This window comes from Sinohyriopsis cumingii, chromosome 6, assembly GCF_028554795.1.
Source record: "Sinohyriopsis cumingii isolate HCF-2022 chromosome 6, ASM2855479v2, whole genome shotgun sequence".
Classification (NCBI taxonomy): Eukaryota; Metazoa; Mollusca; class Bivalvia; order Unionida; family Unionidae; genus Sinohyriopsis; species Sinohyriopsis cumingii.
The window spans coordinates 36444-180622 of NC_142966.1; the positions used below are offsets into that span (position 1 = coordinate 36444).

General features: G+C 35.7%; 2 protein-coding genes and 1 long non-coding RNA gene across 7 annotated transcripts in view; 1 reads left to right on the plus strand and 2 right to left on the minus strand.

Moving 5' to 3' along the window:
- Positions 1-15524: 15524 nt before the first annotated feature.
- LOC149796249 (receptor-type tyrosine-protein phosphatase alpha-like) lies at positions 15525-84170 on the minus strand. Of its 5 annotated transcripts, XM_089960881.1 has the most exons (23): positions 83926-84170; positions 76283-76513; positions 65090-65284; positions 63317-63454; positions 61257-61397; positions 59133-59273; positions 56873-57002; positions 56226-56347; positions 55203-55327; positions 54493-54574; positions 53894-53985; positions 53072-53108; positions 52721-52818; positions 47275-47394; positions 44824-44972; positions 43124-43259; positions 42358-42507; positions 37993-38175; positions 27607-27720; positions 23674-23805; positions 21999-22153; positions 20859-20994; positions 15525-19631 (listed from the first exon to the last, which is right to left on the minus strand). In XM_089960881.1, exons 1-23 carry the CDS (start codon positions 83999-84001, stop codon positions 19530-19532), a joined length of 2985 nt encoding a protein of 994 aa, XP_089817007.1. In that variant the 5' UTR covers positions 84002-84170; the 3' UTR covers positions 15525-19529. The 5 variants fall into 5 exon arrangements, with proteins under 5 accessions (XP_089817007.1, XP_089817011.1, XP_089817009.1 ...); XM_089960885.1 differs by lacking the exon at positions 76283-76513; XM_089960883.1 differs by lacking the exon at positions 61257-61397.
- Positions 22790-27575, plus strand: LOC149796250 (uncharacterized). Its single transcript, XR_016421644.1, has 3 exons — positions 22790-22897; positions 24490-24715; positions 27009-27575. It is a non-coding gene; the product is annotated as an uncharacterized LOC149796250 (long non-coding RNA).
- A 49104-nt stretch (positions 84171-133274) lies between the features above and the next one.
- LOC149796251 (protein YIPF5-like) overlaps positions 133275-144179 on the minus strand; it is a 189076-nt gene continuing 178171 nt past the window's right edge. The window contains exons 6-7 of the mRNA XM_089960890.1: positions 138055-138236; positions 133275-134009 (exon numbers count right to left, since the gene is read on the minus strand). Of these exons, the coding sequence (XP_089817016.1) occupies positions 133847-134009; positions 138055-138236 (345 nt within the window). The 3' untranslated portion in view covers positions 133275-133846. The remainder of the gene's footprint in view (positions 134010-138054; positions 138237-144179) is intronic.

The window sequence follows — 144179 nt, forward strand, 5'->3', positions numbered from 1 at the left end:
ATCATTTACATAATGTATTATGTGATGGCAGATCAGGGTCTATGCTGGTTGGTGCAAGGTGCCTATTATCCACAGCTAAAGAAAGTAGTTGGATGGGGTTTAGGAATACTGACTTGAAAGTTAATTAACAGCAGAATCCTACCTGGGAAATACAATGGGGTAAAAGAAATGAGAGAATTTGCTGTTACAAAGGTGTTTATTTGTACAGGCAACAATTTCTTTTCAACAGACCATAATTGTAAACTTTTGCAAAATTACTATGTTTTCTTGGTAAGACTGGCATAACACATTTACATTATATGCATGATCATAGTCAAGAGCAAACCTTTTAAATGATATAAATGATCCGCTGTGCAACTTATTTTTGAGAATAATGTTACTGTGCCAAATATAAAAATTTGTCCAAAAGTGCTGTAAAGTAAACAACAATTTGACAGTACAAATTTGTCTATACTATTAACAAAAAGTCTCTGTTTATTTAAATTTGAAACCTCCAATATCACAGATTTTTCTGTTTAATATGAAAACAAAATAGTAATCTCCATCCTCAACCTATTACTAAAACAAGAGCCCATGTGAGCCTAAAGTCACTCACCTCACAGAGAGCCTGGTGAGCTAAAAATACATAAACGTCATGCACGTGAGTATGCATATAATTAAGTACAGAACAAAATGTGCAAGATGACAATGAAACACAACTTTCTGTCAATGAATGCATTATACTGAAACAGAGATGGAGTCTGCAGGTCAAAACACAGTAAGCAAGGCAAATACTCCATACACCAGAGCACAGTGATAGGCAACCAACAGCTGCTGCTGATCCATTTCCAGGGCTGATACAAATAACTTGGAGGCTGATAAGCTACACCACATCACTGCCACACACACCAGAACTATTCCAATTATACCTCTGAAAAAGAGAGTGCAGATTTGCTTAGTGATACTTAGTCCAGCTTTTATGAAAATTCATGTGCATCATTTATTTGTCAACGCAGAACTGTGACGTCTTCGCCCATTATATGTATTCATTTATTACTAGGCAATGGCCTAGTTGGAGATAAGATTGTGGTTAATCAGCTTGTAACGACAAGCATTCAAAGAATAATATAGCCATCAGATACAAGACATTTACTTTCTAGAATCGGAAAACATTTTCCTCACATTTAGGGTACATTGGACACTTGTCCTAATTCAAACAGGACATCAAAACATTGCGGGGCACGAAAGATAATGTCCCGAAAGATTGATCTCCTTGAGCAGGCATGGAAGCCAAATGTTAATATAGTTTAAGAAAAAGACAACCAATAGTGTATTGTGCAAACAAGGTATTACTAACAACTTGCAAATTCTATAATAATTTTAATATAATCACCTTATGAGCACACATCACGAAACTTTAATTTCACACTTGCACGTTTTCACTTCTTTTATATTTATATGATTTGTTCGTTATTTCCAAGCTGAATATTAGTACATAACGCCATTAAATACTTACGATCCAAACATCGTATTAAAATAATTATTCCTATATTAAATTACAAACGTGTACACAAAATATATCCAGAGAATTCCATCTATTACGAAATCAGGGAGGGTTCACGTTACTAAACCCATGCTTTCATACTATATTACGCATACTGTACATTATGACGTGTGCTCCGAAAAACTGGATAATTATTCAGGTTAAGAAATATCTTCTAAACACCGACTTTTCTTTGTCAAACAAGTAATCATTGAAATGTATCAAAGATACAAGCAGATATGTAAATACCAATAGCTAATACCCTACGTGTAAATAATATAAATACTAGTATTGTGTTTAAAATAAAACATTTTAGCAAATGTTCAAAATAATTGTTCTGTATTATAATAATTATTAAATAATTGTTTTCTATTATAACAAATAATTTCCAAATTACTCAGTCGAGATATCAAGGTTGAGAACGGCGTTTCTTAAATACGATAAGAAAACAAAAATTCTGAAATTGTAGAAATATCTCTTAAGTATATAGAAAAGTATGTTAAAATAACGATCTTATTCTTTATCTCCATTTTCCTACAACATCATCAGCTGATAAGACAGTGTAGATGCCAAGGACACAAATTCCACAAACTTCCACTGCTTCGGCATCAATACTGGACCTACCCTGGGTTTCATTTTTTGACGAGATAGCTACGATTGTACATTCCCTGCATTCAGTTTAATATGAAGGAAGGGTATACGGCAAGGCATATTATCTGCCAAATATACAGACAATTGATGTTGGGTTAGCTGGACAATCATTCAAATTTTGCGCGGAAATAAAATAGAAAAGCTTAACTAATCATAATAGTATATCTATTAAATGCAACCTATAGTTACGTGTTGTCCTAGCTTGTAACATCCTATTATATAAATACCGTATAAACGTTTGGCATCATCTGTAGTTCAATAGTCGTTTGGTTTTGGAGCAATCATGAAAGCTCCACAGAGACATCGATATCATTAATGTGCTTGGGCAATCGACGCGATGCTATTAGTGGAGTCTACGTCAAAATGGTGATGAAAGTTTAGTTTCTTTAGTTTACTTTTTACAAAGTTTGAATTGTAACATTTTACTTCAACTTGATCTATGTATGTATGTATGTATGTATGTATGTATGTATGTATGTATGTATACATGCTTGCATGCATGCTTACATGCATGTATGTATGCGTTTTTCTGTATTTATGTGTGTATGTGTGCGTATGATTTCTCTTTGCTTGTATCTGTAACACTATGTTTTGTTTTTCTATCTCAAGCAATATATATAGCTGCGGCATACGTTTAAGAAAGACATTTAGGTCCTCCGTTGCCAGATCAAGTCTGTTTGTGGACTCTTCATTAATAGAACATTTGCTATTCAAGACATGATGACTCGTTAAAAAATAATGTAAGGTTTAATCAAAGTATTGGAGAAATATCAATCAATAAAAGAAATAGCAAAATTTTACAATTCTCGTGTTACGATGAACACTTTAAAACCTTTTTGGTAAAAAAACATCCCTATATTTTTGTGTGTTAATTAAATGAGTTATTTTTAACTATTTCCAGCTATTTAGCAATACGAAAAAGATGTGTCATGCAGTCTCAAAACGAATACGTGACTTCTTTTGTTAAGTATGGCACATTTAGTTTATGTTTGCTGATGCCATCCTGCCTGAAAGCCATACTGAAACATTGAGGATGAACAGCTGGATTTGTTCTCCATGCAAACATATACATGCTGTTCAATTGCATATATTGCCATATGTTCCATTGAAGGGACTATTTACGTAATATTAATGATATTTTTACGTAGGAAGCGTGATGAAAAACGTGCTCGCTTTTAGAAGGTCAGATATATGTATGAATCCGTTGTTGATTCAACGATTACAAGGTGTATTATTAAAAAAACGTGGATTTGAAGAAGGAAAAAACAATGTAATCGTTACCGATCACTGTGATGTCAACTCTGTTCGCATGGGTTCGAGTCTCAGTCCAAAGTGACTATAATAAAGCTTGTCAATAGATTACTTGGGTCAGTGGTTCTTCACGGAATTTATATCATTCATCCATCATTTATACAGGCAGCCATGTGTCCCTAATAATGAAAAGTGATGTTAAACCCACATTAGCAACAACAAGAACAACAAAATCAGCAAAAATAATCGAACAATTTCATTGGCAATGATATTTTGTAGACCAATGAATCAGCTCCCAAAACAGATACTAGTATTGTGGTACCATGTGTGTCATATTTCTGTTGTGCCACCCTCGACAAGAAACGTATCTTCATTTCATGTTTATCCGAGTTCGCATTATTACATTTCATGTATTCGTTCATCCGAAACTAGTATATATTATCATATGAAACAACAAATGTGAATGGTATGATTATTTGTACTTGCTGACCGCTCCGGTGACCTAAGTGGTTAGAGCATCGGCGTTGGATGCGGGAGGTTGTGGGTTCAAACTCCGACCGAGTCATACAAAAAACTTACAGAAAATATACTAGCAGCTGCCTCGCTGCGCGCTCAGCATTAAAAGGTTAGTGCTAGGACTGGTTGGCCTGGTGTCAGGATAATGTGACTGAGTGGAACATCATGCTACATGTCTGCGGTATGATGCAGTAGTGCGGGCTATCACTATAAACTGTCATACTGCAGACATCGTAGCGATATGACTGGAATATTGTTAAAGATATGTTAAAAACCTAAATCACAAACACACGCACTCACTCACACACTGGTGAAAGTAGAAGAGAGAGAGAGAGAGAGAGAGAGAGAGAGAGAGAGAGAGAGAGAGAGAGAGAGGGGAGAGAGAAATTCAGTTACAGACAGGAAAAAAATGCAATTGAAGAAAGTTATGAGCTGGTTCCAGAGGCTTATCGACGTGAGTATAGGAACTATACAAAGAAGCTGGAACAATCCATCTCAAATATGTGAGAGAAAAATTATTTGACACAAGAAAACTGGTGAAGATTAAGAAAATCTCAGAAAACTCATATTATTTGAAGCGTTCAAGAACTGCGTCAATGGTGTCGTTCAGACCTGCCTTGATGAGCACAAGTTCGAAATTTAGAAAGTGCTGCTCGAACAGCTATGCATATTGCTTAGCTCACAAGGTTTTCTTTTTAATATTCTCAGCATGTTTTTTAATGTTTTCTTATTTCATGGTGTTTGTTTTTGTAATCATAGAATTGTATCTTTTTTATCTTATAGATGTTGTCTAAAGTTGTAAACCGCTTAGAGCTTCTACAAATTAGGCGCTATACAAAGTCCTCATTATTATTATTATTATTATTATTATTATTGTTGTTGTTGTTAAGTAAGCTTTCCTCTCAGCAGTCTTCCGATAATAAATATTTGTCTAATAAGAGCACTCCCAAATAGGGTTTCTAAAAAACAGTCAGTTTTGAAAAACAGCTGTTTACTGTTTTCAATTCTCAAAAAAAACAGCTGTTAACAGCTGTTTTTACTGTTTTTTTTTCATATTTTCATTAATTTTACAGTTACTGGCTTTTTTTTCTGATGAACACCGTTTTATTATATATCTTTCGTGATAAGTTCTAAATCAATACATTTTTACTTCTTATAATAATATTTCAAGAATACAAGTGCATTAAGCGACTTGTCTGAGAGACGCGATCTTAATTTTGTACAGAAATTCATACAGACCTAAAAAAAACTCTTTCAACGTCCGTTGATGTCGGTTTAATGGATAGAATTGCGTTGTACAATTTCTGGAGATTTTCAGTGCACTAGCCAGAGTTCCTGAAGAGCGTGAATTCGGACTTGAGCCATTTGAAACTGTCTTGCCCTCCGACTGCAATTGATGATCCATCTTTTTGAAGCAACATATTCAATTCATCTTGAAGAGACAAGTTCACACTTTCAGCATCATTTGAAGACTGTTCGACGACATCTTCTACATCGTTGACTTCAGATAGACGAGACGCTAGATTTCCTGCGAAATTTAGCGTAGTTTTTGACGGGGCGACAGATGGATCTTTGAGACTGCGCAGGAGGTTCATGACATCATTGTTCAATCGCTCTTCAACGCGACACTTCAAATTTTCCATGAGCTTGGTACTAATGTCATTATTCAGGTTAGAGACCTTGTTGAACATGAATTCTAAAATTGTGTCAGCACTCATCAACGTCGCGTCTTCTCGACTTAGATTCTCAACAGCAAGTTTCACAGGTTCCATTGCCTTCAGAAGAGTTTTGAGAGCGTCAAAATCCAATGTCTCAATGTCCGTTAAAAACAGTAAAACAGTTAGGAAAAAAACACTGTTTACTGTTTTTTTATTTTGGACGAAAAACAGCTGTTTTACTTTTAGTGTTAAACAGTTACCAGAAACCCTACTCCCAAATCTCAATCCGGCAGAAGATTTAGGAATAAATTTGCCGATAAGACTGATCAGAAATTCTTATCGCTTCCTACGTGCACGTGTTGTAATAAAAGATGGCACGTTATGTTTGATTGCTACAAATTGAAAATAAGCAACATTATGATGATAGGCGTAATCCAGATGTTCATATTTCTAAGACGTCAAGGTCACGGTCATGTATTGAAAGGAATGCATTTTTCGGGTCGAACAACTTAAGACTGATTTTACTATGACTTATTAACCATTCAGTAGAAACGATCCGTATCAACCATGAGTGATTCTACCAACTTTGCCCTACTAAAATTTTAAGGTACAAAGGAGCTTCTCGAAATATTATTATCTGATACGTTGCCTTTTCTCAGGAGTCTTCTTCTAATGAGAGCGTTCTTATTCGGGGAATATAGTGCGGATTTGTTAAAGTTCCTCTCTAGTTGTGTAAATTTGTCATCAGACTTAGTCTCAGGACTCGTGACAATAACAACTGTGACGTCTTTGCCCATTATATGTATTCATTTATTACTAGGCAATGACCTAGTTGGAGATAAGATTGTGGTTAATCAACTTGTAATGACAAGCCTTTCTAGATCAGAAGGTCAATCCTATTTAAAAGAAATCCATGATTTATACCAAGTTTGTGCAGTTACTAGAGCTATGGGAACGAGAGTTCTTGAGAATGATGTTGATCAAGAACGTAATCCTTTAGCTGACACATGTATTGGTAAGGCTTTGGATGAGTTCACCTTTGCTCCTCGTTTGGAACAATCAAAGGGTAATTGATCACAGTGATCCTCTTTTCACTACCTATTCTCTTTATTCTAATCAAGGTGACAAACAACATCTACTTGTCATTGACTAGAAAAAAGATCATGAGATCTCCTGTTTGTTTCGGTGGTCGATTAACTAAACAGATTCCTCATAATTACATATTCGTTACTTTTTTAAAAATAGGGTCTTCTCGAGAAATGGAGACCACTGGGGTACCCGCTGGTGACGAGTGGTCCGTGAACTATCATATTGTTGTTCCTAAGTTGTTCAGACGGGATCGTATTAGTCTAGTTCATGCAATGTATTTGGCAGGTCATTTAAGCAAGACAGATCGCAAGATCTCAAATCATTTGTATTGACCAATAAATAAACGTGATCTTCGTAAATAATCTTGATCTTGTTACACTAATTGCATAAACACAATCAGAAGATACATAGGGTTCATATGCAACCTATTCCTGGAATTTGACCAACGATTTAGCAGAATAATGGTATACTGTGTCGTTCCTTTACATGTGACCAAGTCAAGCAACCATCACGTATTGATATATGTGAAGTCTATAAGATTCACAGTGGCAATTCCTTTGAGGAACGTTAAAACTAAAACAATAGTAAAAACTTTGATAGAGCCATTTTACACAATTTGGCTTTCTCAAATTTGTCCAATCTTATTAGGAACCAAAAGATATTACTGGAAATTTCCACCACCTTATGCATGAATTGCTCTTCCAACAATTCATGTGTTCTGCCTATTACCCTGAAAGCAGGCGGCTTTATAACGAGTTCGTCACTGTTTGAAAAAAAAATTCGGTCATATGACTTTGATACTGGATAAGATTGTGACGGTGTTTCTTTGCTGTTTTTTTTTTTTGCTGTCAGGGAATCAGATCAAGAGTCTTTAGCATTTACTCCTTTTGAACTAATTTGCTGACATGCTGTCCGTGGACCATTGAAGTTGTTAAAAACGAAAGTTCTTTCAAATGAAAATAAAAAAAATAATCTTCTCGAATATGTTTCTAATTTTAAATATAAGTTATCAAATGCTTTAGGATTGCAAGACCTAATCTGCACACTACTCAATGACAAATTAAATTAAGGTATGGCAAAAGTACAAAGAAAAAGAATTTTCAGCCTGATAATATAGTTATGGCTCTCTTACCTTTACCTCAAAACCCTTTTCAGGCTAAACATTGAAGTCCATATACAGTTGAAAAAAGCGTATGATTTAAATTATATCATTAAAACTCATGGAAGGCGAAAACCAAAAAACTTTGCCATATAAATATATTAAAGGAGTATGTTTTAGATTGTCAGATGAATCATGTATGCAATGTAGATGTACATATCCTGCAAAGTGAGGATTTAAGTTATGAATGCAATCGGACTGTAATGATGTTTGTGGTACCAGTCTTCAAACTTCAAAAACTATGAATCATCTTGACCAAAAACTGTCATATCTACAACAACAAGAAAAGAAAGAACTAAAACAGCTATTACCTGACTATGAGCACTTTTTCTCCAGATGTTCTTACAAAAACAAAGAAGTCAGCCGATGTACAGGATGAACCCTCCAAACAGGAATGTTTCGAAAAAAGAAATTCATTTGTTGCTGGAGAATTATTTTATTGAACCAATTAGTTCATCATGTTTCCTTGTACCGAGACCAGATAATACTTTCGTACGTGCACAGCCTATAGAAAGGTAAACAGTGTGAGCGAAACAGATTCATTTGCATTTCCAAGAAACGAAGACTGGGTTGATAAAATTGACATGCAAAATATGTCACCTGATTTGACCTTTTGAAAGGGCTATTACACATTCCACTGACGGAAAAAGGAAACGAAATTTCGATTTTCGTAATTCAGATGGACTTTATCAATTAGAAGTGCTGTCGTTTGGGATAAAGAGTTCACCTTGCACTTTTCAACGTTTAATGAACATGGTTACATCTGTGAGGATAATTGTGATACTTACAGAGAAGATGTCAGCATTTGCAACGATACGCGGAAAGATAATTTAAGGTCAACTCGGAAATTCTTCGACAGCTTTACTGATTAACTTTTGCCAATTTATCCTATCCAAAAGGGTGTTTTGCCATGCTTGTCTTACATTTATAAGATATATCGTGGGATACGGACAAGTTCAACCTATAGATGCTAACTCAAGTTTATCTCTGAATTCCCTAGGTCTATCAGTAAAAAGCAACTGATGTGATTTATATTGCTGGACATTAACGGAAATGTCGCTCCAATTCTTCCTCCACTGACCATTCGCTGAACAAAAACAAACAACAAACAAAAACCCCAAAGTTTAATTGGTCTGGAAAATGCCCTGATTCTTGACAATTTAAAGGCCATAATTAAGAGTGCACCGGTTTCATTAGCTCCAAAGTTTAATCATTCATTTAAAATGTTGATACATGTAATGTTGGGGTTGGTGCAATATTGTTTCTATTAAACACAAATGGTGTAGATCATCCAGTATGCTATTTTTCTAATAAATTATAAAACACCAGGAAAACTATTCCACAATCGAGGAGTAATGTTTGGCTTTGATAATGGACTTGTAACGCTTTGAAATGTATATTTGTTCAGCTCTATCTCCAAATATTGTAATTTATTGATCCTAAATCTTCACTGACAAAACGAAAAACAAAAGATCAGAGATTATTAGGGTCAGGTTTGATGTTGCAGGAATACAATATTTACATCAACGAAAAGATAATGTAATAGCAGACGCACTTTTACGTGTATAGAAATGTTATATAATTTGATGTACATTTTATGTCATGAAGAAGATATCATCTTATGTGATTTTCACATGTACTTTTGACAAATAGTTAAGGAAAACTTTAGTGCACAAATCTTTCGTTTTCTTTGTTAGGAGATATGTTATGCATATTCGATTTGCGTTTTTCGTTAGTTATTTTTTGTAAAAGGTTATGTTATATGCTGTGGGTTATTTAAAATCGTATATTATAGCTGACTTTATACAAGCTCAAGTTCATTGTGTGACGGACCTAGCTAATTTTTAAATTATGTAAAGAACTAATACATTTCAATATTTTCTTTATGTGTATGGTTATAATATTAGGATAATTATCAAAAGAATTAAATATATTTATATTGGTCTGAGCCAAGGAATTGTGTTTACCGCGTTCTATTTTATGATAATGGTAACATATTTTATCTTGTAAACATTTGGAATATTCTAGAATTAAAATTTCCCATGCGGTAATAATGAGACCTAGGTTAGGTAAAATTGTATACAATCTTATTTACTGGAAAATTTATTTATTCTACGTTAACATCAGGGCAGAAATAATTGATATTCTTGTATTTAAAGTTTTGACACAGATGTCTCCAGTATAGAAAGCCATATGATGTCTAATTTAGCAATAGTGAGAATTTTGCGAGCGTTCATAAACACTCCTCAATCAAATACAGCTTTAAAAATGTTATGTGTATGCACATTCATAATAATATAAAAACATACTTTATATACAGGGTTTATATACATTCTACTATGTCTTTACACACAAACACCAACAATAACATAGTAGAGAAGAAGAAGTGAAGGGGGTAGAAAGTTTTAGTTTTCAACAAAATATTCATATACAAACACAAACGTACACAGACATTAAAAAATCATGCAAATAAAATACAAAATACCATTAAGATTAGTATATTCAATTTCTAGCAATTTCTTAGAAGTGGTTGGACGTCAAACAGCTCCACCCTAAACTTGGCGAGTTATCCTCCTTCCTCCACTCTTCTTTCTTCTCCTTCTCTGTCGTCCAGTCAGTATGACCCAGTCTTCTGAGTTTATCTTGGATTTCATTCTTCATCTACACGCAAATAAAGAACTACCCCACTATACCCTCACGAAAACCTATTCCCAACAAACACATTTTATTACGGAAGGGATTTTTAAGATTTAGGTGGGGAATGACAGGAATAATACATACACAAATATTCGCAAAACAGGCAAACATAGCTTTTGGGAGGGGACATCATGATTTATTATCTCTTTTCAAGAGATTGTTGGTCCTGAACAGGACAATTTATTTTCGAGTTGTCTTGGATTTATATACCGGGAGGACGGCCATGTCTCTCGACAGGCCTCACAACAGCTTAGGATCCTCTAAAGAAGGAGGAGAGGTCGTCAGTCTTTTTTATGCACTGCATCTTCTGTCTTATCTCATTCTACTGCCGCTTTTTTCTGTATTGTTGCTTCTAGCGCTGTTCATATTTCTCTGCAGTAATCTTCGTCTCTGCTCCCAGTCTTTTTTTCTGTTTGCTGTACCTTGGGAGCAGTACATTCGCTACTAAGTCCTGCTCCATTTTCAAGACGATAGCGTTCTTCCTGACAGGGTTCTTTTGTAACAGATGCTGCCTATGCCGATGTATGAGCATCATGGCTTCAATTGCTCTTGTAATATTTTCATGCCATTTGTTTAACGCTTTTGACTAGTCAACGACGGGTGGTTAAACAGGTGAACACACTGCTTTATATGGAAAAAGTACTAACGTGATGCAAAGTATCCATCAGATTCGGAACGTGGACGTGAAGGAAAACATGATCAGATGATATAGAGAGAAATATGAAAAAGCATTTCCACGCAATTATGTTTTCAGTAAAAAGACAAGATAACACCATTGTTGCGACATGATGGTCTCAGACTTTGTAACAGTAGCAATTTTTATTTCAGAAAAAAAGTCTATTATTGACGACGGGGTTGGGATTTCTTGGATTTGAAAACGTTCTAAAAGGGTTGTATATCAAGCTATACCAAATAAATATTTACCGTGTGAGAGATGCTGAATACAACTCCTGTAGCTTTTCGAATCGCAAACCCTCGTGGCTAATGTGTTCCGGTATATTTTTTGCGTGCAGGAGTTTAGAATAGAGAATGTGATCTTGACTCGCGGAACCAAGTCACTCGTAAAATGGATCGGCTACCCTAATCATTTTAATTCTAGTCTTACAACGGGAAATATTAAGAAACAATTTTGTCGTACTCTGCTATTTGTTTGCTCCATACGGGTTTGCTCAACGCAGCCTTTTCAGGAAGCCCTATGAGCAGAAACATTTTTTTGAATACATACTAGAACAATCTAGCAGATCTAGCATAACACACCCGTCAAAGACTTCGTTGAATCGTTCTTATGTGCTCAATTACCACTTGGTTGTACTCGTTATAATCGTCGCGGACAGCAGCGTGTTCGTTTGCATCGGAGTTATACATGCTTATACAAATCGTTTTGTCAAATCAGATCATAGATATGTCTGATAACTTGTTTATATTACAGGTCTTTACGGAGTAGCCTAAACAAACTTCTTAATGTCATTATAACCCTCTATGCAAATCAAATGCAAAGCTCGACTTAAATCGCACTAAGACCAAGCCATTACGTAATCCTAAGACGCACGCTTTGATCAGCGAAAAATATTGAATCTACTTAGTTGTATCAGTATCTGCTACATGAATGAGTTACTTGCCACACTTTGTATTGTATGAAATGGCATACTGTCCTGGAGATAATAGGAACAAGCGAACAATTAAATACGTGGAGTTATTATATTATAAGACCTCAATCTGAGATTTACTCAACACAAGCAATTTACAGCAAGATGTTTATGGCAGACTTTCATAAGATGCTGGCTCTTGGAGCATAATGAGGCTGCAAAAGCCCGAGATAACAAATACTCTATCAAAGCAGCTGTGTTAGCATTGTGGCAGACAATTTTCCACTGGCAATATATTTTTTATCAGACATAAAGCAGGTTTTCCATAGAAGATTCTAATTAGAATATGCTTGGCGTTTGACGATGCGTCAAAAACACTGAGATTACTGAGAACGATAAGTGTTTTCTTTGTACCAATTCACACTATGGTTTCATTTACAAGAATCTTCATCGCGCCAAAAACCGGGATCTGCAACCAGCTTGTCTCTCCGTTCCTGTCTGTAGACCAGTGATATACTGACTCGCTCTCTTATTTTTTGGATCATTTTGCCAAATACGGGATAAGTTCATCACCTTAAAGAAAGTTCTATCAAACACGTTTATGCATTCTTTTGTTTGGGTTAAAATCATTGTAGTTTTGCATCCAGTCTAATTTGATTACACGATACAGTCTAACCAGGCTCATGCCTAAGCCAAGACATTGGTCATATTTTCTCAGTAAATAAAATATCGCGTCTTATCCACCAAGAGGAGAGACATTGCGCAGATCATGAATAACAGTAAGATAGTCAAGATATACTTCCAAAAGTAGCCGGTATTAATGTCGCCCCGCAACATTCCTTCAGTCAAACTTTCTGGCTACATCCAAGAAAAACTGCCAAAATTGTTATCTTTGTATCGATTCCTAACGATCACGAAAATTGTGTTTAAAATAGAGAAAGTCCTTGGATGGCTGTGGGGTATCCTATTCGGATATATATTTGATGTCTACGACAGGAAGTTTGTTAGAAATCACTTAAATTCCACCGTGAAAAAGTCCATTTTCTATTAAATGATACATGTCGATGGCCGTAATCAATTATAGCTCTGCGTTAGACATCTTGAGTGCGCCGTCTTAAGATACGCCAGGATCGGAGTTATTCCAAGCAGGATCTAGCCCGTAATAAGACACGCACATGTCACGAAAAGTTTCATACACGACAGGAATCAGCAGCACATTTATATTCAGATGCAGTTCTTGATACGCGGAAAGATTCTCTATAATGATTTGGCTTAATACATTGTAGGCATGTTCACAATCCTAATCCGAAACTTAAGCGTTTATAAGCAGGATAAAGAAATGTCGTTTTACTTGCAAACTCGTTTCATCAAAGGCAAATACGTTCAAAGATCACATGTAATCATACGGTTACATTGCTTTGCGCATGACCAAATCAATGTTGCTCCTAAACGTTTTTGTCTAAGACTTTGTATATTTGATTAGTTCATCTAGCAAATCCTGCAAACACTGGTAACTGTTTACAAAGCGCAGGTAACCAATTAAAAATGACATGTGGCGCTCCCTGTTGCTCGAATTGCAGCTGATGTCCTGTCTTGGTTGTAGTTTCCGACGTGGTTTTCGACCGAGTATGCATTTTAGCCGAGTAGATTATGCCGCACCACCTGAATTAAAAGAAGATTGTATTGGTTATGGTCCTTACGTATATATTTGTCAGTTAAATTACATTGATCTCTGGCTTGATCATAACTAAGTGTCTCCTTAAATATATAACAATTGTCTGCTTTAATAAAATGGTTGCTATCCTCTGCTGTATAAACCACATTTGTTGCGGAACCAATGGCTACAGATCTTGCTCCATCCAACTAACTATTTATGAAAGACTCTACTCAGTCAGCACCGTGATACAAATGTATGGTATTGCGTACGACGTCACCGATACCAGCCGAGCGGTACGAATATTCGCAGGAAACTGCTCTTCACATTCTCTCATAAAATAAGCTTTTGATTATTTTTTTCTCAGGCAGCAATAGGAATATTGCGTGAATCAAATAAAGGCACAAATTAAAAAAAGCACTCATACGCTAGAATAGTGCCTTTGCTTGGCATCAAAACACGTGTAGTGTCATTGTAATCTAGATCACGGACGAGCAAGTCTTCTCGTATAGTGCCATACAGACATTTTCGACAGTAAAATATTTTGACCTTATGCCTGGTGTACTATCCTTTCATCAGTCCATTAAAATTCGTTACGCAGCATAAGTGGCCATCTGTAGTCTTGTGATGAATTTATTACATATTCAAATTTTATTTCTCAGCTCAAGTGAAATCGTCCACACCAAAGACGTTCACGAAAATATTACCTTGCCGAAAAACTGACGCCTGTAAAACGCAACTTGTTTTGATACGCTGCGTAATTGTATCTTACTTGACGCAGGAATAATGTGTATAACACTGCCCACAGGAGAAACCTGGCTTTATTTTTGATGTAGGCACAACCTTTGCCGCTTCTAATTCAGGCTGGCACTTCTAGAGAAGGAACTTCCACGAAGGTGATTTATAGTTTGAGATATTTTGTGCAACATAATGGAAAGGGTAACACGATGTCCTTTAAATAGTAATAGGATAAAGTACGAGGATATGAACAAAGATGGCGTGACTCCCACTGAACCGCCTGAGTTTATTCGTAATCATATTTTAGCAGAGATCTTGAGTTAGTAATGGTGGAACTACATGGCTGCCTCATCTAAGTCTCATGCGCTCCTGTGCCTCAACTATGTTGCAATTACCACTACTCCAAAAAATTACAATGGAGACGATGGGGAGCTCCTGACTTTACACTATTACTGAGATTCGCTTCCATAAGATACAAAACAGAACTTATTTCCTACATAAGGACAAGTTAGCAAAGTGAATAATGCTACTTGAAAACAATGTAGAGTACAGATTTTGAACCTAAAGCAAAAACACTTTTAGGAAAATTGAGAATGATATCAGGAATCTGATTTTTAATTCTTTAATGGTGATGGGCGGTGTTATTTGGGGTTGTCTTACATTAGGATATTTGCATTTGTTTACAAAATGCATACTGAGATACTACAACGTTAACGGTAAATAGCAACATATTGATAGTTAGTAAAATTGTTCCAAAGATGGAGATGGAAGAGGATAATTTGGTTATATATCAATAACGGTGATTTTGAGTTTTATCGCCACAAAAAACAAATTCATGTATATGGGGGGGGGGCACTCGATTGGACATCTCACCCAACCAACTCCGGAAAAATATATTAGGTCAGCAACAGAAATACGTCTTTACGTATTTAAATATCACGGACATACATTTGTTTTCTAGATACTTACAAATAAAGATCAATAACGTAGAAATAAAAGTACATATTAGTATGACACATTTATTTTACAAATAAGCTTTGCACATTTACATAAATTGTAATGAGAATTATATTTTATTTTTAGAAATACCTAAAGGTCAAAAAGATCATATATACATATTTGTTAATATTTTGGTGTATTGTGTAAAATATACCTTACCTCAAGATGCTAAAATATTCATGATAAAATAGCTGAAAAAGGATATGAACCTCTAATATTAAATTAATTGATCTTTCATCAGTTCCAGTTTCCGTTGTAATAGCAATATATTTTTTCTACAGACTACCAGAGATCGCCAGATGCCAAACTGAGTTTGATGTTAATGTTCCACTGTTAACCAATCAAACTTTATATTTTATGATTTATTGGCACAAAATCTCAGTCTCAAACGCTAGCTCAGCCACTTACGACCTACTCTGCTCAGATTATTGCTTCGTCTTAGTTCTTGCTTGAACTGAACCGACCTGCGACGTAATTAGATATTTTATATAAGTGTTCAGCCATCGTAAGTCGAATTATACCGATTTTGACATTACCTTTATCAAACCATAACCTGAAATACATGCTTACAAGTTACTTAATACATGATGTATCCGCAACAAAGCTCATTCGTATTTTAACCGGTCTAAATCCAAAGAATTAACATCCTACTGTCCACTTGCGGTACAAATTGTACATATCTTAACGTTTGCCAATGAACAAATATACTATAAAGTTCACCCACACACAGACATATGTATGTATGTATGGATGTATGTATGTATGTGTGTGTGTGTGTGTGTGTGTGTGTGTGTGTGTGTGTGTGTGTACGTAAAAATAGAATGTGTTATTATGGCATCAATTGACTCCCTATTGAAAAAAGTATCTTTGGAAATATGTGATAGACTAAAAAAAGAACATCAGAGGAGAGTGATCAAGATAGGCAAAAGACTAGAAGAACATAGAGATGAACTAAAAACTTTGATAAAAGGCAATACTGGTATTTTTTAGGAAGACCTTTTTTATAAAAATGGAATCTAAACAAGACGAACTATTATCAAGTCAGCTGAAAAGTTACAGAATTTACAGAGAGAGTAAAACAATTTTCCTGGACAAAGAAAAACAACAGCATCGTAAATTACTAGAGAAAAATCAAAACGAGATAATCAACAACCAAATAAATCAGCAGAGCACATTAACTTCATCAATGTAAAAACAAAACGTGCAGTAACTAATAATCACACACGGAATAACCAACAAGTCATGAGAAGTAAATAAAACAAGCATCTCCAACAGCAAGAATTACAAATCAACCAAATCACACCGAAAACAATAATAGACCCATTCAAAATAATGAGAAAGATAATCAAGCAATACACTTAACAGCCACAGGCACACAAAAGCAACCTCTACAGATGCAGGAAGTGTGGCGAAGCAAACTACACAAGAATCTAACATAACCGTTATAGCAACAATACAAAGACTAATGGAAACCCTCAAGCATCTGTTGAAAACAACACAAACAACAGAAAGAATAGGAGATCTATTAAAATACAAAACAAGAACAGATGGAGGAAAGAAAAGAAAAGGAAAAAGGAAATCGAAAGAGGAAAAGAAACTGTGTTAACCCTTTATAAACTAATTCTGACTAATAATGATTACATTCTTCTAGGTAAGGGATAGAACCAAGCGCATGATAATATTAATTTAGCAGAAGAATTTTTTAAATGCACAAGATCGTTAAAATTAAAAGAATTTTTCTCACAATCATGTACATCTTCACAATATGAAAATAGATTTCATCTACAAAATAAGCCCTTTTTCAATAAAAAAGAATCAACATTTACATCTAGTGGACGAGATATTTATCTCGATTTTTATATTGAAGCAACTAAATAAGAAATTTTAAATAACAGTCTTAATAAAATCATTTTACAAACATATCTAAAGAAGAACTAAATTCTTTACGTACCTTATCACAAGACGAAAGGATTATCGTCTTTAAAAAAGCTAATAAGTCTTGCGCCATAGTAATAATGAATATGGAAGATTATATAAGAGAAATAGAAAGACAATTAAATGATGAAAAATATTACACAAAACTTTCATATAATCCTTCTGAAAAATTTAAGAAAAATTAAGCAAATGTATTAATCAAATCGCTGTACACAATTAATCCATATATGATGAACTAGATATCTTCTCAAATAAAATACGCACACCTCAGTTTTATATTTTACCAAAAATACATAAAACGGTTGATAAGTCACTACATTTAGGATATCCAGGTAGACCCATTATTTCTACATATAACTTAATTACAAATAATATATCTCAATACATTGATCGCATTTTACAACCATTGATGAAATCACTACCTTCATATGTCAAAGATACATTTGATCTCATTACCAAACTGAAAACTTTACCGACACTAACTGAAAATTCATTCCTTGTTATACTTGATGCGGTCTCACTCTTCTCAAATATACTACACAAAGATGGTATCGAAGCGTGTAAATATTATCTTATAGAAAACGAATATACATATAAACTATCAAAATAACATGTTTGTGATTTGATAAAATTTGTGCTCGAAAATAACCTTTTCAATTTGGTAATAGAAACTATCTCCAAAAAATGGGAACAGCAATTGGTAGTCCTATGGCACCTGCTTATGCATCTTCATTTATGGGAAAATTAGAAAATGATTTTCTAAATAAATGCCTCTTAAAATCCAGATGTATGGTTAAGATTTTCAGACGATATCTTTATGATTTCGAGTTATTCATTCGAAGACCTTTATTATTTTACAGACAGTTTAAACAAATTACATCCAACTATAAAATTTACATTCAATGTGTCTAAAATTAAAGCATCATTTTTGGACGTTGATGTCGTGAAAAATGAAAATAATGATATCATTACCATGGTTCATGTTAAAAACAAGAGTATTCATCAATATGTTGAATATTCTTCATGCCATCCTAAATCATGTAAACACAGGATACCATATAGACAAGCAAAAAGATATAGAAGAATTACTTCGGATGCCGCTGTTTTTAAATCATATTTGACAGAGTTAGGTCAGCATTATTTAAATAGAAATTACCCTATTGACATCATTAATACTGCTTTCCAAAAAGTATATTCTCTTACACAACTTGAATCTTTACAATGTTAAATCAAAAGTAGAAATGAACATATCATTCCTTTTGTTACTGAACATAATTCAAGTCTGCCTAATATAGGTAAGATTATCAATAAATATTGGGATTTATTAAACTTATCATGTAAAGCAAGTGTTAAATCGCTACATGAAAGCAAATCCCCACTTGCTTATAAAAGGATTAAAAATCTTAAAGATTTCATAACTAATTCTAAATTAAAGAAACATCATATAAAATAGGATCATCAACTAAATGTAATTGACCTAGATGTTCGCACTGTTCATTTATTATTACAAATACTTCTTTCAATAGTAATGATACGAAAGAAACTTTTAATATGAGTTGTGATACTAATTGTACAACATCAAATGTTATTTATTTGATGACATGCAAAAAATGTGGCATCCAACATATTGCACAAACCAGTCAACAAATATCTAAACGTATGAACCAACATAGATCAGATATATATGTCTATCAATCATTTTCATCTCATGTTGCCACACATTGTAAAAACATTTCCCATACCTTGCAATATTTCTACATCCAACCTATTGTTAAAGCTGATTCAGAGACGGAAGGTCTGCTGAAGGAAAACCTATTGGATTCACCGTCTTAATACGATATATTCAAAAGCTCTTAATTCAAAAACACTATACGACATTCATAACAAATGTTTAATGAATTATATAAGAATGTATCAAGCAATGCACGATCATTCGATTTTTTGAGCTAAAATGCTTCATAAAACTGATACTATGACAATGCTTAAATGTATTCATCGTAGTTTTGTCAAAATTTTGGCCGAGGGTTCGTAGCACTATTTCCAAGTTTATACTCAATGCCGCGCTTGGTCATCATCAAAGGATTTCTTTTATTTTGTTCAGAGCAGCTGTGTTCTCATAGGTGCGTTCCTGCGTTGCATGGCTTAACATACATTTGTGAAGAAAGATATACTGGTTCTGAAATGAAACAAAACTCTCATCACCACGAGCATTATTTAATGCATGGAACACATTTAACGTTCATTCCAAAGATTGTATTGCATACGATCCATTACTACTTATTGCCAGCTTGTTCCACCACCTCATTCCATATATATACATATATATATATATATATACATATACATATATATATATATATATATATATATATATATATATATATATATACGAAGAATGAAAATCATATGGCGAATAAGAATCTTCTTATTTACAATGCATCCAGCTAGAGATCACTAGTGTCAGGGATTGGTTAAGTTAAATGCAATAAACTGACAACGAATAGTGCAAAACTAGTAACTATCTGGCTTGAGAGCTTGCGACTCTTAATGAGTCTTTTTCAAAGTAAATACGAAACATAGAGAAGACAAGACAACTATATATATATATATATATATATATATATATATATATATATATATATATATATATATATATATATATATATATATATAATACTCACTTTTACAGATGCATTGAATACATTAAAATTTTACATATGAAAGTACATATGAAAGTTCAAAGCCCCTATATATTCTCTGTTGTTTTGCCTTTTTGGACTTTGTTACTTTGTGATCGAACACTATATGCTTATAGTGTGTTACTTTACAAATATTTACGACAGGATACATGGCGACCTATGAGAAAGAAGTAAAGAGTTGTGATACGTGAAGTACAGTATATACAGTATATTGTTACACCATTTGAATATTTATAATATCTGCTTTTTTTTCGTCTGTCCTCTTGCATAAATAAAGTAATGTTTACCAAGTGAATCTATTAGTCTATCTCCGACAGACTCTGACTCATTGATAATGATGATCATCATCATCATTTCAGTAGTGATAATGGTGATGGTGTCCATGATGATGGTCATGTTAATGCTGGTGAGATTAGCATGGTGGTGATAACACTGATGATGATAATGATGATGGTGTGAAGAAGGCGAAGAAGAGTGCGAATAAGCAGAAACAGAAATAGTAGTAACAAGTAGCAAAACGAGCATGGCGTTGTCGTTTTCTAGGACTGTGCTAATTTAACCCTCTCTATGATAAATTCTGATATAAAATGAACACAGATGTTGTTTAAACGTTTCCGTGTCTGTGTCTGATAGTGCATTTTTCAAATACGCAATGATTACGAAAATTGAACAGGTTTCTTATGAGAAGATAGACAGATTCTTACGAATGTTGGTAGTAGTGTTCGACTCCTTGCCAACATGTCCATGCTTGTCCGCAATATATGAATTTCTCCGTCTCTTCGAATTCTGTCTTTTTCAGTCAGTAATGTATAGATGACACCGCATCTGTTCATCTCAAATCTGACACAAATAACCAGGTGTTTGTGTAATCAAAGGATGTAGTTTGGTTTTGATAAAGAAACAAAATGGACATATAATTTGAATTTAAAAATGAAATAACTGTAAAATCTAATGTGCATTGCTCAAAATGTCTTAGCAAACTACTAAACATTGTTTTATATGTTAAGATCCAAATTACACAGATGTTTAAAATTGTCATAAATATTTCTGCTTATATAAATGTCAGTGAATGGAATTTTCATGTATACATAATCGATATTTCATTGTTTTAAAAAAGCATATATTCCCAATTTTTGATAAAACTTCACATACTATGTATTTCCCTGAAATGTAAGTACAGGTTTACAACACTCAATGTGTAGTATGTCAATATCGTTAGCAGCGTTATTCCCATATTTTGTATCCGTAATCTAAAACTTGAATGTCATCTCGATATTAAACGCAGAACTCTTATGTATGCACGGTATGTAAACGAAATTCTCCTCCCTTGTTTTTCAGGTGACTTCGTGCTTTCCCTAAATTTTCATCAAAAGTAAAATCACATGACACAAGAATGGCATACATTGCATTAAAGTTCTTCTGGAAAAGAATGCAAATGAGTCAGACAAGAATATTTAGTCAAGAAAACCTCGCCAAATAGTCCCAATGCAAGTTTGAAGAAGTTACTGAAAAAACTAGAAGAAACTAAGTGATCGAATGAATAAATGTATGTGGATCACAAAGTCACAACTTAACCAAAAGAACCTCAAAGCTCATCATCAGGTATATTCTTATATCGATCGGAAAGCATGTGCATAATATTGTTGACGAGTGTGCAGTTATAAAGAACTATCAATTTGTTTAGAACAGCAAAAACTGAAAAGACTCCGTAAAATATGCCCTTCTTTCACAATCAAAAAATGTTCATTTACTACAGTAAGAATAATCCTGGCAACTAAAGAAAATAAGCTACAGTCACTAATGAAGGCTCTTTGACTTTAATTATTATTGATATGTTTACAAACCTTGAGCAGATCAGAATTCGATTCGATTCAGTGGGACTCGGATGCCATTGATTGACATTCTCCAGTAGTGACAGGATACTGCTTGTGTCAGGAGGAACATCGTGTGCGTTTTGCCAAGATTTTAGCAAAAATACCGTCATATCTGATGATTCTGTCTGAAATTGTAAAATAATTCAATATCGCAACAAAATGTGTGGCAACATATCATTGTGAGAAAGTCCTTGATTCAGAAATACAAAGATAAGAATCTGAACTTTCTCTCAGGATCAAGAATTTCGCTGCTTCTCTACTAGCCTTAAAATCTGGTTGGAACGCGAGGCTGAAGGAACTTCGTGCGATGCCTCCCGACGTTTCAGAGAAAATGCTATAACATCTAATAAATGTCATTATTTTGAATTTTTTAGGTAAAACTAATGCATAAGGCGAATATTTCACAAGAGAACACACAATGTTCAGTCTATAATTTGTTGTACAATTATGGCACAAAGTCATGTGGATATTATCTCTCATAAATCATAATGATAAATACATGTAGCAGGAGCATATGTTTTATAATTTTATTGTCATGTTTTAATTAGGCAGAAATAGGTATTTTATTATTTTATGTAGTTAATGTTTATTATTGAGGGAAATACAGTCATCAGTTGCAATTAGTGTTATTCTCAGTTTACACATATTTAGCCATTTAGGTAACCTTGAACCAGGATTATCTGTTAGAGTTTTGTTCACTGAGCAATGCTAGGTTGTTCTATTGTATGACAAGTGGTAAACAACTTTCTGATTGGTTAGTTTGCTACTTGTCTGGATAAACAACATAGTATGAACAGTATTAGTGGTCAGTCCTTTAGAGTTTCTTGTGCTTGCAAGGATGTAAATTGGCCTTTGTCCCATATGATAAGGTAGATATATTTATAATATGATTAATGTAATAGTTTATTTTATATGTACTCTGCATATTTCTCGGGAACGCATGTTGCTGTATTTTATTACATTTCAATAGGTTATCAACCTGCATTTTATTATTAGCTTATCGTTCTGTCCATACGTTTGTTTGTTTGTCTGTCTGTCTGTTCCCTACTTGTGCTCTAAACACTGACTGTTGTTTAGGTTTAGTTGGTCCACTATCTCTCTAGATGGATAATTAATAACTATATGGAGTTGTAAGTTATTCGTATTGAATGTACTGTAAAGAGAATCAATGTAAACATGCGGAACAATAATGCACTGATGACGATATTATTTATTATTGTAGTAAATGTAGTTTTTATTGTATTTGTAGGGTTTATGTTACAAAGCATGGAGAAATGTCTCAATCTCCACCATGAACCCAATAAGGCATAACAAATCCAATACTGAACAAAACACTGGACTTGTATTTTCTCACCAATGAGTAGAAGGCAAGTGCGGTAACATATATACATTACATTAACACACAATAAATGGAACCTCCATTTAGAGTAATCTGTATTAGTCATGCTATAGTCTGCTACCTGCACCAGACGAGTATTTTATCTAAAGGTACAACTCTTTGAGGTGATACGGTGGTATGGTAAAGTTGTTTATATGTTTGCTGCGAAATAAATTTATCACAATAATTCAAATATAAGACACTGCAGATTTGAACATTTATTTTATTTACTCCACTTTCTCAAATACTTGTAAACTATTTAAATACCATCTTGTCGTTGTTGATGGTAAACTGTTTCCTTTCCAAAGCATCCAATTCCTCTTTTCCTTTGCATGTGACAGTAATACTAGAAACAGTTTTGGATCCATTAACTTCAAGGAAAAACCAGGCATCCTTGGGCTATGGATTGAAAAATAAGCAACAGAATAAATACAGGATTATAATATATCATCCTATTTCGAAGAGGTAGATGTTACTGCTTGGTATTGAAAGCAATACATTGGGTAGGCTAAGAAGCTCCAGTCTGATTTAACTATGCAAAAGTAATAACCATGTCAAAATGTTGAATATCATTTATTGTTCATTCTACCAAGCCTATGCATATTCAAGTATTAATTGTCAAAGAAGCGTCACGGATTTTTTTATTATCATAATTTTTGCCTTTTACTGAGAAGTCTTTTTGTATAAAGAAAGTGTTCTTACTCAAAGAGCAGGATGCTTTGTTAATCTAACTCTTTATTTAGTTAATGTGGCATCCGATTTAGTCTCGGAACCAGTGAATGTCGTATCTGTGAATTCTTTGCCGACTGAGGTTACTCATTTATTACTTGGCACTGACGTAGCTAGAGACAAGATTGTGTTTCATCTACTTAGTAACTGATAAGCCTTGCATGGATCAAAATGTTGAACCTGTTGAGAAGGAAATCCCTGGTTTAAGTCCTGCTCGTGCAGGTGTCAGAGCGATTGTAGAATATGTCACTGTTATTGGTATATATTTTGATGAAACCACTTTAATTCCAGGTATTAATCAATCGAGCTGTATTGATAACAGTGGTTCTCTTTTCTACCCATTCTCTCTATTAGAATCAGATTGACAAACGACCATCAATCATCAAACAACACCAAGATTCCGAGATCATCCTGCTTAAGAGGGTTACTAGCAAAACTGAAGCAAGACAAGTCTCGGTTTGTTATTTTGTTAAAAATGGGATCCTCATGAGCAAATGGAGGCCACCTATTGCACCCGCTGTTGACGAGCGGGCAGTGACCAATCAATTTTTAGTTGTGAAAAATTGGCCGAATATTAGAGGTAATGTTTGTAAACACTGTAGATTTTGCCACTCTTGTCAAATGTTAGGAAAACTCATCTAGAAGATTCTAAGGCTTATATGCAGCCTATTTCGCTTTTGACGAAGCATTTAGCAGAATAATGGTAGGCTGTGTCGGTCTCTTCGCTGTTACTTAGGCAGGCAACCAATATTTGTTCACCATAATGTGTGCCTCGACAAGATGTCTACAGGCTTTTTCCTTTTAAAAATATTAAAATGAAAACCATTGTAAAAATTTTGATAAGGTTTTTTAAAAAGACATTAAGACCTTTCTAAATCTGCCTTTTATGATCAAAGTTCAAATTTTATGTCTGCAATTTTCAAGAAAGTTATGCATGAATTAAGCGTCCAACAGTTAAAATCATCTGCCTTTCAACCTGAAAGTCAATGTGTTCTATATAGATTTCATCAAACTTTGAAGACTATATTTCAGTCATATTGCTATTATAAAGGAAGTGATTTAGCTGATGATTGGTGATACTCATTTTAAGAATCATTATATTTTCCTCCTTTTAAGCTGGCTTTTAGATACACATACCATAAACAATTGTTGTTACTTCAATAGAAACGTGTCTAAACTTAAATCTACTCAGTCATAAATGAAAATATGGTATGAGAGAAATGCAATGGAAAGGAGTGTTTAGCCTAGTGATAGAGTTCTGGCTGTCGTTGATAAATTTATTACTCAAGAGTGCTCCAGTACTTTTCTCTCTAAATATCCGTCAATTATGTAGAATATCAATTGATGAAAATTGGAGGTTGGTGGGGTATTGATTGAAGAAGGCATATATATTGTGAATTATCCTGTACCTCATTTGTCTAGACATTAACCAAGTAATAGAGAAATTATTCTACGTCAAGAAAGAATGTGTGGCTTTGATAGAGGCTCTCCAACACTTAGAAGTGTATGTTAGTGCAACGCCTTTTCCGATTATAGTATTCAGTGATACCAGGACTTGCTTTCATTAACAAAATGAAACCTAAAAGTCAGAGACTGTTGTGGAATAGTTTCACGTTAGGTACATTATAGGAAATGACAATATGATTGCAGATGCACTTCCAAGTGTATGGAAGTATTATATTTGTTCGTGCGTAATTTGTATAAGATATCTATGTAATTGTTGTTATTATAGTATTATATGTATATTTGATCCAGACTTGTATGGGTACATGAACTTTGTTCGTAATTAAGTGTAGAAGCTTGGACCTACCGGACTAATGTAATTTGTGATAAATATATTCATTTGGATTTGAGTTCAGAACCTTGTTTTGTTTGGGTTATACATATGTTGTGTAGTGAGATTTGAGTTCTGGGTCTAGATTTTATTAGAAATTTAGAATGGTCTTAAAAGAACATCTGAAACTCGTCTTAACTTTTAAGATAACATTCTGATAAACATATTCCTCACTTAATTTATATAATGTTGTGATCATATATGTGAGGAATGGTTAGTTAAAAATTGCTTACTTGGAATTCCAAAATGCTCATTGACATGTTATTCAAAATTATTTAAAATACGTTAACCAATCATAATACTTTAAGAACAATACTACTAAATTCAACCATGTTGTCCCGAAATTGTGTACATTTGTTGTTTATGGGTTTTAGGAACAGAATATACTCGGGTTTTGTTTATATGTATAAAGTTATCTGAGGTTGGTTTAACTATATCATGCATTATTTATATGTAGTGAGTTCGGTTCATTCCATGATGCACGAGTTAAGTGCTCAGGAAAACTGATTTACCTTGAGCGCATATGCCGTGCATTGCAACATAGAAAGTGTACTTATAGGCTCAGGGTAGATTCAAATTTCACATTCCGGAATGTCTTGTCAGTAAGCGGTCCACTTTACGGTGCAATATCGCCAGCTGTATCGGTACCTGAATTATATTCCCCATATCTTTATTATAGGATAGAATTGTTTTATTCTGATATTTATTGTGCATTTTTGATAGTTCCGAACTATGTAATGCAATGTTAGATTTTATTATAGTCTATTTTCAAGTTCACCAGAATATAACTGAACAGAAGGATTGTATTCACATCAAGATTGCATGAATTAAGGCACGAGAGAATCGTACTTCAAGTTATATAAGATTCTCGTCGGATACAGGTCCACGTGTGAGCCTGATTATCAGGATAAGCGGATACAGCAGCCCCGATGCCATGACTTTAATATAAATGATCAACTCCACTTATGCGCATGCGTCGTGTATGTTATTGCATTAACGTTTCACTAATAGTACACATATTTAGATGTTATATTTTCAGCTGAAAAGGGGTGAAGGGCTAAGACTGAAAAGACGTGAAGGGCTGAAGGAGAGACAGAGTGATAGAGCGATAGGGACAGATCAGTACTGTATCATTGTGTCTGCACCGTAATGTTGGTGTTGTTTTAGATGTGGTGCTAATTTTGGTTGGGAAATACTCGGTATGTTGCTGTCCGTGTTGACGCTGGCCCTGAGTATTCTCAAAGAAATATATTTTACAAGTGTAAACTGGTCTTTCGATATTATTAAGAATTCTTTCAAAGACATTCTGGATTATATGACAGTGATACATCAACAGTGTTTGCACATCAGTGCATCCAAGACTATTGACACATAATAACATTCAATAATTGAACTCATTCGGATCATTATTTACTGTTAGAATTGAATTCACAATACCGTAAGTTCCTCTAAAATTTCCACTTTGTACTCCAGGGAAATTAATTATTTGTTGAATTTTACATAATTCCGTAGGTTTTTTCTTTCTGTTTCCTAGTTTAAGAACATATAGTCATAACACTTTACGGATGTCGATTAAAGAAATAATATTAAACAAGATTTGTTACCGATGACTAACACATGACTTTATAAATACTTACAGTTTCATCGTCTACGTTGATAACTGTTTTTACATTGTATTGTCGATTGGTCATCAATGATTGTTCATCCCCAGTCCATTTTGCAACAACATAAGCATCTTTGCCTGATAGATTCTGCAAAATTAATTTATTTTAAGGAAGTTATAAAAACAATCATTTTTACAGATTAAACATGAATTAGTTTATTACCAAAATATACTTCGGAAAAGAATTATGTTTGACACTACAATTTCATATCTCGATCCCCCAGTAGTTACTAATCCATCAATCCATCCATCTATCCATCTATCTCTCCATCGCCATTCATCCATCCATCCATCAATCCATCCACAGATACATTGTTTCTTTCCATATAAGAAACGCTTTAGATTTTAAACCCTTGGATTATTAGCACGACTTAATATGTGAAATTGACAATATGAATGATCTAACCTCTTCCTCAATATATGAAAACTCAAAGTGTGAATGAGGTTAAATCGTGCTTAAAGTTCGAAACGGGACAGTGCGAACGACCTAATATCATGCTACTATATGAAAGCTCACAGTGTATTGCTCTCTTTGTGTGTGTGTGTGTGTGTGTGTGTGTGTGTGTGTGTGTGTGTTGGATTTGTATGGTAACCAGAACATTTTTACAGTCAAATCGTTACGATGTCTGCATTGTGGCAGTTGATAGTGATGTCTACCACTTGGACATCATGCTGCAAACATGTAGCATTATATTACAATCAGGCACAGTGTTATGACACCAGGCTGACCTTACCTCTTAATGCTGAGCGCCTAGTGAGGCAGCAGTTAGTACCATTATAATAAGTATTTGGTACGACTTTGCTGGAGATCAAACCCGCGAGCTCCCGCATCCGAGTCGGATGCTCTAACCACTAAACCATCGGTTGATCCAGTTGCAATTGGTTTGCAATCGTACTCATTATATTTAACAACTCACTGTATGAATGACCTAAAATCATGATCATTCTTCATATATAAAAACTGACAGTATAAGTGACCTAAAATTATGCTTAATATCTGTAATCTCAATCTGAACGACCTGACGTGATGCTTGATTTACGAAAACGCATACAGTGAATCACCTAAAACCATGCTTAATAGAAGAGAATTTGTACTGTGAACGATCTCAAAGAACACTTAATTAAACGTCACTTGCGAATGGTGTAAATACATACATGTCAGATGAAAACTCATCATGAATGACCTAAAACATGCTTAACTATTAAACTCTTAAACAGGGAATGGCCAAGCATCATTCTTAACCATGAAGTCTCAAAGTGCGATTCGTCTGTAAACATTATTGTGAAAACGTTCTTTGTAGATAAGATGAATTCATCCTAAAGAAAGGGAAACTTAATATGATAATGACCTAAAATCATGCTTCATATATGAAAAGTCACAGTATGATCGATGCAGACGTATGCTAAATATATTCTCACAGTGTGGATGACCTTAAGTCGTGTTTAACATAAGATACCCATCAGCGTAAATAACTTTAACTCGTGCTTAATATAAGAAAGCATTTTACCTAGTAAAATCTGTTTATTTGAGAATATTTGCACAATACCTTAGAAGATTTAATACTGCCATGCAAATACAATCATTTCAGATATTGCTTTTATCTAAAGGGAGCTACAGTGTCTGCCGATTGAAATTGCGGTCGGGGTAGCGTGATCTCCCCTTAGGTAAGTATTGGCAGCAAAGTCTAAGAATCCTACAGTTTCGGTTGGAGAGGAGGTCACGCTCTGTATGGATGTAACTGCGGTGAATGAGGGGGTGTATTTGTGTTAAGATTGGGTACGTATTCTCGAAGAAGCATAATTTACTAAAGGAAAATTGGTTTCTTCTGTTACCCAATCATAATACCTAAAGAGAATAGGTAAGAGGTGGAGAGCAGTGCATCACCTTAACCCAGAGATACCACCTCTGATTCGCGAAGGTATTTGAGACAGTTTCTAGATTACCCCATTGGAGGAGATTCGATCTGCCAGTGCGCGGCCTCAAATAGCAAAATATCACCCCCATTTGTAAATCTAGCAGAAGTCGTGAAGCCTGGTCTTAAGGAGCTGTCGATGGACTGCAAGCGCGACCTGTTGAGCTGTCATCCCAAATGCGCTCGATTTGATCTGGTAGGATAGAGGCCGTATGACAGATCACGGAGATAAAAGCTAGAGAATGTGGACTTCGATCTCCATCCCACAACCTGAACGATTCTGATTAGCCAACAGTTCGAAACAAATGGTAGGGTTTAGGCAACTATTTTAACCTCGTGAGCCGAAATACATACAAATTTCATATCACCTGTGGTTATTTCCCTATGTGCAGAGCGAATATCCCAATTCATCCAGGATGAGATAGTCTGTGTTGATATATCCTCTTCTACTGTCTTGAGAAGTAGACCGAGGCTTGATCTACCTAGACCCAACGGCTATGTTCCATTAAGGTGCAACTTTAATGCCCGAACTGTGTCTTGTAGGTGCCCTTCAACTGACGAGTCCAGACGAGACGGAGGATTCATGACGAAAGTCCGATTACCTGTGGAAGCAAGGCAGGTGTCGACAATAAAAGATGATGTCGTAAAAAATATGACCCGTCTTGCCCGAACTGTATGTAATTCGGATCTGCTGATAAGGCGCGCATTTTGCTAATTCTATCTCCCGTCGCCATCGCCACGAGGAAGCAGGTCTTGTAGGAAAGGTGCCCTATTGATACTTGTGGAATGTGCTCAAAGTTGTCTTGTTCAACAAGGTTAACACCCAAGATATCTTCCACTTGGAAATAGGGTTAATGTTTTGGCCCTGTATACTAAAAGGTGGCGAGTAGGTTGGATAAGTGATCGTGGTGAGTTAACTTTTTTATCACACTCGTGCGAAATTTCTTCGAAGAGCCAGATGAAGTTAACTATTTCCTGTATAGATTCCTGAGGAGGTAGGATGCTTTTGTTTGTACATCACTGGCTGAAAATATAATATGCGTCTTCGTATGCTTTCAGAGTGAATGAGCGTCCCTTTGCGAGATTAATGAGGTTGTCGATCTGCGATCTCTTCCTTCCGACTGGTACAATGAGGATAAGGCTACACTCTGGTTGTCTTGCTTTATCACTTTGGGAATCAAATGTATTCGACGATAGCCGTATGCATCCACGAGTCCTGGGATATGGATAACTTGTACTTGGATCTTTTGTTGACAACACCACTTTAGAAAACACCACACCAGGATGAAAAGGTCATGGAACTTGGTTCTTTCTTGTCGTCTGAGATAGGTCTCCAGTGCATGACTTGTTTCCTCCTAGGTCTTTTAGATAGATCATCACTGTAGAGTAGTCGGACAGAATGAGAACTTTCTTGCTATGCAAATATTCCTGCTATCAGTCAAAGGCTTTCACAATAGTCGTCATATCCAGAATTGATTGATATGAATTTGTCGTCCCTAGGGAAAGCATATTTCGCTGGCTTCCCGAAGGGATGGTAATATGTGACCTCGGCATCCTTCTGTGCTTGCATCGGTACAGATTATAATTTCAGGCGGTTATACTTCTAGATGTATAACCGCCGTAAGCCAAGTTAGGTTGCGCATGGTGTCTCAAAAGTGTTGCAGATGATGAGAGGATGGTCCAGTGGGAAAACAAAATGCCTCCATTTGGACAGAATAATCATTTGTAATTGACGCACAGGAAGGCGACCCTGGACCATTAGGTCAGTTGCCACGTTAAGTAAACTTAGAAGGCGATGTGATTCCCGTACTGATAGAATTCTTCGAAAGTAAAGATGCTACCATGCTTCGGATTTTAGTGTCCCATCTTGAAGGAGACGAAATATGTTGCCTGTTTATTGAACTCCATACCTAGGTTTAGATAATTTTGAGGTAGTAATAGGTCGGACTTTTCCTTGCTGACGAAAAGTCCATATTGGTAGCAAGGGCTATTATATCATCACTGATATCACTGACTGATGTTCCTGCAGAATGTCGCCCAGGTAACCTGATATTGCCACCATCAAAATGATCCGGCGCATTCGCCATTACTCGATTCATCAGACGATTGGAGAGTCAGGAGGTGATGTTGAGCCCCATCGAAAGTGCCCTGAATTGGGATATTACTCTGTAGTCAAATCTCAGGAATGTCTTGTAAGCTTTGTGAATAGAGACATGAAGGTATGTACAGTTTACGTCCACACTGACGGCGAAGTTTCCCGGCATTCAAAATACGCTGTAGTGTTTCCATTGCGAACCAAGTAGCGTGGATAAATTGATTTAGGGTGCTTAAGTCGATAACTGGACGCAGAATGCCTTTCGCCTCTGGAACCAAGAAAACTCTGAAACAATCCTTAGGAACCTTTCGTTGTTATATCTGCTATGGTATGCGAGAACCGTGGCTTTCGATGGTGGAGTTTCGATAGGACGGTTTCCAGAGGTTTGTGTACTATGACTGGTCAACAGGTCCTTTTGTTGATTTCCCGTACTATCTCTGTATCGAAGGTGAGATTGTTAGAGGAAGGAAAATTGGTCTTCTCCGTGGCTTGTTTGCAGACTTCTCGGATCTGTCAGTTAAACAGAAGGCTAGAGCATAACTTTTGTGCTCCTGGTTTGGCGTTATGGAGGTCCTTCAAGGAAATGCAGGAAGATATCACCGAGTTGAGTTTCACCAATTATAAATTTCTAGCAGCGGTTGCGGCACTGGCCAAAGTGTGTTGAGCGAATGTATTAAGTATTAAAGCCATTCTTGACACCGATTCCTATTCCTGTCCTGGGGTATTCGGAGTGGGTAGATATAAGTTATGTTCCGCCGGCTGGAAGATACCCATGAACACGAAAACCGAAGATCGATGCCTCTGCAACGATATTGCAAAGTAACTACTGAGTTGCATGAAAGTCCATCAAGTCCATATATATATATATGGAGTGTAACTTTATCATCCTCAAATAAACAATATCACAGCCAAATGCTGACCACCGACGAGCTGATGATGAAGGGATGTCACAATGTATGTAACTTTCCAAGGTTGTGGAAGTAATTGAAGTCGGATTCGTCAGTTCAGTGTTATGATCAACAGAAGGTGGAGCTCTGGTACAGGTTGTTGATGGAGTGGGAGGAGGACAAACATCATGGGGTCAAATGTGGAAAACGTCTTCAATCGAGGTTCGTAAGTCTGAATCTTCCCGTGATTTCGGACAGTGTAGAATGGATGACTGCAATTGAGAACAAACAACTTCATCTTGGTTGGATGAGGTGAGGGTACCGTCACCTGTAATACTTGAGACAAAGCTAGCGATGAGCGACGAAGAATGTTGCTCTTTTAACTCATATAACGCTCTGAATTAGAAATGAGAGCTAGACTGGTCCCTGTACATGTCTGCAAAAGTCGGGTTCAGCGTCCAGGGAACCAGGATATTAGTGATTGAGCCAGCAATATTGATGTTTTGGCTCTTTGGGCTCCCTGGTATATGGCGTAGACAGATTGAAACGGAAACAGGCCATGTAACATGTCCGTATATCCGGTGAGTGAGATCAAGCTGTTTGTTAGCTCTGCCCTTGCTGTTCCGCAATAGGAATCAAGTCGAACCCAGAGGGGCAAGTTAGAAAGAGCTGCCAAAAATGCCGAGGCCTGTCGTGATGACATGAGTACAGGAGGTGTTTCAAAGCATGTCAATGGTCAGCGATTCGTGACCGAATGGTAAGTTGGTTTATCTCCAGAAATTCTCACGCAGAGGAAAGGTCAGCATTGAGACTGGTTTCGTCTTCGTCCTATTTGGTATGTATTTGCGTGCTACACATAGTTCTGTCTGTAAGACAAATATAGCAGAACCTACAAAACTGTAGCCTTGCACATTTGTTGTTATTAACACTATGATCCAGAAATTTATAACAGTCAGTCTAATAAAGCAATGATGCGTACAGGCAAACTATAATGAAAATACCAACTGTAAGAAGAAGTATAAACCTGTGGGCCTGTCCATATGGTGTTTGAATACAGTGAGAGTGCAAAGCTATCCTAAATGATCGATAGCTGGAACAAAGTGATAGCAGACGATCTATGTTACAATGCAACCTGTGGAGAAGCTGATCGATGGAATGTCCATATAGAATCACTGAAGCATGGCATTACAAGAATATGGATGGTGTTGTTATATATATATATATATATATATATTATATATATATATATATAATATATATATATATATATATATATATATATATATATATATATATATATATATATGAGTGTGTGTGTGTGTGTGTGTGTGTGTGTGTGTGTGTGTGTGCGTGTGTGATTTCTATTTGTAACGTAGCTTTGACACTTTTTCAGTAATATCGCTACGATGTCTGCAGTGTGACAGTTTATAGTGTTATCTAGCACTGGGACATTATGCCGCAGACAAGTAGGATGATGTCACACCCATTCACATTATCCTGGCACTAGGCCGACCAGTCCTAATATTAACCTCTTAATGCTGAGCGTCAATAGAGGCAGCTGTTAGTACCATTTTTGAAAGTCTTTGGTATAACTCGGTGGGAGATCGAACTGAATTTGAAGTCGCTTAGGTTCCAGTGGAAGTATCTAAGTGTGTGACGCCGACATCGTGTTTGCTAATTGTGAAGGCAGCACTTTGTCGGGATATGAAGAGAGAAAAATTGGAACTATAGATGGAGTACACTTTCCTTAGAAGTGAAAATTTCCTACAACGTATAACTGTGTATCCTCCACGTAGATTCTGATTTTTGAGGTCTATCGTGACGAGATTGTGGTTCTTGTCACCAGCGAATGTAGTAACTGAAGGGTTCGTAGATTTTGCCGCCAGTTCTTATACCTAAAGGAAGATCACTCTGCCAGACGGCCACATAGATTGGCAGACAACTTTTAGTTCCCTTTATCTAACAGTAGTATCTGGGAGGGTTGAATTTGCGAGGAGTAGTACTTCTCCTAAACGACTAAGGTTGGGTAACGTATTTAACAAAGAAACCTTAGTGTGTGAATGCAAACTCAGTGTGTGTGTATGTATGTGTGTTTGTGTGTGTGTGTGTGTCTGTGTGATTTGGATTTGTAGAGTAGCTTTAACAATTTTCAGTTATATTGCTACGATGTCTGCAGTGTGACAGTTTTCAGTGATGTCTAGCGCTGGAACATCAAGACGCAGACATGTAGCATTATGTCCCACCCAGTCACAGTATCCTGACACAAGGCCGACCAGTCCTAACACTAAGCTGAGCGCCATTTTTTAGCCTTTGGTATGACTCGCAGGAAATCGAACCCACGACGCTCTAACCACTAGGCCACCGGAGCGGTCTGCAAACTCAGCGTGAATGACATAAAATCATGCTTAATATATATCAGCTCACACAACAAATTGAATAACGTGACGCCTAACATATGAAATATCTCAACCTCATAGAATGATCATCATGTGACACCTCTGTGTGACGGACCTAAACTCATCTTTGATATATGAACACTCACAGTTTGAACGACCTAAACTCATGCTTAACATATGAACACTTACAATTTAAATGACCTAAGATAGTCCTTAATATATGTACACTCAAAATTTAAATGATCTAAAATCATTCTTAATAAATGAACATTCTCAGTGTAAATGAGGTCACTTCATACTTAAGGTAAAAAATATCAGTTTAAACAAGAATCATAATTGATATATGAATTCTCTCAGTATGAACGGCCTGTAATAATGCTTAACATAAATAAAGGCAAAGTATCAGTGACCTATAATCTTGCCTAATATATGAAATACAAGGGCGAATGCCTTAACATCATGAATGAGGTCACAAAACGTAAAGGACAGAATTATGCTAAGCATATGAGAACTCAGTGCAAATGACTTAAAACTACGGATACTTGATTTTAAAATACCTTAATAAATAATGCATTAGGCATTTCCTTTAATCTATATACTATACAAAGCGTCCATTATGGCAATAAAGATCTGTGTTGAAATCTCGTAGAAATAGATCTATTCGACATTCAACTGGCTCTGCTGAACGTGATGTGTGTAAATTCTTATGTTACGTGTTTTGGCTCGAATAAACATCGACACAAGAAATTGAAAACAACAAGCTTTGACAAATTTAACAAATAATTTATATCCTGGAAAACTAATGTAAATATGAAGAAAAATACTTACGGTTTCAAGAATCAAATTCAAAAATAATCCAAGAATAATCCACGAATCAAATGTTAGAAGTCCTAATAATACAATATTCTAACGATTTAAAGTTCGAGTTCTGACGAAGAATCCAATATATAAAGCAATGACGTATGCTATATCCCGTTCAATTTTAGTGTCTACAGTTCCTTGTAGAAACACAATACATAATCATACGTAATTGGAAATCCAAATAAATATTTTAAGAAATGTCTTTGTTCAAGTATTCTGTATGAGCACAAAAACATTTGCAGAGAAACGAATAAATCTTTCAGAGTCCAAATAATCTGAAGATAACTTACCATAACTCAAAACCTGGCTACAACATAAGGAAATGACTTGACATCATCTGGTTATAAGCCATGAATGTGTGATTTCTCTCCTTGCATCACTATTAAATCTAAGTATTGAGCAATTTCTGAAATGTCTAATTGAGAAATAGAGGATCACATGATCATGTTTACAGACAAAAAAATCACGTAGTCCCAGGATGGCCTTGATAAAAACTATTTATTTTACTCAGAGAAAAAAAAGTTGGTTTCTTTACTAAAACTATTTACAAGCCTAGGGTCACGTATTGAATACAGCCACAATCTCAACCTTAATAAATAATGCATTAGGCATTTCCCTTTAATCTATATACTTTACAAAGTGTCCATTATGGCAATAAAGATCAGTTCTCTTCATTCTGTACACTCAGCCGCTCTCAAGTGTCATAGATCATCATTCAGTGTCTCACCAATTGTATGCTGATGACACCCAAATATACAAATCTAGCCACCCAACTGAAGTTGATGCTACCATCCAAGGTGTAGAGAGGTGCATTTCTGATGTGAAATCATGGATGACATGGAACAAGCTGCAGAGGAATGATGAAAAAACTGAGGCCATTCTGATCACAACACATAGGCTTTTTCATTCACATCCTTTACCTCAAACAATAAATATCAGCAACACAAGCATTAAATTCACACAATCAGTACGAAACCTAGGTGTTACTCTGGGCAGTACTCTCAAATTGCACCAACATGTCATGAACATATGCAAGGCTGTATATCTTGACCTGAGACGCATCAGCTAACTTCGCAAATGTCTTTCAGCTGATGCCACTAAAACACTTGTGTGTTCATTGGTACTTTCAAGGCTGAACTCAGTTCAGTCTGGTTCATCTCAATATCTACTTCAGAAACTTCAAAAAGTTCAAAACACAGCTGCTTGGATCATACTTAGAGTACCACGATCAGAGCACACCTCGCCGCTGCTCTGTGCCCATTAGATCCAGAATCAAACACAAAATTTGTTCTCAGTGCTACGTTTCACTGTCGGACTCTAGTCCAACATACCTATCCGATCTCACCCATGTGTACACACCAGCAAGATAGATGTAATACATATCTATGAAGAGTTTTCTTTATCAATACAAAACATTTGTCCTAAATAACTGGAAAATCAAGACCATTAACGATAGCTGACACAAGTGACACACTTATTATCACTATCGCCAAACAGGTTCAAATATATCTTTTACAAATATTCTTGTATAAGCAATAAAAAAATTTTTGCCTTCCTCGAGTTTCAAATGATAAACACGCAGAATTGAAATATAGAAACTTTAATATATTCATTAAAAAGGAATTATTCATGCCTTGTCTTAAATATCTTTCCAACAGTGGCAATATGCCGCATGCTAACATTTATCTTTACATGTGGCGTGATCTTTGTTATTATGTTGTAAAATAAACAAACATCGCCACGGATAGAACGTGTCAAACATTAATTTCAAGATAACTTATACATATTTAGATTTTAAAAAATCCAGATTAAAGACGGATACATCTGATATAGAACAATTGGACAAAACTAACAAAAATAGTTTAAAAACAGTCGAGCAATTATCCCTCTCCCCCGATATAACGGTACAAGTTTGGTTCAACAACTAAGAACAAAAGAAAGCAAAAACAAACAAATGAACAAACAAACAAACCAACAAACAATCAAAGGGTATTTCCGATTTTATACACGATGAAACAGTAGCGGTATTTAGTAATATAATGTTTCTTACCCGTTCAGGTGGAATATATATATATATATATATATATATATATATATATATATATATATATATATATATATATATATACGGGAAAATGGAAACAACGCGGAATAGTAGTGGAACATCTATAATGAGATATATGCGTTGCTTAATATAATATACATTACCGGCAGCCTTATGTTCTCAGATTGAAAACTGGACATGTTGGAGTAGACCTGTGAATCACCTTCATCGTCGCCACAATCTGCATTCCACATCATCTGTGTATCACCTTCATCGTCACCACGATCTGCATTCGACATCATCTGTGTATCACCTTCATCGTCGCCACGATCTGCATTCGACATCATCTAAAATACAGAAAGGGACATATCTTACAAGAGCTAATTACATTACAATAAATTTGAAATTTCCTGAAAATCTAACTAATTTGCCCATAAAATCCTCTTACATCCGTCATGACTTAAATTACTTGCCGAATACTGGCTCAAAATACTATCTACGATTTCTAAACAGGAAAGAAATATTGTTTGTGGGCGCAGCACTTTGAAATTCAGAAATCCTGTTATTTTATTTGTTTTATAATGTATTTGATTAGATGATTATGTTTCATTTTGATATCAATTTTAAAAGAGCATCTAAGGCTTGTTATACAAATGGTCATATCAGCTGATTGTATGGCCAATTGTATTAATAAAATGTACAAACAAGAGACGGTCTACTACATGTGCACTTTGCGGGGAATTTCTGCAAATCTATAAAATAACATCCTAGAGCATTTTATTTCCATATGTTTTCAGGGCTTGAGTACGCAAGCGTGATCATGTCTAGTTTTGTGTATGGGTAGAACTCTTTATGGCTCATCTTTACAAGCACGGACAAGTAGTTGATGCAAGCACATGGGACTGTGGTTGTAAGAAATACATTAATTGACAGTCATATTGATCATAAGCCCCTTGATCAATTGCATTTAAATTGAAGCACTTTCTTTTTTTGAGGTTGTATTACATATCTTCTTTCGTATAGCAGAACAATAGGAGATTATGGAATCCGAATTTCATAGCTTTTCGTGGATGCACTACATTTTGAATACTGGTTTACACATGTTTCTCTCTCTCTCCCTCTCTCTCTCTCTCTCTCTCTCTCTATCTCTCTCTATATATATATATATATATATATATATATATATATATATATATATATATATATATATATATAATCATTTACAATGAGGTGTGTGAAACAGGTCATGTGGCAGTCATGAGATGTGCAGATACTTTGCGAGAACAGAGAGTTCAGTTATTCAGTTAGATACGCACAGTACTGGTCCTGAACGTAACATTGTCCTAAACATTAGGAACGTCCATCTCACAATAGAACAGTGGATTCTCGCTTGGAGCAGGTTCACTAGTGCTCTGTCTGAACAATAACCCCTGGTTAGTCTCTCTCTTCCCCACCACAAGGAAACTGTCCTTAAACTTGAGGAGAGAGACATTGATTGGCGGTACTATGATGAAAACTTCATTCAATTGGTCACAAAGTGGAAAGCTAAATGTGGTACCACGCATCTAGAGCTATGCATGAAGGCTATGCTAGGGTCAGGTCATATCAACTACAACCAAAACAATCTCTCACAAATTACAAGCATAAAGTACCCGAAAGAAGTTTGTTTTAGTTACCACAAAAGCGGTCACCGTACATCTGGATTTTCATGCAATTTTCAGCACAAGTCCTTCGATTGTTTAGGGGGACACTCGTTCATTCATTGTACCAATCCAATTTATATGCCCTTTAAGGTACTTCCACAATACAACCAGCAAACGCTCGAACCTAGCAACCAAACGATCCGGACAAACTCGAAAAACTAACCCGAACAACAAGAAACCTGTCAGTAGATGCGTTTGATCCTTTGCCTATCCCGGTCAGAATTGACCACTTGCAATATTTTCTCCACGATTTCGATCCTGCCACAAAGGAATACCTGCTTTTACATTTTCAAAAGGGTTTCGATGTGGGGTTAAAAGGGACATTGCAAATGCACGTATGTAATAATATGAAATCAGCTGAAGATAATGCCCAAATTACTGAAGAAAAGATACAGAGAGAATTAGCAGTGGGTCGCTTTGCAGGGCTGTTTCATACAAAACCATTTCCCAATTTATAAATTTCGCCCCTAGGTCTAGTGGAAAAGAATATTCCTGGGTATTTCAGACTAATTCGTATCCTTTCCTTCCCACCGGGCGATTCGGTTAACGATGGAATTACAACTCAACAGTCAGCAATTCAATACGAAGGCATTGATAGTGCCATCACATGTATAAAACAGCTTTCCGGATTCTTCTTATTTTTCCCTTGCAATATCATTGTTTTGGCTTGTTGTGGCGGAACATGTACTATTTTGACAAATGGTTACCAATTGGTTGTAGTTCTAGTTTCCAGATACTTGTGATCTTTAACAATTCTCTTCAGTGGAGACCAAGCTGAACACAAGTTATCTTTAACACACACGACACATATTTTGGACGCATTTGTATACTAGACTCAACTCGTGCCCAATGCCAGCATAAGCTCGATAGCTTCCTGACTATATGTGCTGACATCGGCCTTCCTATGGCTGCGGATTAAACAATTGCCCCGTCAATGACTATGACGTACCTCGAATACGAATTGGATTTCTTGAGAATGGAAGTTAGCCTTCTCACAGACAAATTAGAAAAATGTAATAAACTCATATATTTATATGTGGCTTCAAGTAAAATTGGACGTTATACAAAGAGTTCACATCTGACCCTTTGACCGAGTTCTCTCTCCCAGTTTCAATAACCAATTTGGCCCTTTTCATAGCGCACTTAATCAACTAGAAATATGCAGTGTCGTTGTTATCCCCTTTTGTTTCTGCAGTTGGATATGTGCACAAAGTTAAAGGCTTCTTCATCTTTCCTTATTCAAAACTCATTCAAACCATTCACAAAAGTAAATCTCATAATGTTAGTTTGCCAACTGACAAGGTTGCGTTGGATAAGCTTACAGTTTCTATGTTGCATACCATCTCAGACTATTTCAGGCGTACCATGTATTTGGCCATGTTAACATTGGCTTTGCATGCCTTTCTCAGAATAGGATAGATTACAATGCAAACAGCTGTACATCAGAATGATAATTTGATACAATTATCTCAAATCACTAGTTCCCTCAAGTGTCTGTCAATCATTTTTGACTTCAAACAGAGCTCGGGACAGCCATTGCTGCTCAACAATATCGTGCCACATGTCCGATAACTCATTTGCAAGCAAACCTAACCCTCAGAGGCAATAATCATGACCGCTTTTTATGAACTAAAATGGGCACCTAGAGTATTATTTAGTACAGAACAAAGAAGAGCGCTTTATTTTTTAACTTTGGCTCTAAAAAATTTTAAGTCTCATAATTTCAAAATTGGGACCGCCACTGAGGCGGCCGGACAAGGTTTCAGTGACACCCAAGTAAGGGAATTAGGCCGCTGGAGATCATATGCATTTAAGAAATACATAAGGTTAGGCAAAATGGCCTCAGCTTTTTTACACTTGAATCACTTTTTATAAGATCGCCATTATGCCGTGTGTGCTACTTTTTCTTTCAGGTCTTGTGGGTTGCAAAGACTTAGACCTCTGGGCATCGACCTTGCTTTGCTTGGATATTCACTCGACCCGGAGCAATATGTGTCTACCTGCCTTTTCGACCGCCAATAGCGTATGAGGGTACCTTAACAGCTCCGGAAGACCAACAGCGCATTCAGGAAGTACGCGCATCCGTTTTAAAGTTTCTTCCCAATCCCCCATACATGCTAAAATATCCTATGAGGGTGCTCTACTGCCGCGGCATTACATAATTTATCAGTTTAATTTTGATCGAAATTGATATTTTCTTTTCTTTGATGCTTTGTTCTTTGTCCCTCACACCCTTTTGTGCCTGCCAGAAATGCACAAAGTTCTATTTGCTGCATTTATGTTTATGGCGGTTGCACCCTCAAAAAATGTTTGTATTATAGGCTATGTCTCATTGTTCAATTTCATAGCACGTTTAATCTATAGGCTTGGTCCAAATAATTATGTTATGCTGTAAATACATAGCAAAGTTTTATTTCACTAATATCATTTATGTTCAATACAAAGTCACGAAAGTGTCCAGCATCACACGTTGTGTTTGTCTTTGTTTTCATTATGTAACCTTATGCTTTGACATTGTAATATTTTCATGACTGACCTAGGGAATTCTGTCTTTTTCACTCTCTATCTTTCTTTCGACTCTATCGATGTCGCAAAGAGTAGGCTGGTGAATGCACATTTAATTTTACAATCTCATCAAACAAGTTAATAATCCAGAAACCTGTTTTTTCTTTCACTTTGTTCTGACAATAGCTTGCACGCCTCTACTACATAGGTAAGAACATATATATATACATACATACATATATATATATATATATATATATATATATATATATATATATATATATATATATATATATATATATAGATGTCAGCAATACTTACCTTGTATTGCCTTTCAAGTAATGTAATTCCTGAATGTCCATCTTTTTCCATTAAATGTCGAAATACCTCAGAAAACTGCTTCTCAAATACCGGCATGGTGCCAAATCCAAGCGACTCCGCGACAACTTCATGCAGGAACATATATTGATTCTGAAGGCAAGAAAATTGTAGTGAAGCTTCAACAGCTCATGGGTTCGTGTAAACACATGCATGTTGATATATATGTACATAATTGTAATTCTGTTTCGTTTCTTTGTTTAGCTATTTTTGGGTTAGATTATGTTTATTTTCTGTCTTAGTTTCATATCCTAACCGCAGTATTATTTTCACCGAATTATTTGCTAGAATGGTTTAGGTGTAGACGAAATATAATCTCATACTTCACATTCTTATGAACAAAGATATGTTTTTATTTTATATAAAAGATACATGGATTTCAATTGTATTTTATCATTTTCTTTTAAGCAGTTACGTCTTTTTTTAGCGGCAGTTGTGTTGTTATTGTTTATTTCGCTTAATCTGCCACAACCTGTCTATTATTGCTAAATTATTGCTACAAACGCCTTAAAAATGTTTTAATACCACATTTTCAGTTATGCTACCATGTAATGTAAGCACTTGTTTATCTCTGAAAAGAGAAATGCTATTGTATGAACACGAATCTTTTAGTAGAATTGAGGAAACTATATATAGCACTAGGGTTGTCTGGAAGATAGTTGGAAGTACTTAACTGTCATGTGCAAATAACATAAATGAATGGTCTTACTTCAGTCTGGACCATGTTGACTCTCTGTTCTCGCAAATTATCTACACATCTCATGACGGCCACGTGACCTGTTTCACAAACCTCATCGTAAATGATGTCTAAGGCGATCAATGTTCCTGTTCTTCCAACTCCAGCACTGAAGATGGATTATGAGAGATAATTTGTTTGCCGTAATGGATCTCAATGTTACTGGAAATAATTTGTTACCCGTAATGGCTCTATATGTTACTGCAAATAATGTGGTAGCCCTTATGGATCTCTATGCTACTGCAAATAATTTAGTAGCCCTAATGGATTTATATGTCACTGCAAGTAATTTAATATCCGTAATGGATCTCTATGTTATTGCAAGCAATTTAGAAGCCGTAATGGATCTCTGTGTCACTGCAAATATTTTGGTAGCCCTAATAGATCTCTATGTTACTGCAAATAATTTAGTAGCCGTATTGGATCTCTATGTTATTATGTTATTGCAAATAATTTAGCACCCGTAATGGATCTCTATGTTATTGCACATAATTTAGTAGCCGTAATGGATTTATATGTTGCTGCAAATAATTTGGTAGCCCTAATAGATCTCTATGTTACTGCAAATAATTTAATAGCCGTAATGGATCTCTATGTTATTGCAAATAATTTAGTAGCCGTAATGGATTTATATGTTACTGCAAGTAATTTAGTAGCCGTAATGGATCTCCATGTTATTGCAAGTAATTTGGTAGCCGTAATGGATTTCTATGTAATTGCAAATAATTTAGTAGCCGTAGTGGATTTCTATCTAATTGCAAATAATTTAGTAGCCGTAATGTATTTCTATGTAATTGCAAATAATTTAGCAGCCGTAATGGGTCTCTATGTTATTGCAAGTACTTAGGTATCCGTAATGGATCTCTGTGTTACTGCAAATATTTGTTTAACGAAAACACACTGTCTGTCATTTACGACTAATCTTACCAGAATGTCGATTGATAAAAGGTGTAAATATAAAACATATCTCTTTCAATCTATTTAATCTTATCTCATCTAATCATATCATACCGATAACTGTCCACCTTGAAATCATCTATACGCACAGCCTTTTAAATGGCCATGCCACCATAACAATACTGTAAGACCATAATCCCTCAGTTTATTCGTGAGACCCCCAAATATAGGTATATTAGTACAATGCATACAGCTGATTATCGAATATATTACTTAACTGATGATATATTACTTGCAAAAGTAACTTCTAGAAATCTAAAGATCAAATGAAATATATGCAAACGTTCCTATTTCCTGATAATAGTTAATAGAGCTGGTAATGTTTGAGTCATTGGAACATCAGCTGATCTAGTGCGTGCGATATTATGACGCAAAAACTGTTTTTAAATCTCGGAATCGCACATGATGGTTTTGTTTTTAATTTCTTAATACTGTTTCATAAACATAAGACGTAAATAATTCGTTTATCTGGAATTTATTATGTAAGAAAGAAGATCAAACACACTTCATTTCAAACGCATACCTGTGCACCCAGGAAAGGCGACTGTCCTCGGCTTCGCCCTCACACTTAAACGTTAACCTCGTACCCATGGAACTTAACAATCAGTGTATCATTCTTATAATACGTCACACATTTTTCCCATTTAAGATCTTTACATTTTATTGTTGAATAATCTCAGTTTTACAATTTCAAGCACGGCATCTGGATAGTTTACCTGCAGTGTACAACCAATGGACCCTCGCCATAGATCTTGCGTTTGCGGACATCTTTACAGAATCCAACAAGCGACCAGGCTGTGTCAGGTACATCCTTGTCAGGCCAAGCTTTGTAATGGAACTGTGCCACCCTCCTTGACGTGTCACCCTATAAAATAAGAAAAGGATGAGAAGACTGTCAGCATCAGATAATGCTCTGAACTCGTCGACTATAGTTTTGACGAATAATCCTATTTGTACGTTTTCTACTATCAACAATAAATATTGCATCTCTTCAGGATTGAAATTATTGTAGTTAGGAAGGATTGAGAAGACTAGTATTACGTGGATATGATACGGCAAGCATTTACATTCGGTGTACATTTGGCATTCGTGTGACAAAAAAAGTAGCCGATCTACTTTTAAAACATTTTTTATGTTTACTCAGTGTCAGAATCTAGCTGAATCGTTGACTGTACTGCTGGCAAATTCGTAAATAGATTCAACCAGTGTAAGCGAAGAAGACTTGTTTAAGTGTTATGCATATTTGATTTAATATATATCTAATTTAATTGTTTGTAAGTTTTAAAATCTTTCTATTTTTTAATTACATTATATGCCAAAATAATGTCGTTCTGTTTACTAGCAACTGGTACTGTTTCCAGAAAATAGTTTGAATTTGACTGTTCATTTCTGTAAACACATAAGACTGGCCTGCTTCCCGACCTTAATTCAAATTTAGTAATAGTCACGTTAACAAGTTTTTTATATTTTTTTATTGTGGAAATAATAAGATTGAGATCGAGGCTGTGCTGGATACATAACTCTTGGCTTGTAAATAGTTTTTAATGAAGAAAACAGCTTTTATTTTCGAAGTAAAATGATTGGATCGTATCAAGGACATACGTGATTTTTTATATGTAAACATGATCACGTGATCCTTATCCGTAAAATTTAAGTTTTAAACCATCGCATTAGAGAAATAATCTAAGTTGGGCTTCTAAACACTGAGATATAAAGGTGTTTCTTTTGTTGTGTCAATTTTGGAATTACATGTTAATGTATATTCAAATTATTTGGATTCAAAAGGATTAATTCGTTTCTCTGGAAATATCTTGAGTGCTCATACAGAATTCTTGAATAAAGACATTTCTTAAAATTTTTATTCGGATTTTCCAAACGGGAAGTGATATTTCGTGTTTCTACAAGGAACTGTAGACTAAAACACAGTACAGATACAGCATACGTAATCGCCTTGAATTTTTCTTCGGGACTCGAACTTGAATTAATTATAACATTTCAGTATTAGGACTTCTTAATTTGATTCGTGGATTATTCTTGGATTATTTTTGGAATTGATTCTTAAATCCCTATTTTAAAAAATCGTCTTCATTTTAACATTATTTTTCCAGGGAAATAAATTATTTGTTAAAGCTTGCTGTTTTCACTCTTTCTTGTGTTGCTTTTAATTCGAGCCTAAACACGTAAAATAAGGCACATGTCGTTCTGTATAGACAAACCATACTTCAAATGTAGCCGAGTAATGTGTAAAACGTGAACACCACGATCAGTTTTGTCATATCAGAGACAGATCCTAAACTGTATATATGTATATATTGTAATAAATTTGGAGTATGCGCATTTGGTTATAACGCCCCGTTTTAAGGAATTCTTAGATTTTTGAGATTATTTGTCTGATTATTGGAATTCAGTGCAAATATATATATTAATTTGACCGAAATAATTAGCCAATTACAAGGATCAAACGTCACGGAGTAAAGTGTTAGTGAGTTTCCATGATGCCATGGTTCACTAGTAGTGGATTTTGGTCCAAACCAAATGAATGTCCATGAATAATAAAGATCCATCTAAAATCTAGTGGTGTAAAGCGGTAGTGTGACTTCAGTAGCAGTATTTACGGTAGGTAACCGATAAATTACACTATGGAATCAATACGAAGGGACTCGGCAGATACCGTTTATGTCGCCATGGTGGCAAAGGTGATGCAACTGTACTGGCAAAAAGTGCCAAGAACCATAGTTGGACTGGCCTAAGATGGCGGACTTAAAATAGTTCCTTGTGTTAGGGATTAGTTGTTTAGTTTATATGACGTGACCTTCTGGCGGTACTGAACCCTATTAAAGAGAAACCATGCAGATGTGCGATTGATAGATATTTGGCAGGTTATGAGATCTGTGGTCTTGCATAGATTAGAGTAAAATTTATGTATAGAATGGACATGTCGGGCTTTCGAATTTACAACTAAGTTGTATGCAAGTCCTTGGAAATTTGGGGTACACTTATGACTTACAGTGGGAATCGTGCCAGGGTTTTACACCGCTCGGACAAATAAATACCCCTGGCTTATAACTATATATATATATATATATATATATATATATATATATATATATATATATATATATATATATATATATATTAAATGTGCTATAACTACACATGATAGTTACCACTGTTATGTCTAGGTTTCTCTTGACATAGTCAGGCCCTGCTTCGACTCGTACTAGTTTCACCTTGACGTTGCCGTAGACCTCCTCACCCTCGTCAGGCCAGTATTGCTTACACTTGATCTATGAGGATTAATTAAAGGAAGATATTCATCAGTGACATCAATGACTTTTTTTGTTTTGTTTTCAAAGGAACCCTATAAATTATATGACTTATATAATATTTGTATTCATTATATAAACCTAGTAATATATGTCTAATCCAGAATTTGAATCGTATAACGTTTTAAGTTTTGCTCGTTCTGATACAACAGTGAAAAGTTTGTATGTTGCCATACTAGAAAATATATTTATTTCTATCATTTCGTCGTATGTTTTGCGGTGTTTGCTCCCACATTGCTCGGAAGCTCCACTAGGTGTTTGATTTATGGGCGACTGTACACTGATATGACAAGAATGTAAACAAGAATGTAGACTAATACTGTATTATGAAGGAAGATCAACTGAGAGTTGTAGATGACTCAATAACAGGCAAGTGCCTTTGAATAATGCGATGTGTCAAAGAGAAGTCTCGATGAATCGTACCAGTGAAAGGTACAGGTTAGGCTTTTAGTTTCAGTATGTACGTGGTCAACACGGATTTGAAGTTGCCAGCACAGTTTTCTTTGTTATGCTTTTCTAGTGATTCATACCCGCTGTGCGATCATAGCCACACCATATCAGGCTTTTAGACAATATTTTTTTTCTTGCGTGCGCACACACGCATACACACACGACTAACAAGGGATCACGTGTGTCAGGGATTGATTAAGATAAATGCAATAAACTGACAACGAACAGTGCGAAATTGTTATCTAGCTAGCCTGAGCGCTCTCGACTCTTTAATGTGTCTTTTTCAAAGACAAATACAAAACATAGACAAGACAAACAAATGCAACAAAAAAAAACGGTTATGTTTGAGAAACATTTTCTAACCGTTTTTCTGTTTAGCTCCACAACACATACTGATACGACTCTGACATCTTTAACTAAGTAAGAATAAGAAGCGAAACCAACAAATTTATTAAAATCTAAGTTAAAAAATAAATATTTAAGAAGAACTTATGGTATTGTAAATTAAATTTCAAATATTTCAAATAAATTGCAATAATCTTTAATGTGTTGACGTACCAATCGTATTGAATGACCTGAACTACCAAGTTTCTTGATGTCTTACAATGATATAACCCGTAATGACTTTGAATGAATGCCCGTTTTTCACAAGGTAGTTCGTTTGTCCAAAATGTCAATGAGCGCTCCAGTGAATAATATAAATAAAGTATTACTCTCAAGTTATATCTGATCACAACACTAAATACTTCCACAGACTGAGCATAAAGGAGGAATAAACACTTTTGTTCACCACTGTTTTATGTCAAAACCTAAGATCCAATAAATGTCTAGAACAGTCTATGTTTGTAAACACGGCTGTACCTTGAACTTAGATATCAGTAAACAATTTCTTTTTAAAATAATAATAAATATCAGGTAGACTATACCTAATCTAGCCTAAATCACTGATGAAAGTCAAGCACACAAAATAAATTAAATATATATAACAATACATTCTGAAGATTTCATCAACCGACCATGACTTGTGAGGCGTGTTGATGTCGCGGGATGGGTCTTCGAGCAATGATAAACGAAGTGCTTGGTCGATATGAGATTGCATGTGAAAGTTGCGAAGACGCCATATATCTTTCCTAATTACGTCCATTTACAAAACAAAATGTTTTGCCTATCCGATTACACAACCACGCTAGCCATATTTTGTTTCTCTATATCAGATTACATAAGAATGTGTCATTGAATGCAGCCTCTTTGTATAATAATGTATATGAAAGAGGATTAGGAGAGGTTTGTGAGAGCACCCAAAACAGAAGTCATAGACGTGGTATCAAATAATGTCGACAACGTTTGGTGACTCAGCGTTGATTAGGGTTTCACGAATGTGTCCATTTGCCATAGCTGGAGACATCAGACAAAAATATAACGTTACCATGTTTTATGGGAACGTTATTTGATTCAGTGATCAAAGGATATGCAGAAGTCACTACATGTGAAACATTATTGGCAACGATATTTATATCCAGGATTTTAACGGGTTTGGATACAGCCCTGACGGCTACACAGATGACAACAGCAAAATTCTTCTGGCGTTTATATGTCAGACTGCCTGAATGTTATATTCGTCAAATATTATCTGGCTTGAAGGTCTTAGTGATCAATTCTTATTGCATTTTTGTAGGCACTTGATTTAGCAAGTACTCACTAGAACAACTTAGATTGCAACTACAGAAACGTTCAGAACAAATATTCTAGAGACATGTAAAATAAAGCATGAGACGTTTTTTATTGCAGGATGTTTTGCAGACTATGATGACTTATCTGTCTTAGGCATGACTACTGAAGTGTCTTTTTGATGAAAATATCTGCATTGAGAATACGACTATATTAGTATTGATGTCTTGAGCGAACCACAATATATTTCTGACTCTATTGCCAGCAAGCTCCTGGGTGAAAATTAGTGGCCATCGCACCCTAAACATTTAAGATCACTCATAAATATAATGCTCCATAACCAAGCTACAGCAAGACAATCGAAAGCGTTATCGGTATAGTAAGGCAGCTTTTATCAGCAGTTATAAAACAATACTGTAAGACTGACTCGGGAAGAATATTTGTAGCATGCAAGAATACAGAGAACCCTTTTATCACGTTTCCATCGGAGTGGGTTAAGCAGGCGTCATGGAAAAGAAGACAGGCATTACATTTCTCAATGCTGCCTAGAGAGCTCGTACAATGATTTATCTAGCAGTCAGATACAATTCAGAACATTCTGATTTTTATGCAAATATCATTATGAACTAGGAATATATATCAGGCTGTTTGAAGAAGAATACAACAAACTTGGCCACAAAAACTTATTTATGATTTTGTGAAAACAATATTGGCGACTTAGATCTGGAGTAACCGATTACTACAACACAGATATGTTGGCCTTATTGTTAGCGATTTTGAGCGGAAAGATAAATATGATTGTAAGTATGCAGAAGCAATGATATCAATGAAGTTCTTTGTGCCTACTTCCCTCCTGAGCTCATTGTATATAACCTTAAGCGCGAGATGACAGTGAGCATTCCATACGGACTCGTGATAGATGTCACCGACATCATATGGAGACAAACAGAACATAATACAGATCAATTCAACAGTTACGCCAAGATAGTAAACCAGTTAAAGCGACTATTGATATTCCTCAAAGGAAAATACTAAACACTTGGCGATGAGGCGTTGTTTGGTTCAGTCAGATTTAGAACGACCTCTTTGTGTTTTACCCCAAATCAGACATCAGTATAAGGAACATGACAACATGACACAGTAATCGCCTTGCTCCTCGTATCGGGAAACCAGCATTAACCTAATATGAATGATATTATCTAAGACAAGCGGTTCTTAAACGAGGTCTACGATGCAGCAAATAGTCCCGGTTAACAAGTTTTGATCTGATTAAGGATTTTTTATGTACATGGTATACTTATACTAACACTTGGGTTTTTTGTTAATTGTGAATTGTTTGTTCTTGTTTTATTTGTTCAACAATAGTTAGCACAAATGAAACTGCGGACAGAAGAAATACGAAATTGCTTGCAAGAAATTCGAATCAATAAGCCATTTCACTGTCCTTTAGCGTCATGTCTTCACGAATGTGATTGCAGCTGATGATATCGCGGAACGTATACGAAAAAGCTAGTTAATTAGTTTATCATCCTTTAGGTGCAATTCTTCTTCAAGAATGGAAGGCTATTCTTGCAGCCGTTTTGAAGCAAGCATGCTCATCAGCGGCTCATAAAAGTTTAGATCGGTCCCTTTAGTTGTTCGGTGGTGAAATGCTATGAATGAACCTCGACCAATTCCAAGCTCATTAACTTGCTCTTTTGTAATCTCTGGCTTGTTGAAGTATCCAGTAAATATTTCTGATGCCACAACAAATGTAACCTTGAACCCGTCCGAATACGTTTTTGTTACGATAGTAAAGTTCCGTCAGAGGAAGAGATTTTTCAGACCCTTCTGCCTACTTAAAAATGTAGTAGTGTGATTATGCTATTTGTATCATTTCTACGTCATCTGACTGTGGTTGCTTAGAAGACTCTGTTTTTGATTAAGTATATGTCCGTATGTTACAGCATGTCATATTTTGTATGAAAATGTGGTCATCCTTTACGAATCTTTCTACAAAGTGTGTTTCTGCTCCTGGAATGCCAAGCGTTGCCACCAGGAAGTGTTATTTCTACCGTCAGATCTTGATTCAAGATTAGTGATAGCCTCCGCTAGTTCATTAATATATACATTTAGCGGTATGTGACAATTGTATTTGCAAGACGTGCTCAAAACTCGCCAAATGACTTGTCTCTCATCAGCATAAATAGACTTTCTGTATCTCTTTCTCGGTTTTTCTTGCGTGTTGCTAAGCCATAAAATCACTTATGAAAATATGCATCCATTTCAAGGGCTTTTGGAGAAGGGGCTTCTTTACAATATTCACCGCATATTTTCCTGATGTTTCAATCAAATGCAGTTAGTGATAGCCTGTCTTATTGCGTCAGTTCTCAAACATATTCAAGGGCTGCTCCAAGAATGTTGGCTATATACTCAACATAACAAAGCAGATCAGGAAGTGGGAATAGCTTTCCCTGTTTTTTAAACTGCTTCTGGAATTTCGTCGTGTTGCAGCCATTCTGGCTGTTTTTCAACAGCTGGAGTATCTCTCTGGCTGTTCTGACTGGTCACCAACGCCAGCAACCATCTTTGCACCACCCCTATAAAATGGTACATATGCAATCAAACTAGACGCGTCATAACATTTAAGAGTTATGATTTTATTTTGCAGTGATCCGTTATTTTTTAAATTTTATTTTTGACATGACGGTTCTTGTATTTGTAGTCAACTTTGTGTTCTTTACCTCTTCGACTAATTGAAAACTATGCTCTTGATTTTTTTGTACCAGCGCCTCTATATTTTTTCACAAGCGCGTCTGACTCTTGTTATTGTGGGACTTTAAGACGACTTCATACTTTTCTAGTTCTAAAGATTGCTAAATTTAAGAAAGAGTATTTTTTAATATGTAGAATGCCACAGTTTGCATGAGTAAAGATGGTCTGTTCAATATCAAAATCGGCCATCAATGACAGTCCTCTTCATTCATGTGGTAAACGTTGCATCAGTTCTCTTCTATACAGCTGTATATCTGTTTATCATAAAAATTAAGAACCTAACTAAATACAATTTCCGACAATATCTTAGATCTATAAAAAAAAATTAAAAAAAAGACATTTGATTCCAATATAACTCACGCCATGTGGAGATATTCAAGTATAATGAACATCAAGAAACGCATGTTGGACAAACCTTTCCCATTTCAACAAGATTGGTAAGCATGACAATACATTCTGTTTTTTCCTGCCAAATCATCCACCAAAAGTCACATATTGTTTTGTCTGTCGGACCTGTGAACGAAAAACAATTTCATAATACTTACTAGTGAAAGAAATGTATGTATGTATGTATGTATGTATGTATGTATGTATGTATGTATGTATGTAGATAGGTATGTATGTATGTATGTATGTATGTATGTATGTATGTATGTATGTATGTGTGTGTTCTGTGCACGCAGGATTTTTTAAGATTACTCATTTCACCTTTGATCACACCAGTGGCAAATGACTATAATCAGCCCCATATATCCTTTATACTTACCCTGACAAGCAATGTAGTTTTTCCGACCTTCAAAGCCCTATAAGAAAAACGTTTTTTTTTTCATTTATCTTACGGCATACAGGTAAACCTAAATATGCATAAATCATAACGTTGTATCTCATAATTTTTATAAACCTGCAAAATATATCTAATACATGAAGAGGCGATGTGATTCGTGATATTCGGTTCTCTCTCTCTCTCTCTCTCTCTCTCTCTCACACACACACACACACACACAAACACAAACACACACTTCATCTCCTTGCTCTTTCTATCTGTGCATTTATCCATCTATCTCTGTTTCTATCTTACTATCTATCCGTCCATCTATCCGTCTATTTGTGCTTGCATATATATAATAAAATAGTAAGTCCTATTTAATTTTTAAATTACATTTCAGTTGCATAAATTTAATATCTTCTACCTGCTTTCTTTTATGTTCAAATTGAATAAACTTAATATTTGCTTAGAGCGCAGACACCTTACGGTCTTTACTTGAGAAATACTACACGAAATTATCAATAGCAAAGTATTCTAGTTTTTCACCAAAAAAAAAGCATAACCTTAAACTATGAACTTCGTCAACGGCCTTAATGCTTAGTTATAGGTTTCTTATCAAAGGCCTTAATACTTAGTTATACGTTTCATATTATTTTCTTAACATTCTTGAGAAGAATAATTAAGTTCATATTAATAAATGTTGTAATAATAATAATAATAATAATATTATTATTATTATTATTATTATTATTATTATTATTATTATTATTATTATTATTGGTAGTAGTAGTAGTAGCATTTATTATTATTATTATAAATTACCTTTATGTGACTAGCGTTAATATAGTCGGTTTGGTTCAGATTCTCTGTTATCTGCGTTAAATCTCTTTTTAATGCCACTCTGTTAAAATCATCTGCAAAATAGAGTTTCCCATTTCGTTAGGAAAATAGGCTTTGTATGTCTGGTACAATATTGAATTTCGATTTCTGTAAGAAACTCTGAGATGCTCTATTCTAAATGAAATTAATCATTAAATGACTGATTGAAGGAATATATATATATATATATATATATATATATATATATATATATATATATATATATATATATATATATATATATATATATATATATATATATGTGTGTGTGTGTGTGTGTGTGTGTGTGTGTGTGTAATAAGTCGTTACATATTTAACTTGCCGTAGTTTACGTACAATTATGTTTCTTTCTCTAAAGACCCTTTGTCCTGATTCGAGGGAACAATAAGTTATATGTTCATCATGACATCGTGTAATCTGAATATTTTATATAGAAACGAGCTTGCCATATTTTAAAAACGTTTATTTGAACGTAAAATCTCTTGGCCATCGTAAAGAAAAGTACTGATAACTCAAGCATGCATAAAACAGGGGAAACCAACATGGATACATGAATTTGTATCGATTCTTTGTAGGATTTGCTAGAGCCACGTCGTGCTTCTTCGATAATCCTTCAGTTAATTCCTGCAAAACAAAAGTAATTATCACATGTTATGATATATAGTTTGATGTATCCGTAGAGGCGACATATTCCTAAATCGTACAAATCTGAACGTAAATACGAATAGAGTCACTAATGATAGAGTTTGTAAGATTTACTTTATCAACACCTTATTATCTTGATTGCTTTTTTATGCTATGTTATTGCATGTGATTGTATTGTATGGTACGGTACGGTATAATGGAGTAAGGTATGGTATGATACGGCATATAGTATGGTAGTATCTTTCGCTATTGACAAAATTAAGAATAGTTTGCTTGCCATATTACATTTCAAGGAGCCATAATAAATGTGAATAAATAAAACCTTATAACAAATATCAAATACTGATTTTTAAAATGTTGTAGAGTTTTTCTTCATCAGCACAAATTTCAAAATTATTAAGATCATCTCTCAGCCTCTCGTATTTATGATTTTAAATTTCATTACCTTGAACAGCCTATAGTTCTACACTTGCTTGAACAACGCAGTCAAAGAGAATCTGTTTCCATTTTACTTTCCTCCAAAACTTGGGAGCATACAAACATATAAAATTACATTCCAATATCATTATTATAGTTTTATTGTTCTTAATTGAAAACTGTTACTTACGTGGAATTCTGATTCAAGTTCTGCCTTGTTTGCTTTCTTGGTCATGACGTGGTCCCAGAACTTCAAAACTGGTATACGCTGGGCAATCAACTGCGTCTTTTTCTCTGTATTGTGGTAGACTCCTTCTGAAAACGATGGTAAGTTAATTTCTAACCTGCCGAATTCAGACTATTCCAAACATGCAAGGCCAATAACTTTAAAATAAAAGGTCAAAAAGACCCCGCCAAGCTTTCCGTAATTAAACGCTTCATTTATATTATGTATATTTAATTTGATCGTTTGAATGTTAGTTTAAAAAAAAAATTTTTTATTTCATTACATGTTATTGTAATGTAACATTGTTTGCTGGACTTGATCTTTTCCAAAACTGAGTTCATTTCTGCTTGACCTGATTGACTATTTTCTATATTTCTTTCATGTAAACAACTGAAACTAACTTCATTATTCTCTATGTGTATGAGCTTATTATCAGGATTATATAGGCTGTTAACACATCAGTACTTCGCAGGCTATAACAGACACGTCATTGCTTCCACTTTTGGATCTCTTAGGGACTTGAACTTTTATCAGGACTTTTTATTACTAGAACTTGTGTCTTCAATTCTTGGATTATTTTTGGATTTAATTCGCAATACCGTAAGTTCTTTCTTCTCATTTTTCACTTTGTATTCTAGGTAAACATAAAATTTATTAAATTGCACAGAGCTTGTTCTCTTCATTCTTTTCTGTTACTTATTTTAAGAGCATAGACTTGTAACAATATTTTGCATGCTATTAGCTATTGCATTAAGTACACAGTAACGACAAATAAGCGCTAGCAGTCCTGCTATTGGTAATTGCAGATCAAATGTAGAAGCAGCTTAACAAAACCTGTTGACGTTATTGAACAATTAAATTGTGTGCTTCTTACGTTTTGTTTCAGTGATTACAAATGCATGACGTCTGAGCAGTAGTATAAAGGCAGAAGAAAACAATTATATTTCCATGTATATAATATTGCGCGCGCACGTGAAGATAACTTACCGCTCAGAACAGACATTTCTTCGACATCTTCATCTTCTTCAAGTCGTAAATCATTGCAAAGCTTACCCTCGCTCACCGAAACGAAGATTTTTTCCTCTTTCATCGTCTTATCATGATGTTTTCTAGTAAAATGATAACGTATATATATATATATATATATATATATATATATATATATATATATATATATATATATATATATATATATCTATATATATATATCTGTGTGTGTGCGTATCCGGCACATTGGCAAATTCATTTCTTATATATATATATATATGGAGACTCCAGAACTGCACATTGGGCTACAAGTCACCTCGCATTGCCTTTATTTGTTAAATACAATGCCATTTCGACTATGCATATATCTTAAAAAAACAATGATATGGAGTCGCTTCCACAGGTGTTAGTGTGAGAGAGGCACACGCAAATACAGCTAGTAATTCATTCGCATCAAATTCTTCTACCATCCCGGATTCATACGACATAATTCAATGTATATAAAAGTTGATATGAGAAATGCAGTGTCTGTGTGTGTACGTGTGAGTGTGGGAGTTGTTGGTTGATGTGCTATATTTAGTCAGAAATCATATCATATAGGATCTTACATATATTTATTCTTAATGTAACCTGTTGTGCAACATTACCTTTGTATTCTCCTTTTTATGATCACGACTAAGACAGCAATTACTATCAGAGTAACAAGAACCACAATGACAACAACGATGATTAGAATCATACTGCCATGTGACTTAGCCTCGGGTCTATTCTTGTTTTCTGAAATCAGAGAATTCAAACGTACAATATATTTCAGTATTTGAAAATATATTTTCAAGACAGCAGTAAATATGACGTTCATTTATGAGCTGTATCAGTCAAATTGAATAATTTCGTAGGAACTCACGGATGATTAATTTAAGATTAGTAAAATGGTAAGTCATTAAATTAAAAGTAGAAGTTAGTTAAAAAACATACAATGTGAAAAGCACACATTAAAAAGCATAAGTTTTTAAACGCTAACAATTTATAGAAATTACTTGTGTGAAACGAGTCACATGGCCACAGGCTGTATTAAGTGTACTGGTCATCTGTATAAAGACAAATACCTGGCTTTAACTAGAAACCACTTACTCATGGTTGTGCGTATCAAGGGAATACATGTAGGTCTCACTTAATTTTAGATTCAAAGCAGTTTTCGTGCCTTTCCTTATAGTTTGCTTTGTAATCATTACGTATTATAGATAATAATGGATAATAGACTTTATCGTAGAAAATTAGATCGACATTGACCTCGGTGTCACTACAAATCAGAAAAAAAGTTGATAAATATATTAGGACAGAAATTTTTAGTACAAGTAATAAGATTGAAATTTTCTCTAAATTGTATTAAAAGTAAGTTTTGATTAATTTATATTGAAAGTAATTTTCTATTAAAATATATTGAGATTAAATCCATTTATTTCGGTATTACAATTATATACTATTTAACAAAGATTGCGCCCTTATGAACAAATACAAAATCGTCTTATGCATGCATTTCCCTTGTATCATAGTCAGCAAACACTACACTCGCTAAGTTGTGTACGTTACCGCATAGCGGAAGCCTAACATTCCTGACTAAGCTATCAGCTCAGTGGTAGAATTGTCTGTCTAATGACGTACATAAACCCAGACGATAATCTGTACGAGACTATGAAGCCTCACACTGGGATGCTGGCGATCACAAGAGCTAGGCACATGTCCATATTTGGCTTTGTCCTAAGAAACTGATATAAAAAGCCCCAGCCCAAGGGCACTCCAGTTTGTTCGCCAGAAACTCAAACAAGCTTCTGTCTTTACAGGTAAGAACATCGTCTATGCACAATTTTTCATACAGTATAAGGATTTTTAGTGTTATAAGAATTTTTAGTGTTAAGATGTTAATCTAACATCAGTATGTTTTAACATTAGATTATTTTAATATTTCTTTACTATTCGTTAATATCATGTATAGGAAAGTTTAATTGTTTGAAGAACTTATATTTACTTGTAATTATATTATTGATTATAGTAAAAAGCAACGTTCACTACCAACTTCAAACTCAGTAATAGTTAATTTAGAAATAAAATACTCTTTAAATAATAGAGTTTAATATGTTGATATTTTAGAATAAATTCAGCAACATATATTTCAATTACAGTATTAGTATGAAATATTGAATTTTAGATGCTTTTGCTATCGCGAACTTATTCGATATTTAATTATCTCTATTATATTTTAAAAAGCAGAAATTATACAATCTATGATATTGGTAAGTGAAAGAATATCGTAGTTTTATATGTATCTCTTATATCCGTCATTTAAGCTTATGTAGTTTGATATTGGGATGTAATTTTATATGTTGAGTGTTTCAATAAAAAAAATTGTTCGCCAGAAACTCAAACAGGCTTCTGTCCTTACAGCATCCCACGTACCTCTCGCAAGCCAATTCCCCAGATGTAGCCACATCTTTATCGTCAAGAGACACCTCTTTCAACAGGATTGAAATTCGTCTTTCTCTCTCTCTCTCTCTCTCTCTCTCTCTCTCTCTCTCTCTCTCTCTCTCTCTCTCTCTCCCCCCGTTGGGTTTTGAACACAGCTTGACATAGACTTTATGAGACGATTCATGTAGTAGGCCACCAAAAAGTGTAAATGATTCCTAAAATTGGGAAATGTAAAATTATATACTTTATTTAAAAAAACTTTAATATTCGAATTTATTTTTATTGAAGTCACATTATTTTCTTCAATTTGAATTGTCCCTCTTTCCCGAAGATTCCTTAATAAGTATTACGATAAAAAACAATATCTGCAGCACTACCAGTTGCATTTCCGGAGACTTGATATAAAATGAAATATATTATGCAGGCATATGTAATGTAACTGACCAATTTTGCATGTATCACCCTGCCATCCTGCTTCACATCCACCAATGCAGTATCCATTCGTGACGAAACAACTATTATTTCCTCCATAACATCTTCCACATGTCTCATTGCATCCATAACTGTAAGTTCCGTTTTTGCATTCTAGCGAGAACAGCGCATTCGATGATTATTAAATGGAAACTCGTCAAATCACATTAAGTATAACATTCAACATAACTAAACCAATTTCATATGTAACGAATGCGATAGAAACTTTATACATGGTCCATAACCTTATATGCCAGCTCTGCCTTGTCATTTAAATAGGGTATACGACCTTAAATACCCGTTCCTCCCTTCTATTTCATTATTGTCCATAACATTAAATAATCTTTCTGCCCTGCCTTTTAAATATGGAATATACCTTTTGCACTACTTTTACTTTTATGTATATGCCTAACTGAAAATTTGTTCAAAATTCAGTCGTACGTTTGGTCACAAACTACTGCTGCTTATTTGATACGTGTATTCGATATCACATATTCAGCGCATGATTGGATTGCATGGGTTTCATCAAATATTCCTTGAAGTAAAATTTGCTTTCATAAAATTTCAAGCAATGCAATTTCTCGAGCAGCTTATGTAGCTGCTGGTTTTTCCATTACAAGAGTGCAAATTAAATTTAGTATTGATTGCAGTGTTGCTTCTTTTAGCATTACAAGAGTGCAAATTAAATTTAGTAATGATTGCAGTGTTGCTTGTTTTACCATTACAAGAGTGCAAATTAAATTTAGTATTGATTGCAGTGTTGCTTGTTTTAGCATTACAAGAGTGCAAATTAAATTTAGTCTTGAGTGCAGTGTTACTTGTTTTGCCATTACAAGAGTGCAAATTAAATTTAGTCTTGAGCGCAGTGTTACTTGTTTTACCATTACAAGAGTGCAAATTAAATTTAGCCTAGATTGCAGTGTTGCTTGTTTTACCATTACAAGAGTGCAAATTAAATTTAGTCTTGATTGCAGTGTTGCTTGTTTTATCATTACAAGAGAGCAGATTAAATTTTGTCTTTAGTGCAGTCTTGATTGTTTTACCATTACAAGAGAGCAGATTAAATTTAGTCTTGAGTGCAGTGTTGCTTGTTTTACCATTACAAGAGTGCAGATTAAATTTAGTCTTGATTTCAGTGTTGACCAATCGATATTAGATTGGTTTGTTTTAAAATGTACTTTTGCAAATGTTTGTTTAAGATCTGCATTTTGCGTTACAAAATTTACAAAATGTTAAGCTAACAGTGCTTAAGCGGTATAAAGATAATCTATAGTAGTTGACGTTTATACAGTACATCTTGCATTTCGCATGTGTCATTCACGAATGCAGTGAAACCCTGAATAGTATATATCTGGGTTTTTTGTAAAGTTTGCTCAAGATTGCGTCACGATTTTTGCAACAAACTACTAGTCATGATTTATTACTCTATTCCTTGTCACATATTCAAGACAATGTGACGTGAGTTTCCTCAAATATTATCTTTAGTAGTGTCTGCTTTCATAAATTAACGCACTGGTAAATACAATTCATCGAGCAAGTTATCTAGCTCTTTATTAAATCACAAAAAAAAGTGCAAAATCAAATTTAGTCTTCCTTGTCGTGTTAAAAGCTAATCTCAGCTTTCATTTTTTAATTCAGTCTTTGAAGTAGATATCAACAACTGGCGCTGCCTATGCGGTATCATGTTAACGGTAGTCGAACCTTAATGCACTTCTTGTGACGAATTTACTTCTTGTTTGTCATGCCCTGATTCGAAATCCATGCTCCTGACCCAAGTTTTTACTTGCTGTCTCCTTACGAAAATTTATTGATTTAAATTTCAGGGCAACACCGCAAGTATTTATACTTGAAAGATATGGCAGACATTTGACTGTGCAAGTGAATAATTTATTTGGCAACAGAAAGGGCTACTGTTAAGAGATAAACACAAGCGTAATTGGTATAAAGTTATACTAACAATATGTAAAATTTAAAATCAATAAAATCATTTACAATTTATATGTGGACAATATGTAAAAAAATAGAAACTTTTCTATAGATTGTACTGTCGTTTACAATTATAAATTGTTAATTTCTTCTGTAGAAAAAAAATCATACTCTGTTTGCATGTGATGCCCTGCCATCCCTCGATGCAACCGGACGTGCAATTTCCATCCCTCATTGAACAACTTCTGTTGCCACCGAGACAGTTACCGCATGTTTTGTTGCATCCATAGCCATATGTTCCGTTTTCGCATTCTGATTCAACGAGAATACGTAAAGCATGCACGAGATTCTTGTTCTTATGTTGGATTTGATAAAAATAATTATTCCTTAAATGATAGAATCATTTAAACAATTTTTTCCGCAACATAACATCACTAGAAATTTTGTGATTTTAACAAAATCTAGTATGAAGCCTCATACTGATAGGACATTAAAAGCCAGATATTTATTGTCAACAATTCTTAGAGTTATGGCCCCTGTCTGTGTATTCTTCTGACTGTCATTTCCACAGCAGAACTTTCGAAGGATTGTTGGATTTCAACTGAATGTTTCGTGCTTATTTATACCGTTGAGACCTTGAAAGTTTCCTGATCTGAGCGTTCTGCGACTTAATTTAGGAGTATAATATCTTCTGAATGACCTTCCTACTGACTTGGCTTGTACGGCATACCTTAACCTAACAAGGCTGAGTTACGACTTACATGGATTTGACCTTGATTCCAATGTTGCACAACATCATTTGCAAACCATGTTTTATTTTTCTTCTATCCTCCTGACATTCATGACTGCAGCGTTACTTTAATTAGAATATTTGAATATAAGCGAAATTTCCCATGCAACCTTACATTGCTAAGAGCATTAACTGATTAGATTTGCAGTATCCTACAAATATCTTAGATTAGTTATAACCGTGCTATTGAATCCTTCTAACTTTGGTTTCTGCAGTATAACATTACGAAAGGATTGTTGATTTCAATATAATTTAGCATTCACCTTCGTCTTCATAAGACCTTGTATGAATTTGATTTCTTTGCGTTCTGTGGCATCATTATGGGAGTTATGCACCGACCCACTCCATCTATGCCAGTTTTGCAACACTGTTTTAAATACGGATATATATTAGGCCGTTTTAATTTCCAGGGATCTGTATTATCATTTAGCAAACTTATGGCCCCTAATTATCCGTCCGCCTGACTTTGGATTTTTCAGTATTACTTCATCAATGTATTTTAGGTTTCAAATACATCGGGCACGCGAAATTGTATTGATATGACTTTGCCCTTTTCTGGGTTTTATTGTAGCATAATTGTAACAAGGAATTTGACTCAAATTTATCAAGCACGTTTATACTGATGACATATCGAATGAGTTGGATGTCCAACATTCCATAACATCAATCAGGGGAGTCACGGCGTCGGAATATCCATTTTCTCTTGACTCTGGTGCCCTAACACAAGTTCCTTATTTTTAAGGCCCTGTCGAAACATTGTATTTGCATTGGGTGGTGGAGGCACAAAACATTAATTGCCGACATTTTCTGATGTCATCGAATATTTATATTTGAATACAGGTTATTTTCATTTCGAAGAGAGAATTTTAGTCCGAACAAAAGTATTTTAAAATCATTCGAAATGTGTATAAAGTTGAAGGTAAAGGACGCAAAATCCTGAAAATATAATATCGTTACGGTATGAACATACATCGAAATGTGGAATCGCATCTACAACACGCATTCATGTAAGGTGCCCGACTTTGAAATTCTTACTTTTGCTAGCGCTCCAATTAGGTATCCTGTATACTTATTCCTCAACTATCCATTAACAACACATACTCGATGTTTCATTCACACTCGGTAGAAAGCGAAAACCAAGAATGGAATGCAAGTACTTTTAAAAATATGGGGAAAGGAGATATAAATTTTCAAATATATTTAAGTTATTTAAACATCAAATTAATCACAATGCTTACGATATCAAACAGATAACGATCATTTTTCAATTAAGAAGATATCGCATAAATTAAGATTATCTACGGAAAGTTGTAAATTAATCTCAACTTTGCCAAATCGTGAATTTCAGCGGAAAGTATGATTTAAAAATACTTAATATCAAGCAGAAACCGGCAAGGACAACGGACCAAAAGAACTGTTTCATAATGTTTATAAACTATACCTGTGTCACATGCTTCACCTTTCCATCCCAGATCACATCCCTTGAAACAGGTCCCGTTGTCCTTGTTACACGGCTGACCTCTATAACAATGTCCACAAGGCTTGTTGCAGAATTCTGAGTAATTGCCGTCAAGGCACTCTGGATTGATGTGAAGAATATCACTTTGAAGATATTTTAGATGTCGATACTAAGGTTACTTTATGTGTAATTATCAAGTTTACTATGTCAGATTGAATGAACGAATGCAGATGGCAAGTTTAAAAGAATATAAATGTGAGATACTTATTAAAATAACCTAGCAACAACTGCTACAACAAAATGTAAAATGTCATTAGTTGTACATCGTTGAACGAAGCTTTAATGATTATATATATGATATTGCTGTAAAATAACTTCAGTTACGAGATAGAGCACCATCTAAATTAGATATCGACGAGTCTCTTATATTTATTGTAGTATGTGCCATGTTACATATTACGGTATTTTAATACTTTGTAGAACGTGCAAGACATATTTGATTCCATCATGCATTCTGCTGATGTACCAATTTATTCCTTTAATGCTTTGATTGTTGCTATGATGCCGTTTGGGACAAATGAAATTGTTTTCCCAAACTTTTGCTGCAGTAGTATATATTTATGTGTGCAGTCTACAAGGTAAAACAATTCTTCTGTGTGGATGGTATGTTATTTGAATGGATGAAAATTGACCACAAACAGAGCGAGATTGTCTAAATGTAAGTCGCTTGTCTAGTAAATGTTCACTTTTGCCATAAAGACTGACTTATGTAGCATTTCCTTTTTTATTACTTGGTTTGGTATATGCACGTAAAGTAATGAGACGTTTATTACCATTACTTTAACGAGACATATTTAAATGTATATTTAGCCATTGCTAATGCGTCAACAACATTAACATTTTTCATTTAGTATACCTTTTCCACAAAATTCTCCCTCACTTTCCAATGCATTCTGCACATGGTGTAAGTTATGTTTGGTGCTGCACGACTTATGGCAATCTTTATAAACACTGCCATCAGGCTATGAAATAAGGACAGTTTTGTTTCAATATTTTTGTACATCTAACTTCCCAATCTTTATCAACACCGCGATTAGGCTGTGAATTAGAAACTTTAAAGACATTGACCCCGTAGAAAACTGTATGTGTATATGCAGTGCAGTATTAAGGCGTTCCAGGGTCCTAAGCACTGAAAATATTATGGTGCCCCACTCCCTTCCTACGAAAAGGTGAAAATAAAATAAACCAAAAATGTTAAAATCTACAAGGGTGGGAAAATACCAGTGTTGTCATCATTCTAAATCAAAATATTCATACATGCAGATGCAAACGATCATGTATAATTCATTAAATTGTAAAATTTACAATTAATTTTGGATTTTTTCTGGTGCCCCTGTTGGGCTGGTGACCTAAGCACGTGCTTAGTGTGCTTAATGGGTAATCCGGCACTGATTGTATGTATGTATGTATGTATGTATGTATGTATGTATGCATGTATGTATTTCACTACTTTAATGACACTGACCCTGCCCATCAGAGTACTTTAAGTTTCACGATAGAAAACTGGGACCTAATTTTCAAGGCGTGCGGGATAGTGGCTTAGATCTGGAAATCCTTCTGCTAAATAGTACAAATGAAAGTTTGTACTTCGCTTTCCAAGAGACAAGGTTAATGGAATAATTATTGCTAAGTGCTATTATTTTTCTTTAAAACTGAACGAATAATCATTGAATGTGTAGATTTCATGTTACTTACCGCCAAGAACTTCTACCTCACATATGGTAAGTATACGCTGGTTTTGTCTAACCACTGAAATGAAGCAGGCCACGGAGTCCTTCGGTTGAAAAGAGTATTGATAATGTCCCGATGAAGGCTTTTCAACTGGTTGATTATAAATCCATGGTCTTGACTTATTACCAATATATAGCAGAAAACCATCAAGTTGATCAACTACAATGTAAAAAATCCGATCCTTTACATGCATTGACATCAATATTAAAATTGTATTTTCTAGGGTTTCTCCTGATTCTTCACATTTGATAGAGTCATTGGCAATTATATTTTTTCTTTCACCCAGGCTTTTACTTGAAAGCACAACATTAGTAAAAATAATTGCATGTATTTAAACATTCTTATACCTGACCCTAGAAACGGCAGCCATTGAGTAATTTAAATACAGTTCTATTTCATAATGTATCATAGGTTTCATCGGTACCTATGTCGTAGATCCAATCTTCTGCATACACTCACTTATTATTAATCCTCATTCAATGATCTCCAAGCACGGTTAAGCCTCTTTCAGTCAGTATGAATCCGTTTGAACAATAATTAACGCATTCGCTAATAAATATACTACAATTAACGATTTTGCATTCAGTCGACCCCACAATTGAGATTTGGCTTCAATAGGCAAATTGAAGCGGAGAGTCATCCGCCGCTGTCATTACTGGTACGCTACGAGTATTCTTTTTTTGGTGACTCCATCATCAACTCAGATATATCATTCAGAATGTTTTCTAGTTCCTGTCAGGATTATTATTAGAGGAGAGAGACAAAATAAATATTTCTTATGCATCTTTTCACGTTTTAAAAATTATTTTAGGTAACGTTTTAAACCCTCTTACATCAACCAAAATGACATATACTCACCGGCGAAACAAATGAAATTGTAACTAAAATTAATTCACCCAAACAAGGTAGTATGTGTATGTCTTATAAACATGATACCAAAATTGAAAGATGGGTACATTTGACCTTTCAAACAATCTCATGCACTCTTGGGAAAGAAATTATGTCCCTGTCTTGTTCATTGTTACATGGGTTACATGAAAACATAAATAGTTTTGAATTTTTCTCAAATTAGATAAAGCAACATACAGACCAACGATAGGGAGGACAGAGGGACAAAAGGTGTAACTATATCCGCGATGTATATATGTGTTTGTGGGTCATAAGTTCTTGGTCGTGGGTTTTGATTGTACTTTTAGCACAATGAAAGCTATATTATGCTTGAGAAATGGTGGCTAAGTGCCTCCTCAATAACAAAAAATGGGGAAGCCGGCTCTGGGTGGCTGGTCTCTAACCTGTGATACTTTTATTACCAGATCAACATTACGCCTCTGCAGCCGTGTGAGTAATAAGAGTACAGATCGAACAGGTTGATTTTGCAGAGAAATCTAACTTTGTCAATAAATTATTTTAAGCCCATGAAAATGCAAATCCTTATTGGGTTTGTAATAATATGAATTTACAAATACATGTATAATCAAGACTGATGTATACACTAATTGAATTCTACGTATTATCTTCCATGGAGATATTTATATATTCTATGCGATTCCCAGAACAGAACACTATGAGAACATTATCAGCACACGGAGAGTCAACATCCTATCTTCAAGATCGTATTGGGAACCCCTCTAAATGTCATCTAGATTTAAGATCAGATAAATAAGTCGGTAAAAAATTATTTTTACGTCCAATATAATGTACAAGCACATCGGTGAGTGTTGAATTGTTTATTTGCCTTTTATCATAACTTTTTATCACATATTTCTCTTTTATTGAAAATTATACAATGTAAATTATAATGATCGTCTATAATAAAGATGTTAGATACTTAATTTTGTACACGGGTATAAAAATCTATTTGAAGATATTAAATGTGTAGATTGGGTAGGATCAATAATATTTGTTAACGTAATAGTTTACGAGTATTAATAACAATATTGACATCTCTGGGGTAATTTTTCATTGGCTTGTGTGGTCAGTGTGCTTTTAGAAGAATAAAGTTATTTTCAACTGGATGGATTAGGTCAGGTGGGTTTTTTACGATGTGCGAAATTTGCAAATATTAAGTAGCAAGAAGGATCAAAATGTGTTTTCATTCCTTATGCTTGTATATAAAAAGTATGTGGGACTGAACAATTTTAGTGAGCTTTATTTCGTATGTTTGTTTTAACATCGTCTGAAGACGTATTTAATATCGTGTTTATATATAATTGGGAGTATACATTCGGTTAGATTATTAGTTGGAACTACAATTTGCTCATTGGACTAAAATATTATTTTGCGACCATCGTGCATTACTGAGAGGAGCAATGCCATTTTGGTACATCCGGACCGTTGGCAGACAACTGCATTCGAAGATCTGAAATTGATTCGGAAGATTCGATTCTTTCGGAATTGAATAGAACGTGCAATGATTACTTTGCATTCAGTTCATAATACTGCACGTTCCTATAAGATTGTTATTTCATAACTTTGATAATTAAAGTATTTGCTTCATTTTACAATATTTGCTAGTTTTGTTTCTTTTTTTTTAAACTAATTTACAGGCATACATACATACATACATACATACATACATACATACATACATACATCTCTCTTTCAACGATACCTTTCAAACTGTTATAGTCAAATTAAAATATCATATGATTTTACTGCATACATTTTTTATACAATAATTTTTCATTTTAGTAGGCGTCATCTAAACACTTGGAGTCAGTAAATTAGTATGTATTCTTTGCATTGAGCTGACGTCCTTTAAACACAAAATGGTGCATACGTACCGTTGTGCACACACACACACACACACACACACACACACACAGTAGTATGAAACTGCCGCTTTATCCCTATTTGTTACCCTGTGGGTCCGTTTAAATTCCGTTCTTGCCTCTAACCTCCATTATAAGCGCTCAATAAACCTTTTCGGCTCATTGAGCGGTTCCGAAATATCTTTTTTGCAATCGGAGACTATTTTATTTACTAAACTATAGAAGTGGAACATTTCCAGAACAAAACCAAAATCAAACTGCGACAATACGAGCAACTTTTGCACAAATGGGACGTTGAGTAGAAGGGAATGATGTTATGCATCTATTGTTTTGGGTTTTTTTTAAAGTAATTCTTTTACACACTCACTGCTAAATGGTGCATGATACTTAACTGAAAGAAATGGGTGATCAATAGTGCCATAAATTTTTAACCATTTCGTCACAATCATAGTACCATCCCCAAACACCCGTATTGAATTGTGCTTTACAAATAGCCTTTAAGTCACGTCAGTAAAGCCAAAATATAGGTCACATTCACCATTGATTTTAAGAGCGTTGTAGTAACAGAGGTGCATCCTTCTATCTAGTGTCATTACTGGAACGAAAACGGCACCAAAGAAATGAATTTTTAGCAAACTTTGAACAATGTCACTGAGCATGATATATCGGTCACTGAGACTTATTTTGGCAAGGATACATACCGTATTAGGACGCATTAACCTTCCGATATTCATGATTCTATGTAGGACAGTGTGCAGTATGCCAAATACTCGTAGTGCCATGAGCTAAATGCAAAAACGTATCCAAATCAAGCAAAAGGTGAAATATAGGTCACAATGAGCCTGCTTTGTTGTAAAAATGTGCTAGTAACACATGCATATCATCTATCAATTTCACAATTATACATTGGACAATCCTGAGCAATAAACATTAACACAAATTTAACCCAAGTCACAGAACCATATGTTATGTATATTTAATTGTGTTTCATGGTTTGTTTGTTAGTTTTAAACCTTTGATTTTTCATTACATGCCATTGTAATGTAACATTGCATGCTGGACTTGACCAAGTCCAAAAGTGAGTTCATTTCTCTTGACCTGATTGACATTTTTTAAATTAATTTTATTTATTTCATTTTATGTCAGTAACTAATACATACCTAAATTATTTTCTATGTGTATTAGCTTAATATCAGGATTATTATTCAGGTAAACAACAATGAGTAAATATGTTTACTTGAGTCTGGGGTTTTGGAATTTCCTAAGTGAATTTTACAGGTTATTGCGCTGTAAGTTAACAAAGTTCATTAGATTATTCTAGAAAGTTATTTTCCATTAGGTAATGTTTTTGTCTGTTTAGAAAATGTTAATTATCAGCTAAGGTCGAGTAGAGAACTATATAATTTTGTGAGTGTGAGGACCCATCGCGGAATCGTCAGACATACTAAAGTTAATCCTCCCTAACAAATCTATAGTAGCCTACCGGAGACCCAGAAATTCAAGGACATTCTAGTCAGGGTGAAGCTAACGCCAATCACTAATCAAGACTACACTAGTCAATCTGGCCCTGTGTCGATCTAAGGTGCAAAACCTGCCAACATATGATAGAGACCAGGATATTTTCTAGCACAGTGATTAGCGAAAAACTAAACGTACATGGTCCAAACAAAATGTACAAAACACAGAATGTCATTTATCTCATCACATGTAAGATCTGTAACTTTCAGTACGTTGAAGAAACTGTAAAGCTACACAAATGGATCAACCTTCATAGATTTGATTGGATGACAAAGATGTACAGAAGCCCGGTTTCAGAATAATTCTCCTCCCCTGGCCACAATTTCAGTGATATAACGCTTATTGCAATGGCTCATAACCCCAACTGGAGTTCCCAAACCAGGAAAGAAAAGGAATCTTACTGGGTACGCCGCCTTAGAACATTGCGACCAAGCGGTTTAAACAAAGAAGACTAGAAACAGTCAGCCATGCACAAGTAAAATTATATTTTGCAGCCGACACATTTTCTTTAAAATAATTCTCTAAATTTGCTTAATAGACCATACTGACTACGATATCAATAAAATATCCGGGATATAATTTGCGCTTACATAGATTTACATAAAATAACAGATGTCGTAATGGCTCGTGGACTTCTATGTCAATACAGATATTTTCCAGTATCCGCTAATAGTTGAAATAAACTAGTTGAAACACAATAAAGTTAAAGGTTTAATTCCTGTAGGAACTGCCATGTAAAGTTTTGCAAACATTACCGTTTTTCTGTTTTATTTGTCTTGTCTGTTTTGTATTTGCCTTTGAAAATGATTCATTAAAGTGTCGAAAGTATTCAGGTGGCTTAGATACAAGTTTCACACTGTTCGTTGCCAGTTTATATATATATATATATATATATATATATATATATATATATATATATATATAGAGAGAGAGAGAGAGAGAGAGAGAGAGAGAGAGAGGGAGAGAGAGAGAGAGAGAGAAAAATCATCATCATCATCATCACTGGCGGCTCAGTATTGAGGGACCATGCGAATAGGGCCCTTGGAGTGTCCTCTGTCTCTGGGTGCTGGCATCGTCTACTGTGGCTGTGCAGGCCTATGCACAAATAACAGTCCCTATTGCAGTTGGTGCAGACATACTGGGAAGTCTGAGTTACTGGGGTTGCTGCCACCGCGTTCTTCTTTGTCTCACGTTTCTCTGCCGCCAACTGGCCTCTCCTCGCGTCAGTGACTACTATGCCATTGCATAACGTCATTCTCCAGGTGCCTCAATCCTCGGCCAGCACTTCCCAGCCGTCGGGTGAAATGTCGCATGCCTTCATGTCCCTCTTGCACACATCCTTGAAACGGAAGATGGCGGCCGACTCTTCTGGTGCCAGTGGCCAGCTGTCCATATAGGATGTCCTTTGGCAGCCTCCCATCCTCCATGCGTCGGACGTGTCCCAGCCATCGAAGGCGGTGTTTGCTCAACAGGGAGTACATGCTGAGGGTAATTGCACTCTGCAGGATCTCGCTGTGTGGGATGCGATCTTGCCAGCTGATTTTCGGGATGCGTTTTAGGCACCGTATATGGAAGGAGTTGAGCCGGCGCTCTTGCCTCATGTAGGTATTCCAGGTCTCGCTTCCATATGGTGGGGTGCTGAAAACGCAGGTCTGGTAGACTTGGATCTTGGTGTGCTCTGTCAGCGCCTTGTTTTCCTACAGCTTCTTTGTTAGTTGTTCCATGATGGTGTTTGCCTTTCCAAGCCTTCTTTTCAGTTCCACATCAAGCGAGAGAGTGTTGCTGATGGTTGACCCCATGTAAGTAACGTTATTGACTGCTTCGAGGGTGACACCGTCAATTGTGATGGAAGGGGCAATGGTGGTATCTTGCACGCTGACGTTTGTCTTTTCCAGGCTGATGGTGATATATATATATATATATATATATATATATATATATATATATATATATATATATATATATATATATATATATATACATATACATATATGTATGTGAGTGTGTGTGTGTCGTGCAACGTTTGGTGCATGATTGTATCTATATCGTGTGTAATTTTTCTTCATTTTGTAGTAACCATCTATAAACAAGATCTTACATAGCAAGTTTTGTCCAATAATATAGATTCTATTTTAAGATATTAAGTCATTTATAGGTCTTTACAAGTTGAGTTAGGCCTATACATTGAACATTGTGACTAACTTGAAGTAATTTCTCACTGGCTGATGGTGAATACTACGATGTAAGTCACGTGGCCAGGTATTATGAAATGTAGATGTCTATCTAGTGAAGTCTATCGTGGGATTATATTGCGACATATTGGTGTAATAGTCTTTTGGACAGGTGTTCAAATTTGTGTTTAGATATAATTTGAGAGGAGATATCTGTTTGGAGTATTCATTGAAACAACAAAGCGCTCATGGGACCAAAACTCTATTTGAGGATTATCGTGAATTTATTTAAAGGAGAGATGGACTAATGGACAACGGCACTGTAATACACCATGGATGTTGGCACATCAATACATTAGAGAATCTGAACACATTTAGAACACTCTATTGATTTTGGAATAATATGGATCTTTTAAGATTATTTTGAATTAAATCCATAATATTGTTAATTCCTCTTACATTTTATTTTCTGTTTGCTTTAGAGAATTAAATTGTTTGTTAAGCCTCTCTGTGACCTAGCTTATAACCATAGAGTCCTAACACTGTGCATGCTTTTTTCTGTGCCAACGCAAGAGTTGGGGATAGTATAGTAATTTATTTCATTATATTGATGGGAAAAGTGTTATATAAATTTAATTTGTACTACGTGATTGAACTTTGCCCATAATTGAGGGTAGGAGTTTTGGCCTAACTATTTTTCATTTTAAAATCAAGTTTACTTGGATTTAAGTCCAGGACATCGATTTTCAGAATTATTCGTTCCTATTATAATATTTGTAGCTAAATCAGTCATTTAGTTGTGTTCGGGCCTAATTTGAGAGGATGTTTGTATTTAAATTACTCACTGAAATTGTAAAGTACTCATTGACTTTTCGGACTCAATCATTATTCTGGGATTATTGTAAATTAACTTAAAGATATTATGGGGTATGTCATTATAATACATCAAGACCATTTGCACATCGACACATTCAGTATTGGAATTAATTCGTAACACCACTGAAATCGATTTGGAACACCTTATACTTTTGGACGTGTAATATAACTTCTACGACTATTTCGGATTTAATTCACAATACTCCAAGTTCTTTTTAAATGTTCACTTTGTATTCGAGAGAAATAAAATTTGTTGATTTATTTCTAAATTCGCGCTTTCCCTCTTTTCCACTATTTAGTGTAAGACCATAGACTCGGAACATGAGCTAAGATTAGTATCCAAATGAATATTGTTACCGACGTCAGGTGATTTGCCATAGGGAAAACACCTAAGTACGTTTGCCCAGGGTAAATGTATTATGCGAAAAGATAGCTTCTTTCCTAGTGTGCTTTCCAGGGGAGGGGTAATGGTTATTCTAGTGGTAGTGATGTCATCATATCACAAGCTCATTTTATTTTATTTAAAAATCCATTATTAATTATATTTATGTTGGATATAAGTAATTTGACAGAAATATTTTTATTATACTCATCAATGTTGAGATATATCTTTCATTCAAACCACTTGAATTGCCCCGGTCATCAGGTAACCAACTATTGTTTTCGCCAGACCCTTTGTTACTTATACCTGTACCGAGATCTGACTAAATCAAAACACAGTGTTCCTAAAACTGAATGAAACTGACACACTTATTTTACCATTTTTAGAATTTCAAATCAACATATTGCATGTGATTGTAAGCAGTATAATATCAGGTTCCTTTCGAAGTGATGGACTTTCCTAATGTTGCCTCTGCACGAGTACATTAGAATACAAAATATAACTGGTTGTGTCTGACACGCACCAGGTTATTGCCTGCATGGATGCCCGATGAGTCTTGCATGTGATATACCCCATAAATTCAGTGAGTCTCTTTGAAAATCAGTAAAACTGTTTTTAAATACCATCTTTAAATGAACATGAATGTTGGGTGCGTTGCTTACTATATCATTAGATTTTATTTGGATTTGCTGATAATAGATCATATGCAACTTATTTACCCCTATTACTTCATTTAATTTTAATACGTAAAATTCTGAACTGATTAGAAAAGACTTAACAGTGTATTGGGGTTATGTCAATAAACGTTTATTGTATTGGATCAGGAATCTCCTTCATTGGAAACGGAAATATCATGCATTTGCACATTAGCCGTATGACCTGTATACTAGTTTATTTCTAGAAGTACTGGAAAGACTCGTATTGCATAAGGACTGATTAGAACCTGTTTGAGTCTAGCTGATCGGCATGAAACAGCCCACTCCTGATAGCCAAAAACTGGTTCACTCACTTAAAAATAAAAAATAAAAACCTGATGGGTCAAAATTATCTACAAACATGTAAATCATCAGGTCTCCAATGGTTCGAGATTATCATTAGAAATGTCTATCAGTTCTAATAGAAACGAATACAACAGAAATGACCTCGATATACCAAAAGCACTTGAAAAGTCATAAATATGTTTTTAGTTTCCTTAAAGCTAGATCGCTCTTTTATTCAGTAACTTCAGAGAGGGGCAGAAGCCTCGATGATACCTTACATAGCCATTGATAAATCGATTGTTATACCATCGATAACTTGACAGTTATCAAAAATAAATTTTACCCTTGCGGAATCAAGCCGCACCTGTCTCCCCAGAATATATACAATTTTGGAAGTATATTATCTTGAAAACAGATATTTGTTACTCGCCCACTACCCCCACTGGTTTTCATTTAATGAAGTCTTGAATTAAGCACGCTGAATAAAACAATGAGTCTCTTACAGTGATTTGTCGGGACGCTTTATCGTCGGTGGGCAACTTGGATAGGTATATATCTCGTTCATGTAGACACATAACAAGTTAAATGTGTAACAGTTAAATATTGATATTAATTTAAATCTGAAAATCCTAAATTTGGTCACATATGTATTAACCAAGTGCAACTGCTAACATGCTCTGATGCGTATTATTATCTATATTCCTACAAACAATTTAAAAAATGGTTGCAACTGTCGACAAATTTATTTGCAATCTATGTGACATAAAAATGCTTCAAATTAAAAATCTGACCCGGAACGTAATGTGGTTACCTTGATCAGTTCTGCCATAAACAGTAATGTTCTTTACAATAACTTGAAAGCCGATGTCAACCGCCCAGGTGTGGTTTCCATTTCCAGGGAAATGGTGTCATTAAATAGACGAGCCATATGTCCACCTGTTATTTTTGTGTATATTTCTGTAAGCGCAAATGATATTTCGGATATTTCATTGTTACAGTAGTAATTATATGTCACTGGGTGACTGATAAGCAAATTTAGAGAATTATTTCAAAGAAAATATGCCGTCGGCAAAAAGATGATTTTATTTGTTGCGTGGCTGTCTTTTTCTAGTATTCTTGGTTTCAATGTTCTAGAACTATAATAGAGATACTTAAGTTCTGTATGGCAAACAAGCATAACTGTGAGAGATGTTTTGGGTAAATGAATGAAATGAATGTATTTGAAAGAATTTAAATATAATATGCGTCTCTTATCTTCTAACCTATACAATTATATCTTTATCTTGGTTTTAAACTACCACCCTTAAATGAACCTGAATGATCAGTGCAGTGCTTACTATATCATTAGATTCTATTTGGATTTGTTTATATCGAGTCATATGCAATTTCTTTGCTCCTGTTATTTCATGTAATTTTAATACGTAAAATTCTGAGCTGATTTAAAAAGACAGAACAGTGTATTGGGGTTATGTCAGTAAAGGTATCTTATACTGGATAAGGAATCTCCTTCATTGGAAACATAAATATCATGAATTTGCACTTTAAACTTATCACTGGTATGTGAGTTTATTTCGTGAAGTGGTGAGCAGTACAGGAAAGACTAGTGTTGCAAAAGATCAGTTTAGGACATGTCGGAGGCTAGCTGATCGGCATGAAACAGCTCACTTCGTGATAGCCCAAAAAGGATTCCCTCCCTCAAAATTAGACACCAGTGAGAGGTTAAAATTATCTACAGACATGTAAATCACCATGACTCCATTGGTTTGGAATTAACATTAGTCAAAGCTTAACAGTTTTAATTAAAACGGATAAAACAGTATTGACCTCGAGATACCAAAGGCGCTTTAAAAATCATAAATATTTCTTTTTTTAATTTTTTGAAGCAATGTCGAGTTTGTGTTTTTCAATAACATTTAGAGAGGAGTTTAAGTCTCGATAATCTCTTAGATAGCCATGGATTAATCGATTATTATACCATCAATAAATTGATAGTCATCGAAAGCATATTTTAAACGAGCGGAACTAACACCCACCTTTCGCCGGAGAATACATATAATTTTGGAAGCATATTCTCTTGAAAACAGATATTTACTACTCGCCCCCACCCCTATTTTTATAGTCGTGAATTAAGCACGTTCAATAAATAATGGGTCTCTTATAGTTATTTGTTTGGAGACTTTGTTGTCGGCAGGCAACTGATGTTGTATTAGTAGATATGTAGTTTATGTGGACAAAAAACAAGTTTGATGTGTAACCGTTAAATGTTGATATTGATTTAGATGTGAGAAACCTGAATTTGGTCGTATGTGTAATAATCAGCTGCAGCTGCGAACATAGTTTTGATGCTAATGATTATCTTCTAGAAACATAAAAAAATGGTTACAACTGTTGACAACTTATTTACAATATATATGAAATAAAAATGATTTAATTTAAAAACTGAAAGTAATGTTGGCTACCTCGATCAGTTCTGCCATAAACAGTAATGTTCTTTACAACGATTTGAAAGCCGATGTCAACCTCCCATGTGTGGTTTCCATGTTCTTCTTTTGTTGCACTGCAGGTCCTGGAGCTATCCGGATTACTCCCCCTTGCATTCCCATCGACGGCCTTGTCAGCAGTCCATTCAAAATTATATGACAATGTTGATGATTGATACGCGAGTTTTTTTTGAGCGAAGTTTTGAAAGCCTGTCAAAAGGAAGGTGGTACATGAAAAATTATATATATATATTATTATTATTATTATTATTATAGCATAAGTACATTTTTTGTTGTTATTGAGCGTGATAGCAACGACGGTTAGTGGTGGAAGCTTTTAACGTGTCCGTGTACATTTAGGAGTGATAAGGTGCTATTATTTTCACTGAAATGGTTTTCAGTTATCTGGAGATTATGTGAATATTCAATATATCAGCAGATATACTCACTGTTTGATATTATAAAATTTTGAAGGGTAATAGTACTTTTCTGTTCAAATGTATAGTTATGCACTTTAGAGACTTGGTTTGTTTATTTGACTTATTTCATTTTAATTACCCAGTTCTCTTCATTATTGTGTATGTTTTGGCAGTTAGTGTGTAATAACTGTTAGTATTACAAATAGGCGTTACAGAGAAAAGAATAGTTCAAACGTGAGTGGAAATACCAAGGGAAGCAACAAAATCAAACTTGACAACGGTATAATTATCAGAATGCAGGCATTTGTTACAAGTATGTGAGATACAGTACTTGACTTGCACTTCATGTGGAAGAAGAAAATAAGCAAAATGTTAAAAGGGGGTGGGGAAAGTGCATTTCTAATGAAGATTTAAATCTACTATTCCAGCCTTTGTGAAAATGATAACATTATGGAAACTTTTGTGTGGGGATTGTTCGAATATTTTAAGCCTGATTTAGTTGCAAACCGTGAAATGGTAGTAAAGGAAAGGATGGAAGACTTGATAGAGTTGACTTTTTAGAATCACGAACTATCTGAAAAGAAAAGTACAATACACAAAGAATGTAAATGACAAAAGTCAGTTACTAGAGATCAAGGCACATAAGCGCCTCTAGAAATAAAAACGAACAGAACTCAACCCCCTCCCCTAATAAAAACAAAATAATTTTAAACAATCCTTTAGTTCAAGGGGTGGAGGAGGACGAAGGTGAAATTCTGAGGGAGAGAATTTCAAAACTGGTTAAGGGAGTTACAAAGATTGACCCAGGACACATGAATATAGCAGTTGTATATATGATCTCTAAGGCGGGGATAACCAAAGCCATCAGTTATCAAGACGCGGAAGGATTTCGAGCCAAAGAGAACGAGATGAGACTGAAATGTAAAAAGGATAAATATGGAACTGGTAAAGGAAAGTAACCAGAATAAATTTGGAACTTATTAGTAAATTAACCAAAGTTCAATAGAATAAAAGCACGTATTACTTTGTCGGTTCTATATGAGATAAAATCATGTCAGGAAAATGATACAATTTGACATTTGTGATGAAATTAAGGATTATATTATAAACTAAGTGTAACAACAGTTATATGGAGTTTATTTACTGTTGTTCCTTTTTCACCGATTGCGTTTTGCTTAACTTATTTTTTATACTTGAATTATTTGTCTGACTGAATGTTTCTTTATGTTTTAATGGTTAATTATCCAATCTGTGGATGAGTCATTACTCATTTTTCTTTTTAATTTGTAGGCTCATTCATTCATGTATTTATTATTCATTTATTTTGCTTATGTTTCTGCTTAAATTGTAGATTAATCTCTTAATTGTTTTCGTTTGAAATTTCATAGAGAATTCATTTATTCTTTCGTTTTAAACATTCCTTCTTGAGTTATTATAGTAATCATTTGAGGAATTTCTTCCCTTCCATTTTGTCCCTTCAGGCTTTCCTCACTTTATTTATTAAATTATTATTCTGTCAGTGCCATGCTAATGATACATTCGAGGTGATACTTGCGACTGAGTGCCATGCTAATGGTCAGTTCGATGTGATACTTGTGACTGAGTGCCATGCTAATGATAAATTATATGTGATATATGTGACTGAGTGCCATACTAATGGTCAATTCGATCTGATACTTGTGACTGTGTGCCATGCTAATAGTCAATTCGATGTGATATTTGCTGCAATTGGTCCTCTATAAGAACATGCATATGCAATTGTTCTACATTTTGTAAATATATGCATTTTGTCAACTAATGGTACAGACCTGCAAGATTAGTCCATTAAACAAGGGATATTTTTCAATAGTAAAGTCAAAGAAAGTATCTTTTCGTAGAAACTCACTGAAATATGAATTTATACGTACATTGGACATCTTAAAGCTGATACATATGAATATTTTGCTAATTTGTTTTGCAAAATAATATTAGTCGATATCTGCAAGTGGTTGGACATAAACGATTACAAGATATTGATCTGGACATTTTTAAACATTGGTAAATGTTTGGGACTACTTTCGATGCGTAATCGGTTTCCAGTTTATGAAAGCCCTTCCACCGCACCCACACAAACTGCATGACTTAAGATACAAAATTTGCAGCCCAGAAAAACCTCTTGAAGTTGAAACACTGTAATAGCACAGTCACCCTTGTATCACAAATATCATATGACAGTTCAGAAGTTGCAGTATTTTTGCTTTGACATCGTGTTTGAACCAACTGTTATTGAAGTTCATGTTTATATGACGTTATAGCAGAGGATCCGATTAAAAATGGGCACGGATTGTGTAGACGGCACAAATACTAAATCGGCAAGTAAAGACGATCATCTAATTTTTTTCTCTTTCCTGTGTTAATCAATTGTTTTTGAAATTTTCTGAATGAAAAATATCTAAAACTATGGGTTACTGCATTAGGAAAATAAATGAGAAACGGGCAAAATAAAGGAAATTGAATTTGAAACATTAGAACTTTATGAATGATTGTCTGACAACATTTAGAGAAAATCTTTGGGGGAAATAAATAAAATTGGAAATATTTTGAAAGAAAATACATGGAAGGATTTATATTAAGGTCCAATGCTTGAGGTTACGAGTTAGAAAAGTAAATAAACAAGGTACTTTTTAAAACTTGAAAAAAATATTGTGTAAATAAAACAATTAAAGAATTGAGTTTAGATTGTGGGAGATATATAACAGATTGCACACACACACACACACACACCCATATATATATATATATCTTATATATATATATATATACATATATATATATATATATATATATATATATATATATATATATATATATATATATATATATATATATATATATATATATATATATATATATATCAGTTTTATATCGAAATGTATAATATAAGATTTGCAGATCGTAATGTTTATGTAACTCAGGATGTACAAAACAGACCATTTAATCACAAAATTAAACTTAGTCAAGAGGAAAGAAAATGATGCGAGGTTGTTTTTTTTATAATCCATGAATACAGTTGGACTTTCAAACGGATGGGAAAGTCGAGCCTCTCATAGTAACATAAATCATACATGGGGAATCGTCCAACGGAAGACTTGGAGAACAATATCTATTTTGATGAATTTGCAACAAAAGAAAATTAAATTCACTCAGAAGTTAAAGGCTGCATTTTCTTAGACTAAAACTTGTGTTCAAATATTAAATACTAACGTGCATAATGATGGGTACCCTTGACGAAATTATTTTTCTACAGATATGAAGTTTATAACTTTTAATTCTAAATTAATTTATTGTGAAATATTTTTATGAATACAATTTTAAAAAGAATTACATTTTAGAGGATATCAAATGTACTTTTGTAGGAGAAACAATGAAGGTATTAAACGCCTCGTGTCTAAAGCCTATATTAATATTACTTAAAACGTTTCATCTCGTTTTATGAAATATTTTGCACCTGTTTGCCCTAACATTGTATATTTGTTCAAAATATAAAATTTACTGGATGTAAACAATTTGATCCTTTTATGCGATATCCGCGTATTTTGGCTAAATATCATATTGACACTTGATGTTTACTTCCATATATATTTTAGTTAAATGATTTAACGATACATAAACATTTAACAGTACCCCAGTCGATTAAGAAGGGGGACCAGTTTCTTCTAAAATAGGTCTCAATCATAAACTAATGACTCGTGTAAGAAATGCCTTTTTTGTTATTGATTATTTTTAATTGGGTCTTATTTCATGACAAAGGCGAAAAATATTGTAATATAGCACAAGGCTATGGATCAATTTATACCTTAAGTAATCAGGGTGGATATCATTCGGCCCCCCCCCCCTTCCCCGCCATTTTAATCTTGAGATTGAAATGTGCAGCTTCAATGTGATTAATACTAATTTGAATACTATTGCAGGGAATGTGAGCAAGAGGTATAGAAGATGGGTTGGTATAGGGGTAGGGGTATCACCATATTTAACGAAACGTTTTAGCAATTCCCTCCATGATTCCAATTAACTACAAAGATGCGAATGGTATTCCTATCCATAGGTATGATGAAAGTGTTCTTTTAAGTTACACAATAATTATCGTCTGTGTTGTGTCTGTGTCCGATTATAAAATGTGTCTTCATACAGTTGTATAGTTGACATACAGCCTGAAACCTAATTAGTCATCTGCAATATGGTAACACTCCAATAGATTAAGCTATTTTTACAAATGATTAATACCATATGTATAATATGTTTTGCAAAGAAGTCGACAATCGAACAATAATTGGAGTGGTTTATTTGACAATAGCATGGCCTTCGACAAAGTCTGGCATACAGTGTTAATTTATAACGCAAGTTTTTGCCAAATTGGTGATGGATAATTGGAATTCTTTATAAAGCATCTTTCAAATGTGAGACAGAAAGCATTAATAGATGATTGGAACATAGCGTGGCTGGTGTGCTTCAGGGATCTATACTTGTGCTACGCATATTGTACTGTATATTAATGACATCGTCGTTGATATTCAGTTTTGTATGAGGCTTTTTGCTGATTTTACTTTACTATTAATAATTGTTGAGGACCCAACGTTAGCTGATGGTGTTTTTCATGAAGATCTGTATACGATTATTTATTGGGCGCATCAATGGTTAGCATATTTTAATTGAAAATAAAGCCGATTTAATCATCATAACTAGAAAATATCAAAATAACATCATCTACAACTTGTATGGACTGTTGGTTATTAAAACCATGAGTTCTCATAAACACTTAGGACTAACCATGGATCAAATCCTATCTAGATGTACGGGTAATAAGTACAAAAGCAATACATTGAGTATACTACAAGAAAAATAAGTACGAAGACATTTTACAAATTAGACATACTACGAGGAAATAAGTACAAAAGCACTTTAGAACATCATACGTGCTATGAGGAAAAAAGTACAATAGCATTTTAAAGATTATAGATGCTATGACGTTTGAAAGTCAGAGTAAAGTTTTTATGTCACATTTTTGCAGTCTTTTGGGGTAAGTGGAGCTTTTGGGGAGATAGGTGCACCAATAAAGCAAAGACTCTATGGACAGAATACAAGCTGAAGTAGGTAAGAGTAGTCAAATCTACATCACATGTTCGACTTCTGGACGGGGAAACAATGGAACGGATCTCACTAGTCGCTTTAAACAAAGTATGTTAACACTGAGTAATGCATTATGACACGAGTCCTGTATACTGCGGGCTTTAGTTATGCCAAGAACATGTTTGTGCTATACATGGTTACCAACTAATGTTTGACACTATTACAGCGTTTTACACCATTACAATGTTTCCACGATCACAATGTCTGACACTATGACAGTGTTTAACACTTTGACAGTGTCTGGGATTATTACAGTGTTTGACACCATTGCAATGTTTTAAACTATATCAATATCTGACACCATTACAGTGTTTGATACAATGCTTGAATCTATTACAGTGTTTGACACTATAACAATGTCTGACACTCTTACAATGTTTGACACTATTACAGTAGTTTACACTATAACAATGCTTGAAACTATTACAGTGCTTGACACTATTACAGTGACACTATAACAATGTCTGACAATATTACAGTAGTTGACAAATTATAACAATGTTTGAAACTGTTGCTGTGTTTGGCCCGCGTACAGTGTTTGACACTATTACAATGTTTGACACTTTTAACACTATTTGACACTATTACAATTTTTCATCTACACATTTCTTTGAATGTTTCATTCCATTTAATCAATATTTTCAAATATCTGCGTTTATTACGCAAGTCAGATTATCAAGCTAAATTAATATTTTTTAAAAATAATGATGACATCTGAAAATAAATACAGTCCAAACTATCTGTAAATTTCAGACTCAAAATTGTTCAAAATGATTTGGGCGTAATGCTTTTTTCATACACCAACGTACAATATTTTTGGCAATAAAGGCAAACCGAAAGTACGCGTTGCCAAGTTTAAAATTTAGTTCTAGAATTACTACACTGTGTACAGCTGCACTTAGAACATAACAACCTGTTTCGAACTGACCGTGATTATTCTCAGACAAAACGTCTCAACATATTTTTTATACTATCAAAACGAATTCTAGAGCGTGCAAGTTTTTTCAAACATTAAACTTTATTTTGCTAACAGGAATCTTAATTACTCCCGAAAAGTAATTCATAATGAAGAAACATATTTAATAAGATTTCTGTTGTTTCTTTCCTACTCTCTGCCAATTCAAAGACGTCAGACATGTTTATAAAGAGGTTCACCTAAATTGTGATCAAATATGTCAAACACGTTTATAAAACAATTCACCTAAATTGTGATTTTATTAAATACCATCAACAGAGCCGATGCAAAAATGCCCAATTCAAAATTTGCCTCCATAAAGTCATTGTTTTGTATATTCAGATTGAGAACATAAAAGGAAATATTAAAAACAGAAGCAAGGTATTAATTTTTTGCATATAAAAAGAGTTAGTGTTCCAGAATATAGGACATGTAGAGAAAATGGGTGTCTGTCGGTTCAAATATCATCATTATCCCCAAAACTATATTTCCTGGAAACCTGAATTATTCTAGGCATCCTAATGAGTCTCTACGACAACACAAATGTTGCTGAAGTTCAATAATAATAATAAAAATCAGACTACTACTTCGACTACTACTACTGCTAATAATAATAATAATAATAATAATAATAATAATAACTATTACCACTACTACAACCATTACTACTACTACTACTAAAACAACAATAATAATAATAATAATATATTTAAATAATTATAACTATTGAAATTGCATCTATTGTTACTGTCATTATTGCTATTGTTGATGATGATCTACAACAAGTAATGCTTTAAAAAATATTTTGTTTTTGTTGTTCACATTTCCTTTGGGCAAAACCTTTTGACGCATCAAGTACAAATTCAGATGTCACATAGTTAAGTGTATATACATAGAGATCGAGAAGACCGGCTTGAAAAACATTTTTGTCCTAACCACCGGCGTCAATAAATTTAATAAATCAATACACACTGTTATAAAGATTAGCATGCCGATATAATGTTCATCAGAAGTAATGCTTTAACGTTTAACATATGCTACACATTAAACCAAAGTTCTAGTAAGCACTGTTTAATACTTACAAAATGATGTATGAAAATCGATGACGCAGATGACAATGATCCATGACACGGATTTCATCCATAGAGAAGCTGACATTACAGCAGACGATATCTTTCAGTTCTGACAAGCTGATAACGTCAAAATAATGTAAACGAATTTTGTAAGTTTCAGTCTTAAAGAACACAACGTACTGACAGCTTGTAGTGCTGGCTTTAGAAATGGAAAATTAGTCGTTCTATTCCTTTTCAGACTTTGTGACAAGTGTTGCCACTTGATCGTATATCCGGGTTTGTGATTATAAATTTGTGTTTTAATCTGCGTTGACCAAGTCAAGTACCGATTATCACGGAACAGGATTTATCTGCTGATATAACTCTCTCTCTCTCTCTCTCACACACACACACAAACACACAAACACACACGCACACAACACAGTATGCCATCAAATATTGATATTACAATGAGAGTCATGAAAACCTTTTCGAACAGCGTATGAATTACAGTGTGTTCAGGTATACGTGATACAAATAGTATATCAATTGCCGCATGATAGTATGCTTGCTTTCTTTTGCGGTTTTTCTTTCTTGTTTTAGTTCTCCTCAACAATAACGACTTACTTTGCCTCCGACACTCGAGGATACAAATATCCTTATAACATTAAGATATGATGACTCACTGATATAGAAAAGAAACTAAAACCCACGTGTATACAAAAGTAATGGTCTTCACGCGTTTTTCTTCCACCTAGTTAATACTGACCGCCATATAGTCTATCATTTATAGAAAAATGACGATAAACCCACAAAACCAAACCAATGATGTTCTTTCCCACCAGAATTTTGATTCAAATACACAACTTCTTCCAGCTATTTATTTATTTATGATTAAGTGTGATGCTCAAAATAGAGAAAGATGCATTACAAACACTTAGCTTCAAAAGCGACGGTGTGTGTATAGTTAGGTTTCTTTATCATAAATTTACTGTTAGTATCTGGAAAAATGTTGGTGACAAATTTGCTCTCCCTCCTCCTCCCCCTCTCTAACTGGGCATCATTTAATAAATAAAATCTTCTATTTCGGTCGATTACTGTAATAACATTGTTCTTTAATTTATCCGTTCCTCTTACATCTTCCTCGCTTCCTATCCTAAAGCAAAACAAACCACTATAATAGGCGTATGTTTGACCTAGATAAAGCACCATCCCATCACGTGTCAGTCGGATGTACTTGATAATGTATTACAGATACTAACATATGTAATACGATATACTTATATCGACAAATTTAACATCCTTTATGAAGCTGTGACAACCTTTATTGTCCCTTGCGTTGACCTTATGTAGCAATACTAAATTAGCTTTTCTTATCATTATCATTCTGAGCTCCGCAGGGAAAAGAAAAGTGTTAACAAAAAATGTATCGCATACACAGACTCATACATTCAAAGCTTGCGTCTCTGTCGCTGTCTTTATCCATTTATATGCTTCTCTCTCTCTCTCTCTCTCTCTCTCTCTCTCTCTCTCTCTCTCTCTCTCTCATATATCTGTATCGTCAAGTTGCAACTGTTTGTTCAATCTCGCTGTAAGTAACTGTCAAAGTAATGCTGTATTCCCATGCCAAGTCACCGCTGGAGCCGCTCACAATTTCATTTTCCAGAAGCAGTCCAATTGTTATCAGTCTGGACCCGGATAGAAACTTTCAAAGTCGTCTAGCTGGTGAAACTGTCTTTGATTCAATATTTTAAAACTGCATAATAACTGTAAGTCACAAATATATATTGGTATGCTGTCCCCATGCGTCGAAGAGTTCGTGTTATTAACAAATCTTGGAGGAAATGAGCAACAGTCATTTCAAGGGATTCATTTATCAAATTGCGATATCCGTGCTTTCTTCAGCTGACTAAATAGCAATTCAATTTATGATTTAAGATGAAAGATTAGAGATATTGAAACGTTAAGCAATATATTTCGTTTATAAGTTATGCACAGTGATTTTATTAAATGATCTGAAAATGTATAAATGCATAACAAAAATATAACTATCATATTTATTCGATCTTGATTGTTCGAGACGAGTACCTCTTGTTGTCAGCATCAGAGAATCTGGATCGTGATTAGACCCTTCGCGTCTCATCATGATCCGGAATTTGTGAAGCTGACAACTCGACGTTATCTTGCGACCAAGATCGCATTACTCTACTATTAATAAATATTCACTTGACTGTTATAACTGATGTGATAGGTTCCCTCACCAGATTTTGTCACTTAGAAAAATGTCAAGCCGACATCCAGTGAAAATTTTATTAGAGAACGGAAGAAAACATAAAATGGCTTGCGGTACTAATCCCATGAGTTAGTATCACGCAGAACATCCGAGATGGATAGTTTTTTCTCAGCGAGATAAGAAATGGTTTTGCCCACACTGAAAACACACACGCACATACATGCACACACACGCACACTTTTTCTGCTTCTAGAAAACTCAATTTGTATGCCCTCCATAAAATTATAAAAGAGCAGAATACGTGATAATACTGCTGCAATGTTTCAGTTTTATAGGATTCTCAAAACAAAATTCCCCATGCTTTCTCATTCACCCCCACCCACCACCGTGTAATTTGTATTAGCAAAGATTATCACACCAGTCACAATCTGTATTAGCAAAGACTGAGTATCCCATGAACAGAGTAGCACTATTAGACGGACGAAAATCTAAAAAAAAATCCATTAGATAAGACATTAACGGCATATTTGCATAAAAGTAGACTTACATCAATTTTTATAATCTGGGTTTCTTGAATTTAATTTTATGTCTTATAAGTGTAATGTTTTGGTAACTAAGCCTTTAAAATGCACAAATATAAACTGGTATTTACGCACGGGAACTTTATCATTTCTCTCATTCATCGGGTTTTACAGTTGCTAGTTGTCACGATTTGTTTGTCCCGGTCGGGCCTAGTATATTTGAGTAACAGCTCACCTCAAATTAATAAAAATAATAATAATAATAATAATAATAATAATAATATTATTATTATTATTATTATTATTATTATCATTATTATTGCTCTTAATAAGGTAAATTCAATGTGACATTTTGTGAATGAAATTCATTACATTGATGATCTAACCGTGTTATGCTATTTAGACTAGACGCATATAGATGAGAACTATTGTTGTATTACACTTTTGATAGTAAAAGCCGGGACACGAACTGGGTCTGTCCTTCCTTTCTTCTGTCCTTTCGTCGTCTTTCCGTTCTTCCGACAGTCAAACACACCTAATGCAGCATAACTCACTTAAGACTTCACCCAGTATTTGAAGTCTGCTAGATATCGATGAGACTTGATACAGTTCATTGTAAATGTTTTGTGTCTTCGTTTATCATAGCTGTATCCGATTATCAGACCCTAGTCCCTTTTTTTCTGCGCAATAGTCCCCATCATGTTTTAAAAATCTCATCCCACTTTGGTGTGAATGGGACCTTGTCTGATTTGAATTAGCTGCATTTTGAGTTATCACTTAGTTAGTCATATCCTTCTTTTCCAGATCCACCAACATGATTTACCCTTAAACATACAGTCAAATAATCAGATAATAGCCTATTGTGCGCTGTGTAATGGCGTTAAATCCAAAACAATAAGAACCAAATTTGGTATATAGCCTGTTTTGTAGTGGCAATGTTTGATTATCAGCATTTGGGATCGTTAACTTTACACACAATAATTCTCTTAATTATAACTGGAATTAGCTCACGTTTTATTGGCAGCTTGATAACGGTAAGGCCAACAACAAAACGGTGAAATCAGTTCCAGGAATTAGCTTATTATCGGGACTGCTGTGCTTCGTATCTCAGCCTGCATTAAAATTGTTTCGATATTTGAGGCAAACTAAGTTATTTACTTAATGCACTAACCTTTTAGTATATTATTTGCTTCTTTTTGCCTCAATCTTCCTAGTCAAAACAATTATGTTAGTAAAAGCATTTAGTTTGTTGTAAAACAGTCATGTCTCTTATTGAAGTGGCCAAATAGTCTCTTTTAAGCTTGAAAAACAAAAATCAATCGAGTTTACATAACCACTGGAGATAGAGAGAGAGAGAGAGTCGGTAAAGGCCGTCCACACTGAAAGAAACTGTTCAACTGAGAGAACAGCTTACATACAAAAACATAATAAGCAACCGTTTAAAGAACTGCGTCTGCTTTCAGTGGAAAGTAAAGCGTAGTCTTCCGTTTTGTACAAATCGTGTTATGCAGATAAAAACAGGTGACTTATTTTGCAGTGTATGCAATGATTGTGGCATGCGTTATATTATCCATGTACATGTGTAGATTCATTTCACATTAGTCAGCCTTTTCATTATGACGTTCTATGGAACGAAATAACTAAGACGCATGTCTATTTTGACAGGGTGATGCATGTAAAGTTGAATCGTCAGTAGTGACAACATGTAAGAAACAGTAAGATTGATTGCAAAAATCTTCGAAGCATAACGGTTTGATCAACATACAGCTGTTTACATATTATTATGAATGATGTTATTGTGGTAAAATGTCATCCGATTAATCTGCAGTAGTTTAAAGACAAGAAACGATTGGAATACATGTATTGGTGTGACTTGGTTTCTTAATTGACAAAAGAACGCAGCGAACCAAACAATCGAGTTAGAACCTTCACAGCTGCGACCTATAAGAGACAACTTGTAATGAGAAGCCTCAACCATTCATTAATAATAAGGTTCAGATAAGAAAGGGAAAATGTCTGGGTTACATATCAAAATTTTTATGCATGCATGTCAGTGAGGGACAGAGTAATTTAAGTTAAGCACGTACTGCAATTGCAAATAAAATTTGAAGACGTTCTTGTTCAAGAAGTGACTTGAAGAATCAAAGAATTCCGACCTTGCAAAGCAAAGCCGCAAAAAAAGAATGTCTTTAAACACTATTACGCATTTAAATAAAGGCAACATTCACCTAAAATCAAACAACAGGATATGTTATTTTATTGTGTGGAAAGCTTTAATATCTACAAAAATGATTTGACAATTGCACTGCTCTAAACATATATGCAGTAAAACTTTCTTAATTTTAACGGGGGTGGGGTTGGTGGTAGTATGATATGCACATGTTTGTGCAGGTTGTAGGTTTCTGTTCTTCAACTTGAGAAAACATAGACGTAAATGGCAGTATCCTTCACTGAAGCAAGCAATAGTTTTCATGCATGCTACCTAAGTAAAGGACTGGAAGAAAGGCCCTGCGTCATAAGACACGACATGGAAAATATACACCTATCATATAGATACGAATTTCTACGTTGACGTTCATTGAGTGATGGATAATCTTGCCACAGCTTTTTGCGTTTGACGAATTGCTGAACTGAATGAACAATTAACATACAAAAGAGCTGGTTCAATTAATCATTAGATGACCAAACCCCAATAAACCGAAAGAAAGTGAAGTCTTAGAAAAAGCCACCGGTAAGGAAAGGATGTATTTATGAAGCAGAAAAATGGCATATATTTTACAGAATTGAAGAACGTCAACAGTTCTAAGTATGGTACTCCTTGAACAACACCAGGATCATCAACGCAAACATAATTTAAATATGTAACCAGTAAGTTTGACCTTTCAGCCTCGAATTAGGGACTTCGTGGAAGCTACATGGGTAGGCATCTTATAAATCTACATACTTGTAAAATCTGGCGAAAATACTTCGAGCTAAACTTTAGTTATTGTTTGGAAACTTGATGTTCCAGATGACAATAGTCATAGCATTATGCATTATGTCATAGGTAGGTGAATATACATAAAGATAGATGTAATTTGCCTCTTCGTCCACGATGAAAGTTGCGAAAGGTGAGACTTGACCTTCCGGAATTAACTCTTTTGATTATTAGCTTGATTATTTTTTTCGTGGGTATGGTGGGGTGGGGAGAGGTCAATATTTTTGTTTTCATCGGGGAATCATCATCAGATATTAGCAAAAGAAATTGTATCAGTGAGGATATTCCATCCATAGTGATTGAAATCCAAAGAGACCAAACGTCTATGACACATGGAATTTTTTTTCTTCGGTTGGTGGTCAATGGTTAAAGTCATTACATATATCATTGTTATATAATATTGACATGGTTGAGCTGACATCAATGAAAAGATTCCCATAGGATATAATTATTAATAATAGTTGAAGGTCAAAATTTCAAAAGGCAGGATCACATTGATCTGTTTCTTAAATCCTTTGAAGATAGACTTATACATCTGTGGCGAGACATTAACCTTTCAATGATATGAACAAGTGTACATTGTGCTTCCTTGTGTATGATGAAATTAAAAGTCAAAAGTCAAGGCAACAAGATGAATTGTTTAGTTTTGTTGATTTAAATTTTGAAGAGCTGTTTCAAGGGGATGCATCCTCTGATGCCGTATATATTTTCACTATGAGGTTCGCAATAAATCTGCAGTAGAATGGAGTGTTTAAAAGGTCAGAGGTAGAGGTCATGGTGTTACAGAGTTACCAATAGGGCTGCAGCAACGTCGCCTCAGAATGGACAATACATTTGAGGTTAATCAAAGTTACGTTGACGAAACATCAAATGCGTTTGAAAGGTTTGATTTGTTTAAGTCAGCATAAAAGCTTCTAAAATAGAGTATATTTCAGAGTGTGGTTTATATCTGACCTTGATCTTTGCCCTTGACCCTGATGAGAAGACTGGCAAACTTTCTTGTTTTAATTCCTCATAATCTTAGTTTTAAAATTATTTAAAGATAATTTAAATTTCCCATGCTAAATATCACCAAAGGCAAATTATATGTCAACTGGACTTGGACTATATTGGAATATTTGACTTAATGTATATAAAATTGCCTTCTTTTGATCATGATCAGAGTTAATATACATTATAAAGAGATTTCACTGTTATTCATGTCTTGTACACAAACTATGTATTAGTTCAACTGTTGAGAAATGTACACATGTATCGTCTGATATATGATATAACCATACATGCAAATGAATATCCGTGTGAAAGACATCACATATCTTTAAGGCCTACTTGTATGACCAGTACAGAGTGCATACTTAATTATGTGTGCAAAGTTTGACATGACTCAGAGATTGACTCTTACCTGCAATGAAACCTGGTAAAATGGAGATTCTCTAACTAAATGGCACTGGTCCGTCTATCCTAGTAGTAGCAGTCTGCACTTAATTTCAATACACCAACTGAAGCCCCAATATTAATATTAAGCAAAATCTGCTTGCGTTCAATCTAACTGCTAAACACATGAATGCCACTCTGGCCGGCACAGTCATCTTTGTCCAATGGAAAAAATAATTACATGAGTCTTTTCAGGTAGGAAAAGCTCCATAATGGTTATTTCTATGTAAAAACAAAGTGTAGGGATTTCATGGAATATTTGCAACTATTATGTAATGTCATTTGATGGAAAGTGAAATATTCAACTACGCATGACAATTACAGTTTTCGTTACGAACTTTTTGAAAAGAAAATCATAATATTAATGCTCAGTTGAATCAGTTATGCAATATATTTGACTTGTTTAAATTAGAATATCATTATACAAAATAGTTATAATAGCTCAAGTTCTAGATAATGTATGGCTTGTATCAATCAAGAACTCATTATGCAAAACAGAGTTTCCATAGTTCAAGTTCAAAGCACTGTATGACTCGTATTAATCAAGATCCGCCTTTCCAGGACAGTGTTATTATAGTTCGAATAAATTTTACTTGCATCAATCAACATCTGCTTTGCAAAACAAAGTACCAAAAACTGTAAGTGACAAATTCCAGTTTGGTCGAATTGTTTGCAATTTTTCAGCCTGGTCACAACTAAAAAAATTTTTTTACCTCCCCCCGCCCCCCCCCCCCCCCAAGAAAAGGACCAACTGGACATGTGGACATATCTCGAATTAATTGGCAATTGAAAAATCACTTCATGCCCGAAAATTTTAGCATCAAAATTGGGCTGAACTGTGAGTAGTACAGCATTAGTATCATCATAACCATTATCACTACTCAGCTCCTTTTCCTCCCCCCAGTACTACTACCATCACTAATACTATTATTATTGATTGTACTAAACCGACAACGATTTCCGTATACACTTCATACATGTAATAACACTACATTATAGTGTATTCATAAAAACTGGGATATGACGTCTTTAGTGACCTGCTAAATAGATGGAACAGATGCATGTTCTATTTTGGTAGGTGATTTTACGTGGCACGTAAATAAATAACTTAAGTTAAAATTATCATGTTAATGCGTTGACACGGTAAGTAAATGTAGATTTCTTTAGTATTAACACTACTATCAGTAATAGTAGTAGTAGTTGTAGCCGATTTAGTCTCCACCATTTATATATAGTTCGTAGTAATAGTAGTAGTACTTTAGAAAATATTAGTAGATTTAGTAGTAGTAGTAATAGTAGTAGTAGTAGCAGTAGCAACAGTAGTAGTCTTGTTTCTGTTATTTAGTGTATTTTTTACGAAGAGAGATTTTCTGCCAGCTTTTACGAAAGAATTTCTTCACCAGCTTTTATGTGAAGATTTGTTTCGTAAACTCTAAGTCAATCCGTTTCTCAAATCCGAGAGAGAGAGAGAGAGAGAGAGAGAGAGAGAGAGAGAGCGAGAGAGAGAGAGAGAAGAAAGGAAGTTCAATCCTCTTGAAAGAGGTGTCACTTGATGATGTTGTAAATACAGCTACATGTTTGAAAATCTTGGCTTGCGAGGGTAGGGGATCGAGCTGTAAAGACAAAGCCTGTTTGAGCTTCTGGCCAGCAAAACTTTATTGAAATACTCAACATATAAACTTACATTTCAATATCAAACTACAACAAGCTCAATTTTCGGATATAAGAAATACATATAAAACTACGATATTCTTTCACTTACCAACATCATACTTGTATAATATCTGTCGTTTAGAATGTAATACAGATAATTAAATATCGAATAAATTCACGATAGTAAAAGAATCTAAAATTCAATATTTCAGACTAATATCGTAATTGAAATATATGTTACTGAATTAATTCTAAAATGTAAACATATTAAACTATTATTTAACGAGTATTTTATTTCTAAATTAACTATTACTGAGTATGAAGTTGGTGGCGAACGTTGCTTTTACTATAATCAATAATATAGTTATAAGTAAATATAAGTTCTTCAAACAATTAAACTTTCTAATACATTATGTTAAATAATAGTAAAGAAATATTAAAATAATCTAAACATACTGATATCAGGTTAACATCTTAGCACTAAAAATTCTTATAACACTAAAAAGTCTTATACTATGAAAAATTGTACATATATCATAATCTTACCTGCAAAGACAAAGCCTGTTTGAGCTTCTGGCCAGCAAAGCTGATGTCAGCCCGTGGCTGGGGCTTTTTATACCCGTTTCTTAAGACAACGCCAAATATGGCGCGCTCCTAGCTCTTGCGTTGGCCAGAATCTCAAAGTGAGGCTTCGTAGTCTCTTACAGATTATTGTCTTGGTCTACGTACATTATTACGTAGGTACTTCTGCAAGATCAGCACATTTGCCCTCTATAGGAATCTTTGGAATCTGTCTAGTTCACTATTTACGTAACCTAATGAATGTACTCTTTTTGTGCTGAGTCTGAGATGTGTGTATACGACGGTTCGTACTTGATCATAATAGCATAATCATTGTTGAATAGTAGTATATAATTGTAACACGAATAAATGGATTCAATCTCAATATTTTTTTTTGTAGAAGATTACTTCCAATATGATTTATCAATTTACTTCTAATACAATTTAATCAAAACTTACTCTTAATACAATTTAGAGGAATTTTCAATCTTGTTACTTGTACTAAAAAATTCTGTCGTAATATATTTGTGCATTTGTAGACTAATAAGTGAAGGTGAAAGTAGCATGCAGATTCTTGCTTTCTTAATTACTGTAGTAATAGTAGCAGTACTGTTGTTGGTAGTAGTGGTGATAGTGATGTTAATAATCTATTAGAAGTAGTTACATTTGAAGTTATATTTAGAGCAAAAGTAATATTAGCAGTTACTGCATAATATTTAGAGCTAACAATGGTAGTATTAGTAGTAGTAATCCCCATATAACACGTAATCGGGATAGCGAACTCATCATAACCCGATTCCGTCTCGGTATATACCTAAATATACTTTTGTATAGGAATTTGATTTATAGCACTGAGTCTTAACTTGCGTGCTTATGATGGCATGCAATTATAGTTTGATTTGATACAACGTGGAAATAGTACATAATCTTTAGAAACTAGTCTTTAGAAACTAGAACCAAAACGTAAGTTTGGAATTAAACAAAGTCAAATTACAAGATATATTTTAGAACATAAATGCAGTATATGACAACGTCATCTATTACAAATATAATGGGTTTGAAGTTGTGCAATAAGAAAATCGTATGAAGACTCAAGCGTGATCTTGATTGCTTGTTGCAAGTCTTCAGATAGGAAGTTTTAATGGATACCTACGCAATATCATTTCTATAAACAATCTATACAGGATATAGCTATTATACGTGGGCCTCATGAAGGCACGAGATAATGACACATTCAGATGTATTCCGAGTGGGAAAATTGTTAAAGGAACTCAAATTAAGTAGTTGATTTCCTGATATATGCATGAGTAGAGTAATACAATCTTGAGCTTAAAGGAAAACATTAAAAACCTTAAAGGTCACTGGCCATCTATTTTGTACAAACGTGTGACATTATCACAGTAATTACAAAACGCATTTGTTATGCATGCACACCATGACAATGTTTAATTAGACTTAAAAATTCGCTTTTTTAAATGAAAAAATTATTCGCCAATGTCCTTAAAACAATCGATGGTTTCTGCGTGGCAAAAACGGATATGACGTACTTGTATATCTTCTATTCAACCTAGCCATTAATGTGTTTAATTTCCCCACGTAAATATATCTGATGTATCTTACGATCGTGCTATTGTGCAGCAAATATGGTGGACTTTGCTGCATACGGATGTAACCAATCGAGTGACGATGGGACAAAAGGGTTCTTTATTTTTCTGAAACACCCTGTTTACCAGAAAAAAAGTCGAATAATGCTGTGGGATCGAATATAGTGAAGGATGGGAAAGTTGAAGTCAATTTGGCCCAAAGACAATTCGACCCAAATTGGGCTGAAATTAACACAGTTCGTCCCAACTTGAAAGATAATTCTTCCAAACTGATAGACAATTCGACCCAACTTAACAATAGTTCGAACTGGCTCTTTTTCTTCAAACAAATAGATCATATTAAATATTATCTAACCTGCATGATAGTATTATTTGTATTAAAATATTAATTCTGCCTACTATTATCAAGCATTCTTCTATAGAACCCAGAGATAGCACTTTCCGTTCTATCTCTGGATTCTATATAAGAATGCTTGATAATAGTTGGCAGAATTAATATTTTAATACAAATAATACTATCATACAGGTTACATAATATTTAATTCGTCCTCTGCTGAGATTCGAATCTAGGTTTGCGGGAAAACTAAGCACACATCACCGAAAAATGATGTTACTCAATCGGTGTTATATGCACTCGTGTGTCTGTCTACAATTATCAAGCATTCTTCTATGGAATCCAGGGATATCACTTTCCGTTTTGTCTGGTGTATATTTATAATTCTCTATAATTAATTATATATACCTTGATTTCTTTCATAGGAATCCGGAATGACTGTGTAGATGCATGATAATTAATTACTATGTCGTCATGCGAGTGTGTCTGCTACACACGAGTGCATATAACACCGATTGAGTAACATCATGTTTTGGCGATGTGTGCTTAGACGTGAGGAAATATGGGCTCGTGTGCGCAGGCAAGGCGATGGTTGCCGTTTACGACAAAATGTTTTTGACAATTTTTATAGATTGTAAAATAGAATAGGATTTAGGAAAAATTAAACAAATTTAAACAAACTAAACTATCTTGATATTCTTAAAAAGAAAATCATCATAGCTCGTAACTTACATATATATGAGAGAAAACACAAACCGACATACCTTCCTCATTCTATTTAACATATTTATATTCATTTAATGCTAAAAACATATATGCATCTGCAGAACGACATTTTCAATTTGTGTCTTCCAGTCAAATTATCAATATTGATTTATAAAACAATAATACTTAACTGACAATGTTCTACATAATACGTAAACATTTTCTAAGAGTATAGTACATGATATATTATAATAAAAATCTATTTAATTTCAGGCTTCAGGTTGTAACACTGCTGTATATAATACACACTCGATTATATAAGAGAGAGAGAGTATTGCTGAGCATTTCGTCAATATTTAGTTGCTGCAATATGATGCCCTTACCAGTTAATTTTATTGTCTGTTTTTATTTTTCAAGTTGATGTCTTCCTGTGTGCGCGCGTAAACTGAAAGCTTGTCATTACTAGTCAATATCGTCAAGCATATTTGTTCCATTATTCCATACAAATAAGGAAGGAAATATTTTTGTGTTGAATTTGTGCTCCCCCACTGCACGGTACAATGAAATAGATAAACAAACACTTATTTGAAAATAAAATTAAAGAAACTAACCTTGCATTGTTATCATTTATTCCGTCTCTTTTCATCATGCGAAATTTATTGAAGAAAAAAATTATCCACGAACTCCTTTTGTGTAGCGGATGCCGGCTGGAGTATTTTGTATCGCTTATGTCAGATAACAAAATCGCAAAAGAAACGAGAATATCTCCCAATTGCTTGAAGGCACCTGCCATTTACACATGATAAGTTATAATGTGCAAAATGACCAAGATTTTATTGCATCCAGGTTAACTATATGACGGTATCTCGCAAATAAAAATCATTAATTTAAAATACATTCACTGTGTGTGCAAATGATAATCTTTTCGCTAGCATGGGTTACAAAAGTATTATTAAAGCAAGTAATTGCTGTGTATACTATTTACCCTGTAAACATTAAATATGGTTACATGTGGCAAACAAATTGAAGCCCGGGTGACGAGTTCACACTTTTTAGCGACACGTGAGCAGGCAGCAGTCAAGCATCATCTAGTGTTACCAAGTTTTATTTAAGCTAGTATAATTGGTCCATCTGGGACAGATAAAACTCCGTTGTTGCTCAACCTGATAATGAGGTGGCTCAAATGGGACACATTTTATTTAGTAGCGCCATCCGTGGATCACCATCGATGGTATGATGTTTTTAAGGAATTTAATGAATCTTCAGCGGCTGAATACGATGTTATTGAATTTATCACAGTCAGCGATGAAGGACCGTTCGTCGAGTATCTTAACCGGGATATCAACAATCTAGAGGTTTACGTTGACGTCATGCTTGACAAACAAGCAAATCCAGCCATAATACTTTCACGGGGCAGACGTAAAAACACAGATGTCATTTACGTTACTTAGTGGTACACTCAGATTCCCAAAGTAATTAGAGATAACTGTACGTTTGTGTTTATTCTTAACGGAGTCGATACACATATCCTGCAAAATATTCATCAGACATGTTGTCCCGGCGACATGGACATAAACACATTTAAAATTTTCTTCGCATAAGATCAGAAAAATCTGCAAGGATTCATCATGTTAGGTTTACACGATCCACCAACACGTTATCGAAATGGTTTCGATAAAATCGTTTATTAAAGAAAGTCATTTGTTTTATGATGAACCAGTAAAACATGAACGAGATTATCTCTACGATATAACATTTGCAGCATGATGGTCTCGTAGATAAACTCAATGTTGAAAAAAATCAACCATGATTTTGAGATGATACAGCGGCAATGTGAAGAGGCAGCTATACTCTCGCGGTTTAGTACAGATTGATGAAATTGCTCAAGAGTGAAATGGACGAATCGAACTACAAGTTCAGCATAGAAGCAGATAGTTCAGGGTACACTTGTAATCTTTATGGTGATGTGTAGGGTGGGTTTGTTAATAACGGAATTATGGCATTATTTAACATTGCACGATATATTATTGATGGTCGGGAAATTGTGGTTTGTCATAATGATGTTGATGTTGCTACGACACTATTGGGGCTATCCCGATACAGCGATAATTAGTCATGATCAGCTGGTCCGTTTATGTTTGCAAACCATACCACTGAAGGCGCTGATGGTCGACCTTATACTTTTCGAAGACCAAAAAATCACGCTGAAGCTGCCGACGTCGACGTTGAAAATGTATACTTTGTAAATGCGAATTTTAATCTGGGATTCGCAGCACGTAAATATCAAATTGATGCTCATGGGAGATTTAGCTGTGCAATACCACTGTCATATATCTTTGGTTTCTGCAGAAATGTTAGAAAAGTTATATTTTGCGCTAAATACACTGTGGTACTTGTAACAAAATCCACGGACAACGGTGCTATCTGGCACGCTGAAAGAGTTGTTCCAGCTGCAACCATTGTACTTCATGGGAATTTGACGCTGTAAAGGGCTGCTCTATTTTATGGACCGCGGCGGTAAATCAACGCTGTCATGGTTGGCAATGACTACAGACTCGATCACGAGTACAACTCTTGGCACATTTGTATAGTAGATCGCATCTCAGCAGGGAGTTTCAGCACTACGACATGTATTTATAGCTTTTCAAGATATCCGGCGACGTGATTCTCAATTACGAAATCATATGGTATTTGACCCACTTGGGGTTAGTGAAGTTTCTTTAAGGATAAATGGACATCAAGAACCGTCTGAAGAAGTGTTGCTAGATTTGGAAACAAAGCACGTGATTATCATAGTTTGGTGATATTCATGGGGCGTGATCAGATTGTGGATTCTGGTTTGCATCTCAGTTGGATTACTCGACGTTGTATCCGATCTACTCCTTCTCGCTGAAACATCTAGGTTTGTTTAGACAGTCAGTCGTTGCTATACATTTTCGAGCTCAAGTAAGTTCACTACCAGCCGGTGTTACTGATTAGAGATCAATCGCTGTTATACTCTCAGACAAATCAATGCTGCTTAAAGGTGTTGGTAGATGAATGAGAGTTATTGATGCCCCAGTGAAAAACGTAATTACATCGCTCATGATATGTTAATGCATTCATCATACTAGTGTTACTCATTCTCCTGGTTAGATTAAAACGTTACAATAAGTATCAGAAAAGAATTCTGGAATAAAAATATTGCTGAAATCAGCACAGATCGCAGGTGGTCCAAATAAACTATCCTTGACAAGAACGTCAACTCAGTCACTTCAATTAAGCCAAACGATAAAAGACCGTAGTTAGATGGGTGCTATAATTCCACTTCTTGCAGCTATACCAGCGTTGATAGCTGCTGAGCTCCAGCTGCTGAAACAGCAGCTACACTAGGTGCTGTTGGAACTTCCGCTGGGATATCATTAAAGAAACCAACATGTCACGTACTAAAGAAATCAAAACAAAGGGCGGAGTCTAAGACTGTCAGGAACCCCTAATTCGTGGTATGGTCTAGGTCTAAGACTTCCCGGGACAATTGGCTAAACATACCTCCCATGTCCAATTTCAATTTACTTGATGCTACTAAAAGAATAAACATCAAAAACTTTAGAGGTGTTGTTATGCGCGAAGAATTACCAAAAACAACCGGACCGTGTTGACACCGGTATCATTAATCTCGTTGGAAGTTCTGGTGCAGGCACTCATTGGGTTGCATCTTCGTTTTGACCCCCGTGGAGTTGCTTTTTTATTCGTATGGGTTGGCGCCACCAAAAGAATTTTTAAAATATGTCAGTACTGGAATGCACAGCATTCCGCGATCTGGTATTCAACATTGCCAACACAGACAATAACTGATCAGCCAATACGTGGCCGGGAAGTACTCGCTGTGCTCGACGCTGTCTCAAGGTCTCTAACACCGCCACATACAGTCGTGCACAAATATACAAGTGGTCGTTTACAACAGGCATTAGTGTAATATATAATGGGAGATATTTACGGAAGATCTGCTAAAGACAAACTCAAAGATCATTTATCCAAATATTTAACTCTTAGCAAGGTCAAGAATGAACTCGCTGATCTTAAGTGTCTCGCAGATGAGGACCAAAACGAAGTATTTGTTTTTCGGGATCAGCAAGGACGGTTAAAGATGAATAATATCCCGTTGACAGATGTTATTCTGCGGGTTCCAGGTTCGACTGAAGGTAACTTGGTGGTGTTTGCTAAAACGGTCAAATTATATTCTCAGAGGAATTAATTCTAAAACTCATGGGAATGATTACTGGACGCATCAGAAGAATTGGAGATATTATGTATGGTGATCTCAACATGGGCACTAATACAATTAATAATGTGAGAGAACCAAAATCAGACAATGTTATGGCAACAAAAAATAATACGTGGACAGCAATGACACCACGGACAGAACTGAGATCAATAAATACGTTGCTAAAATCGGTGATACAATGACAGGTTCTCTCAATATGGCTAATAATAAAGTTACAGGTCTTGGAGAACCAGAATGAAACGATGACGCTGCAACGAAAAAATATGTTGACAATAGCATCATTCCAATGATGACCTCGTTAATGACAACTAATGATGGATTGACTACGTTCAGATCTGAATATACTACTCATGTAACCGCATTTGTAATTTTTCGTAGAAAACAAATTGAGCCATTAATACATTTTTGGGGAAGTCCACCAGTCATCGACATCAAACTCTCTCACCGATGGTGTAATACATACAGTAGCGTCTGGATCAGCATTATGGACACCACTCAATAAATCCATCAAACATCGCGCTGAGTTTACCTGCATATACATGTTCACAGTACTAGGCGTTACAACATTTACAATATCTACCACAATTTCACGGCGTTATCCACAAATTGGATCTTCTGGATCTATGTTAGTGATATTGGAGAAAAACGACGAGGAAACATTTGTGGTGGAACCCGAAGACACCCCCCCCCCCGTTGTATTGTTGGTGTCTTGAATTCGTCGCCAGTATACCACCTACATAACGTATTCTTCTTACATAGCAATAGCGATCTCCCCAAACGACGTTCAACGTTTCAGATATAAGTATGTTCGTGGCATACCCAACTGAAAAACATAATTGACGAGTATACAGCAAAGCAAAAAAATATCTCAGACGTGTCACTGTTATCGACATGACTGTATATTCTGCATCCACGGTCAACACTGGAATAGTAACGGTCGTATGCGCATTATCAGCCACATACGTGATAGCACCAGTGACAGGAATTGGTGTTTCGGTTGCAACAGGAATTGCTGGTATTCTTAATATCATCGCAAAAATATCTACGTACGCGGATAATAAATTACACGAATATACTAATAAATTATCAACGACGACGCGAGGATATGCCAAACTGTCTTTGTTGATATCGCCAGGTCTCAATGTTGGAGTAATATCAGATCAGGAATTCACAAAAATGAATAAGATTTACCATGTAGTGCTGGTCAAGGTAGAATCTCTCTTGTCGTCTATGAAAATAGATAGTAGATCTCCCTGACTGAAATAATAATGCCGCAAGAATTACTACAACAGATCGTCGTTAATACAACACCACTAGCAACCACGATGATATCAGCGAGCTCATCCAAACCTGAGTTTGACGTTAGCTTTCCAACTCCGATTCCAGCCAGCGAAATAGCACGAGCATAATTACGAGTGTATCATAGCTGACCAAATATTAAATCAAAGTCATTCGGTTGGTTGCAAGCAAATAATTTACTGGTATTTGCGTATACAAATAAACCAGATTGAACCCCCGATTGGCAAATTATGAGTATACCTACAGGCAATGATCAAATAGAACAGATCAACGATGATTTACAGTTCATGAAACAACGTTATCGTCCGCGATAGAAATATCAACACTTGGAAAAAGCGTCGATATATATTAGTCGTCGATCCGAACAGCATCAGGAAGAACAACCACCAGCACCAACGCAGCCTCAACGATCTGATTATACCTCAGACAAGAGCGCGTATTGGGTGCGGGGTAGTAATGTTTGATTATCGTAATCATATTTTGTGTGAATCAATGAAAGACAGCACCGGTGGCTGTAACTTCTCTGTTGGTTGTATTAGAATTAATCCGGACGGTAAATATCATTTTAGTGAAATGATTTAGAATTTTCATGGGGTCACAAGGGGTAATTCCGAAAAAAATATCAAAGCATTATTCGATTTAATTAATTTCAATCATAGAGAACGTCGCTACAACCTACGCCAGTTATTCATCCCTTATTTCAAACAATTATCCCGATGACGCACCGTAAATTATCAAGCAAATTAAATACCTGAACCAACTTGTATCGGATTTTTTAAAATTTCATCAGAGAATTATACAGGCGGTTATTGAAACCACATATGATTTTATAGATCGTGGTCTCAATATTAAATGAACACGGAAACATTTTTTCTGGAGAAATATTCGATTACAGAGGCAGATCTGCCAACATCTAAATTTCCTGGATTTAATGCCGACGACCTATATAAAAAAAAAACAGTTACTGATATCATCGATGAACATTTTCCAACGATACTAGAATCATGGATAAAAATATCCCCACCGGCAAACACCTTCAAGTACAACAATGATCCAGACGGCGGTGATCGTCATATATCACCAGGTGTTGTCAATATCACAACTACTATAGCTATGAATCTTGTATGTGATTCTATGGATGGCAGCTATCGAGTAGATCTTGAAAAATCCAGTCAAGCAGCAGGGATACATTTTATACACATTCACACCTCAAGCTCCACCTGGATTTTTGAATGTATTAATCCTGTTTATATGTGATGTCACAATCTGGTGTTGTCATGGATACATTTCAAACTTACTGACTAGAGCAGATACCTTCTTGATTTAAGAGGAAAATTTCTCACGGTAAGTCTGTATGTGAGATAATAGAGCGTCATCCTGACAAAATCAGGATTTTTAAAAAATCTGTTTATGAGTGTCAAATAATTATTTATGTGGCATTATATAATGTACCAACACAAGAGCGCTTTCATACACAACAAATATGTACTCGAAAGTGCCGTCAGAACAATCTTGACACTTCCCCACACACAAACGTTTAGTGTTAATATACTTATTTATGACTGGCGATTAAAGTTTTTTTTTATAATGCAGAAACAGATAAATGAGCTGCAGCGAGAACATATTATAGTTGTATGTGATAGAAATCAAATTCTGAATTATGCACATTCTTTCCTTAAACGGTCCTTGCGCTAAAGGAAATACTCTCTGGGTTGTAACTACTCTACTTTCCGACAAAAAGTATTAAAATAAATGTTATAATCAGAATAAAAATAAAAAATAAAATATATTTTTTCTGTTAAGTCTGAAATATTTTGGGGTTTTATACCCGTTTTTGGACTAATTATGTCATTTTCAGGGTACAAAGATCGAAAAAAATCATTCTTTTTTAGTCCGATTTCAAAAGTTTTGAGGGCAAAAACCCGACCCACTTTTCTGATTGATTCTATTAGAGAAATTAAAAAGGTCTTTGGAAAGTTTGATAACATTTAGTGGATGTTCACTGATTTTTTAAAATCAATTTTCACTGCAAATTCTTTGAATTCGGATCAATTTGCAATGATTTCTGATCAACTTTACAAAGACTTTCAATTTCTCAAATAGAATCAGAGAAAGGGGTTGGGGTTTGCCCTCAAAAGTTTCAAAATAAGTCTGAAAAACAATATAAATTGATCTGAATTCAAAGAATTTACAGTGAAAATAAACACCCTGAGAAAGCCAGGCTGTGAAAAATAAGATTTTTCTCTCGATGTTACAAAAATAAAACTGACCTGCCACTGATCAAAATTCATTGGAAAATTTAAAAATTAAATTCTCTGAAGCAGATCTTAATATCTGAACGGTGTAACAACTTTCACTTTCTTTATAATCCGTTACCAGTAACATTGTCACCACTTTTACTTTAACAATCGGACTTAATATTTTTCAACTGTCTTACACACGCACTGACATTTTTGTTTTGTATTCGCGTGACAATTCTGTACTTGGTCATGATATTCCACAGACCCTCTTTAACAGCAGAATCTAAGGCCTTTGTCAAGTCAGCATAGGTTGAGAAAAGGTCAACATTTTCCCCAGGCTCTTCTCATGCCACTGCCTTGTAGAGAACATGTCGATGGCTCCTTTCAAACTCCACATTGGCTTTCTGGTAGGAGTTCTTCATCAACGTGGAATGTGAAACGGTTGAGTGGAATCATGGCGAGGATATTTTCTCTGATGAAGAGCAGTTGAAGTACTCAGCACATCTTTCGAGGATCTTCTCTTTGTCAGTGATCAAAGTGTTCCCATCCGCACTGAGGAGAAAGGATGATCTTGATAACGAGGCACCATAGACTTCACTCAGCACGTCATAAAACTTGTTCATATTATGCTTGTCAGCATAGCTTTGAATATCATTAGATTTGTTACGTAGCCATAGTCCTGCATTTGCCGGACTTTCTGTTGAACAGTCCTACGAATGTTATTGAAGGAATCATTCTTTCAAGTGGACGTTAGATCATTTAGGTATGCTTTTCAGATAATAAATGCTTGATGTCGTCGCTATTCTCATTAAACCAGTCATTGTGCTTTCCTAATGAGTGCCCTAAGATCTCTGCAGCCGTGTTGTAGACCAGTTTTCTAAAGGTTGCCCAGGCTGCCACCACAGCCTGTATGTCTAGAGGGGTGAATTGAAGACGGTTTACTTAAGTACTGAAAAGGGTCGTTTTGGAGATGAAATTCTTCAGCTTGGCGATGTTCAGCCATTTTGGAATCTTCTTGCCTCGCTGGCTTCTCTTAGGTTGGATATGCATGCTTAGCTTGCAGACTACGAGGCGGTGGTCAGTCCAACATTCTTCACCATACATGGACATGGTCGCCGGTACATCCTCTCTGTACCGCTTCCTGACTATCACATGGTTGATGGCATGCAGTACTATAATTGGGGATGCATCCATGCAGGCTTGCTGCAGGTAGGGAGACGGAAGAAGACTAATACTGTTGCAATGACCGAATGCATACTTTCCAATGACCCTATAAATGAGTCAGCTAAAGGAAAAACTTCATGAGAAGCACCATTCTTAAGAGATTTCTTTGCTAACGCTCGATATAAACCAGGGCTATCTGTTTTAAGTAGATTAACCACAACCTTATCATTAATGCATAAATACCAAACCATCAACAAGTAAAGAAAATGCATATGACATAATTTTTACTCCATAATATTTACCACATACGATACATTTAGCATAACCTCGATGTCCGATAACTTCTCCTTATAGTTTGTGCAGACCTTCCGTTAATTTTTAACTCTACAGTTTTCAATTTTCAATAGGTAGGTGTTGAACATTTATATATTTCTTATGGTGGCATAGATGTGATATGTGAATCCATGATGTCAACTTTACAGGTGCATCATGAAGGTAGAAAGCATGTCAGAGCAATAAAACTTTTATGTTGCCCCGAAACATTGTCCGCAAGATATCCACCACTATTTGCTTGACTATTCCATTGGTGACATTCACCCATCACAACAGCAATCTAATTATAGTTTCATTACAAGGTTTGTGGAGTTCAATAACTTTGAAGTGTGAAGATATGTCATGTACACATGTACACATTAACATCTGCAGGAAAAGCAGGTAATTACATGATAATCCCCATTTTGTCTCATCTCCACTAACATAAGCCAAAACATACTAACTTATCATGATGCAAATAGATATAATTAGCAGCAGGGGGGGCGAATCGGACATTTTGTCCAATCGTTATTTGGCTTAATTGTTACTTTCTGCACTCAGCGGATCCGGTGTCGTCAGCGCCCGGTAAAAAAAAAACGACGTCGTCGTCGGGGGATCGTCCAAACGTCATTTGGTTTAATTAATGCCTTCTGCGCGCCGATCCCAGCGTCGTCAGCGTCCGGTAAGCACATCGACGACCGCGTCGATGTCATCGCCCCCCCCCTGCTGCTAAGTGGCTACTTGCAATTTAACCGAATATTTGGTCAAGTCCGATACGATATCGTGTCCGAGGGTCATGTAAATTTATCGTTACAAATCCATGTGGGGTCGACTGAGCATGACTAAAAAAGTTTCGAAAAACATTAAAGTCCATGTCACCGCCGCACCATGTCTGCCAAATATTTCGTAGCGTGTGTGTATCAACGCCGTTGAATACAGCAAGAATATTACAGTTGTCTCTGATTACTTTTGGAATCTGAGTGTATCGTTGAGTGACATATATCACGTCAGTGTTTTTATGCCTGCCTCTGGAAAATATCCTAGCTGGGTTTTTCTGATTGTCTAACATAACATCATCGTACACGACTAGATTGTTAACGTCGCCATCAATATCATCGATACCTGGTGCATCACTGATATCTGTAATAAACTCGATGACATTTTTTTTAGTGATCGCTGATGCATTCTCGTTGAAATCTTTTAACACCTCGTAGCATCGTTGATCATCTACGCTAGGAGCAACCAAATACAACTTATCCCACTTCATCCATCTCATTATTAAATTGAGTAACAATTGCGTCTTGCCGGATCCAGATGGTCCGATGATAATCATCCGGATCGAGTTTGGTAACGCTGCAACATGCTTAACTGGTTCTCTTGTTTTAGTCGCTGAAAAGTCAATTATATTCATGTCTCTATACATAAATTATGGATCTATATTGTGTAAAGTGTAGAGTGCGTACTGGCACAAATGATATGACAACCGTTACAACAAGAAATAACAGATCGGCGCTTACTGGCAAGTGTGCACGATGCGGTATAAAGAAATTTAGATTTATTTCTATTAGACCCGGAGATGTTTTAAAAAAAAGCGAGGAGGTGATATTGCAGCCAAGTTATCAAAACTCCCCGGAACCCCGTGGGCAAAGTATCCAGGAGAAAAACACCTCCCAGGATATAGCTACTGTGGCCCCGGAACGCGATTAGATATCAGACTCGATGATCAAAATCAGCCCAAACCCGGTGAGTATCCAATAAACGCTATCGATAAGGCGTGTCATGCTCATGATGTTGCTTACTACAAAAGTAGCGATCTGCAACAGCGTCATATCGCGGACGTAAAATTAATTCACGCGTTAAATGCTATTCCTGATAAATCCTTCAAGGAAAAATTGGCCTCATGGTTGGTAAAATCGGCTATGAAAGGTAAATTAATGATTGGAAGCGGAGCTTCTCGCGCTGGTAATTGAAAACGCTAGCGTTTATAATAACAACATGGAATCCATCTATTATTCTCCGAGAGGATACTGGAAGGGGAAGGCCGCAATTGGTAAGCTTGCAAGCGCTGCAAAGGTAACAAAGGCCGTTGCGGCTAATTGGTTATCCAAACAGGCTATATGGCAAATTTATCTACCACCGCCTAAACAAATCAACTTCTCGCGCTTTGATGTCAGCGTGCCTAATGAAGTTCATCAGGCTGATATACTATTTCTGCCGCATGACAACGGTTACAAATACGCGCTAACCGTAGTTGATGTTGCGAGTCGATACAAACAAGCGGAGCCGTTAAAAACAAAGTCAGCAACTGAAGTAGCCGCTGCGTTTGAGCGGATTTATCGAAGAGGTCCTCTGCGCTGGCCAAATCTATTACAAGTTGATCCCGGTAGTGAATTTCGCGGCGCTGTTCTATCAACGCTGAAACATCATAGCGTCGCGGTACGACGAGGTCATACTGCGCTACATCGTGATCAGGCAATTGTTGAACGATTCAATCGGACTGTCGCTGAACGGTTATTTGGATATCAATACGCGAAGGAATTCATCCAAGAAAAACGATCTCGTGAATGGGTCAAAAGGTTGCCAGGCGTAATTGCAGCGTTAAATAACGAGATTACCCGAGCAATCAACATGAAGCCCAGCGACGCGATTAAATACGAGTATATACCCGGAAGATCAAAAATAGATAGCGTTTCCAAGCCGATTCTCGGCGATGTCACTGTTAGATATCTGTATGAACCAGGAGAGCTTGAAGGCGGTAAAAAAAGAGCTACTGATCCTATCTGGAGTGTTACCACGCATAACATATCAACGATAACACGATCAACTAATAGACCACCGATCTATAGACTGGATTCAACTGCCCCGCAGCGGGGGTTTACACGCGAGCAACTACAAGTGATACCTGACGACACTCAATTACCCCCGCGTGGTCTTAACTAGCGCCGTTGCGTCTATTGCACTCGAGACAGGTCAATCTCACATTGTTTTTGACATGACCGAGACTGTTATCGATCCTGTCCACGGTAAATTGGCGAGCGTCTTTATCCGAATAACGCCAGCGCATTACACAATTACAACTCGCGCAGTGATTATTCTGTTGTTGTCGTAACGCAATTATTAATTCGGCATCAATATCAAAACGCCGCTGTTTTTTTTTATCCTGTTGGCGGTAACCCGAGAGTTTTCTATCAATGACGCTTGCATCGATGATGTCGTTGTCGTTGGTGACTCCGTCACTGACTCCGTCAATAACAATTCTTCGAAGCTGATTTATCCTCCGTACTCGGGACACCGCAAGATAGACTAGATTTGACCATTCGATGCGGTTATCAACCATCCAAACAATTGTATCCGTGATGGTTAGTCCCTGCGAGGAATGTATTGTTGTTGCGTATCCTAGCGTCCACGGGGATTTATCAGCACGTAGCGTGTCCTCGACGACGCTGATATCAACGAGCACGATATCATTCAGCACGAGAATTTGTTTTTCTGTCCGGCCTGGAATTTCAACTTCAATGTTCTGCCGCCGTGTGTCCGCGGGTCTATAACATAACGGCACTGGACGAGTTGGAAACTTTTCCTTATGCAACGTAAACAACTTCCGCTGAAGTGTGTCTCTGACTATCTTTCTACTCGCTACAATTAAATCGTTTGGTCTCCATGTTTCCCAGAATTCATTTAACGGCGTTTCCGGAATCACCTCGCGGATTATTTCACATTGAATTCTATCCGGTTGTAATCTGATTAATTTTTTAACCTCGCGCAGTTGTTCATCAAGTGCTCGGTAATCAGTATCGGTTTCTTCATAATAGTCCACAAAACCCTTTAACCAATCATGTGGGCCCTCGCCGACAAATGGTGGTGGTTGGCCATGGTCGCCACACATGATCACCGCTGTATTCGCGCGCAGTAACCAATCAAGAAACATTCGTAAAGTATCTAACGAAACAGTACATATCTCATCCCAAATGATGACCCCAGGAATAAATTTTTCACCCATTCGATCAGGAGTCCACTCGCCGCCGCTGTATCGAAAAAAGCTGTGATAAGTAACGGCGTCAACATTTCGTTGTTTTATTTCTCGCGCTAGTCTATGGGTCGGTGTAAGCACGATTATACTTGCCCGCGTTCGAAATAATTCAATTGCCCGAGTCGTCTTTCCTGACCCGCCACAGCCGCTTAAATAAACCGTCTTGTGTCTACAAATTGGATCAGAACACGGTGGTGCATTAGACCATTCCGATAATTTATCGCCGCGTAAGTAATTGTTTTCAACGGTGACATCTGCTGACGGGGAATAATCGCGTCGTATTTCATTTTTAATTCTCCATGTACCCCAACTCTCGTCCGGACTAGTAAACCCGGCTACGTTTTCCTTATACGCTACGTCAACATAAAACGAATCAACGGCTACTCTAACCGCGGTGTCGGGGAATCTATTTATCATCGAGAATAAATTGATAGCGGCGTAACCCAGCATAGACGCCCTCAAATGCGGGTATGCTGGGCTGTCTCCATCGCTGTAGGTAACAACTGTACCCAACCTTGTTCCATTGGACAAGAAAGCTGTTTCGCAGTTCACGTATCTATTTTTCGCCACTGCGTCCTTGATTACGAAATCATATTCTGCGTCATCTATAATCAGCCGTGAGCAATATCGTTTGTAGTCGCAGTTTTTTCCACCTTGTGTGAACTTACCGATTATTCTTCTACCGAGATCTTTTGCCTCGTGGTTTCGTTGGTTAAATATTCTCCTGGACCATTCGACGATATATTCCTCGTCGGCATCAATGTGTTTTCTGGATTCGTCAATTATGCTATCTAGACGCTCCGGTTCTGGTAACCAGACTTCAGTCTGCGCCCGGTATGATATAATCGCGTCACTGACAATCAACGAAACTAGCATTTTACAATCAATCATATACCGTAGCAGCGCTATTGGCAGCCACTTCTTTTCAGCCATGTGTCTACCGATCCAAATATAGCAACAGCGATGAAGTCCTGCCGCGAATTCAAATGATACTATGCGAGCGAATCCAGTTAAATCAAAATCAGGCAGTGGTCCATTAATAGCAACACGAGTCATTTCATGTCTGGGGTGTCCAAATCGTTTGAAATACTCAGCGGCGGATCCATACCCGAGAAAACTCGCTGGATAACAGGCAACCATATCAACCGAGATCATAGCGTCGCGGTTGTATTCAGTGTTCCATAGTCCACCGTGATAGTATTCCAAACAACTGGATTGTACATCCGGTAGAAATTCCTTGCGTGTTGGACTCCACGCATTTTTCCTCGCTGCAACATGAGCCGCAACCGATGGAATCGTAAAACAATTTGTTAGCAGTTGTTCATCATGCTCTTCAAATTCCATGGCGGTTTTTTTCATCTTGTTGTGAAATGCTTCAGTGCGGTATAATTCACCGTTTGGTCTTACAAACTGATCAAAAGTATCCGCATCGTTTTCAGCGCTGCGAAGTAACCACACTGACACAGGGTCGTTTTTACACAAGCAGGCAATAGCATCAAATAGTTTCCTCTCCGCGAGAAAACCATCTTGTATAAATTCCCCGGGGATATACTTTACTGTTCTATTCCGTGGAAACACTGTGATCGCGGGCGTCCACGCGTGTTCGTTATGATCAATAATTTTAATTGGGGCTCCCTTTGATTTATACTTTGATTCGTGTAATACTTCACCGGTTATCGTTGTAACGGTTATTGGAAATCTCAGCGATGTTTCTAATCTCGCTATGTCGCTGATGGTTGCTCCTCGCTCGCGCACTGTCTCCTCCCACTGGTTGATTTTGCTACGTCGTAAATCAGTCAATTTGTTTCCTCGACATGCATTTGTAAAATGCTCTATTATTCGTTCTGCTACACAATTTATCCCCGTTGACTGTTTCATCGGCGCTAGTTTTCCGATATCAGGTTTCTTATTTAACGGGTATATTCCATAAACAACTGCTGTTTCAGGATACGCTCGTTCATAGTATGGTCTGTCAATTCCGGTTAACAGCCCCGGCTTGGAGTCGCGGCTAACAATGACTGTTTTCTTGTCGCTGAGAACCGGTTCAAATTTATCACGTATGATCCAATTACCTGATTCCACCCGGACAATGAATTTTACTCTGAAGAAATACTCGCTGGAGCCAAGTTGTGATATTATCGTTGCTGCGCGGTTGTCGTTCATGGTAGCATCAGCAACACCATCAATTCGAAATGTTGACCAACTATGAGATGCACCATCACGCTTGAATTCATTGATACAATCGCGTATTTTATTCAACAGGGTTCTATCGTTTATTAACGCTTTTGGTGCGTCCTTGAGGACTCTATCGAGATTGAACTTAATATTTTTCCAGGGCTTAATTGCTGCTAATCTCTCGAACTCATCCATATAATTAAAACAAGTATTTAAATGAAAGAATATAGTATAATGAATCACTGCAAATGGTTGATGATTGGGTCGACAACCCCGTGCAATAAATCATGTAGAGGTGAATTCTGCGGGTATCATTTACAAAGCGTTCGTAATGGTTCTCTTGGCCCCCTCCCGTGCTTGGTTTGCCACGTCGGTGTAAGAGGAAAATCGCAGTTGTGTATTAATTGTGGCGGAAAGCGATACAGGGAACTAAAACGCTATTATGACAAACGAATAAAAAACGCCGTCATTGAACCCACCGCCGACTTCGTCATCAAAACCCCCCAAGACTACGTTGAAAGATTCATAATTAAACCAAATAATAAATTAGACAAGTAGTATTATTATATAAATGGACCAAGAGTTCAGACCTCACCCTGTGCTCGTTAATTACGAGGCATCTCGCGACGGCATTGTTAGAAATTGTAGACTGAAGAAGCCGGTTGGTACCGTAAATAATCATGGGTATTTGATGTTTGGTGTCGGAAAGAAGAAGTATTATGTTCATAGGATGGTATTTGAAGCGTTTAACGGACCAATCGAGGACGGTCTCGTTATTGATCATATTAATAATAATAAGACTGATAATTCTCTTATAAACTTGCAAGCTATCTCGCAAAGTCAGAATACCAAAAGAGGCAAAACTGGTAAATACTCAAAAAAAGCAAAACCCGTAAAGTCATTTGATACAACAACTCACGAAGAAAAAACTTTTCAGTCGATGAATGAAGCCAGTAGATACTTTGACATTTGTATCGCCTCAATACGAAAAGTAGCAGAACGAGTATATCAAACAGCAATCTCAAAAAAGACCGGGCATAGAATTCGATTTTCATATGTAAATATCAGCGAGTGACGAAGTCACCGTGACAAGGTCACGTCTGTTCCGGAAGAAAACGAATTATTAAACACCTCGGGATTGATACGCGGGGGTCATTTTTTTTTTATTTAAAAACAGGATGTTTTATAAGAATAATGAATATCGAAGACATCAATAATATATTAGCCGAGATTTCAAAATTAAAAAATCAAGGAATTGAATTATCTGATGGTCTCGACAGTGAAAAAATATTATCCGATTATGAAATTATTAACGAGCAATCAAAACGGGGGCGTTTTACCCTGGCCCGCGAGTACTTTTTCATAAAACGATTACAACATACGATCAATGAAAACTTGTACCACAATGACGCAAATGCATTCATTGGACTATTCACTGCCGTTGAAATAATACGAAAAAAACTCGGACGTGTTTATGAACGATGCCGGGAGATTTCTAGTAAGATCAAAAACATTAGAAGGATTATAGACGAAAACTCCGGCGAGAAATTAGAAATTGCTTCGCAATTGCAATAATGGTAGGCGAATCACTCACTACTCGGCTAGCCAGAGAGCGGCTAGCAGCGCTTAGAAAGTTCATACCGTTACGAGACAGGGTCCGAGAACAACTTCAAACGCGGCAGCAACTACAAACCGATTTTACTGTTGGAAGCGAACAACTGTTTGCCCCGGTAACTAAAGCGACCAAAGATGTTACGGCGGCAACTGTACCCGTCCTCGATGCGCTTGAAAAGATAGCGGCTCAGACCGAACAAACAAAAAGGTCTTTAGAAACACTAGCGGCTGCTACAACACGGAGGCCACCACCACTCGCTATAACCGAACCACAAGAACCTTATGTTACAATGGCCGACGAGGAAGAACCAGGCGCCACCGCAAGAGAACCAGAAGAAGAAATACCGGAAGAAACATCGGAAGAAACATCGGAAGAAAAAAAGAGAGAGGGGAATATACTCAAGAAGGGCACAATAGATCAAATCAGGGCCTTCAGCGATGAAGAATTAATTGATTTTGCTGCCAACAATTTTGCTAAGAAAACACGAGATAAGGAGCATATCAATAGCGGCTACGAGAAAAATATAAAGTCGTTAAGGGATTGGACAAGAATGGTGTATTTAGCGAGTAAATACAAGAATGCATTACTACGTGGTGATGGCCCCGATTACGACGCATTCCACAATAAAGTAAAAAGTAGAATACCAAAAAAAGGAAAAGGATACTCTGTTGGTAAAGAATCCTACGGCGTTACCTGTCCTAACAGTGTTCTCAGTGATATATCACGGCTAGAGGTACTAATCGGAGGAAAACGAGCCGGAAATAACTCTCCGGAAATAATCAATGAGGCCGCTGATATTTGCAAGCGGTTATTTACGGGCGGTATCATGGACGTTAGTGCGTATCGAACGCTCATAGACGAACTCGTGGATGATTAAAAAAATTATCGTTTTGTTAATTCTGGCCGTTTTTGGTCGTTTTTTGACCGTTTTTGGTCGTTTTTTGGTCGTTTTTGGTCGTTTTTTGACCGTTTTTGGTCGTTTTTGGTCGTTTTTTGAGGGCAAAAACCCCAGGAAATCATTTAGAGAAAATCGATGTTTTTGCTGAAAAATCGAAAAAAAACGACTATAGGCAACAAAAAACGACCAAAAATAACTAGAAATCAGGAAAAAACCGGAAAAAAACCGGATTTTTATCGAGGGCAAAAACCCCAGGAAATTTTGATAAAATTTATTCCGGTTTTCCACACGGCGGTGGGGGAGGGGTGATGATCACAATCACTAATTGAAAAACCGGTGTTTTTATAATAAAGATGATCATACACTACAACCACGATAAACCAGTACTCGTCTACGTGGTAAACTCGCGATTGCCTGTTTACCGCGCGTACTATGGAGATGGTCTCGGTAGCACCATTGCGGGGTTATTTACAAGAATGGCTCCAAAAGTAGCGCCGTTAGCCAAACAATTAGGAATGAAGGCTATTGATGTTATTCGTGATAAGGGTATTAGTGCTATTGGAGATGTTGCCGGAAAGGCGCTTTCTGCTGCAAAGGACAAACTAATGTCGTTGGTGAAATCCAAGAGATTTTCAAGAAAAAAACAGAAACCACCGGTGATGCCATCAACGACAGTGATGCCTGCGAATGTCAGTAAAGTAATAAATAACGCCGTGGAAGAAAAACTAGCGTCGTTGGTAAACAATAATCAAGATGACATCGCAAACATAATAGCGGGAAGTGGTTTAAAACCACGACGATGATTTAGATGCATCAGCGTATTATTAAATAAAATGTTTAAACGAACAGCTGACCCGGCGTTTGATATGGACGCACCAGTGCACAAGGATGATTCTGTCCGTAATTATCAATTTTATTCCTATTATGCAGTACAACCCGACATACGATCGCGAATTGAACTTCAAGTCCATGATACCAGTAAATATTTTTTACCGTGTGAAGCGTTTATTGAAATCGAAGGAGAACTTGTAACAGAGGCCGATACTCCTGCTGCACCAGCACCGTATCCAGATGGTACCAAAGTTGGCTTAGTCAATAACGGCGTAATGGCGCTATTTGAGAGCGCAAAATATCTCATTGACGGGCGAGAGATCGAGTCTATAGAACGCGATGTTGATGTTGCTACAACAATAATCGGGCTAGCAAGATATTCCGACGATTATACAAGATCAGCGGGTCCATCTATGATGTTTGCAAAGGATACTAAAAACACTGCTGGAAACTTGCAATTTGTGGTAAGACGACCAAGAAATAATGCTAATAACGCGGATGCTGATGTTGAGAATATGATTATAAACAACGATCCTAATTTTAACATCGGAGCTGCAACACGCATATCAATGTTAACAGGGGCGCGTAGATCTTTCTCATGCGCGATTCCACTGCATCATATATTTGGATTTTGTAGGAACGTGCGAAAAGTTATCTACGAAGCAAAGCATACCGTGGTGCTTGTGCGAAAAGGTGATGATAGAAATGCAATTTGGAGAATTCAAGCGGATCTTGCAAATCCAAATAATGACCCTGGTAAAGTCGTTTTAACTAAAATGTCATTGTGGATGCCAGTAATGACTCCATCCATTACCACAGAGGCACGATTGCTATCCTTTATGGAGCAGGGAGGAAAATCATTACTAAGTTGGCTAACAACAACAACAGATACTAAGCAATCAAATATCAATGGTATATTCACATGGAACCTGGCATCACAACAAGGTATTTCGGCTCCGCGTCATATATTTGTTGCGTTGCAGGATATGACGAGAGTTGATAATCAATTATCCAGCCATATGATATTTGATCGATTAGGCGTTACTGACGTCTCGCTGAGAATAAACGGCCAGCAGGAACCATCCGAGGATATACAACTTAATTACGGTCAAAACCATGTCGCACGTGTGTACCATCGGTTGCTGTCATATATGAGTCGTGATCAAAACGTCGACACTGGTTTGCAAATATCACAATATGATTTCAAAGAACTATATCCGATCTATTACTTTTCGCTGGAACATCTTGATTTAACAAGACAGTCCGTCGTTGATATACACTTCCGAGCTAATGTAACTCGCGGCGCTATTGCTAATTATAGAGCTATTGCTGTCATCCTCAGCGATAAATCAATGCTGTTGGAAGGTGTTGGTGGACGAATGAGAATCGTTGATGCGCCAGTGGAAAACATGTAATTGAAAGCACAAACGCGTTTACAATAAATGTCGTATAGTGTCGTCAGTGTAGAGTTGACTGATGGTCAAGTCAAGAAATTACGATCAAAGTCGGCTAAACAATGCGGGACCACAATAACGCTGAAGCCGTCACAGATGGCGGGTGGTAATCATAAGATATCGTTGACGGCGCGTCAAATAAAACATTTCAATAATGCGATGAAGAATAAAAAGGGTGTTCAAATAGATTTTTCGGCCGCAGCGATCAAAGACATGGAAAAGACCGGTGGGATATTTCCGCTGTTAGCTGCGATTCCAGCGTTGATTGCCGCGGCGGCCCCAGCAGTGGCTAAGGCGGCTGCGTTAGGAGCCGTTGGTACCGCGGCGGGAATGGCACTGAAAAAGGCAACCGGGAAAGGCTATAAAAAAAAACGACCCGTAGCCGCAAAGGGTCTAAGACTACCGGGAACCCCGTATTCATGGTACTCGGGAAAGGGTCTAAGACTACCGGGAACCGTTTATTGACTCAGGAGTCAATGACTCCCATGTCTAATTTTGATTTAATAGACGCCGCGAACGCGTTAGGGATAAAAAACTTCAGGGGTGTTTTTATGAGGGATCAATTACCGGCGGCACCAAGGAATATTGAAACAGGCATAATTAACCTCGATGGGTCCTCCGGAGCGGGAACTCATTGGGTTGCATACGCGATTGATCCGCGTGCGATCGTCTATTTTGATTCATACGGGTTAGCCCCGCCAAACGAGTTCATGCGGTATATCCGGGCGTGTTCAGCCCGGGCGTGTTCAGCCCGGGTTTTTTATTCCACGCTGCCAACACAGCGATTAAGCGACCCGCCGATATGCGGCCGTGAAGTATTGAACGTACTCGCGGCGATTTCATCATCGCGGAAACCACCTCATGTGGTTGCAAACGAATACACTAGTGGGGTCGTAGAGGCTCGGCGGGTTAATTAGAAACGCCGTTTTTTTTACAATAACGATGATTGATATTTGGGGACGACCGGTTTCGGCGCTGAAAAAGCCCACGGAAACGCCCGCCACCGATGACATAAAAAAACTAATCGAGGATGAAATCGCTGATACGTTGAATTTAACCAGTGTTGACCCAGGTGAAATAGTTGTATTTCAAGACCGTCAGGGTAAATTGAAATCCAGTAATGTGTCGCTGGATGACGTTTTAACACGACAGCGTGACGCCGCCGAAGACACTATCGCGTTGTATACCAGCGACGGACGACTCAAACCGGGTGAACATATATCGGCGGTAACATTAATCCGAGACGGTTTTACAAGGTTGGATAAATCGGTGACCGAACTTGACGCGCAGGTGAAAAAATCTATCAGCGATATACAACTCACTACCGCTAGTTTTTTCGGGACCCCGACGGTAACCGAACCGAATCTTGCGGGGATAAAAACTACTATTTCAGAGTTTACAACGCTGTCGGGCCAATTTTACACGTTACGAAAAAATGTTAACAGGATCGATAACAACTTTGATAAATTCTTTGGTAAAAAAAATGTCAAGCTGGATGAGATTACAACAACTATAAATGATATCACTGCGTATGGACAGGAAATAAAAACAATCAAAACTGATGTTGAAGCGAACAAAGAGAATGTAGACGCGAATGGACAGGAAATAAAAACAATCAAAGCTGATGTTGCAGCGAACAAAAAAAATGTAGACGCGAATGGACAGGAAATAAAAACAATCAAAACTGATGTTGCAGAGAACAAGAGGAATATAGACGCGCATACAGGGGAAATAGGAACGATCAAAACTGATGTTGCAGCGAACAAAGGGAATATAGACGCGTATAGAGTGGAAATAAGAACAATCAAAACTGATGTTGCAACGAACAAAAGAAATACAGACGCGAATACAGGGGAAATAGAAACAATCGAACTTGATGTTGCAGAGAACAAGAGGAATATAGACGCGCATACAGGGGAAATAGAAACGATCAAAACTGATATTGTAGCGAATAAAAAAAGTATAGACGTGCATGAACAGAGAATAGGAACGATCAAAACTGATATTGTGGCGAACAAGAATAATATAGACGCGCATGAATGGAGAATAGAAACAGTCAAAACTGATGTTGCAGCGAACAAAAGAAATATAGACGCGCATACAGGGGAAATAGAAACAATCATTACTAAGGTTGCAGCGAACAAAAAAGATGTGGACGCGCATACACGGGAAATAGATACACTCATTACTAAGGTTGCAGCGAACAAAAAAGATGTGGACGCGCATACACGGGAAATAGATACACTCATTACTAAGGTTGCAGCGAACAAAAAAGATGTGGACGCGCATATACAGGAAATAGATATACTCATTACTAAGGTTGCAGCGAACAAAAAAGATGTGGACGCGCATATACAGGAAATAGATATACTCATTACTAGGGTTGCAGCGAACAAGATTAATACAGACGCGAATTTGCGGAGAATAGAAATAATCGGAACTGATGTTGAAGCGATTAAAGACGGACTACCGAGAGTAGCAGAGCAATTCGAAAAAATAAAAATCCCTCATGAGAACATCATCAACACAGTATACACAATTCGGCATGGATCATTCGATTGGACTCCTACACAGAATACAGTAGATATCACCGCAACTGTTAAGGGCATTTATCGATTGACATTGATTTCGGCGATGCAGTTTAGTATATCATCGTCGAGTTCATCCGGGTTTAACAATACAGTGTCAACAATCATTGACAAGGATACAATTGAACGGTTTATAATTAAGGCCGTTGATAGCAGTCTATTTAGGACAAACATCACATGGTATGTGGAATTTGTAGCGAATCTAAGTAATTAAAAACACTAGCTCTTTTAAAATAAAAATGACCACCAGGGTAATTGAATCAGAGGTATCACCGACGTCACATCAATATCGATTCGATACCGCAAAAGAATTCTCCGCGAATTTGAAAACGCTTTCCGAACAATACCGCGCAAAAATAAAAAAATACCGCAGAAAAATAACCACCATCGACGCGGTCGTGTACTCGGTGTCGGGTATAGTAGCCGGTACCGGTGTTATTTTATCCACGGTAACCACGATAGCCCCGATCGCTGTTCCAATCGCTATCTCCGCGATGACAACAATTGCTGGAGTCGCCAACGCAATCACTAAAAAGATATCATCGTGTTTTCAGAAAAAACTCGACGAGTATACAGTAAAACATCAAATAGTATCCGACGCGTACTCGAAATTATCCGGGTTGATCTCGTTATCGATTGATAATTTGTTCATATCCGATGTTGAATTCTCCACGATGGTCCAGTTGTATAGCTCCGCGATGTCAAAAATCGAGGATTTTTAACTGGAAGCCGGAACCACCTGGTTGTTGAAATTAGACACTAAAAACAACGAATAATAATAATGTCGCTGAACCCCGAAGGGTCTCAATTACTTCAGCGGATCGCGGAGAATACCACTCCGGTACAAACAAATATGATATCGATAACGTCAACGAAACCCGAATTCAGTGTGAACTTTCCATCACCGGTTCCAGTGAAGGAAATAGCGCTGGCAAAATTGCGAATATATCACAGTTGGCCTAATATCCGAGCGGACGCATTTAACGGACAACAACCTAATAACTCGCTGGTTTTTGCATGGACAAATAAGCCCGATGGGACCCCAGACTGGAATGAGGTTACAATACCAACTGGGTCATACCAAATAGAACAAATCAATAAGGAATTTCAACGCAGGATAAAATCGATCACAGGAAAAGAATCAAAAATCGCTATTACGGTTCATGAACCGACGTTATCGTCGACGATTGAAATAAGCACACCGGGGTATATGGTTGATATTTATAACAGTTCAATAAGAACCATACTAGGATGGCCTAAGAATCCACCCGCGGACGCCCCCCCCCCCCATCAACTATCCTCAGATACGATAACGGAGATGGTGGTAGGCATATTGCTCCATACAACGTAAATATTGCATCGGTGATAGCGATTAATCTAGTGTGTGATGTTATCGAAGGGAGTTACCAGGTGGATACCAAGCAATCAAATCAGGCTCAACAGGGATATATCCTTTATTCGTTTTCACCAACAGCCCCTCCGGGATTTTTAATCGTTGAGAGTCCGATTAATCCGGTCTATATGCGATGCCATAATCGGTTTTTAACGAGAATTAATTTCAGACTTACCGATCAGTCAAATAACCTAATTGACCTACAAGAGGAGGAGTTAGTGATCACTCTGTTTGTAAGATCATAGCAGCAGGGGGGGCGATGACATCGACGCGGTCGTCGCTGTGTTTACCGGACGCTGACGACGCTGGGATCGGCGCGCAGAAGGTGTTAATTAAACCAAATGACGTCCGGACAATTGTCGATTTGGCCCCTCGACGATGACAACGACGACGACGTCGTTTTTTTTTTTTACCAGGCGCTGACGACACCGGATCCGCTGAGTGCAGAAAGTAACAATTAAACCAAATGACGTTTGGACAAAATGTCCGATTCGCCCCCCCCCCCTGCTGCTTAATTTATAGATGCAAAGAGAATTTACCTACCCTATACTATGTATCTCGCAAATAACTGTGAGAATTTAATAATTATCGGCATATGTTTACAGAACAAGAAAAAGATATTGATGTTGTTCATGCAACAATTAAAAAATACCGTTTTACTTAAGCGAGCAATTGTCTCATCCACTGAAATAATATCTAAATTAGTCAAGAACTAATTTTTAAGAGTGAGGTCAAAAAGGCCCATTTTTGGGATAGGTATAGTACAGCAAAACACAAAAAAAAAAACCACTTGTCCAGACAAGTCAATGGAAATTCATAGATTAAGAAATGTATGTGCCCAAAGTCCAAATTTATACATGCATGTTTCACATCCAAGAATGGCATCAGAGCACATTTGTATTTCCAGAGAAGTTAATCACCTGAATTCAATAATTTGGATTTTTAAAAATTCATCCCAACAGAGCACAGCATAATACAACTTGAAAGTGCTTGACGTTAAAGTGTTAAAGCATGAATAATTCAATCCTCTCAGTTACATTATATATATATATATATATATATATATATATATATATATATATATATATATATATATATATATATATATATATATATATATATATATATATATATATATATATATATATATTTTAGCATTTTCTATATATATGTAAAAATTACCTAATGCAAAATAACCTTCAAGTTTGATGCTGATGTATACAAAATAAAAACAACTGTAAAATTAACTTAAGAAATTTCAAACCTTTATCCAAAGAAACCATATTTACTTATTCTATTTACTTCTACTATTAATAATAATGACGATTTTAAACTCATACACATCCATACGCATAATTTAGTTATGTATTATTTGTTTACAATGAATAAAATAAAAAACGTCAATCAGGTCAAGCAGAAACGAAGTCAGTTTAGGACAAGGTCAAGTCCAGCAAATAATGTTACATTACAATAACGTGCAGTGAAATCAAATACAATAAAACTGACTAATAAACAAAGCTAATTGAATATACATAACAATTGTGTGTATGTATGTATCCATGTATGTATGGATGCATGCATATATGTATACATGGATGCACGCATATATGTATGTATGGATGCATGTATGTATGTATGTATGGATGTATGTATGTCGGATTTTTTTAACGTAGCTTTAATAATTTTTCAGTCATCTTGCTACGATGTATGCAGCCTGGCAGTGTATAGTGATATCTAACACTGAGGCATCATGCCGCAGACATGTAGCATGACGTTCCAGCCAGTCACATTATCCTGACACCGGGCCGACCATTCATTACACTAACCTCTTAATGCTGAGCGCCTAGCGAGGCAGCTGTTAGTACCATTTTAACGTCTATGGTATGACTCGACCGGGGATAGAATCCGCGACCTCCCGCATACAACGCGGACGCTTGAACCACTACGCCACGTTATCTGGAACGAAGTGGAAGAATTTGATTAATTTGGAAGATCTCTAGTAATCAGGTGGTGATATCAAGGTCTTTTTAATAAATGTCTATAATATGACAGAACCAGGATCTCAAACCAGTAGATTTACAAATTTTGACAAGTAGATTGGTTTCTAAACCAACAGATTTTTATTAGCATAACGTTTACGTTTTTCAAATGAATTGAAAACAAAATAAGTGCTTGTTTTTTATTATATATATTCTCTTCATAGTAAACTAAAACAGCACGTTTTGGACATGATTTGGATTAAGATTCTGGTGAGTCACTACATTGCCAATTAGTGAATAGAAGGAGTTATTTATCTTATAATTCAATGCGAAGTTTTTTTTAAATAGCATGCAATGACATCGTTAGTTTCCTTCACAAGATTACTGAAAATTACTGTCTGGTGAGCACTGATGACATTTAATGATTATTAAGCTTCACAGTTAACAGGCTCTCAATAGTTCTCCGCTCCAGATTTCCCCCTGAATCACTTTGTATTTTGCGAAGACGGGATACTGTCTTCTCTCTATCATCATTAGAAAGTTATATCGATAGGACAACTATGTTCAGCTTGCAAAGACTATTTAGCTTCAGCTTGCTGTTGCTGGGCTCCTAAGGTGCTGAATGCTCACCAATATTCATCCAAGTTATTTTCACTCCACAGATGAAGTTCCTCACTTGAAATCCCCGGCCGAGTCATACCAGAGACTTAAAAAATGGTACTAACAGCTGCCTCGCTTGGCGTTCAGCATTAAGAGGTTAGTGTTAGGACTGGTCGGCCTGGTGTCAGGATAATGTGACTGGGTGGGACATCATGCTACATGTCTGCGGCATGATGCCCCAGTGCTAGACATCACTATAAACTGCCACATTGCAGCGATATGACTGAAAAATTGTTAAAGCTACGTTAAAAATCAAAATCACATCACATCCTCACTTGAATTTAAGTTGAATTCATGAGTCTCATCCTCAAAGATTTTTTTTCTCTTCTTGGCTCAGATCCAAACATTCGTTGGCAGGTTTCACCACGATAAGTCTAAGACTATAAAGATTGATTGAGACTTTAAATGAACAATAAAAAATGTCTGATGTAATCAAGCTTGCGTAAATAATCTATCCCATCTATAAAAATAATTATCTTGTAATACACCGTTAAATGATACATTTTATCCAGGGATCGAACTTAATTTATGTGAATGAAATACAATAGATGTAAACCTTCAAAACATAAATACAAATTCAGGACCCATACTACTCGCCTGCTCATGCTTAAAACTTTCATATCCATGCACTGCTGAACCTGTATTATTACTTAGCTGGTGGTTTCGTAGCATTGGGAGAAAGCACATATTTTGGTATTTTGCCATGAACTGAACCAAAAAATGATAGATCTCTCTTAACTACTCCTGTTCAAACATCTTGAACAGTACAATAACAATTAGACAACACAAAAAGATCCAAAATACTTACTCTGGTAACATTCTGGTCGGTCTCTCCATCTTTTATCCGTTCCGTCAACAGTCGGCAGGCTCAGAAGATATCGTGACCACATTTTGTTTGTTTATTACTTATAACACCTCAAAAGACATCCCACGTTTGGTCTTAATCTCCCCATATTCCAGCAACAATGTAATTAATTAACAGCTTGTTGTGTACACGTGTCAATTGTTTTTGAACAAGTGATCTACCACGCATCATCGAACTTGCCATTTTACCGGTGGAACATTTTCGGTACCCAGACTACTGTTTCGGACTGATTTCTCGAATGTGTCGATAGAACATGTAAAAATATTGTGTTTGAATTCATGAAATTATTGCAGTTTCAAATGCTATAGATTTATACTATAAAAAGGTATTTGTTTTAGATAGCTTTTATGGCCTACCATCGGTATAATCACATGTATGCATGTCAAATCAACCCACCATAAGTTACCAGGATTAGTTTATAGTACCACTCTGATATATAGAACCTCAAATACATGGTTTATGTCTTCATAAAAATAGTACCATTGTTCGGTAAGGTAGAGCCTCTCTAAAGCTGTACTTTCCTGTTGAATTGTCGCCATTTATGGCTATTGACACTGAAATGCAAAGCATATTTGTTACAAAACATAGCACAGGGAACGCAAAAATGGGAAACGTGAGTGCGATATTATTTATATTAACATCTGACTTCCTGCCTAACACAAATGTTGCTGTTTCTTTAGTGTGTACACATGTTTGTATTTGAAGAGGCATATTGTAATTTGCTACAAAAATAACCAAGAGCTATCTTGCTCCACTACCCCTGAACAAAGTGTTATAAGTTGTACAGACCCCAAAAAACTACATGATTTAAATAACATTCATTGCTAAACTCTACAGTCTAAAATTTGACAGTTCGAATTTTAAACTTTGTATGAAAATGTAATTTTACATTACAATTTAGTTTCCTTAAAATGTATGTGTTTGTTTATAAGTCTATTAATTATTTTAATATTTCAAATAAATTTTCAGATATAAATTATCTTGCATTACAATTACTTTTTAACTGCATTGAAAATTTCCTATAATTTGTTTAGACATATCAAGATCACTTGGCCCAATACTTTTATCCTGTGCAGCACCAGAACTGCGCACGTTCTGACGTCTGTCAATCACTATGTGACGAACTTCAGAACCACTTCATGAGTAAAGTTGAAATATGTGTAGCAGGTCACAAGTATTGCTTCTGCTTTCAGTACCTTCGAATGTATTTCCGGTCTATTCTAGAGCATTTTTCCACCCTCATTTTGAAGCTGATGAAATATTTAGAGTTAGGTATTCTTGATATTGATTTAAAGGTCAGTTTTTATTCCTTATAATATGAGCTTTATTTGTGGATGTCCGTGTGAATTCAGCGACAGTGCACAGTGAGTAATGATGATTCTGATCCAGAAGTGATGTGATGTGATGTGATTTTGATTTTTAACGTAGCTTTGACAATGTTTCAGTCATATCGCTACGATATCTGCAATGAGGCAGTTTATAGTGATGTCTAGCATTGGGGCATCGTGCCGCAGACATGTAGCTTAATGTCCCACGGAGTCACATTATCCTGAAACCAGGCGACCAGTCCTAACACTAACCTCTTAATGCTGAATGCCAAGCAAGGCAGCTGTTAGTATCACTTTTGTAAGTCTCTGGTATGACTTGGCCGGGGATCCAGAAGTCAAATCTGTGACCATTGCACAGTGATTTGTTAAAAGTTCAGCCTCTCAAAAATATCACTTATAACCAATGACGGGAACTTCACTGTGAGTTCATCTTTGAAGGTACTTTAGATTAACATATGATTTGTTAGGATTTGGATACACTGGTAAGTTCAGTACTAAGAAACAAATGTAGAGACTATATAGGCAAAAAATAATTGATCTGATTCCATAAAATCAAATTGACCAAATGTATCATCTGTCTTCAAAACAACCCAAACAAGATGTACAATAGTACATAATTGTTAGTAATATGCTGTTCAACCCAGACTCTCGTTTATGTGAAGGTATTATATGCCATCAAGAAGACTACGAAGGCATCCATATGGAAAAGGATTTATTTGGAGAAAAGAAGAATAGGTTCTAAGTCTGCAGCCCAACAGTGAGACAAAGTATGCAGCCCAACAGTGAGACGAAGTCTGCAGCCCAACAGTGAGACAAAGTATTCAGCCTAACAGTGAGACAAAGCATGTAGCCCAACAATGAGACAATGTATGCAGCCTAACAATGAGACAGAGTATGCAGCCCAACAGTGAGACAAAGTATGCAGAGAAGAACCGCAAAGCAGTGTCACCTATGTTAACCATCCTCGGTTAACAAAACCTGACAGCCCTTTTCAGGGATGAACAGATCTCTAGGAAAGAGGTATGTTTGTCGATTATTGATTTGTGTATATATGGATATGTTTAAAGTATAAGTGTATCTTTATGTTGTTACTGACATCTGTATCACATATATCATTTTATTATATAGTTTATAATATATTGTTTATCTGAGTCATTTGGTTAAAAATACATTTAATGATTTTTATAATTATATGACTAGCCGGCATAAGAATGCATGTGCTGTTTCCATTCATAAATAAGGATTGGATTGCCAGTTTACGTCAGCATTATATTTCATATTGTATTGGCCATGTCACAAAAGCATCACGTGATATAGGGAATACAGTTGTACAGTAAATACGCCATGACTGCCCTAGCTGCTATTTGGTTAAATTATACAAAAAGAGTCAAGTGCTGACTATCAAAATATTTTGCAATGCAAAATAACATTTGACATTTTTGCAGTCTCCGGTATTTTAATTTCATAGCTGGGAAATTAATAATGAAACCAACAAGCTTTCACAATGGCATCCAAAGTAGAGAATTTTATCGAAGATACTTCCCATGAGAAATTAGAGTCCTTTAGAAAAGACGAGATACTTGAACTTGCAAAACATTATGATCTTGTTGAGGCAAAGGCTTCTTTGTCAAGAATGTTGCATAGATTATTTGGTGAACCAGAACAATTTTAATAAAAGTGTTCTTGGGTTCATAAATAAGTCTCCGTCTGCTTCGGTCAGGACATCATGGGAAAATACCGCTAGAAGCAAAGTTAGGAAGACTTAGCTTGGGAAGATATGCGAAATGAAACAGTTGAAGATATGCTTGAAAGAAAAGAGGAGACAGAACAAGAGAGAAGAAAGAGAAAGAAAAGTCAAGAGAAAGAGAGAGAGAAGAAAATAAAGGAAATGCAGACGAAACAGATTGAAATGCAATAAAGAAAGGAGGCAGAAAGGTAAGAAAGAAAAGAGGATGTAGAAAGGCAAGAAAGGAGGAGAGAAGGAAAGAGAGAATGATTTAAAGGAGTTTAAATAAGGAGAATTTGAGCTAAACAGTAAGGAGCACTCTCGTGTACACAAAGGTTCATTTTTCCACATTGCCAAACACATCAGACTGGTCATCCTTTTAGAGAAAAGGAGTTCAAGAAATATTTTCTCCGTTTGTTAGAAAATTGCTGAAAATTTGAAATGGCTGAATGATTATCGGACTTCATTACTGCAAAGTGTGTTTACTGGTCAATTACTGATGTCTACACTTCACACTCGTCTGATCAAACTGGTGATTATGATCTGGTCAAATAATGTTTTGAAGGCTTATAAGATCGTGTCCGATACCTATCGTCAAAGCTTTAGAAACTGTAGAAAGGAAACTCATCTTGAGTTTGCATGGAAAGAAGAATGATTGTTTAATAGACGATGTCTAGGCAAGGAGGTTGACAAAATTTATGATATTTTTAAACAACTTATTGATTGAAAAATACAAGAACTGTGTCAGTATTGGTGCTAGAGCTTTATGAGAAAGGGGCTGGAACTTCAGAGAAAGCAGCCAGTACAGCTGATGATTATTCTTTGATTCACAAGGTTTCATTGTGAATAAATCTTCTCCAGAGATTTGTGTTAAGAAACGATTTCTGTGTCTTGTGAGTACTTACAAGTCTCAAACTGATAAAACTGTAAAGAATCAAATTTCTGATAAAACCAGATAAGACTTTGCATATATGTACTGATTACGGAAAAGTAAACAGTGTCTCTAAAACATAATCATTTCCAATTCCATGCATCTATGACTGCATTGACAGGATTGGAAATACCAAACATGTCACCAAGTTTTTAATTTTGAAGGGATTCTAACAAATTCCTCTCATGGAGAGAGCAAAGGAAATTTCAGCATTCATGACTCTAGATGGACTTTACCAATACAAAGTCATGCCATTTTGGATGAAGGGTCCCCCCAGTTCCTTGCATCATTTGATGAATGTGATCACATCTGGTATAGGAAATAGTGGTGTGATGCCTACATGCATTATCTCAGTATCTACAATGATACCATGAATGACCACAAGGAAACAATCCAAAATATGTTTTAGAAAAGCTCAGTAAAGCAAATTTGACAATCGCTTAAGTAAAAGTGACTCCTGCCATACTTGTGTTACATTTTTAGGACATAGTGTGGCACATGGTTAAATAAAGTAAGCAACTGAGATTTTGGGGGATGGCAGGATATTATTATAAATTTTGCTCTAATCTTTCCATGATTGTTGAATTTCTAATTATTGTTAAGTAAACAGACCAAATTTTGCTGGTCAGACAAATATCAGGAAGCTTTTTATATGTTAATGGCCATACTCAATAGTGCACCAGTTCTCTCAGCTCCAGATTTCACTAAATCATTTAAAATGTAAGTGATGTAGGGGTTGGTGGAGTGCTGTTACAGGAAGACTGCAACGGTGTGGTTCATCCAATGTACTATGTTTGTATTAACAAAAAACTGAATAAGCACCAGAAAAAGTATTCCACAATAGAGAAGTGTTTGGTTTTGATGATGGCCTTGCAACACTTTGAGGTGTAATTTAGTGTAGCTCATTCTCCAATTGTTGTCTTTAGCAATCACAACTCCCTCACGTTCATTAATAAAACGAAGAACAAAAATCAAAAAACTGTTTTGATGGAGTCTCATGTTACAGTCATGTAACATCAATGTTAGACACATATAAGGAAAGGCAAATTTAATTGCAGATGCACTTTCACATGCATAGAAGTAAAGTATTGCATTGTTTTGTATACATGATTGAATCATTCATTTTCTTATACAATATTAGTTACATATATATGCTTGACATATAAATACCAAAAGAAGGTTTTATGGCATATGTCTTTTTAAGGGGGAAGATGTTACGGATATATATCTATTGTATAATATAGTTTTTATTTGAGTCATTTTTGTTCGTTAAGTTACCTTGTCCTTTGACTTTTTGATTCTAAAATTGCCAGTAAGCCAAAAAAAAATTTCCTAACCAAAGTCAATTGAGAACTTGTTATTATGTGGAAACCATTTTTTTCTGTCATCACAGTGACCTTGCCCTTTGAGCTTTTGACCCCATGACAGAGAGGATTCTTACTTCGATAAAGTAAGCAATCTGTAGATGGAAAACAATTTGAGTCATTGTACAAAAACGAAATTGGTAAAAGAAGGACTGATGGACATCGGAGGGTAAGCATTAAAAGATGGATTGCTCCATCTTATTGTGGGAGTATAAAAAAAATTTTGTGTCATAAGGCACATGCATGTAAAAAAAGAAAATCATTTTCAGTGACCCGATACTTATTGAACTGTTATCAAGTACTGTGATTGATTTTGTTATTATTTTGCACTTGCATATTTTCTTATTTATCCAACATGAAATTAAATAAAAGTTAACACAGACTTCAAAATTCGCGGGCCTCTTGAGTTTACATGGGAGACCAGGATGAATTCTAATTTACAGTACTTACACAGTGCAAAGCGTGCATAGCATCACTTAAATCCATCCCAAACATATTAGATGCAAATTTTGTTTTAATCTTTGTTTCGACCAAATTGCATTCTTCCAGATAACATTTCAGCAAGTCCTTAATAACTGTTTCGTTTAAGTTGAATCACATGCTCACGAGTTACTCATTTTCAATGATATAAGCGATCCTACACACTGAGATAACATTAATGGATTAATCGGGAGATCTCTGCAAAAAATCGGGAGATATTATGAAACCGGAAGATAGGCGTGGAGCGACCCCAAAATTCGGGAGTTTTTTTTTTTCTTTCTCTCCCAGCGTGAGAGTTGACAGGTATGGTGTAAGATGGCTTCCATCAAAGCAAACTACAACTCAACAACGGTATTAGCATAATTTTCGAAAAATTATTTCTGAAACTTCTTTATTGTATTTTGGAGATATCATTAAATTTGAGTGCAGTGGTGCCTATGATTCGACTCTATGGATGTACTTCATTCCGCAGAATGTACTTCATGTAGCACATGTTCAAACCATTGTATTGTATAAACAAGTTCATTAGCCTAATTGCGAGCATTGAATCAAACCATTTCGTTGACTGTTGTGTTGTCATACTGGGATCAAATTTTAATGAGTTAGGTATTTACAATTTCAAGGCAAAATAGCAACGTAATTACTGGTACGCTGATATAAAATGTCAAATGCAATGATGCATAAACAAACAAAAACTGAATCAAAAGAGAGAGGTAGTGTTACAGCAACTCGCGATTGCTTAATTCTTGTCATCGTTCGATCAAATTATACATGAATCTAAATTAGGCAAAACCAATAAGAACACAGAAAATTAAATAAATTACTTTTCAAACAAGTTTATACCATTTCTTTTTAATAATCATACATGCCATGCCCGAAATAATTATACATGTACGTTTTGTTAATATAAGTTTGCCTAAATAAATGCATTTAGAACTTACCACGTGCATCTTGTGATGCCTCGGAGTTGTGGGTCGGCTAATAAGCGGGTCATGCACTCTTTAGTGTTTATACCTGTTCAGTGGGGGGGGGGTCGGCTTATACGCAAGTATATACAGTGGGTGTGTCTTAATGAGATGATTAAAAAGAAGATGCATATAAATCAAAGTCATCATCCAGACTGGTTGAATATTGTGTCACCAAATCTGGATCACACAATCATTCATTCAAATAATCGTTTTGTTTTGTTTTTCATATAACTTCAACGTTTTCCTCTGTAATTCTTCAGTTATCGTATTGGGTATCATTATTTCATTATCAGCTTCAAATAGCTGTATCATGCAAATTCTGTGTCACCTATAATACTGAATAGTTATCTCATAGTGTCCATAATGACATTACACAGACATAATCCTTTAAGATCATCTTTTAATACAAACAAAATAGTATTATTCCCTTCCAGATAATTTGTCCACGATTCCTTTCCTCTGTAAAATTTTGATTCCTAAAAAAGTTGTAGCTTGTGCATAATTCATTGTTTATGCTATGAATTTCCATAAGTGTGTAAATTCTATTCACTGAATCATTTAAATGTCTGTGTGGCATAGTTAAATTTATAACTTTCTTCTAAGTAGTATACTTGTAATTTCAGCCTTCAAAAGACCTACCAACCTTCTAGTGCTTTAATGTTCACTTTAGTTTCTATTTTTTGCCTCTTATTAAATCTGCATTCCAATATTTTCTGCAATGTTAAAGTAATTACCATCTGAACAATCATGGTGAGGACATAATTTTTTTAATATTTAATTGATTTTGTTCATCAAACTTGTTTCTGTATGTACTCATTTTCTCATACAATCTTCTGATTACATGTATATTAAAAAATGCCACATTATTTGTACATGTTCTGTATTTAATTCAACTGTAAACACCTCTATGCTGCAAACTTTAATTAAAAATCAGTCTCCTCTATTACACGTTTCATCATTTTGTCTCTTTCGTCAATACTGTGTTGTTCTGTAAAAATTTCAAACATCTTTTCAATGACATACTCTTTCATATTTCATTATTTTGTCTATTTCATCAATACTGCCTTGTATACACATGTCTGTACATGTGGTGAATCCGTGAAGGGTGTGAGCGGCCAATAAAAGTGTGGGCCAACCCAAGGACTCGTGAAACTGTGTGGTTCATCAGTTTATGAATCATATGACTGTACAAGTGTCAAGAGGCATATGTTTGTTCCAAATGATGTTTCAACTGAGTACATTTTCAATTGCACGAGATTTTGAATCTTAATTGTATTATAGGAGATTATGTGAAATCTCGCTTACATTGCATAATCTAGATTATGTGAATCTCACTTACAGTAAATAATATTATTTGAAACATATCTGAATTCCTTGAGATTATTTGAATCTTAATCGTATTCCATGCATGAGATTATGTGAATCTCTCTTACATCGCATATTATTTGAAACGTATTTGAATTCCTTGAGATTGTTTGAATCTTAATCGTATTCCATGCATGAGATTATGTGAATCTCTCTTACATCGCATATTATTTGAAAAGTATTTGCAGTCCTTGAGGTTTTTTGAATCTCACTTTCCACACATAAGATTACATGAATCATATTTTCGTTTTTCAACTTGTGAATGTTTGTATAGAGTGACTGGACCAATCATATGTTGAGAGCGTGAGAGAATCATTGTATTTATAATATATATATATATACATTTTTATTAATTCATTTTATAAATTTCCATCGTCCATCACATTGTGTTTGGGTTATTTATTTAATCCAAAGCCCACTTGGTTACAATTCTGTTAAAATAGACATTGCAGCTTAATGTACTTTGACTAACTGCATGATTTCAGAAGCAATGTTCCACTGAATAAAAGCCATAATTTGATAGAAAGAAGTCATTCTAAAAAAATAACAAGAAGGAATTTTGATTACCAAATTTAACAAGCAGATTTAAAATCAAAAAGATTTAAAATGCATGATATAAATCAATTTGTAACACAATGTACCCAGCTAGAAACAGTATAGACCTAGATCTGCTGAAACACAATTTGGGTGCATATCAGGGTCCACGCAGCCTGAAATTATTTGTAAATTGAACAGTATGGACCTAGATTTGCTTTAACACAAATGCCTTCATAACTGGGTCCAGGCAGCCTGAAAGTGTTAGAAATGCTTTCATAATGTGTTGACAGAGCAAGGCTTACCACACTTGAAATTGTTTATAAAATGATCAGTATAAACCAAAATATGCATCGACATAATGTGTTGGCATATCAGGGTCTACTGAGCTTGAAAATGCTTGAAATTTCTTAAATGAACAGTATAGGTCAGGATATGCTGTGAGACCAGGTACTGTCAGATCAGAGTCTACACTAACTGCCCGATATCATTTGTAAAATGAACCTGTATAGATCCAGACTGGCTATGACTGGCTATCATAATGAGCCAGCAAATCAAGGTCAACACTACTTGAAATCAATTGCAACATCAACAGTATATATAATATATAGGCAGATCAAGGTCTACCCTGCTTGAAATCAATTGTAAAATGAACAGTATAAATTCAGATCTGCCAAGACATAAAACACAAGCAAATCAGGGTCTACACTGTTTGAAATCATTTACATAATGTATTATGTGATGGCAGATCAGGGTCTATGCTGTTTGCTGCAAGGTGCCTATTATCCACAGCTAAATAAAGTAGTTGGATGGTGTTTAGGAGTACTGAATTGATAATTAATTAACAGCAGAATCCTACCAGGGAAATACAATGGTGTAAAAGAAATAAGAAAATTTGCTGTTACAAAGGTGTTTATTTGTACAGGCAACAATTTCTTTTCAACAGACCATAATTGTAAACTTTTGCAAATTACTATGTTTTCTTGGTAAGACTGACATAACACATTTACATCCAATGCATGATCATAGTCAAGAGTAAACCTTTTAAATGATGCAAATGATCCGCTGTGCAACTTATTTTTGAGAAAAATGTTACTGTGCCCAATATCAAAATTTGTCCAAAAGTGCTGTAAAGTAAACAACAATTTGACAGCACAAATCTGTCTATACTATTAACAAAAAGAGTCTCTGTTTATTTAAATTTGAAACCTCCAATATCACAGATTTTTCTGCTTAATATGAAAACAAAATAGTAATCTCCATCCTCAACCTATTGCTAAAACAAGAGGCCCATGTGAGCCTAAAGTCACTCACCTCACAGAGAGCCTGGTGAGCTAAAAATACCTAAACGGCATGTTCGTGAGTATGCATATAATTAAGTACAGAACAAAATGTGCAAGATGACAATGAAACACAGCTTTCTGTCAATGAATGCATTATACTGAAACAGAGATGGCGTCTGCAGGTCAAAACACAGTAAGCAAGGCAAATACTCCATACACCAGAGCACAGGGGTAGGCAACCAACAACTGCTGCTGATCCATTTCCAGGGCTGATACAAATAATTTGGAGGCTGATAAGCTACACCACACCACTGCCACACACACCAGAACTATTCCAATTATACCTCTGAAAAAGAGAGTGCAGATTTGCTGAGTGATACTTAGCCCAACTTTTATGATAATTCATGTGCATCATTTGAAGGAAAAAGATAAGCAAACAGTATTTCTCCAACTTCTGAATTAAGAGCACTTTTATTTATTTTGCTGAGGAACTGGAAGCTAAGTGACTTTACAAAGGACATACAGATGCAGCTGCCCCTGGCAAATATTAGTGTCTACTCCAATCATTTAAAATCATCAAGAGGACAAAACGACATGGACCAATATTGGCTGGAATTTTATATGATGTTAGACCTATAATACAAGATCTAAACCTTGATATTTATGATCCGGGAATGGGTGGGTGACATACTACTAGAAAACAATCAGTACTGTGTATCTGTTCCAAAACCAGAGACAAGGGAATTGACAGCCACATTTTTGCTGGCAGCCGCTATTGACACAGACAGTGGAAATGATGGTCGAATATTTGTTGTGATCCCATACTGACAGAGACAAAGTGATTGGACATATGCATTCCCTTAAACTCAACTCCGCTATTAATTCAACTAAATTCAAAATTCCTTTGTAAGATTCAATCTTCAAATGAAATAATGGCCCAAAACAGGATCACTGTACAGGGGAACAAAATGGGCAGTTTCTACATTTATTGAAATAAAGAATATAATTAATGAAAATTTGTGACAAACCCCAATTCTCTGCATGTGTTTGTCTCCAAGTATTAAAATCTTTTGCATACAATTTTCAATTTTTGCAGGATTTTCACAGTTGCGTGTCAATCCTGTACAATGCGACTGTTGGATGGTACTAATAAAAGCAACTATATATTTCTTTATAACCTACATTATTTCACTAAGTTAAGGATAAAGCTTTGTAAGAACACAACTAAGCTATCTCCAAACTGTAGACCAAGTTGATTTTAATTACCATATTTACTCGCTTATAAGTCAAATGCAACTGGAAAATGCACAAACCCAGATTTGACATCACATAATGCACCAGCAGATCTGAGTCTGTGCCGTTTGATGGGAGTAATCATTGGAACAAACACTACAGACCCTAACTTGCTGGCGAATTATGCTACAGTCGATCAGGATCTTTGTTGCTTGTAGTTTGCTTTGGTTTATAAGTGAATATATATGGTATTTTATTATATTCTGATAAAAATTGCCTCTAAAGATAAAAGCATAACTGATGTGCTCAAAGTCTTGCTCATAAATGAAAGTCATCAAAGATCTTCATGATACAGACTCAAATACCAAGTTTTATTGAAAATGGACAAACAACATAGTTTCTACATCTAATGAGGTAAGAAGATCAACCATCAAATGCCAGGTACATTAAATATATTCACAGAACTCACTTATTATAGAACCTCTCAACATCAATGATAATATAAGATTAAGGTGGATTTTAATTTGATTAGAATTTGATCTCCAAAGTGGTAACTTAAAAAGCTTGATCAAAACCTGATGAAAAATATAGATGCTTAATTGTTGACAAGCTCGGTCATAATGCTTAAATTTCACTCAACCATAATCTTAATAACATAAATACAGTTTCAAGAGTGGAAAAAATATCTCCAAGATTGCATAAATATGCACAGGTCTTGCACATAATAAAAATCATCCAAAATCTTTGCAATACTCATCTATTTAACAAGTTTGATTAAAATCAGGACAAAATAGTCTCAAGTGGTAAAAAACTTAGTCAATTATTTGCAAGATCACCTCATTAATATGCATAGATTTTGACTAATAAAGCACATAAAATATCTTGATGATATAAGACTACTTACATTTGATTAAATCAAGATCAGATGTACAGCAGCCACTCAAGTGTTTAATGAATCAGATGCAGTCACCTCAATGATATGAACAGATCTTGCTCATCATATAACCCTAAATGTTAAGTCTGATCGAAATCAGACAAGAAAATATGGCTTCAAGAGTGCTAACAAGCTTAGACGAAATCAGACAAGAAAATATGGCTTCAAGAGTGCTAACAAGCTTAGATAATAAGACCACCTCATTAATATGCATGGATCCCACTCACTTTTGAATCCATATTCATATTTCATCAAAACCCAGACTAGAATTATGACTTAAAAAGTGGTAATAAAGTCAAGCAATACAGTGTAATATCAACTTATTTATATGTAATGATCTTTATCATGATTGAAATTGTCAGAAATCCAAAAATATACTGAAGGTTTCATCAAACTCAGATAAAAAAATAAAATAGCTTCCTAAATGGTAACAAGCTCAGTCAATCAGATACTTGGTTATGGCACAAGTATGTGTGCCTCTTGCTCATTATCACATTCATTCCAAGCCTGATCAAAATCAGATTAGGAATACATCTCCACAATGGCAACAAAGTCAGCCATTCAGCTGCTAGATTACCCTAATACACATGGCTCTTGATCTTTATTGAAACAATCCAAGATCTTGATCATATAAGCCCTATATATCAAGTCTGATAAAAAGCTGATCAAAAATAAGGCTGCCAAACTGGTAACAAGCCTAGCTAATGAGATGCAAGATCACCTAATTAATTTGCAAGGATATCATTCATTATCCGACTTGTCAGTGATTTTGATGATGTAAACCTATGCTCCAAGTTTTATTGAAACTGGAAGGAAATATGGACTCCAGAGTGCAGACATGAGTTTGGTTTTCGATTAAAAAAAGCTGAAAATATTTTGGGGGTGCTCCCCCAACAGGGTTTCGAAGTGCAGCACATTTTACACTCATAAAAAACTGCTCCTGGTGCAACTTATGATTGTTAAATAAGCCAAAATAATCATTTGAAAAACTAATAAACTTACCAAAAATTTTCAACTTTATGTCAATAATTTCACAATGTTTATAGTCACATGAATTTGTTTTCCAGTCCTACTGATACTGAAGTTATTTCATGTGCAGTGTTCACATCACAATTAAGTTACAATAATTCGTCATTTTTGCAGCAAATGTATTATATACTTCTCTCTTTTCATAACAAATCTGTAAAATAAGTACATCAACTATATAAAAATAATCCCATACATTCACTTGTCTTTTTCTCCAATGGACGCAAGCTGTTGATATGCTAGTTGAGCTCTTTTTGTAACTTTGGCAAAGATTTCATTAGCCTTACTTTTTGTCATCACCGACCTTTTTTGCTCAATGTGCAATCGTTTCTTTTCCTTCTCAATCAAAGCCTCATTCCTTTCAGGCTGGTGCTTGTAACAGCGACAGGCAGTGCACATATTCTGACAAAGGGCTACATCTGTTCTCTCAAGCAAGAAATATTTCTTCTTATAGTAATTAATTGCACTTTTTCCAGATGCCTTCTGAGCCTCAATTTTTCAATGTGCAGCTTCTTTTGTAGGTGCAGTTCCAAACTCTTGCAACAACAATTACCGTAATTCAGATCTTTTTTGCAGAGGTCACAAAATGCCAGTACCCTAGCATTGTTTTCTTATAAACTGACCAGCTAAATTTATGTGAACTTTTCACTCCAGCCATTCCCATTTTCATACGTTTTTTAAACCTTTATCTAAACTTGTCATGCTCCCTCTCAACAACTTGGGATGCCATGTTTTGCAAGCATGTTTCTTCTTACCATTGCCATCAGTTTCCATTACACGAAGAATTATTGGATGAATTTAAACCTTTGACCAATCAGAATATTCTGTATGAGTCGTGTGCTAACTAATATATGGAATGAATAATTTACAAAGGTCATTGCGGAATGGGACCAAACAGACCGTTTTTACAAAACCAGATCAGAGATGATATAAAAAACGGACTCTATCAAGAAAAACCTGACTCAAGTCCGGAGAAAAGTGGAAAACCACTTTAAAACTGAGAAAAATCATGTATATCATGTCTGAGTGGAAAGAAGCATTTGTCAATGTTTGGATGCAACACAATGGATGGCTCACAACACACAACACATGAGAGATGCAACGTTATACCATAAGCTTGCTTGACCTTACAGCCAGGAAAGCTAATGTACAGGGTTCTTCTATTTTTATAATAATGACAGTTGATAAATATACTTACTGTAAAGAAAGAAGAATGGATGAAAAAGACAGAATGACCATAGGAAGTAGACAGTAACCCAAGACACTGACAGTTATTCCTGCAGACACCCCAGTCATGCTCATCAAATTCAGCAAGGCATACACTGCTAGGCAACCAACCAAACCAATGCCATAGATGTAGCCAAACTGTAATTTTCCAGCCTGAAAGAGAAAAAAAGGTGTTCACTGGCAGGGGAAAAAAAATCTTTCTGATTTGATTACTTCTGTAAGGATTGTGTCCCTTTGCATAATATACATTCACTGAGCTTGTAGCTATTGTGCCAGCCTGATTAAAATCAGTTTTCCAATTTCCTGCATGAAAGTCTGACAAGCTTTCACTTTGGGGTCATGTTCTGGTGACCTATGTTATTACATGTATCATAATCACTAATTTTACTAGCCAATCAGATGAATTATTATATTTTGATATTTGGGAGACTGAACACTATGGTTAAAGAGCATCAATGTGTTCTAAATGATTCAATTCACTTTAAAATTTCTGAAAGCTGCATTTACACTATCTAATTCAAGGGTACTAGAACATGATCCATAACCGGTCGCTGTCAGATCTTCATGTTGGACAGTCAAGATCTTATTTTAATCAGAATGATAATGTACTGTTGAGACAACAACATGTAATTTGTGTGTCTGTCTGTCTCTTTCTATATATATATATATCATTTGAGCGGAAAGAAGAAAAACCATTAAATGAAATGATATCCGAATACTCAAAATTCAATATGCTTACAAACATATGTGAAAATCATGGGGATCGAAGAAGATGTGGTTTATTTATTTAATTATTAAGATAAATCACATCTTGCTGAATAATGGTTACAAAGTCTTATATATATATATATATATATATATATATATATATATATATATATATATATATATATATATAGTTACTTAATATTTTAAATACATTTCCGATTTGAGTGTTCAATTGTACTGTTTTGGACATTTTGCCCTGACAGTTGGAGAGGTCCCTCACACTGTATGATCTTAAAAGTCATCATGCTGTTCATAATTTAGTCATTTCCTTTACAGAAAGAAGGGTTCTGAAAAACCATTGGCTAAACCTCTACAGGTGTGACCATTGGTATGCGCATCAATCTGGCATATAACTGATCAATCAGGTGCCTTTTCTGAGGTTGTCCACTTCCACAGTCAAAGAGAAAATAAAAAGCTACCAGTAAATTAAATCTGCTTCTCCCACCCCAACTTTGTCTTGAAGTACTTTGCTGTAAAGATATGACGCTAATCAAAATCCTTGTAAAATATTCTGAGACATAGCTGGTACCCAAATTCCACTGACACAATACCAGTGTCAAATCATGGGGTGAAAGACATGGGAGATGGATGGGAAGAACAGATAAAACCCTTTTATCAACTGAACTGTAGTTTTTTGCGGTGTGGGGCGGGGAGGAGACAATAAGTGCTGTTATGTAATACTTAAATATTATTATTACTATGCTATCTCTTTTCCTGGCTTTCCTCCCCAGTTAAAGATCGAAGATGAAAATTCATTCCTCCAGTTAGTAATTGGACATCTCAAACGAAAAGAACACAGCCATAATTTAGTGCCTTAGTAACTTCCATCATTCAGAATACTGTCCAAGACAGCAGAATGGGAGAAGGGAATCAGTAATAATAGCAGGTAAGTATTATATAATTAAAATTAGTTTTACCCTCCCAAATTACATTTTAGTAGCAGAAATACATTATCTATTATTATTACTTTGCTGACTTTTTCAGCCTTGAGGGAGGCCAATTTCCTTATAATAGCTGTCAGGATGAACTTATTGTGTTCCAGTTGCATGCTGCTGTATGCTGAGGACAGATTGTTGACAACTAGCTGGAATTGCATAACAGGACCTAATGCATACATTCCTTCAATTGGGTGTGCCAGTTAACACAGGTCGAATGATAAGAAAGTAGAGTGAGATCGCCAAAAGTGGCATTCCTAATATCATAAAAAGTGGAATGATTACTAAAAGTCTGAGATGTAACAATAGCCCACACCTCATGGATTTAGATTCTTAAGAATGAAAGATCATTATCAGTGAGAGATTGATAAGATCTTTGACTGTCAAACAAGAAATGGTGGCTGCAGAGATATCTCAGATATTGGGTGTACCGTCATTGACCCTTTCCCTGGTAGGGACTGGAGGCTCCATGATCCTGATGAAGGAAATATGATGTCCAATACTGGCAGAAATGAATGCCCATTGACCGGTATTCTTCCTACCCTGGAGTGACTGAAGATAGATGCCCAGTGACTGGTATCTGTTGCTTTGCTCTGTGGTTGGTGACCAGTACCTCAACCAGGTGCCTGGTGACCTGCATCCAGTGACTCATGTCTCAACCAGGCTCCTGGTGACCTTCACTCATTGACTAATGTCTCAACCAGGTTCCTGATGAAGTGACTTATCATTGTGAAGAGTCTCTATCTAGGAAACCTGACACTATCAGTAACCTTGACTACTTTGGTGAAGAAGCTGGCTGCACAATACTTATGCCAGAAACTTACTTGCCAGATCAAAACAGGTCACATGAAAATCAATATTTTTGACTCCTAAAGCCCCAGACATAACTGTGTTTATAAAATAAAATTTCTAATAAATCTTGAAAAACAAAACAGACAGAGAGAGAGAGAGAGAGAGAGATTTCTTAACACTACAATATGTGTCTGTCACTTGTAGCCTGTTAAACAGTAACGATTTGCACAGCTTCATGCCTAATAATCATGCACGACCAAGGGCAGTTTATACAGCTGATTGCCTTACTGTAAAAGACAAAGTAAGGGTAGTCAGCAATAAACAACCACCATTCCAGAGATTACTTAACTGACTGACAACAGCTAGGGTGATTTTGTATTTGATAGTCTTTTCAGCACTGCTGTGCAAGAACCCAAACTGTTAACTTGCACAGGTAAGATACACGAGTTGAACAACGCAATTTTTATTCATCTGAAGTTAGGTAAATCTTGAGCTTTTATTTGTAAAATAAAGAAATTATTAAAAAAGCATATTTAAGGCATCTTTATTCAAGATTATTGTCTAGATCATGACCAATATCAAAGTTTCTTTGAAGTCAGTTTTTACTCCATCAATTAATTGCCAAATTTTGCTTGTTTTGAATGGTAACAGAAGTGTGGTTTGTTTTTCTAGCACAAATTGTTGTAACACAGCTGTGATTCAGAGAAGGACAAATCATCTAAAGAGGACCAAAGTCCAGGAAAAACTCATTTTCAAAACACCTGCTTGGAATGCATCAGAGAAGTTGAGTACTTAACACTAAGAACATATTGCAAATAACATTGGTTATTCAGGAATATATGACATCCATCAACAAAGTATGTGTAGTAACACCCTGCTTTAGAACTGAGTTCAATCCCAAAAGTAACTAACACGTATTATCAATAAATGACAAACCATGTCATCAGAGCTGAAGTGTTTCTTAGCTACATAATACCATCCAGTCTCTAATATTAAAATGCAAAGATGAACAACAATGATGCCTGCATCACCTTATAACTAGGAAGTGCCCTTGATCCCTTCCAGAATGGGCAAGCTGGTGACTTTCTGTTATGGAAAAGTACATTTGATCCCTCTGGGGATCAGCCTGCAGGTAATATCCTTACACTGGGAAGTGCCTCCGAGGATTGGCATGTTGGTGAATTCATTATACTTTGTAACACCTGATTCCTTCTAAGCTCAGCATGTTGGCAGCTCCCTTACTCTGAAATGGGGTGGTGTGGGGTAGTGGTAAACAGGAGATGTAGAAGACAATTCCATTCTTCCAACATTTACAGAAGTGGTGACTCTCTGCTAAGTCCCAATATTTCATCTGACCATAATGCATAGAATGGACATCTATCGATGTCAGTACACACAGTGCATACCAAACAGGTGGAGTGGGTGTACAGTAAAGCCTTCTATGGCCACATTTGCCAACAATTTATGGTATGCTGAAAAACTGAAACCAATAAGCAGAACAAAGCTGTAAGGGGTAATATCTACCCAAACACCTGCATCAACAAGTGGGATAAAAATTTATGGAAGCAATACCTAACTAGCCAGTGCAAAAGATTCAATAAATTCAATGTCAATTTAAACAAAAAAAGGATAAAATTCATTTAAATTATCACAAAAGATGACAGAATGAATGAAATTCATTTGTGCTCAGAGACATAAATAATTGCACCACAGAGACATGAATAATAGCACCACAGAGACATGAATAATTGCACCACAGAGACATGAATAACAGCACCACAGAGACATGAATAATTGCCCCACAGAGACATGAATAATAGCACCACAGAAACATGAATAATTGCACCACAGAGACATGAATAACTGTACCAGAAACATGAATAATAGCACCACAGAGACATGAATAATTGCACCACAAAGACAAGAATAATTGCACCACAGAGACATGAATAATAGCACCACACAGACATGAATAATAGCACCAGAGAGTCCAAGTAAACATAGGAAAATGTTCTGAATGATAGTGATGACTATGGCAATGGAATGGGAATGTGTTGCTTTCATTCTAGGAATAAATTTTCACCTTGGACTGGAGACTAGCACTAGGAGAAGATGGCAAAGTACAAACATGTGAACCTCCTGCACAGGAAGTGTATGCAGAATTATTACTGAAAAATTCAATCGTTTCCATTTTTTTTTGCATATTCTGGTTATAGTGCAATATGTTTATGGTAATAATGCCTGTGATCATGTGACTCAACTGGTCAAAGCATGGCAAGACAATTTAGTTGCTAATTTTGCCCTACAAAGTCATTGGCAGGCTTCATTGTCTGAAATCTGTGGAGGTAGATTATACGCAATGTGTGAGCCGAAGTAATTCAGAAAGGATTAAATATGTTAACTGATTATATTTGAGTTACTAAAGAGCCCAGTCAGCAAAAAAAAGTAAACATTAATTTGAATTTCTCCACAAGGTATGTTCTACTTTGGTGCTTTAAGATCTTGACAGGGATTAGAGTCTACACTATTTAAGAACAAAAGAAACTTGGACAGAATTACAGATGTTAATTGATTATACTCAAGGGCTCAAGTGGCATAAAACTGGGTTGGTTTGACTTTGATATTTAAGTCTGTCAATATGTCTAAGCATTCCAATGTCAAAACATCAAAATCCAAGCAACCAAAATATCACAAAAACCAAGGAGGTTAGAAAACAGGCATTTTAGTCATTGCAATCTTGTTCTATGGGATGTCAATATGCATTCTGCTCTTCCGCTGATTTTAAAGTCTGTTATGGTGTCCAGAATGAAATCATTTGCCATGCAAAATCCCAAGCTCATAAAAGCATATTAACAGTGACAACAAATATGCCATTACTGAAATCCATGTTTGATGAATCTGCATCAAATGTGAATAAAGCCAGACATGCTGAGAAGCTATTTGCTAATTTTATAGCCAAACACAATCTCTTGTGAATGAGCATCTGCTAAACACAACCAACTATCACAATTTTTAGGCAAAATATGTGTTAGACACTATTATAAATGACTGCATCACAAAAACAGATATAAACTCCAATGACCTTGATTTAATCATTTGTACACATAAATGTAAACCAGACTAAAGAACATGTCATTAACTGCCGTTGTAATACCTGAGTAGTGAATAGGGATAGTATAGGGTCTATGGGACTTATCATTAAAAACACCCCTGGGACAATATAGGGTCTATGTAAATTTAACATGGACAAAAATCGTGGGACAATATAGGGTCTATGGGAATTAACATGGCCAAAAACCCATGGGACTGTATAGGGTCTATGTAAATTTAACATGGCCAAAAACCCTTGGGACTGTATAGGGTCTATGTAAAATTGAAACAGGGAGGGTCTCTATTTTTTAAAAAAAATAAAAAACAAAATAAAAAAGGGGTAGGCAATGGAAAGGCTATCTCTTTTCGAGAAATATGGGGGCCCTGAAAAGGGCCTTTGGGTTTTCTTCTTCTTCTTCTAATTTCTTCTTTTTCTCCACCAAGTTCTTATTTTATCTCCTACACTCTTTTTCTTCTTTTTTTCTCCTCCTCTTCTTTCTTCTCTTCCTCT

Bases quoted from the DNA above. Each gene is read 5' to 3' on its own strand.
- LOC149796249 (XM_089960881.1), bottom strand. From the start codon at position 84,001: ATGTCAGCTTCTCTATGGATGAAATCCGTGTCATGGATCATTGTCATC. The intron at 56,348-56,872 runs GTAATGTTGCAC...TCATTTTACTAG, and splicing joins ATAAAAAGGAGAATACAAAG to AAAACATCATGATAAGACGA. The intron at 52,819-53,071 runs GTAAGTATAAAG...TTTCGTTCACAG, and splicing joins AAACTACATTGCTTGTCAGG to GTCCGACAGACAAAACAATA.